Raw genomic sequence first — 142,864 nt, 5'->3', positions numbered from 1 at the left:
CTATAAATTTAATTCAAATTTAGTTTGCCTGCCAAAATATAACATGTATGAGAAACATATAAGTTTTCCTTATGATTAGTCAGAGAAAAAAACTGTTCAGCGCCAGACAGAAAAGCTGTTTTTAATGTAGTCATTTCCTGTTTTTATATTGATAGGTTTCTAATGAGGGAGACACACATACAGAGTCATATGTGTCTCTAAAAATGACAATTGAAGATAAAGATACAGAGATGGGAGATTAACCAGGAGGAAACGGGAGGAGGGCACACTTCCTGTTTCCTGGTTAGAGGTCAGAGGTCATTGGTCTGGGATTAACTGATACTAGACGCCTAAGTAAATCCTTGTGGTCATGTCATTGAAAAAAGAGCTGGTTACTGCAGCATTTTTCACATGACAATGTGTGAGTATGTGTCTGGACTTTAGAGGCAACAGGTCCTCACAGTAATTGAGAAAACAGGATGATGTTCTAAAAATGAGGACATCTTATGGTGTTCACAAGGGGAATGCCTAATTTTAGAGTTAGGGGTTAAGGTTAGTAGTTAGGAAATTAATGGCAGGCGGTTGTGAGTTGGTGGTTTGCTAGAGCACCTTACAGTCCCACGACTGTATTTTGTGGTCAATCAGAATAGATTGAGAGAAATACTTTTGAATGACTAATGTATTGAATCAGCTGCCAAGAGTGAGAAACACCATGTTTTGACAGTTTGCTAACAGCAAAGCTTTCAGTCTGTTCTAATCAATATTTGATGATCCAGATTTTCTTTCACTCCTGCATCAAGTTGCCACACAAGGCAGCTGTAAAAATGAGCCCTAATGCCCATGAAGTCATCTGTTTTGCCAAGGCACCTGTTGCTACCACCCTCTATGGGATGTATGTTGCCATAGTAACACCACACCCACTGCTAGAAGAGAGAGAGACTATGTTGAGCTGTGCGGTTGAGCTGTCTTTCTTTTCCTTTCATGCACCCACTCTTTCTCTTCCTCCCAGCTAATGCCTGCTTTTTTTGTCTTCCTTTTTTCTGTTTTGTCAGTCCGTCTCACACACATGGTAAACTGTATCTCCTCTCCTCATGTGCACTCGTGTGACCCACCCATACTTTCACTCTTTGTCTCACACACACTCACGTTCACACAGACAGGGCACTTGCGCCTGACTGCTTTAATCGCTGAATAGGGGAGTTTAGCAGTTAACAATAGTAGTTATGAGCTGACCCATTATTCTCACACACACGCACACACACACAAAGAGGGAAAGAGAGAGGGAGAGAGTGAGACTTATAACTAGGAGATAGGGTACATAAAATATATTTTCATTTTACCTCATTTTAACGCTTAATATAATTATTTTCTTGCATCAAGTTTGTTTTGTATTCAACATTGTTCATGGATAAAGGGAAATACATTATAACCCTGATGTGTGTGTTTTACATGCCAATAAGGTAAACTGAAATTAAAGGTAAAAAATTTATTATTTAAGAGAAAAACAAGTGGATTATTGACAGTACTTTGGTTTAAAAGAAATGGACTAAATGCCAAAAATACTAGCACAATAGCAAGAAATCTGCAGGTTCCAGTTTGTCAAAAATACAGATTTGCTGCTTTTATCTGTTTTATGACATTGTAAATTGGATAGATTTGAGTGTTGAAGTGTGGTTTAAACAAATCAAGTAATTCCAAGAAATCATTTTGAGCTCTCAAAGATTGTTATATGCATTTTTACAGTTTTCTAATGTTTAGGAAGTGACCAAATCCAATAAAAAGTAACTGATTAACCAGTAATTAATTATTAATATTATTGATAATATTATTTGCAGATTTCTATATATGGTATAATATAATAATATAATAGTACCACATAGCATCCATACATTATCAGCACATTAGTGGTAAAAGATTTGAATTATGCCTTGCAGTACTCTAGTAGTGTTTTATAGTTCTTAATAGAAGTTAAGATGAGGAGTATAGAAGTGAATGGAGGATCCTAATGTTGAGTAACAGTAGGAATGCAGACAATAACGCTTTTGAGCTGACACCAATAACACAGTAACAGAAATAATGACATAGCGTTGGTCATCTAAACATCACTTATAAGATGACCTTTCATTTGCTAAGCTCAAACCAAAGGCAGCAAAGAGACACAAGGGGAGCGTTTGTGTTGTTTCAGGCCAGCAAAAGGTTGATGCCAGGTGTAGATGGGAATAGAGGCAGAGGCGGAGACTAAGATGAAGGGATGAATGGATAGACAGGCAGACAGACACACAAACATACACAGGGATTATCCTTTGTGTAATCCTCAGTTTGAGGGTCAGAGTGCAGTGTAAAGGGACAGGCATGTTCAGAATTTTCACACCAGCTGTGTGTGTGTGTGTGTGTGTGTGTGTGTGTGTGTGTGTGTGTGTGTGCGCGTGTGTGTGTGTGTGTGTGTACACATCTATGTGTGATTGAAAACATAAACCCATTTCTAGTGTATTAATCAGTGATTCTCTGAGCACGTGTTTACATATGTTTTAGTATCCGTTTATATTTGTGTGCTCATATCTGTGTGTGTATGGATGCTCATTGCGTGACAGATGGACAGTTTGTACAAGAGAACAGCACAGATTAGGATTCTCCACTCTGTGTGGTTTTGGTTATTTCAAAACCACACTGGGGCTCAGAAACTGTCAGCTGTTGGAGGAATAGTTTGTAAAACTGTTAGCTTGTTGCATCAGTGAATCAGACATTTGGGATGTCCCAGTGTGATCTGCAGGATTGGTTTTTAATTCATTAGTCTCAGCTGTGTGAAGGCCAATCGATTTCCAATGCTTTTATTGGAACCCATTGCACTCAGTGTACACCAGCTGTCAGAAACAACCTCTGTAGCTCAATTGAAATAGTGAAAGTGTTTCTTAATGCACATTATGAACATCTGAACCTTGGAATGACACGAACAAACAGCGATCGAATGATATCCAGCTTTGGGGATGAGATGGTAGTTATGCATATATTTCAAGAAAGTTTGATAGGTGAACCACACCTCTGAGGTACTGCTGTTGTTGGTTCAAAACTGTAATTCACATTTACTACAGTTGGCAGTGAATGGGGTCCTCTTGTAGCTAGCATTATTGTTGCTCTATTTTAAGTCATGTTGGTTATGTGGATCTAGGGATGGCAATGCTGGTCTGCTGGTCTATTGGTTGGTTGGTCCATCACCTTAGTCCCGATTGAAATATTTCAGCAACCATTTCATGAATTGCCGTGAAATAACTTACCGATATTTAAGTTTCCCAGGTGATGAATCCTCCTTCTGTGACGTCCTGACTTTTAGGTTGAAATTTGTGTGGAATCAACTGTTGGTTGGATTGCCTTGAATTGTTGGACGCACATGTCCTACTCAAGATGTATTGTAATGGCTTTGGTGATCCCTTTATGTTTCATTAAGCACCATCATCACATCAAAATTAAAATTGTAAGCGAACAATTCTGTTCAGCTCTCTCTTACATCCTTTCTCATGTGCTTAGGGTCTAAATTGTAAGTGGGTAGTTGTCTAAAAGTGTGTGATGTGGAGCTTAATACTGAAAAACAAATGTGATCTAACTTTGTAGTGGCAGATATTATGATCACTACTGGGACTTCAGTAGTGCATCCATATTCATTCAGCATTAGTTTTGCCGAATTGAAATGAAAGCTATACTCCTCCTGTGTGTCTGTGTGATTGTGTGTGTGTGTGTGTGTGTGTGTGTGTGTGTGTTGGAAGGGATTGGGATATGATATCATTACAGTATACTGTATCTTCAATGTAGGTGGTATTATGTGGGAATGTGTGTGACATGGTGTAGCTGGTTTTGTGAGCTAATACACTGTGTCCACACGCCCACCATCCATGCACACGTGTGTACACACTAAATATGATTTAATGTTTTGACATAATAACACCTGTTACTACTTACACACACAGGATGGTTAACCTGGATCCAAACCTCTGAATCATCACTGCCCTACATTTTTATCAAAACAGTGTTTGAAAATGCAGCCAAGCCAATCAGATAGGCAGGGTGTTTTTGCTATTCTCTGCCCCCCTAGCTTTGTGAAAAGAATTGGCCCCTCTGGTACTTATAAAGTGGGCTTGAGTGATGGAGTGCTTATAGTTGTTCCCATCTCTTGATTTGGAGCATCAAATGCACAGTGATACAGACGTGTCTTGTCACAATGTGGACTTAATGTCATGTCAATTTGTCAAGGACAAATGCAGAGACACATGCAGAGATATCTGCTGTAATCCAAGCATCCTTTTCTGTTGGGTGTGGTGCATCAGTGATGAGAGGAGAGAGTGAAAAGTAGCTGTTGCAGTTCCTGTAGGTCCACCGTGCAATATCTGCTGTAAATCTGATGTGGTTTGAAATGGGTTTAGGCACGGTCATAATCTCTATTGTCACTTCTACGCCCATCCACTAATCTGTATTTTTGCTGTGGTAATCTCTTGTCTCCATTGGGATTTATTGTTGTAGTCCATGAATGTCATTGCCATGGAAACCCGCTCCTCCCCTCCCTACCCCCACTCTACCCCATAGAGTGAGATGGATGGGTATTAATATGTTTTTTTTTTTTTATAAGACTGAAAGTTGTCATATCCTCACAAACGTGAAAACATTGAAGCCAGCAACTTATCTCTTTCTGTTCTGTCTTTTTCTTCCTTCTGTACTCAATACTGTGTCTGTCTCTCATAAAATTTTATCTCTTGGCCACAGTCCAGGTCATGAAGTTGTTGTTGCTATGACGATGAACCCTAAAGCCCAGTCAGGCAGCAGTAAAGTTATAAGTGGAGGAGCCGTCGTGTGTGTTTGCTTGACTCATGCAGCTGCAGTATGGTGTTTGTGATAGTGTGAGGGGTAAAAACAGCAAACACTAATTTTGCCAAAGAGGATATGCTCTCATATGGGGAATCTAGTCAGTAAAAGTCTATATAAGTGTCAGAATTATTTCTGCCACAGGGATTTTTTGCCATGATCTAAAAAACAAAAAAAGATGTTTTTTTTTTTTTTTTTATGCGCGTATTAAATCACTGAACATTGCAGTCTCCTCATTGGTGCACACATGCATAATGTTTTCGTCTGCCACCATTTTTCTTCTCCTGGAGCGAAAAGCTTGAGTGACGTTTAAGCCAAGTGGTTTCTGTATGCCATCATTCATTTGCTGAATCTGATTTCACTTAGATGCATTCACCTTTTATTGATACACCAACTTTTCCACCTCTTCCAACTGTGTAAAAAATATAGTGTTTTATTTTTTTCACAAATTGAAAATTTGCATAAAAACAGCCGGATGAAAACTCACCTCTTGTCCGAGATGTAATCTATGTAACTTCTTATTTATTTTTTCTTCCTTGGAGGATGTAAAATTGAGTTGTTAAGTTTTGCAGGCCAAGAACATGTAGTAATGATGTAATAGCTTAACATTATGAAGATTCTCTGAGGGATTGAGAACAGGAAAATAAGACTTATGTTTCAGTTAGAAGTGATTGTTTAAGATAGATGAAGTGTGTTGGAGAGAAAGAACTGTTTCTGATAAATATTCTGAGGGAATGAAGTTAAGATTGTGGACTGATTGAAAGTAAGAAATTGAAAGAGGAGCGATTCCCACACTAGCTTCCTTTGGATGTAGTGAAAAATGAATGGGCATGAAAAGAACAGCTGAGAAAGTGTTATTTCCATTTCTGTGCTATGTATCCATTAGGAATCTGGCACAGTAGGCATGCGCAGTGGGTTGGGTCTCTATCTCTCTTCTCCTTTCTCCATCCATCTTCCACCTCTCCATCTCTCTCGCCTCGCTCTTCGCTCTCACACACACTTCTTCGCCATTCTCCGCTCCCCCAACCCCTCTCTGTTCTCTCTCGTTTTCTGCCCTTGTTTCTGTGAGCGATTGTCCCGGGGGAAGCAGAGCTCTGAGGGAGACGGGAGAGGATGGAGGAGGAGAGAAAATGGCAATGACAGTTTGTAGGACAGGCGTTTGCTAGGAGGTGGGAAGCAAAAGTAAAGGAAAGGAACACGAACAGAAAGCTATAGACAGAAGTTAAGAAAGGCGGAGAAAGAAGAGCAAAAAGAAAGTGAGAACAAACAGAAAGAAAAAAGGAGGTGAAGGGAAGTGGCAAAAGGAAAGGAGTTACAGGGGAGGAGCAACAGAAACAACAATAGGTAAGGCCAGTAGTTGTATTCATCGGTTCATTCATTCATTCATTCAACCATTCATTTTAAATAAAAAAGGGCAGGTGTAACATGTAATTGGTTGAGAGCTGCTGTCTTGTGGAGTACAGCAGTAAATGTTAGTTCAGTACAGCTTTAAAGCTCTAATAAATGTCATTAAGTGCTGTAAAAGGTACATTTTTCATCTTTGGTATTTATCTATTGGTGTGACAGTCTTGTGCAACATCCACTCACTGAAAGCAGACTATATTAAACAGATGAGTTGGCTCAAGGAATTAAGATTAAAAAATAAGAAATAAGATTAGAGCGAAAATAAATGTTGATAAAGCTGCTTTCAGTGGCAATTGCTTGCAGATATGTAAATATATAGATAATGATAAGATGAGGAAATGAGCTAAGTTAGTATTAGTGATACAAATTCCTCATCTAATTCAACATGCAAGACTATCTGTGTGTCTGTGTGTTTATCGTGAGTCTGCAGGCTTTTCTCTCTTGCTTACTTGGAAGACGGGGTTACTTGATTACTACTAATTGACTACGGAATAGTCGGATAAAACATAACACTGGAGTATTACAGGACTTTCCTCTAGACAAATTCTTGACACTTAATGGAGCAACAAAACACATAACATCTGATAATAGTTCAACTCTTTTCATACAGGAGGTGAGTTTATGACTATGTCTGGCATTTAACCCATGTTTGACCCCAGTCACATGAAACTGCTGTTGCAGTTCTAGCTAAGTCACATACAGGAATACATGAGTGTGATGAGTGCCAGTTTCCACTGCCAGTTACAGATGGTTTTCCTGCCATAAACTGTTCAGTGTGTACATATGAGTATATATGAAGAGAGGCTATAATAATGCCACTGCTATTGTTTATATGGACTGTGGGAAGAAGAGGGAAAGAGGAGGGGCTTCAGGGGGAGATAATGCGAGTGGGCGATTGGAGGGGATTGAAAGGGGGCCCGGAAGAAAGGGATTGAGAGAGGAGAGAGATGAGTGCAGAGATTTAGTGAAAAAGCAAAAGAGGCACCCTGGGTTGGAGAGTAGCAGAGATAGATAGAAAGAGATGGAGAAAGAGAGAGAGAGAAAGAGGGAGAGTTAGATAGTTGTGAGAGAGGTAGAACAAGGTTCCCGGTGTTAAACAGTTGTAGAGAGAAGGGGCCAGTGTAAAGCAGGCCAAAGTGGCCGTGACGAACATCTTGCAAAAAGCTACCCAGTGGTGCCAACACACACACACACACACACAGCTAGCTAGTCTATTGAGAAACACAGTGTCTCAGAAGAGTGGGATCTGCAGTTAGTAGGTAGTAACAGAGCTGTATAGATGGCTCAATCTAAAGCTTCACACACAGGGACAAAAATATGTTGATTTAAAATTAATCTGGACCAAATTTAAAACCCTATGTAACAATGTCATCTTGCCTGCTTGTTACACAGCTACACTTTGGTCAGTGCCACAGTGGTTCAGTGTGGATGAATTCATCGGGGACGTGATTGTGAATATACTGTATGTTGATTACTAACTAAACCCAGCTTCACCTGTCATGCCTCCTTTAAATGACACTGACCATTTGCATCCATGCATTGACCATGTTATTTTCAAGGAAATAGCTTTTCCCCCATGTTAGAACAACAATTTGATTCCCAGTTTAGATAGAAGCCATAAGTCAGGAATTGTTAAGACACAGACAAAATACATTGGTGGTTCTGGTGTTTTTATGGACAAAAAGTAAGATTTGGAATAACAATAGCTCTGTCCTTGTAATATTGTGGTGTAATGTCACCAGGATTCCCTCTTTGTATGAGATGAGTCAGTGGTATTTGTCTTTTGTCTTCTCTTACAAAAGTGCATGTATTGCCTCTCTGACATTTGCACACACTAAGACACACACCTCTTTCTAGCCATCTCTCCTCCTCCCCTCCCTACCTCATTAGCCTATCATGCGTAAGGAGACCTGTTCTATTTTTACCCCCACCCCCCTCCCAGCACACCACTGCTGCACTGTGGATGTGTGCGTGCGTGTGTGTGTGTGCTTGTGTGTCGTCTCTTATTGAAGGTGACAGGGCAGAAAAGAGAGAGTCAGATTACTGGTAAGATGGTCAGAAAGTAAAATGTACACGACATAACAAATAATAGAATCGGACTGAGAAGGTCAGAGAGACATAGTGTGGGAGAAAAAGAGACACAGTTAGAAACATTGAGTACAACAGTTGAAAGGCCAGTGGATGACAATGACTTAATAGTGTATGAATCATACACACACACACACACACACACACACACACACACCACACACACACACACACACACACACACACACACCAAAACAGGTAGACACCCATTGTGGGTAACAATGCAGATCCTGACCCCACCTTGCCCTCAAGACCAATGGTCGTCTAATGTAATCAGCAAATTAGTGTCATGCTGAATTACTATGTCTGTTTCTTTGATTGGGTGTGTGTGGACAGTGCTGCCAAAGATATTTGGGTTGAAGTGTGTGTGTGTGTGTGTGTGTGTGTGTGTGTGTGTGTGTGCGTGCGTGCGTGCGTGCGTGCGTGCGTGCGTGCGTGCGTGCGTGCGTGCGTGTGCGTGTTGACCACAGCTGCAGGGTAAAACCAATGACTCAGATATTAAGAATTGACTAGTTCGCCCTCTTACGCTGTGTGTCTATGTGTGTGCACAAATGTGCGTGACTGCTTGTAACCAGCTGTTGAGCTGTTGTCCCAGATGAAGCTCACCATGTGACATAATGACATCTTACACTGTTTTCTCGTTTGTGTACTTGGGTAAAAGGAATGGACCAACCCAAAAGCTAATGTTTCAAACAGCTATGAGCTCATGTGCTAACGGCTGCGAGATAAAGGACTGAGATCAACAAGTATATTTTAGCTTAATATATTTAATTTTGGTGTTGTATTGCTTTCATGATGAGGCACCTAATAGGTTTATAGTTATTGATATCCAGATTTTTTTTGTTTACCATTTGGTCCATCTCATATTGTGAAGAAAACATTGATTGCACTCAAAACTAGAAACTATGGGACCACATGGCTTATTCATAAAAGATACTCCAGACTAAAATCTGGAGTTGCATGCTATGCCATGAAAAATTTATGTTGGTGCCAAAATCTGTGGGGCAATCTTTTTCCAGCTCTCTGTCATATACTAACAGCCACAACAAATTTGCATTCTTATTAAAGTTATGGATATAGCAGAATATCATTTTCAGTGTTTCGGAATAATCTCAACGATGCTGATCCAATTAAATAAACCCAAATAAAATGTGTATATATATATATATATATATATATATATATATATATATATATACAACATTCATCATTAAAATGGTTTGGATTAATGTTGTCAATGTGTGATACTTAAAATCTAATCTAATGTTCCTCCATCACTCTTCTTTTCTCTGCAGGTTGACCTGTCACCATGACAACAGAAGCAGGCTCTGAAACAGAGGTGAAGGAGAAAGCAGAAGAGTCAGCTGCTCAGCCGGACCAATCAGAGAAGGTAACAGAAGAAACCCAGGAAGTAGCGAACGCAGAGGGAGAGGAGAAGGAGAAAGAAAAGGAGAAGGAGAAAGAGGGGAAAGACGGAAAAGGAATATCTCGATACCTGCCAACATGGCTTAAGAAGCAGAAATCTCAAAGCCAGGTACAGTAAAAATCCACTGTTATTATGTTGTAATGGCTGAATAGAAAACCCTGCTTAAATTATGATATTATAATGTTTATTTTCATATCATAACTGGGAATTAATTAATGTATGTAATATAGGTTAGACTTTTAATGTCTTTTTTTTCCTGACCCATGAAGACCTCTCCAACCAAGGAGTTCCCACCCACAGAGGAAGCCGTTAGCCCGGTGGCACAGGAAGAGGAGGGCCCTGCCCCAGAAGTGAACGGTCACGCAGAGGAAGTGGAAGAGAAGGAGGCAGTCAAGTCAGAGCAAGTGCAGGAAAAAGAGGCAGAATCTCATTCCAACGCCAGCGCAGACACTGAGGTACTTGTCACATGTGGGGTGCTCTCCACACCTCATCAGTACACACACGGGGAGATAATGTAGACCCATTAGTTTGCTTGCAGTCTGTCAGGCTGATATCTCTGTTTATCCTCCCAACACACACATTAACCTTGACGGAGTCAGAAAATGACGGTGAAGGTGCAAGAGAGTGCAAAAATAAAAACAAAACCAAACAGAAAGTAAATTTTTCTGAATTACATGGTTTACTTGCGGCCTGGTAGCAAATGTTTTGTCTGGTACCAGTATGTGGTCCAGGGGTTGGGAACCCAATTAGGCACACAATAGAAAAACACCCAACCCTTAAAGCAATAGTTCAACATTATGGGAAATACATGTATCTGCTTTTTTGCTGAGAGATAAGAAGATCAATACCACTCTCACCAAACACGCCACATATCTTTGTTTAATTCATATAAAAACCAAAGTATAAAAACAAGCTGTAGTCTTTTTGTAGAGTTGTGTGCTGAACTATTTCTTGGCCAGGTCTGGCATCTTGTGATCACTGCGAGCTGGCCAGGCAACCTGCTGAGATGGGGAGTTACTGCTCACAGCCAAGGAATAGTCTGGCATACACGGCAGCATTATTGATTTTCTCATTTACACATTGGCAAAAAAGTGAACAAGGCTGTCTCCCAAAATGTTGAGCTGTTCCTTTAAGGTAATCAATTGAGTGAAAAGAGGAGCATCACTACCAGTGAACATATGCTGCATTAGTTTTGATTGCCTGTAACTGTACTGCTACTGCGCATTAGTGTGTAAAGAATGATTGGACCATCCCGAGTCAAGTGTGACTAGACTGTAACATCATAATTTTCCATATTGGATTTGCATCAAAATTCAGTTGGATACATTACTTTGAGGATTGCATGGTGTGTCACAGTGGTGAAACTACCACCAAACTGGTCCCCCAGCCATAAGCAGGTGTAAAGTACTTTGCTTAAACAAATTTCCTCCCACGTCAGTCCAACACACGTTGTTTTGGATACAGACTTTATAAAGTTCCTCATTTTTAGATTAAATAAGAAACAAAGGGACGAACTGCTGTCAGGTAGATACTAGGATACCATTTTTCACAACACTCAAGCAGTGTAGAGATACACTGACATTCCACAGCAGGACACACTGGTCTGTTTAAAACTGCTGCTCAGCCAAGAGAGAAAGAGAGGGAGAAACACACGCACTCACAAAGCCATTCTCCCACATACACATGCACACACATAAACTGTTCCATCCAGCGATCACATTAAGCCACCCAGGCCCACCCAGTGACATCAACATTTCACTAATCAGGCCAAAAGAAACGCCTGTAGTTCCTAAGAGCAAATGCAGACTAGAAGGGGAATTACAGAGAGTGATCGAGAAAACGGTGTTTTCTCTTTCTTACTTTGGAGATTTTAGATGATTTCCTTCATGCTACTGAACAAATGATGAGTTTTTTAAAGAAGATTGGAAGTTTTTATGTAAGGGCCACAGTGGGAGACCCTGTGATCTTCTGAGGTTTGACATTATTTTTTACCCCCTTTTTTTTTCCTTGCACCTCAAACTTCTTCAGCCTGCCAAGGAAGAGAAGGTGGAAGAGAGTGCTGAGAAAAGTCCCGAAGAGACCAAGGAGACAACAGAGGGAGAAGGAGCAGAGGAGGATAAGAAGGAGCAGGAAGACGAGGTGCAAGGTGAAGGGGAGGGAGGAACAGAAGAAGGCCAGACTTCCATTTTCCAGTCTCCTCTTCGCCTTGTGAGGAAGACCAAGATGAAACTGGTGGTGTGTCATGTGACCCTACTGGACGGGACCGACTTCACCTGTGAGGTGGAGGTAAGACACTGGAGCAAGACAGGCATGATGAAGGAGTATTTATTTAATTATAGAATTTAGATTTAGTCCTTGTAAAAGGCCTTTTTAAGAACTATAGAGATACGTAAAGTGATATTGAGATAAGTTTATTTTCTTTCTGTTTGTAAATGCATTTTGGTGACAGTCCAGTCTTCCAGGGTTGTCACGCTGCTGCAAATTGGGGGTGGGCTTCTCACACTTCCTCTACATCAGTTTAGATGAGGAAAATAAGTGCTTAGAGTTTAGCTCTGTTTTGATTACATGGGATCGAAGCAATAAGTCATAGTTGATGTGTACAAAATCGCAGAATGCGATGGAACATGGAGAATGTTTCAAGCTTTCCACTTTAACGTTTTCCTTTCATATGTGTCATGGGGCCAGATAGAATCGTCCCTGTTACTATCAGCATTTCTCTATTTGACATGACTCCTTCAGTGTGTGAGAGACTGATTAGACACTGTCATACAACATGCATGTCACTGAGAAAATCAACAAGTGGTCTTTTCATAAGAGGAAAGTTTCAGCGAACTGACACATTGTCCTTCTTATGTTGCTTTGTGAGTGAAGTGTGCCACATGTGAGAGCCAGTGTGTCAATGATGTAATCGCTAATAGGATCAGATCTGGTGTGTGTGTCTGTGCATTTGTTTGTGTACACATGAGTGTTGGGGTATTTAACTTTCTGACTCAAAGTGCAGTTATGGCAGAAGCAGCCGCTCACAGTGTTTGGGTGTGGTTTAAGGGATAAATGGAGAGCAAAGCAGCGCGCGCTGCAGGGGCTTGTCTGGTGACCAGAACACACACACACACACACACACACACACACACACACACACACACACACACACATAAACCTGGCAGATTATGGGGGTCCCACCGGATTAGTGTTCTGCATCTGCTACTCAAACAAACACGAGCCCCAGACCCTACTACACACTCGTACATGCATGTAGATAATAACAATTTATTAGGAATATATTTTAAAGACTCCATGATAATTAAAACTTTTTATCTCATAATGTATCTGTAATTTCTGAGCTGTTTTGATACTGTATTGTTTACTAGATTTTAGGAACTTTGGATGGATATAATTATTAATTTGATGCAAATGATGTCCTTGCTTATTATCTATTGGTTCTTTTGCATGTGTGTTTTTCTCATTATTACCATAACTATGGTTAAAAACTTGTTTCCCAAGTCGCATGCACATTTTTAGCTGTACCCCTCCTCACATTCCCACAGTCACTCACATTCAGTGGGAAGCTGCCCAGAATAGCCACCGTGCAGGTCCATTGGAACTGTTAACAGTTATGTTCCTGGTTCATAGGCCCCTCAATAGAATAGTAAGCTTTTTCCAGGTTTAGATTTTCCCATTTGGTCTGGGATTTTGAGCTGGCATCTTTACCACGGTAAAACCCGCTTCCTAATCTACAGCATGCCAACGCCCCACCGCGTGCCTGTGAATGACTACGGCTGTTTGAACAGTAGCTGCTTTGTCTCACAACAGATAACGCTGATACTGCAGCTAACTGCTATTGTCCTAAAGTGAACACACACACACACACACACACACACACACACAGACAAACAAACACAAAAACAATAACACACACACACACACACACACACACACACACACACATCCATCCATCCATCCATCCATCCATCTATCCCTCCCTCCACACACTGGCATAGTTAGGTTGCGAGAGGGAGAGATGCACAATGCATTCCAGAGATTAAATTTTCTCTTTTGCCCAGCCGGCCTCCAACACACACACACACACACACACACACACACACACACACACACACACACACACACACACACCAGCTTCCACTCTAACTCCCTCTCCATCATCCATCCATCCTATTTATTAACTGATGGCATCAAACTTATTCCAGTGTAATACCTTAATACATACTTTATTAGTTGTAGCGCCTTAAACCTCGTCCAGACTCGAGTGAGTTTCAAAGGAGGGTCTTGGTGTCACATGGTCTTAATGCTGTTTCTAAGAATTTCATTAGTATTGGTTACAGCAGGGTTTTAGTGTCACACGGTTGAAGTACCATTTCATAGAATTTCATTAGGTTCCAGTCAGACATGAGTTAAGTAGTATTTGCAGATTTGCAGATATTAGGTGCATGTACTGCCGTATGTTTACACTGGAAAAACAAGATACAGACAAGGATCTCAAGTTATCTTTCTTTCTATTATATGATCGTTATACTGTTTCATATCTGTTCATGATGATATTTATATGATTCCTTTCCTGCAGTTAAAACACTTTGGTTCGTTGGGATGTAGGGATTTAAACCTCATTCAGCTTTTCATTTATATTGCTCAGAATAGAGGCTATAAAATTGGGAAGTATTTTATTGACTTTTTATCTTGTCCATGCATGTTTGGAAAAGCCTCTCGGATCAGTGTTGTACAAATCAATGTCTGTCACAGGCAATGTGTGACAGACACCCAAAAGGTTATGAGTGAAAGTTTCCTTCCTCCCATTTGATATTTCAGATTTATGTAACTGCCTGGAGATGTTACACACTTGTCCTTAGGTAGTGCCTTGCTTGGAGGCACATTGGCACAGGCACAGAAACCCAGAAAGGTCACATAGTCACATTCTTTGGGCGTTCAGAATGCAGCTACAGTGTGTCTGCGTGTATGTGGTGCATGTTTCCGCAGATGTTTTCGGCTGTCCCAGGACAAGAAAAATGCGCTCTTTCATCCTCTTCCCCTTCCACTTTCACCACGCTCCCTGCCCCGTCTGCAAGTCTGTCTGCGTAATGCCGTCTGTACGCCAGTGTCAGACTGAGGCTGTGCTGACTAACTGAAAAGAAATGAGCATTATTTAAGTATTTCATTCTTTCTCGTCTTTTTTTTCCCACTCTCTCTGTCTGACCTTCTGTCTGTCCAAAGGGCGCCATTATGTGTTTGTGTGCGTGCACGCTCGAACATGCACGCATGGATGTGTGCTAAATGTCATTGTCATAGCTGAGTGTGGAGGATTTTATTGCTAAGGCTCCCATCGGCCTTATGAAGGAATGCGTCGCCCAAAGACAGATAGAGAGACTGAGGAAAAAGAGCAAGACAATAATGAAACAGATGTAAATGAAAAAGAAGGAACAGAGATGCTTTGATTGAGAACTATAGACTAGAAGTTTTAAAGTGTCTCACTAGATGATACAAAATTATTTTTTTCATAGAGTACTCATATTTTGCTGTCATATTTCTTAACCTCTCAAATGTCATTTGAAACTTGACTAGTGGAAACATTACGTAGTAGCTTTTAATATTCTTTTCCCTTTCAAATGTAATGTGCAATTATTACTTGGTGTTTGAATATCTCTCTCTCAAACTCTACAGAAACGAGCAAAGGGCCAGTACCTGTTCTTTAAGGTGTGTGAGCACCTTAATCTAATGGAAAAGGACTACTTTGGACTGATATACAAGGACAGCCATGAACAGAAGGTAAGCATCCATACACACATAGACAGAATGTACTAAATGCCAAACAAGTCAGTAGCGCACACACGTAGAAACTGCAGACATGTACGTCTGGATAGTGTTTCACACTGTTTTGTGACGGAGGTTAACTGTCTTCTTGATCTGTGTCTATCTCTCGTTTGCTCACTCCAGTGTTGGCTGGATCCCACTAAGGAAATCAAGAGACAGATCCGCAGTAAGTTTTATTTTTCAAATCACACTCTTGGTTTTTCTGGATTGTGACTCAAAGATATGCATGTCTGTCCATCCATCCTCCATCCATCCATCTGCCTCAGCAGTACAAGTTGTTTCACATAAAACACGGGCCGCAACTTCTCAGCCAAAAGCACTGAATAAAATATAAATTTTTAATTGATTAAATAGTGTGAGTGCTCCCATACCGGAGGAAAAACAAACTGCATCACAATCAAGTCAAACAAACCTAGAGACATCTGAAACCCAACGATAGCAGCCTGGCAGCGTAGAGGAGGTTACCAGAGTGTGATCACTCTGCTCCATTATTTATCAATCTCTTTATTACTTGTTGTTAACTTCTAAATGCAGGGCAAGGTGTGGCATCTCTGAAGCTTTATCCGTGTCATCTGAATCTTTTTTTCTCTTTTTTATTTATTTATTTTTTTTTTTTACATGCAGCATGCCAATAACACTGGAGAAGCTGCCCTCACTTTTTGATAACATCCATAGTTCTTTTTAATGTGTCTTGTTCAATTATTTTTCCAGGGTTTTTGAAGAATGTGCCTGTAAGGCATAATTTAACTTTTTCTTTTTGCACTTTATTTCATTTCTTCCTTTTTTTAATAAGTCAAAACAGGCTTTAAATCACAGCCTAAAACTCAGTCACACTTTTTTAGAGTAAGACTTAGAAAACATATAACATATAATTTTGGCTCATAAAGGGTTATTTTAGAATTAGTGCATGTGAGGTAGTTATGTCTGGGTGTGTGAGGACTGTGTGTGGTTTCATGTGGATGTGTGGTGAGTGTACATGCCTGTGTTTTTGTGGCTGTGTCGCTGTGTGTGCCTGTGGTTCATGGATGAGTGGTACGCATCTGGTGAACATTTTTCTGTGTGTGAATGTTAATACAGAGAGAGAGAGAGAGAGACTGTATTATCATGTGTGCCTGTGTTCATGTGAGTTGAATGCCTCTGCCTGTGTGTGTACACACAAAGTACCACACAAATGACAGGCTTGACACCATTGAGCTCTAAACTACCATCGGTCTGCACTCGGGTATCTGGGGCTACATTGCCATAAAAAATGCAAACCAAACATTTTCTACTGCTGCTGCTTCACATTAAAAGCATTTCACTGGTGAAACAGGAGTTGACTTTTATTATGAAATAGTCACAGGAAAGGTAATGTGTATGTACAGAGATCAACTTTGCCCTACAGATTTCCTTTGGGCTATTGTTTTGTGGTGTGGGTATGGAGGCTCTGTCTATGGTTAGGCTCTACATCTGAGACTCCTGTCCACGTTACAGGTTACTATGGCAAGAACAATGTGGGTGTGTCCACTTATTGTGTTTCTCACAATCTGGTTTAAGGGTGGGATGCGAAAGTGGAAAAAAGGTAAAAAATTCCACAAGTGTTCAAAAGCAAGGCCAGTAGAATGAGGTAAATCTGCTCAGAAAAAAAAGTAACAAAAAAATTCTGATACAGTAAACATCCTTGAAGATGTTGGCAGGGAAGATAAACATGTAGGAAAATGTGACCGCAAAATAAGGGGGAAAACTGTGAAAGAGTAGGTGAAGTATCTGGTATCAGAACTAGACTGAGAGCCAATGGAAATCAAACTTGGACCAAAGAACTGAGCTGTCTGAAGTCAAATGATTTTCATTGGAAGAAATGCTATGCATTGAAGTTCAGCAATGAAAACTGTCAGTCCTCAAGTCTGACGTAAGTACCACTGGAAGTAAAACATTCAGTGGTAGTTCTGAGTGATCAAGTGAGCTCCTTCTTAGATTTCACTTTTACAGATAATGAGAACAAGATTTTGTCTTACTCCAGAGGTCATGCTTAATTTCGCTGGAAGCCAAGCAGAAAAGCTGAGGAGTCTGAATTTAGTGGCTGTTGTTAATGTTTAACAGCAGGATTCATGTTCCTCCCATAATCAGACCAACTTTTGGGTGTCGCACCATGCTGATACTGTCAGGGCACTGTCATTATACATTTGCAGACAATTCTGTTCAATTTCTACGTTGAGAACTAATGGGCAGATATTTTGATTTTGTTGGCTTTACCACATAAACACATAAGTAATGAAAAGAAGGCCTGAGCTGACAAATTTAAACTGGAATTCCAATTGTTCCTCCTTATTTATTGCTTCACAAGCTGGAATTCCGCTAATGCTAAATTTTGTAGAATCATAAAACCAAGAATGTGTGTCTAATTTCTATTTAGAAAAATAGGCTTTTAATGGAATGGTTCATCCAAAAGGGTGGGATAATGGGTGGTGAAGAGAAAGTGCTAACAAGAAGGGAGTGGAGGAATTGTTGCCAGATACAGTGCAGTGGTCTTGGGGAGGTGATAGATAGGGCGTATGTTACTATATGTATGTGTGTGTGTTCATATTTATATATATATATATATATATATATATATATATATATATATATATATATTATATATATATATATATATATATATATATATATATATATATATATTCTATGTGTCATGAGGAGGAATGATCGTTGGTTGTGGTTGTGTAGAAAGAAGAAATGCTCACAAGAGACTCCCAGAGCACTTAGTGCTGCTAACAAAACATACAAACTCAATCTCACTCCCAGCCATTTCTCTTTCACTTAACACACATCGATATTCACCAGCAGAGACACACAGACTAGGAGACAGGAATATCTGCTCCTAATGCTTTTCATTGTTGTACCATATGTTTACAATAACTATCAAAATGGTTATTAGTTGAAAAATAATACATTTTTTGCAGTGAGATTGTCTTTGTTGAATTTTCTCATCTGATTTCAGTGTCCCCCATCCTTCCTGCTCCTCTGGGACACAGCTGGGGAGGGTGTGTGTCTGTGTGTGTTTCTGCATGTTAGGATTTATTGCTGTCTGTCCATTTGCGTATGTGTGTATACATGGATGTGTCTATGACCTTGGGGAAGGAAGTGGTCGCGATGTGATGTCATCTTCTCCCCAGTTGGATTTTCCAGATGATGTGATCACCATCTTTTATCAAGCGTGTGTACATGGGTGTATGTGTGTTGCCGGGTGGTGCCAATCAGTACAGACAAGATGGAGATATCAAGGGTGGCAGGCATGGCAATATGGTCTCCCGCAGGAACGAGAATAGGAAATTGGAGCCAAATGAAGATTGAAATGAACTTAGTGCTCTCAGAAAGGAAGCACAATGATGGAGATATTAGTGGTGATATTGTTGGTTGACCATGTTTTTGTATCTGATGATGATAAAGATTACAGTTTGGTATTTGGTCAAATTAGAATGAGGTTATGCAATATCAGATCTGCTGCGTATTTGTGTGTGTGTGTGTGTGTGTGTGTGTGTGTGTATGCATGCATGCATGCATGCGTGATGTACCAGGCTTAGTGCTTTCTAAAAGCTGTTCTGCATTAGTTGCCCTCACTCACACACACGCACAGACAGATGGGCAGAGGGACGGATGGAAATGGATAGAACGTTGAATAGATGCATAGAAATACCGACCACCCTGATTATAATGCTAAATGAAAATCTCAGATTTTAGATTATGTTTTTGTAGTTCTCATCTGTGCATTATTCTTCTGCACTTAGAATACATTTGTAATATTATTGTGCTGTAAATCACTCATGTAACTCAGTAACAATCTCCTTCTCTCCAGGTAACAACTGGCAGTTTGCATTCAATGTCAAGTTCTACCCTCCTGACCCCTCACTGCTCACTGAAGATATTACCAGGTACACACACGTATGCACGCACACACACACATACACACACACACACGTCAGAGATGTACCATTGTTTACTTAAATCTAGGGCAATGGAACAAGCTGTAAACACAACACTGACATATCATCACCAAGTTGTTATAGCAAACGTGTTAGGAAACAGTTGCCTACCTGCACAGACACAGAGACAGTAGTATTCGTTTGGAGTTGTGTTTCTTACTGCCTGACAAATATAAGGGTTAATATTCACTCTCCTTTTAGTGCTGTTTTTGGTCTCCACCAGCCTCAGAAAAATATCTGTTGGGCAGGCAGCATACAGTTGATATATCTGTGATATGAGGTAAATAGGTGACAGTGAGCAAAATCATTAGAGTAACAGGTTGTCAAAACAAAAAAATAAGATGTAAAAAGGTTAAAATGATCTATAGAGCCGAGGGAACTGCAGAAATAGGCAATAATTCTCCACATTACACCTTTGATTGTCAATGTAAAAATATTTATTGGTGCAAATCAGTACACTGTAGCCATGCCCAACCAGGTCTGCAATAAACAGAAGTTTAAAAAAGGTATTGTGCACATCTTAAATTCATTTGTATTTAGACATATGCACACACACACAGGCATGCTCCAAGTACACAGCATTTAGGGTGAAGTGTATGTCTAATGGAGCGAACAACTTCTCTGATGGTTGAAGTGAAAAAGGCTAATTGAGGACACACAAAAACACACTCACTAACATGCATATACTCACTTAGACAAGTACCAACAAAGGACAAGCACTGGGCGGTTACAGGAACTGCTGTTGTTCCTCCAGCACTATCGAGGTATCATTCTGCCTATTTATCTTTTGTTAAGTTTCAATAGGCAGATTAATTGTTACTCATAGCTATTTTTCACAGGGTTTTACACAGACGGTACTATGTTGATTCACTTACAGTAAATACAAGATTGTCCTGGTGCAGTACACTGGCTCAGTGAAGAGAAACCCTGGAGCTGGATGACTGAGGTTTAAGCCTCCGTGTCAGCAAGTGTTGGGCCTACTGAGGTGACTTTGAATGACATTTTTCAGTGACCAGAGTGATACATTTACCAGCACCCTGAGGTGTCTGCATCAGTCATACAGAAGCTCCATACACGAAATGAGTTCTTCCATAGAGATTTACTGCAGAGGGAAGCTGACTCTGCTGTAAATCCCCACGACCACCGGACAGTTCACTTAAATGCAAACATACATGTTATGCAACTGAGTTTGTGTATGTGATGGTGAGGATTAGACATAAGGTTATTCCAACAAACCAGTGTACCAGCATACTAAGAACAGTGTGCAACAAATACAGCACCAACGAAGAAGTTTAATCCGCACCAGCTGACCCTGTGCTTGGGCCTCACAGGAGGAGAGGCAATTTGGCTACACAGTTCATTTTATTATTATCATGAATGGGCTGGTTTTAGTTCAAAGAAAGGCCTACATCTTTTTTTTTTCTCGTTGTGAAAAGACTTCAGTTCACTGAAAAGCAGTCCTTCTCTCCATTTCCCTTTCTCATAGGTACCTGTTGTGCCTGCAGCTCCGTGAAGATGTGGCTTCTGGACGACTGCCTTGCTCATTTGTAACTCACGCTCTGCTGGGGTCATACACATTGCAGGTATAGTTGTGTGTGTGTGTGTGTGTGTGTGTGTGTGTGTGTGTGTGTGTGTGTGTTGTGTGTGTGTGTGTGTGTGTGTGTGTGTGTGCGCAGTGCATCTGCAGGTGGGTAAGGAGCTACCAAATGTGCAGTTTCCAGATGTGACCTTGTCTGCTTCTGTGTCTAGGTGAATTGACTGTCCTTTATTGGTTTACAGGCAGAGCTCGGTGACTGTGAACCCGACCAGCCTCGGCCGCTGGACTACATTAGCCAGCTGACCTTTGCTCCCAATCAGAACAAAGAGATGGAGGAGAAGATTCTTGAACTCCACAAGTCCCACAGGTCAGAGAGAACAGGCTCTTGTAGTTGAGGGAAAACAACGTCTGACAACATTTGTCATTAAAAGCTGTAGATTTGTCTTATTATTGTAACCTCTAGTAAAGGGATCATGACTGAATCTTTTTAATGTACTGTATGATCTGAAAATTTGGGGTTTATGCCTTTATATTATTTTTAATCTGAGGATGTTTGTAATAAATTGGCTTTTGTGTGTTTAGGGGAATGACACCAGCACAGGCTGATGCCCAGTTTCTAGAAAATGCCAAGAAACTGTCCATGTATGGAGTGGACCTGCACCATGCTAAGGTACAAATGAATCCTCCTCTCCTCTCCTCTCCTCTCCTCTCCTCTCCTCTCCTCTCCTCTCCTCTCCTCTCCTCTTGTTATCGACATCTGGGGAGTAGCAGAGTTTCTTTGATGTAGGACGAATGTGCCACTGTGTCTGCATGTTTGTGTCACTGTATCTGTGTGGTTGTGCGTGTGTGTGTGTGTGTGTGTGTGTGTGTGTGTGTGTGTGTGTGTGTGTGTGTGTGTGTGTGTGTGTCAGCTGTACAAACACTCAGGGAGGCCATTGCCATGGGAACAGCCAGTCTCTCTCTCACTGGGATAGCAGGCCATCAGCAGAGTGCGTGCATGTTTCCATGTGAGTCTGAGTATGTTTGTGTGTCTTTGTGCAAGACAGGCAGAAAATATAGGGGAAATATGCATGAGAGAGAGAGGGAAAGATGGAGTCTTAAAATAGAAAGAGAGGATGTGAGGTTGAGGACAGTGACAAAGAAATGGGGGACAGAGACGAGGTTGGAGTGAGACGGGGACAGATCCTTTAAAGATAGAACGAGACGAGTCCCCTTTAAGGGCATGCTCCACTTGTTTGCAACACAGAGACAGAGAACCAGGGGAAAAGATGAGAGCAGAAGAGAGAGCGTTTCAAATGTTGAAATCTTTTTTTATGGCATACCAAAGTTGTGGGAATTCAAGCAGCAGATCTATTTCTGTCTTGTACCATTAATTTGTTGTGCAAGGTTTGTAACCGCAAAATCCACAAAGAAACCTTGTCAAATACTGTTTGTCACACCACCCTGGATTATCAGAATCATGTTGAACAAACACAGATTAATGTTTCTGTGTTTAACTAATGTCAAATTTGGCACATTTGATCATTCGTGGTTGTGTGCGAGGCTTTTCTAAGTTGGTGTTTGGCAGTGGAATTGTGTTTTTCAACCTGCGTCAACTGGCTGATTGTAGATCTTCTCATCATAGACACAACATTGTCTGATAACAGGACACATTTGTGGCAGTGGTAAATGCTATGTTTTGTTGTCAGTCTCTCACAATTTAAAATCAGGAGCTAATTTGTTGACTCACTGTTTCACACTGACATTAAACAACAGGAGGTACAAAATACAATATACACTGAACCTGAATAGTAACTGTTAAGTGTGTTGAAACAAAATACATTTGTTTTTTGTGACTACAACGGAGTGAACTTACAATAAAAAATAAAATAAGAAAAACTACACTTTAACTAATGGAATAGGGTGGTCGGTGTAGTGTTTTTGTTTGCAGATAACTGTGTTAACACCATGAAATGCAGTTATTCCATGAACTACTTGTGTAAAGCGTGTCCCAGTATGCAGAGTGATGATTTGAATAGTGTGACAGCAGCAGGGACAAAAAGCAGAATACACTTGGTAGATTAATAAGCAAGTTGATTTTATTTAAAGAAGCATTTACTCTACTGAAAATTCAAACCCTGATATATAGTAGTATTTTAGATACTCTAGGTTTCAGTTCATTTCAGTTCTATTTGTGTAGTGTGTGTAAGTGTTCAAAGTCAAGCTGCATCATTACGTCCATCTTTTATTCCAATTGTTGAGTAATATTGAATAAAAGGATCATCTACAACATGTGGTTAGGATTACCTTCATAACTGAGGCCCTCTCTTCCAGAGTGAGTGACTGAATGATGGTGATCACTAGTAATCTTAACTTCAAACACCACATGCTTCTTGCTGCAGCCACTGACGAGTGTTTATTTATTCACTGAAACAACAGAAAGGAATGGAAAATTGTTTTCCTCCTCCATCTACTCTGTTAATGTGTCTAAGCCAAAGAGCTGAAATGTATCTGTAGTGGCAGCACAAGGACAGAGATCGATGACTAGCTAATAGCATGGCAAAGCCATGTGATGTCCGTGTGTGTGTCCCAGTAAACTGTCCATTATCAACATATTGTCTCCTCCATTAGTCCAACAGATTTTTCCTGTGTTAATTCACTGCTGTAATCAATACGCCCCTTACCATTACCAGATGGCCTTGGACTTAAAAGCTTTGTTAGTGAGTTAGTCTTCCAGCTAACTATGTTACCGTACTGAATGACAGTGTTTGTGTGTGTGTGTGTGTGTGGTAATTGAGTTTTTGTTGACCTTAAGCAGACTACTTTAGAAATCAATTGGCTTACAGTATGATCTGATTTAGCCTAACAAGTGGCTAAATATAAAGCTGTTTCACAGAGATTAATTAATTATTTCACAATAAAATGTATTTCATGTACATTTGTATCTGTCTGTTACAGGATTCTGAGGGTGTGGACATCATGCTAGGTGTGTGTGCCAACGGACTCCTGGTTTACAAAGACAGACTTCGGATAAATCGTTTTGCTTGGCCCAAAATACTCAAGATTTCATACAAGAGGAACAACTTCTACATTAAGATCAGACCAGGAGAGGTATGCACCCAGGCACATACACATGTGTAAACACAGACTGTGAATACTGAGATTTCCTCCCTCCTACACACAAGAATGCAAAACCAGAAATGATTTTCTCTAGTGTTAACATAACAGAATACACATAGCATACTGTACATGGCTTGAGATAATTTCTCCTGTGGTGGATGAAATATCTTTTCTTTGATAGACGGAGCAGTTTGAGAGCACAGTGGGATTCAAACTCCAGAATCATCGATCTGCCAAAAGGCTGTGGAAAGTCTGCGTGGAGAATCACAGTTTCTTCAGGTAGAAATGCACACACTCAAACACACACTATGAAGAAAAACACACACTACGAAGAACGCATGTACTGTGTATGGACAAGGATTTCAGAGATGTACATTCTTGTGTTCAGGGTATCAAAACAGCTTGTTAGGTAACGTTCAATGAAGAAACCTGTGCTTCATCAGGCTCAAGAAAACACTGTGTCTCTTGCCAGAAAACAAATGGAGAGAGTGTATCTCATAGTTGTTTAACTAGTCTGATGCCTGGGGTAAAACATACACACTAATACATCTGCACAAAGATGAAAGAAGTGCCCAGCATTGCTGCAAGTGTGCGCTCTATCTGTATGTTTGGGTGTCTGTGTGATAGAGAGAGAGAAGAGTAAGCTTTAATATCCTGTTGAAGGGGGACTTGTCTGGAAACATTCCGCCTCTCTCCTGCATGGATATATAACTGTAACTATTTAGTTTTATTGCAAAGTAAATCACTCTGAATACGTTTTAAAATGCATGCTCTTCTACTGCATTCCCCCGTCATTGTTTCCCTTCCTGTTACCTTCCGTCTCTATCTCTTGTCTCTAGGTTAAATGCTCCAGAACCTCCAACCAAGGCTCGCTTCTTGACTCTGGGTTCTAAGTTCCGCTACAGCGGACGAACACAGGCCCAGACCCGCCTGGCCAGCTCCCTTATAGACCGACCTGCACCCAACTTTGAACGCACCTCCTCAAAACGCATCAGCCGCAGTCTGGATGGAGGTAACGCAATCACAAGACACTCACAAAGTGACAGTGAAACATGACATTCCAGCTTCACTCTGAACAATATTAAATGAATGGATAGACAGACGAAAAGAGGAATGGAAGGAATGATGTGGAAGTGGGTTCGTGTGTGTGTGTGTGTGTGTGTGTGTGTGTGTGTGTGTGTGTGTGTGTGTGAAATGCACTGTGTCTGACCAGATACAGGAAATAGCTACAGCATATGTTTCCTGTCACACACAGAGAGACAGAAGGAGAAAGAAAAAAAAAAATGAAGAAAGAATGTTATTTGTATGTCAAAGAAATAGGCCCTTATAATGAAAGAAATATACAGTCACTCTCACATCAATAAAATGTCCTGGCAGAAAACAAAATGGAAAACTACAGCACAGATCTAACAAATTCCTCAAATTTGGCATACACAGCACAAAAATTAACAAGTAGTCAATGGCTCCTATCTTATAAATGACCTCATATGTTGTAGAAATGTAACTAGAACTAATACTGTCTGAATTTTTACAGAAACGTGATACTTTATTAACTTCATGATGCTCAAATGAGCCGTTTTCACAATATCAAATACATATTTTATTGTCTTTGGAAAACAATTAACACCGTTTCTGTGGTTTTCCGGATTTGCAGTAACAGATCCCACTGCGTGCAGCTGTGTACTGCTGTTTCATCTGTGTCAGGTTTATTCCACTAGCTTACATTGTCCCCTGCTGGACACATGAATCCACTGCAAGCCAGCAACGTTGTTTAGGAGTAAATGGAATCAATTCTGTGAAATTCATGCATGTGCAGTAGTTTTTGAAGTATCTATCCTCACTGTTTTGGTTAAATATGGCTCTGACCAACATGTGAACAAAAAGTCTTATGTCAATGAAGATTTATGCAATTGTCACTGTGTGTAAATCTGTTGACAAGTTGAGTTTTTATTCATTTATTTTGTTTTTTTTCTCATTCCTTTAGCACCAGTGATCAGCATTACTGAGGCCGGCAGGGACACAGCTGAGAACGGACGTGAGCACCGCCTGGAGCTCCACTCTGACTCTAAGGTATATGTGTGTGTGTGTGCTTTTACATTATGTGTGTTCGGAAAAACAGCACAGAAAAGTCTAGCAAGTCTTTCTGTTTCGTTATTTGTTGTCTTTATCGTATTTTGAAACCACATTGTCCCACAGGAACTGTTTGTCTTTTTGTGTCAGAGACAGACAGACAGTATTTATCTGGGTGATGGAAAGATAAAAAATGTATGTTTCTATCTGAGACTTTGTCTCAGCATCAAGTGAATCATATAGAAGCACTTGTTGATTTAATGTTGCATAGATCAATTCTTAGTGTGTCTGTAAAAATCAACATTTTTAATTAAGACAGACTTTTGGTTGGTATGCTGTTATGTTAATATGATGTATACAAATGGGGAAGACCAGGACCACTGTTCTGTGTGTAAGCCAAGAAGAAGAAGCATTACTGTGGGCCCAGTCTGCAGGTCCATCTGCACTGTATATCTGGAGCTGTATATATCTGAGGACCACCATAGCAGGATGTGGCTTATATCTGGGTGGGAACAATGAAATGGTAAAGCAGGTTTGTTATTTCCACACTGAGCCAATGATTCATAAAAGTGATCCTCAAAGATAGGCTACAAGTGAATAATAATGGCACCAGAGCTGAAATGTAAGCCTGGAGGCTTGGCTTTGTCCGCAGCACCAACAAGTACAGTTTCAAATTGTTGTCTCAAGACATTTAATCCTCAGGATGAAATGACAGAATCATAACTGGCCACGTCAGACAGGTGTGGGGCTCTTTTTGTATCAGGACAATTAATGGGCTTTTGTTTGATGACTACTGATCTGTAGGTGTTGACAAAGAGTCATTCACTTGTTTCATTTCTGTTTTCACATGATTCTTCAGATACTTTTTTTCCACTAGGTGGATCACTACAAGGAACAGGAGGCAGCCAGCCTTGGCCTTTTGTCTCCTTAATATGTGCATATGTGTGTGAACAAGAGGGGGGACACAGACCAACTAGACTGACAGAGAAAGTCTATTAGCATTTGCAGCTACAGTCTTTACCAGAGCGGCTAAGGTAGCCATGACGGTATGCACGGTTAGAGGTTGCATCTTCTGGCCTCTCCACTCACAAGTGTCCTGTAGTAATGATCTGTGTGCACTAGCGGGACCTAGGTCAGCCCTAAACCAAGCCTGCCTGTGCCCAGCACAGGGGTATATATTAATTACTACTGTATGTTATGCATGCCTCCTGTTTCACCCCACACTTTCCCTTTCCTCCTCCTAACCTTCGCTCACACCCCGGCACTGTGGACTCTGTCTTAACCCTCGCTTAGTGGCGACACCCTGTAGACACTGTTTCTGCACACAACTGTAATCTGCTCTATGCTGTACCCTGCTATGTTCACTTTTAACCTATTGTGGTGTGCTGTTCACTGACTAATGTTATGTCTCTTTCCCTCTCTCTTTTTTCCTTCACACCCCCTTTTTTTCTTTTGCTCTCCTCACTCCGCTCTTGCATGCTCTCATTTTTGCCATAATTTCATGAAAATAAAAAATGAAATTATTTGTATTTAATGCACCCTATGTTGGATGTTTTGGTTTTATGTTTAACTTATTTTACTTCTTCGCTGCTTGGTCCTGCACTTTGTGGATATGTGTGCATGGGTGTCTCCTTTCTTTTCCCCACCCACTCTATGTCTCTCCCCACTTTTTTGTTTGTTCCTCTGTCTTGTTGTCTCCTTCTTCCTCTCCTTTTCCTTCTTCCTGCCTGCGCTTTTCTCTCCTTCAATCCTCCCCCATCAGTCAATCTTCATGTTTCCTCTGTCCTTCTCCTCATCATCCTCACTCTCCTCCATCCCTCCATCCCTCGACTCTATCTCTGAGCTCGACCATGGACTGTCAGACATCTCCGAAGATGATGACCTTATTGACGACACAGCTGCCTCACACACACCTTGGCCTCTTCCCTCATACGTTTCCATCACCTCCGATCAGCAGTCGGCTGATTTTGAACACCATGCACAAAACCCTCAAGCCTGTAACCCATTCACTGGCTCCCAAACTTACACTGCAGAGGTTTTGGGAGTTGAGGAGAGCTGCCAGGCTGAAACCAGAGCAACATCTGGACTACTCAATTGGCGGAGCTGGTTCTCTCTGAGAGGAGTGGTCAAATATGTTTCGTTCATCCTGTGTTTTCTCTCCATGTTGGGGAAGAATGGAAAATGTCTGCCTACAAAGCTATTTTCAGGATTAATAAAGAAGCTGAGCATTTTGACCCTCACTGTATCCAAGCGAATATACAAGTCAGCAGAGAATCTAAAGACTTTTACTTACAGTGCCCCCAAATCTATTATTTCCAACATGACTACGTCCAGATTACGTCAAATTCTTAACAGTTCAACAAAAAAAATGAATCATTTTCTGACCTTTTTTACCTCTTATCTCCCTACAAAGTTCATGAGTTTGGTTCCAGCTTGTCCTTTGCAACCAACACAACTTTGTTTGCCCTTGGTGTCTTCTCTCACCTGTCCTCCAAATATCTCTTCCTTTTCCTCTCTCTCCTCCCTCTCTTCTCTGCCCTTTTCCTCCTACCTTTTTTCTCTCCTGACTCTCTCCTCTCGCTCTAACCTAACTGCCTCTGTACATCGCTACCTTCTAAATCCTTCCCCTCTGTTTCTCCCTTGCCTGTTAGTTGTCTTCCTGTTGGTTGTGATGCTGACAGCGAGCCAGTCTTTGGTCTTGGCCCTGATTTTAGCCACGCCCCTCGGCCTGACCCTGTGTTACCTAGAGAATGTGGTCTCCAGTCAACGAAAAGCAGTTTTGCCAATGTTTATCAGTGAAAGGCCAAACAATCAGCCTGACGATCATTCAAGCTCTGGTTTCAACAAGCAAGCTTCTCCTCTCACACAGACACACACACCTCCTCGCATCAGGCACCACACTCACACAAGTGCTACCTGGACACAAGAGATGTGTGATCCTGCTGCATAAACATACACTCATATAACCAGATTTCCCACCCTACCGGGCCCCTTCCACTCCTCCTTCCCTATGTCCTCCCCTGTGTTTGAATGTGTTAACCTTATGTCTGTGAGTGTCACCAACACCACCTGTACCTGACATTTCCTTTTTTCTTACCACCCTTGCACCCTGCCAACCGCACTGTATTGTTCATTATAAGGAACAAAGAGTAGAATAAGGAAGATTAATCAAAGCGTTTAAATTCAGAGTGGATAATGGACAATGGATCAATGTCGAAATAGAGAAACTATTATTATATTGTTAATATAGCTATATAAGAAAGGTATAATAGGGGATTTATATACAGAACAGAGAGTGTGAGGGAGGGAGAGACTTATAAGATTTAACTTACAAAGGCAAAATACAATAACATGTAGTGGAGTGCAGAACATATTTTGAGAGTCGTTTGTGCAGTTGCTCTGTTTTCAGCACTCAAAAGATGTAACATAATGGTATTAACTGGTAATAGGCAAGATAAATGACCACTAATGCAATAATGATATTATTTTTGAGTAAATGTTGCTGCATTTTGCCTTTGTACTGCAGATTAAGATAAGTTGTAGATTAGCTGTTATAACTGTATATACAGATAGCTGCTGTAACCCCGCTCAACCCTATAGCACTTAAAGTGTATCAGATCTGTATATTATTGCTAATGAATGTTAAGAGTAAACAGTGTTACACTTACCCTGATCCCTGAGGTTCGGGACTCTCTCTTCGACCCAAGTCCGTTGTTTGCTTTGTTTTAAGTAAATGTGTAATGGCATTTCTGTGGTGGCCAAGTGGCATTTTCTTAGCTGTGTAATCAAAAGATGAGATGGAAAGAATACTGACATATTGCTATATAACTAATTAAAACTAAGTAAAAGCTGGTCTTTGGTGGAAAACATCACGGTGTAGCACTTAATACCAAGAAAATAGCTCCATAATCTTCTTGACTTAAAAGTAGCTTTGGTGTCCTAAAAGCATACACGGGAACTGTAGTAGTTGTAGCATTTTACTTGTTGTAGATACGGTGAATCTGACATGGTTTTCAACATGCTCTAAATTTGTTTCATAGGATAAAAATATACATGCAGACTGTAAAGAGCAGTCAGTAGCATCTGCTGTCTCCCTTTATTGACCATTATCTCCTGTCATGTGTTTAATGGGTTTGTGGGTTTGGTGCAAAGGTCACATGGCCAGCAGTCCTCCCTAACACTGAGGTTGCTGGGAAAGAAAAGAGCTTTTCCCATCATCCATTTCATTTTTTTCTTTCTTCGTGCCCCCACCCTCCTCATTTTGTCATGACTAACATCGCCATGACTACGACACTGAAGGTTAAGGAGGTGGACTTAAGCCCTGGTGATGTTGAAGCTACATCTACCCAGGTCTGTAAGGCCTGTCTTTCCCCAGCATGCTTTGCAAATTCTTTAAAAAAAGAAGAAGAAAAAAATGTAGGAGTGATAAAAGATACTTTGCTTTAAACTAGTGTAAAGATGGTTGTGAATATTGAATGCACCTGGTTTTATGGTGTAGTAGAGCAATATACCTAACCTCTCCTTATTCTCTCCCTGACTACCCCATCAACAGTCACTTGGAGCCAGTGAGGTTTCCCTCTCTCAGGTTCACACACTATTATTGGTTATTTGATTGTGTATTTGGTCTGTCAACCATTTGCTCTCGCCGTGTTGGTTGGTCTGTTGGTTTGGTTCACCTATTTAGGGTGAAGTTGCCCTAATGTGAGGAGATAAAGTCAGTTCTCAGCTACTGAAGGCCCAATCTGGAATATGTGTGCAGAAAACAACATTTATTAATATTCAAACTGACATTTAAGGCTGTTTGCTTATAAACATGTCTCTTGTGCCATCCTTCATTTTACATGAGGATTGCAGATTGGGGCCTGAGTGTAAAAACTGATCCTGAATGGGCACTTTCACCTAAAATCTTCACTTTCGGTTGCTCTGCTGTGGTTTGTGGTTTCACAGTTTTCGTTTGCTTTGTGGTTCATATCTGTGCTTTTCATCATTATTGTTGTTTCACACAAAGCACATTGGGGTTTGTTGGTTTGTGTAAATGTTTGTTGGTTTTGTGATGTTATGAATGCTTTGAATTGTGTAAACATGGGTACGAGTGCCAGCACCATTTTATTCATAGTAACATCAGAATACCAAAATGTTTTTAATTTGTACTTGTACCCACCGTCCCGCCTTCTTCACAGTTTGAGACTTTTTTGGCGGCGTCACCACCTTTTTTTTTTCTCTTATTTCTTTTTTTTAATTTAAACCCGATTTACTCATTTGATTATGATTTAATTAATGATTTGTAATTTATTCAATTGTTATTATTTTTGTTGCATTTTGTTTAATTTTGTACAGTTACAGTTAAAATACACTGATTTTATTTTTTGTTAACTTTATTTCAATTTTTTAAATTAATTTTCACCATTTCATTTTTTGCTGTATGTCTGCCTTCCAGAGTCCAATGAGAGTGCATGGGGACAATATTTATGTGAGGCACAGTAATTTAATGTTGGAGGTTCGTACTGGCGTCGTCTGATGGCTGAAAATAAGAACTACATGTTTCTGTGTACTCTGACGCCATCAGAACTACAACTTCCTCTGTACCATTCTGTACAAGACTGCTGCCCTCTCGCACTCTCAGGCTCTGTGTCTGTGCATGCATGTGTGTGTGGATGTTGGTTGATCAAGTCTTCACTCAGTTCCAGCTGTTTTGAGATTTTTTTTGTAATTTTTCTGTTATTGAAAGAGTTCTATATGACAAGGTTGCAAATGTCCTAATTCACTTGGCAGCCATTTTGAACAGGTGGGCTAGAAAATTGAACTGAAATGTCATATATGATATATAAAACAAATGTCACTTAAAGCTGCACAAATCAATAATTCTATATGAACAGTGGGTTAAATAATTACGTGTAATAGGAAAGGAGTCACTTCAAAAAGAGTCAAAAATTTCCCTCAAGAGTTGGTGGAGAAGAAAATAGAGCCAGCAACATTACAAGGCTTTAATATGTCAAACATCAATGATTTTTAGCTTTAACAACCACAGCAACTGCTTGAATTAATCAGGTCAGGAAAGTTAACTGGAGGTTATGCATGTAACTGATGATGGAAATGAGGTTCAGGTTGACTGAAGTGTTGTAGGGAATCTATGAAATGCAAAACATCTATTTTAAGTCTGTATTGGTACACAACAGAACAGGTGAGACCTTCTCTTTCAGCAAATTTCCCAGCCTGAGTGTTCACAATGGCTGCTTTGTGAATAGGTCAGCGGTGTGTGAACGTGACTTCCATGCATGCTCTGTGCATGTTGAACGCTGTTTTGTGACCGTTTTATCTTGTTGTATTTCCAATCCTTGACTGGTCAAAGAGTTTGATTATTGCCAGGCAGCTGTGTCTAACCTGACTAATCATGCCTCCCTAACCTGTATGAGGAGCTCTCTTCCTGTTTTCTGGTGATTGGCTGCAAGTGTTGAGTGATGTGTGGTTTGATAACATACTAAAATAACAACAACAACACATCCTTTTGTTCAACATGGGACTGATAGTGATGCTTTGCTGTCTGGTATCTGTAGCAGTGCAGTCGTCTACATGGCTTGTAGTACTCTAAACTGAGAGATTAGAAAACTAAACCTAGGGATATTTCCTTAAAGAATGTAGAATAAGAGTAGATAAGGAAAATTCATCAAAGTGTGGTTTCAGTCTGTCAGTTTCTGATGAATGACTTCTTTATCATGGTGCCGTCTCCTCAAAACAAAAATATTTGTAGTCAGTAGTAGGGAGGTCAGGGGAGGAGGAAAGAGCATAGGAGCCAGGGAGATGAAACAATAGAGATGAGATAGGGAAGCAGAAACATTCACTAAGAAGTGACAAATGGGAAAGTTAGCAAAACTGCTAAGAACTGACAGGCAGACAGAGGGAGAAAGAGAGCAGGTCAGGGTTACAGTGATCACCACTATCAGCTCCATGTTTTACAGTCTGCCCTGCTGTCCCTGGCCTGCTGAAGGAAAAACTCCCCAACAAGATGGAGAAGCTCTGTTTCACTGCAGCCTGCTTATACACACACACAAAAACGTACACGTGTGTGCTTGAGCAAAGTACTGGTGAAAAGCCTATATTAAGAATTCGTTCCAAACCCTTCAAACAAGGCTTCAGCGAGGCAGAGCATCCATCTTGTTTCCCTCCTGATTGACAGACTAATGTTCCTGTGTTCTATTGAACCGAATTTTTCCCCTTCCCACCCCTCCCTCTCTCCTTCCCTTCCTACCTCCCTCTTTTCCTTATTCCTTTCCCCATTACATTTCTCTCGCTCCATTCCATGCTTCCATCCTTGCACTCAATCTCTTCACTCCGACCTTTCTTTCTCATTTCTCTGCTCATTCCTTTCCCCACTATTTTTCCCTGACCTGCCACCTTTTCCTACGCTCTTTCCCTTCCATTCGCTGCCCCACATCTTTCATTTTTATCCCATTCTCATCACTTCCACCCATCCTCCTTCATTCAACCATACTTATCTCATTTACTCTCTATCCCTTCCTCATCTCCCTTCCCCCACCTTCCCCCCTTATTCCTCCACTTCCCCATTAGGACCATGATAAGACTCAAGACGAGGTTCTGAAACACCAAGCTAGCATTAGCCAGCTAAAACGCTCCTTTATGGAGGCGCCACCTCCCTCTCCTCCTCAGCCCAACCTGTGGGAGAAACGTCTCACCTCCTCTCCCGCTACAACGATACGTGTTCAACAGCAACAAGTGGTACGTCTGTGTGGATGTTTCTGTCTCGGCAACTGACTGTCACAGCCTTATTTGCTGCAAAGGTTGTTCGGGTCACATGCTGTTTGCAGTGGATTGCAGTGATTCAAAATTGTATTTTCATGTCTTCCTGCAGAGACGCAGCAATGCCGTATGCAAGAAAAATGTGTTATCATTCATTTGTTTTGCCCCTTTTTTTTTTTTTTTTTGAAGTTCTCTTCTTTCCTCAGTCTCTCAGTATACCTGCTGTCTCTTTTTATTATCTTTTTCACTTCTATATTTGATTGTTTTTTTGATCTTTTTTGCAAGTTGTGTAAGGTTTTCTCTTACTCTTTTCATTTGATGCTTTTCGCATGGTGGTTTTCATGACCTGTTGTTCATAACTCACCTATCACCTAATGGACTTCATGGGGTTTTTCTTTTTCTGTAGGAATTCTTCCTGCAAAACCTGCCCTAACCTACTACTGTCACCGAGTGTTCATCCCTTTTCAGCTGGGCTCATGTTACATTTTAGTTTTTACAGCATATGGTTTTATTCTGCTCCGTGTGCATTGCTGACTTCTGCGGTATTTCTCCACTTTGCTCTCCTAAACAAATCTGTTTCATTCTCTTCTACTTAATGTGATCATTATAAGATGTGCAAATGCAAAGCATGGCGGATCTTTATTTTATTTTAGCTATACTTTCATACGTGTGCTTCACATTATATGTTTTTATGTCTTGTGTTACTGTTGTGTTTAACTGCTCTGTGTGATTTCTTGTCTCTCTGCTTCTCTGTGTTCTGCCCTCTACATGTGTTTGTATGTCGCTGTAGAGCCTTGAAGAGGAGATAGCGTCTGTACTTTTCAGTAGACACTCTTGCACTGGCTTTGACTCAGCTGCTGAGGCTGCCTGCAGTGTTCCCGAACTGACACTAGATGCTGTTATAACCACATGTTCATCTACTACCTCCACTACAGCGCCGCAAGGGCTTCTTATCTCCCCAACTACTACGCTCTCTGCTACTGAGGTGCTGCTGCTACTCCTGAACATTTAGGAGTCAGTTTACTTTCATTGCAGTCCATACACAATTTTCTTTTTGATCAACCAGTCACAAAGCCACCATTTCGCTGACTGGAGTTTTTATCTGATCCATAAGTTGATCGATCACCTTGAAAGTAAACTGACAACCTGTAATGCTTCACTTGAGTGAGGATGCTTACCAGATGTTGCCCATAATGCCTGCTATGGATGCTGGATGAATGAATGGTGGCCATCCTTCATTCTGTATCAGAAACCATTCATTCTAAATGAACTGTGGATTCAAAATGGGCATGATCTAATCTAATCTGAAAGAACTAACAGCTGTGATTGTGTCATCTGTTCGTGTTGTTATGATAAACATGTATGTGGACTGACTGCAAATGTAAAAATCTGCTCCATTTATTTATCTTTGCCTCACCAGCATCTGCAGGAAAAAAAAAAACTATATTAAAGCAGCAGGTGTTGAAGCAGCAGTTTCCATCATTAGAAACCCATATGCGTTTACTTTGTGGCTTCTTACGTAAGCTTTTAAAAGACTTTGAATTAAATTCATTATGGTCTGACATGTTTTTTGCGGTCAAGACACTGCTGACTTCAATGCCATGTTTCTATATATTTTTTTATTAAGTGAAGATGAGCTTCGGTGTTTATTGATTGGATATTCTCTTCAATCCATCTTGGCTCTTTACATTTTCTGTTCTCCGTTTTGTTCTTTATCCCATCTCCTTTTTATTGCCTGCTGCAATGAACTTGACACTGTATGGAAATGAACTTGACTGTGCATGAAAGACAGTCCACCATGGACAGAGAGGGAGAATAAATAAAGTCAGAGTCAGCCCCTCCCCATGCTGCAATAACGAGCATCACTAATTGCTAATAATGATGATATGACTGCTGGTGTGTGATTAATTATAATATTAATAATTGTCATGGTAACCTCTGTGTCACGCAGGTGAATGTGCCCCAAATGGAAGCAGCTGCAGATGATAGTACGATCTCTGATACCAAAGAACCTGCTAAGGTGGTCCTAACTTTCTTCTATTAATCCATCCAGCCTTCCATTCATGATGCTTTTCATCCATCATTTTCTTCAGGCCTTCATTCATTTTCCACTTGCAGCTTGAAATTTCATGTTCTTACTACAGCCATCTATTCTTCTTACTTGTTATCTGTGTTCTTACTTGTCTTCTCGCCCTTTCACCTCTTTTTGTCCACAGTTGAACATCTTCATCTCCTTTTTATTCCTGATTTTGCTTTTGTATTAATTTATTTTCAGTTGACCTACTTGATTTTTTTTAATTTATGTTCAATGATCATGTTGTTTTTGTTTTTGTCTCCATGCGTTTGTTGTGTATGTGTGTGCACCTCATCGTGCGTGTGTGTCTGTGCACTACGTGTACATGTGTGCGTGTGTATGTGCGTGTGTATAGACAACTGAAGTTGAAATCGAAGAAACCGTTGTCGTCCAAGAGGTTTCCAAAACAACCAAACCTGGACTTGTCACAGTTACAACCAGCTCTCCTGCAGGCCCACCTGCAGAGCAGGAAACAAGAGAGCCGGAAGTGAAGGTTGAAGAGGAAGTAGTGATAGCAGAGGAAGCAAAAGCAGCAAAGCAGGAGAGCATTTCATCCGAGAGCGAGAGCGAGGAAGAAGCAGAGTACCACCCAAATGTCCCTGTATCCATCTCGCATACGCAAATCCTAGAGGAGAAGGAAGAGGATGAAGAGCAGGAGAAGAAAGAGGAGGATAAGACGGGGGAGCAGAGCATTTCAGTTCCAGACACTTCCCTTCCATCTGTAATCACTTATCCCGCAGAAGAAATCACTCAAGAGGTAGAGGAGTCCAGAAAAGAGGACACAGTGCCAGAGAAGAAGAACAATGCAGAGGAGGAGAAAGAATGTGAGAGGGAGACAGAGGAAAGCACCGACGATCCAATGGTCACACCTGATGAAGCTCCCAATGGTCTCCCCCTGCCTGAGGAGGCTGTGCAGGGGTTGGTCACCCACGCAGAGGAAGAGGAGGAGCCCAGAATGAACGGAGAAGCCTCTCTGGTTGAAGCAGAGCACCGGCCACAGGTTATTTGTTGCTCTGAGGTAAAGTCTTCACTGGGTCGACTGCGGAGCTTCCCTGGGCTTTGATCCCTCCTACCAACTGTAGAAACACCCACTTTTTTCCCTCCTGCTTTCCACAGTGCCGGTTTCCTTCCTGCTTGCGTGAATAATTAAGCCCCATGTACATCCTCACACTCATCTGGGTCCTGTGAAAACAACTCTTTTAAGCCTAAAATGAAACCTTCTCAGAAGTAGTAAAATCCCAGTAAAACAGACAGAAGAGTATTTTGAATATACAATTCACCATTGTTGCTTTGGTGTCAAGTTACCATTCCCTACATAATTAATTCAGTCTTTATTTTTTATTATAGCCATATTCATATATTTTAATGTCTTCATACCATTATCAACTTGACTAGTCCTCTGCTGCCGTGCATTGTGTGGTGTGTTGCTGTTGATGCCTCCTACTCTGCATTGTATTTTAGTGTTGTGAAGTAAATGGGGCCTTAGTGGGAAATGCATGTTGCTTTTAGACAAGTATTTTTGTTCTGCATGCTGTATTTCACCTTGTGTGTGTGTGCGCATTTGTGTGTCCTCCGTGTGTTTTGGCAGTGATGCTTCTCTCTCTCTGTGTTAGTGTTTAATTGGCTTGTCATGGTCACCATGGTAACAGTATTGTGGAAATCGTCATTGCCAACCACCTTGGAAATGCCACCTGCTCATCTGAATGTCATCTTTGCATGTTGTTTTACATTACAATTGCCGTTTTGTTTGCCAGTCATTTGAGCATTGTTTGTTTTATCGGCTCATGTGTTATGCATGTTCATGCTGTGTCGTACTTTGAGCTGCATGTTGACGCCAAATATATTTCTGTAGTTGTTGCTGTCACGTGGCATTAAGTAGATGCTGTCGTATTCTGCGTTTGGTGATGTTGGCTCGCACGAGTTTGGGAGCTCTTGATTTCTTGCATTAAGTTTGCTGCATTCACTTGCATATGTTGCGTTTGTACATCTACAGCTACTGCTACGTGTAGCACTGTATGTGGCACAACTGAATCACTTCCCCTTCAAAACAATGGTCTCTAATGTAATTGAAAAATACAGTTAATTTGACGATAATTAAGTACACATTCACTGTCTTCATTTTTTTCCAATAGCTAAACAAAACATTTAAATTGAATGACTTGGAAGTGAATTTAATCCCAAAGAAAGTGCATAGATAAAAAGATATTTCTTTGTTTCCTTAACGGTCTCAGTTTTAATATATTAACCCTCTTTCCTCCCCCCTCACATCTCTCTCTCCTCCCTCCCCAGCCACCTGTGGTAAAGACAGAAATGGTGACTATATCAGACACGTTTGCAGCCCAGAAAACTGAGATAGCAACAAAAGAAGTGCCCATCGTACATACGGAAACCAAGACCATCACTTACGAAGCCGCACAGGTGCACACTTGAGAAACACAGGGAGCTTTTATTTATACTCTCCTTATGTGTGTTAGCGTTCAGGATTCGCATTGTGTTTGTGTGAATCATTTAGATTTTGTAATTATTTTAAAGGTTATTTTCATTGTTAATGTTCCATGTTCCAAAGTGCTTCCTTTCTAGCACCAGTGCATGATGCCCTCAACCATTCCTTCTCCCACAGGGAAAGAGTTTTTATCTATTTATTTATTTATTTATTTATATTTTTAAACTAAGTTCATTTTAAAAGAATTCATTTGAAGCATCAAAGATGTAACGGGGGTTTTCTAGTGGTAATCAACAGCTGATTATCTCTTTTTGTCTCTCCCTGTTATCAGTTGGATGGTAATGGTGATGGCGAGCCTGGAGTGTTGATGACTGCTCAGACAATCACCTCTGAATCTCTGTGTACTACTACAACCACACACATTACCAAGGTACAGACAGACACACGCCCACAAACACACATTTGTCATATTAATATGACGGCTCATTCTTATGTAATATAGCTATCATGAACATTGCTGTACAAAAGCTCTGCAAATATAAACACATTTATTCACTTTAAAATCATGTTTGTACCCCTATCTTGACACGGTCCATACTTTACATCAACTGTATATCCCCATGACAACTGTGCATGCAGTGTCATGGTACCCTAATACAGTATTTCTGCTTTGTGAGTGTCCAAATTTACATTATTTAAGCAGCAGTTCACTCATCTGTTATTTGTCGTCCGATAATTCTTTATCTGCTTTGACTTGTTGGGCCATCACGACAATGTTAGCCACTCAGCTGTATCCCACCAGCACCCAGGTGGGCCTTGATTATTCATAATTAATCCATTGTGACAGGCATCAAAGCATTGTGGTTGTGAATTTTTTTCCAGACGTTAAAGGGCGGCCTATCAGAGACGAGGATTGAGAAACGCATCGTCATTACTGGCGACTGCGACATCGACCACGACCAGGTCAGTTTTCAGTCAGACAGCTGATCACTCTGCTTTACCTGGTGTTTCAGCAGCTTGGTTGATGGGTCTCTTTATTCTGTCCAAATATGCATATTGTGAAAGGCTCTCCAAAAATCGATTTTAGATGTTGCACCTTCAATGTGGGACATTTGTTCATAGAAATGAAATATGCTGATAGAGAAATGATGAAGCTGGCTGCTGCTGACTGCTGACAAGAATGTTGAGGCCCAGATTCATTTAATTCAGTTTAAAGAGGGATTTTATTCTGGTTGCTTAGAATTAAGGGAACAAATAGACATCTGGTAACATGTTGATCATGTTGCTTGCACAATTTAATTCATTCATCACTAATTACAGATACCCACAATTCATAAGTTCACTCATTGGCTGGGATCTGCTGCATCCATCTCTTCACTTATTCATCCATACAGCTAGAAAACAGTGTTTTAACTGTTTTTAAAAAAATTTTATTTACCATTCTGTGCCCGATTTTGTTGCTCACCTTCGTTAGTTTAATTTTCTGTCCTTGCCTTTGAGAAAATCATATCTTTTTAATTTTTGGTACCCCAGATGTGATGAATACTACATGCTAAATCTACACTGAGGAGATCACATCTGAGTTAGTTCAGTCCTAATGTATTTGGACAATGACACTGACATCTTCTGTCATTTCTGCCCTGTATACCAATAGATTGGATTTGATGTGAAACACTGACCATGAAATTTCAAAACAATATGAAATTTCTCATTATCCATATACGTACATACAGACTGCCCTGTAAAATTTGATTTATAAATCCTAGCCTGCATTTTTACATTTGACAACTTGATTAAATACATTTACAGGCATTTCAGATATTTGAAAGTGATGAGCAATTAATATTTATTTGACAAACTTTGACTTGTGCCACAAACTGTATCACAAGTGAAACAAGAGGTTTGTGGTATCAGAATGCATTTTCAGCCTCGAAATATTTCAAATATTTGAAAAAGTAAAAAACTATTTTGTTATATATCTGGATCTGCATGATCTTTTGTCCACTGGTTTATTTAAGTTTTCTAAATTTCTTTTAAATATTGTTTTTCTCCACCTGATTCCATCTGACTCCATCTGAAGTCATTTTACTTCATAAAATTTAGATCCCAATTAATCCAAAGAAGTAAAATGCCACAAATCACACTAACCGTAAATCCTGCATTCTTGTCGTTTTTCTTTGTGTTTCTTATTTATTTTTTTCATTTAACTTCACCATTCTCCCCTCCTCTCCTTCCTCCACCAACTCCACTGCCTGCTGTGCTCGGTGCTGCCACTGTGTGGTTGCCCCTTGGTACCGCAGGCACTGGCCCAGGCCATTAAGGAGGCCAAAGAGCAACATCCTGACATGTCTGTTACCAGAGTGGTGGTTCATAAAGAAACTGAACTGGCTGAGGAGGAGGATTGACTGAACTCAGGTAATAATAATAATAGTAACTGATTATTATTATTATTATTCATGGTGAAAGTAATACTGGGAGGTATTTAACTGTGGGAGTGCATGTAGCGGTTTATTTGCTGGAGACAAAAACTGAGATGAAATAAAAACTCCCACATATGAAGCTGCTAAAACCATCAGCCATCATTACACAGGCGCAAAGAGTTCAAGGAAGAGAAGGGAACATTAATTGTAGGCTGTGACTGGTGGAGGTCTGGCTGTGTGGAGTACAAGGGGAATATTTTGAGTAGGAAACTACAGGAATGTTGAGCGCCAGTCATCATAACACTCAGGCTGATTGCCTTCAACTCTATTTTCCAGAGTTGAAGGGCCCATCATGACTGTTTTCTCTGTTGACGTTGAACGACCTTCTTCACCCTACGACGACCAACCGTGACTGACTGAAGAGGAGGAGAAAAAGAGGAGCTAAAGAGCAGGAGGAGAAGACTTAGACAGATGGAGTCGCTGGTCACCAATCTCTTCGCGGTCGGTCTTTCTTACATGTCTGTGGTGCATCTAAATCCCTCACTCCAAAACCAAGTAAAAGAAAAATAATATCCTCACTCTCTCTGAGGGAACACAAAAGAACCACTTTGTTAGCTTAACATTTGTAGTGTGTTTTTATTTTTTAATAGTGCTTTTTTTTTTTTTTTTTTTTTTCTTTAACTGTTTGTTTTACAAAAAGAGAGAAGATAGTGTGTCTGTCAGATACTGTTAAAATAAAACCTTTAGGGATGCACTGATAACCAGTTCTGATGAGATACAAGCCTAAGAATGATGACTGTATCATTGTACCGATTATTTCATCATTGTATTGATTATTTCATCATTGTTATTGACCTTCAATAACACTCAAAAGTCAAAACAAATTGAAACTGTTTTTATCTTTTTTATCTTTTTTGTCAAAAAGCTATGAAGTTCTTTGCTTGGTATCTGTATCAGCAGTGGAAAAGTGGTGTTGGTGCATTCCTGAACAAAAAAAAAATGTTGTGTGTTAAATTACAGCTCCCTCCCTCACTTCATGAAGTGAAGAGTAATAAAATATAAGTCAGTCATTTCAAATTTTTACAGTAACAAGTAGGCCTGCAGGAAATGGGGAGACACAACTTGGTATTTTTTTTTTTTTTTTTTTTTTTTTTTTTGGAAACATTTTCAAAGTGTAACAAAATCCAGGAGTCTTACTCATTAAAAGACATTCACGGAGTTGGATTATGGTAGAAACCAGTTGTGTCACGTGTTCACATTTTGTTACTAATAATTACAGAGATTAGGGAGCTGTAACTTAAAAAGATTGCAGTAAAAAAAAAACAATCAACCTGTTTTGTTTTGTTTTTTTGTTTTTTTTTTGTTTTTTATGGTTCTGTCTTTTTTTCCTGTAAGTATAGTTATTATTCATCCACATTCCTTGTGTGTTGACTGGCAGCTGAGTGAGTTCATTATCAGTTCAATTCACTTTTTACTCAAGAGAAGACATTTTAACATTTACAGTAGGTAAGAGTGGAAGGACTCTTAACTGGGTCAGTGGGTTTTACTTTATTTTCGAATTCAGAACTGAAAATGAACTGACTTTAACGCTGGTGTATACAACGTTCTGTACAGTAAACTAAATGAAGGTTAATAAGCAGTAATCCAGCTTTTACTTAGCTAAACGCTCTCCCTGGGCCCGCCCACTGTACGACACTAACCATTCCCACTGGGCCGCAGGGGAGCAAGGGAGCAGCAAACTGACTTTTGATTGGGAGAGAGGACCAGTAAACAGAAGTGTAATTGGGAGATAGTGTTAGCGCTGTACCATGCCGACCATCATCTATTTGGGAGTGAAAAGGAATTTGAACATTATTGCCTGTCGGCCTTTTTGGGCAGTCGTTATATTGCACCCTGCAGTGAGTTAAAGCTGTTTTAATATTCTTAGGACAATGCTTAACAAACAATCTGCAATTTATATTATTCAAAAAGAGTTTTGTGCTACGACCAACGCAGGTACCAAAACGAGGACATGCAGCTGGAACAGCTTGGAAACCAGTTCTGTCACAAGCAATTTCTACCGGTTTGCTAGCTCTGCCTCGGAGCCTGTTTGTCATCGTAGTTCAGCACTTAATTTCACTCCCAGCTTCTTTACCTACCAACAAAACCTGCTAGACATAATGAGAGGTGGAATTAAATTCAGCATGTCTTCACACATTTTTATCTTCAAAGAGTATCTTGAGCGAGTATAGATTGATTGGTTTGAGAGTGTGTAGATAACAGATTATCTCGGCTCATACAGTATGTCTAGATAAGATTATCTTTGACATGGCGCTGGCTGTGTTGTAACTGTTTCACCACAACCAAATATTGTGCCGTGTTAATGGTATTTTATATGTTTAAATTTCAAAATTACATTCAGTTGTATTCTAGATGATTCTATAATACAAACATAACTACACACTGCAGACAGACATGGAAACAGTTACAACATAACAGTAAAATGCAGCTTGAAGGGAAGTGTATCAGAGGGCTTGAAGTGCTCTTGAAAACCCCCCTACATGGAATCTCATGATGTTTTATTCATTTTCTGTCCTTTAGCCAAATGTTCAGCAGAAATCCACAAAAATGTGTCTGTTTAAATATCGGTGGCATTAAACAGGTTAGAACAAGGAGTTTGGTCCAATGTATTTAGTTGACCGATTTTCAATGTGGACAAAAACAAAAAGAAAAACATATTCTGTAAAATCTGATCTGTAATCAAAGAAGTGCCACAGATTTATATGAAAACATTCCACCTGGACTTGCCTAGGTTTGTCTTAACCCTCCTCTCTGACTGGACATAGTGGCATTTCACATTGAACTCAACAGAATACTTTGTGTGTTTTTAATGAAGGAGTATTGACCTCCTAATTTGAAACCATTTTAAAACTTTATTTCTGGACTGAGACATGTCCAGATGATAGAGTGGTAATGACTGTCTTGGCTTTTTATTGGGAAACACCGGTCTGACCTCTACTATGCAGTTAAATGACATTCCAGATGAGGGGGAAGCTTTAACCTCTAACCCTCTTGCAAAGAGACAAAGCAGCAGAAAAAGAAGGAAAAAAACAAACAAACCATGCAACAATGGGCAGCTTTGTGAGTTTTCGCTGTTCAAAACAGAAAAAAACAATATTTGTAGCTTTTCTCATAATTTGTCGTCCTATTTCTGTGAAACTGATCTAGTTGTTGAAAGGCGGGAATTGTTGTGCCCCCCTCTTGAATATTTATAACATTGTCACAGTGTTTTTTGAAGGAACACCATTACGAATCAAATTTTCTGCCACAGTTTCCTTTTTGTACTTTTGGCCACAGATTAAACCTCTTTTCGGGGGTCTGGGCTTTCTTCTATCCAGTCACAGGAGCTGTGGGGCGGTGAGGTCCGGTTTTCCAAAATGTTTGTAGCTTTTTCTCATAAATTTTATGTGAGATCACCCAAAAAAGAAAAAAATAGAATGACAAATGAATGACAGTAACTTTTATTAAGATGAAAAAGCAAAATAGACAAGAGTTGGACCATTGGAAGTTTCCAGCAGTTACCAAGGCAACTCCATAATGTTACTCATGGATAAGAAACAGATGATTCTACGCCAGCTGATTTTAAAACTGTCAGGGATCTCAACATTATGGAGGGCATTGTAACTTTCATCTGACACAGTGACATGACTTTCTGTGTGGGGGCTGATGAGATGAATGTTTTATAATTGACGCCAATTATATTCTTTACACATAAAGCTCAGGCTTGGTACTACAGTTTGGACAGATGAGGTGGTATAAAGTCAATTAAAACCAGCAAAGTTTTGTATTTTAACTAAGTAAAAACTCACTTTCCACAAAACTTTATAAAGAACTGAGTTTTGGAAAACCAACCAGCTGCCTCATTGCTCTTTCTTAGCCAACCAATGATCACCGGTAGGGTTTTTCTATCTAGCAGCTTAACTGTCTTGTGTCTCCCCACGCACAGCCACTCCTCCCCAGTGTAACACTGTTTAAATAAAGGATTGTTATACTCTGAAATCTGTTTGGTCAGTCCATTTCCTCATTCATTCATTTCAGTTGTGATTCAAAACATGTAAATGTTGTATGTTAATGTACATGAGTTGATGTCATAGTCAGGTAGTAATAATGTGTACACTAAGTGTTCACTATACCAAAAATACTACTGTTCTTCATGTGTAAGATTCTTCATACAGATGTTGTACATATGTACAGACAGCTGTTTAAATGGCTTCCAAATTTTCCTGAGTTTTTCAAGAGGCACAGCATTGGTTTTCACAGATCTATGACAGCTAAAGATTTTCTATACAGGCTTCAACTTTTATTCTCATGTGACAGCTTATGAGATATGTCCCTCCCACGTCCATGATGGTCTCCACAGTGGTCATATTGCTATAGAGACAGTTTGAACTCATATTGAGTGTGTGTGTGTGTCCGGTCAGGTGTATGAATGCTACCCAACGCTCCTCCTCCTCAGGTGTGTACTTCTGTGTATCTGCCTGTGGATGGCGCTTCTGTCCTCTGGAAACCCCCACAGATCAGCCTCAACTGGGGATGAAAGAAATAATACAGAGCAAGACTGAGAAAATACAGTGTAGGTCACAGAGTACAAACCTCATGGCGAGTAGCTCAATCTAGGGTATTTTTTTGTGGATCATTCAGATAGCCTAGATTTGGGTATTATCATTCAGTATAAGTATTGACTGCCTTATTAACTGCATTAAGTTATACGGTATGTTTCTCAGACATATTGCACATTTACAAATTCATTAAATTTATTAAATAACTAAGAATGATACAGATGGACGTTGTCACATGCGAATGTCAACAATAGCTATTTTCTGCGCATGCGCAATGAGAGCCACCACCCGACTCGCCCTTCTCCGGTTGTAGTGATGGTTACAGGTGTGTCTGCAGGCAGGTAATCAAATGTCTAGTTTAACTCCTCTTTTACAGAAGTGAGCTGAATCGAATTGAATAGGAATGTTTCCCCTTTGAAAATTAACACAGAAACTTGAGTCTGCTAACTTACTTTGATAGATATATTGCATTGATAACAGACATCCATTTTGTTAACATTTTTAAGTTAGCTTAGCAGTAAGCTAGCTCATAACATGTAAAAACAACAAAATTATTATCATAATTAATCACAATTAACAGTTGTTAACTTTGTATAGTTCACTAATATGAGGTTGTTTACTTTTTGAGCCTGGAAATTGGCATGTTTTATTCGAAATTTGAAAGAATTGCTGTTAATGTTTTGCTAGCTGTGGAGTTGCCCATGGTGAGAGCTGGATGTCTCCTCACCAGGAAAAGGCAGCAAGGACCTCCACGTCACTGAGTGAGTTCAAATGAAAAGTACCTTACTGTGGTAGTGTACACATCAGTTACTCACTTAAAATGCAACTTCAGCATCTCTGTGCCAGTTATTTAATGACTGGATAACAGATGTTTCTCATTAAGTATGAGTCAGTAAAACACTAAGCTCTTTAAAAGAAAGAAGTGTTTTTCTTTAGTTTGTACCACTGACAATTAGCTGTAATTGATTATAATTGGCCTCAGAGGATGTACACTGACAACCACACACCTCCTGACTCTCCTATCTTGTCCGTTGAATCAAGCTCATTAAATCTTACTAAAGAAACAAATCTTTAAACGGGTCTTAAAAGAATAGTTTCATTTTTGTAAAATGCTAAGGAATTTGCTAAAACGAGGCACTGCAGTTTTTAGCAAATGGTACTCAAGCAAGAGCAAATATTTTAGTTTTTTTGGTGTTTACTTGTTAATTAGTTTTGATGGTTACAAAACTGTAGTCACCATTAACGCACCCTCTGGGATAATTATCCAAAAGACATCAGGACAAACCATGAGCTGAAAGTTACAAGTTTGTTTTTTTTTTTAATCACAAACTGTGGGACTAAGCTAAGGAAAGTCTTAGAAAATTCTTTGTAATCTTCATTTTCATATTCCCAGTGAGAGTGGGAGCAGATGGCGTATGTGAACCTATTATCTTTACGGGATGTGTGTATAATTGACTGTGTGTGTTTGTATTTTATGTCAAAGCAAAGAGCAAAGGGGTCAGGTTCACTTATCAAAACAACATTTGTTACCAGAGCATGTGTACACACAGATGAAAGAATAGCCATGTTTCCAGGTTTTCCATGCAGTACCCTAAAACCTGCAGTACACCCTCTCTAATACACACTGCATCTCTCTCACACAATAACATATAAACACTTTCACAGAAACCAGGCCAGTATAACTGATACTCTCAGTGATCATTAGCCTCAAAGTCAAATTTGTTTTTTTCCAAAAATGTCATCATGCCAAGTTGTTAGGTTTTTTCTTGTAATCTATTTTGGATGTTTTTTTATTATTCAGAGTGCAGCTGCGTTACAGGACTCAGACATTTTTTCCACCTGGGAGCGACATGAGCTGTCAGTTTTTGTTCAAAAGTCATATGAGAGTATGAGACCTCTACAAGACACAGTAGTGTGTGTGTGTGTGTGTGTGTCTGTCTGTCTGTCTGTCTGTGTGTCTTCTCATTCACAATGTTGAATGAGAATATTTTCTTGACATAGACAAAATGGTGTGTAATGGTGGCCATAGCAACTGATAGCATGAAGTAAAATCTCCAAGTTGTAACACACAGAAAAATAAAATGTGGAGATGAGCGTATGTATTTATAGTATGTGTGGCCCTGGAGAAAGACCCCTCATAGTATCCATTTAGCTACACGGCAGCATCGTAAATGTAACATAGCAAGTGGTCTGAACATGGGCGAGACATAAAAAGTTAATAACATGCCTACCCTGTCTGAGTTTCCAGCTGAGGTAGATAATCAGTTGCAGCAGCAGCAGACAGACAGACAGGAACAGCAGCAGGCTGAAGAACCAGAAAGGAAGAAAACTGTCTGTCCCTCTGTCTGTCTGCATGATGGTCTGTCGCAGGAGCAGAGCCACATCAGCCCAGGGGCCACTGAGCACCTCCATACTGCTGCTGCATGGGAGAAAGAAATCAGAGAAGAGAGGAAGTCAAGATTGATTTTGATAGGATACCTGACACGTGATCAGATAACATGTCCCAGTGAGCGTTGAATTGGTGATTTTCAGGTCAAAGATATCTAGGTTTTGATGTTAAGACTGGGCTGTGTACATTATATATAGTACTGTTTTAACAGTATTGCAATGACAATATTTTTTAATGTGAGGCAATTCCAAACTACATGTATTAACAATAGCTGCTGAATAGGAAACTGAGTCAGAGGATGGCACACTCTAGATGGCCATTATTCTTTTCAAAACCACCAAGTAGTTAAGATCTCCAGGCTCAAATTTAAAGGTGAGACTGTTAATGTAGCTCATATTTTACTATTGCGCACAGCCTTGTTCAGGTTCTGAACTATGATGAATAACTTAAGGCATTAAGTGATGGAATGGAAAATGATTTAATTACAGTAGATTGATTGTTACCTTTCAGAGGAATCTAATTGTGATGGGAAGGTGGTAAGACTGTGATGCAAAAGTCAGTAATTTAACAGGTAATGATGTGCATGTTTTATTTATTCCATCATTCCAAATTGGCACATCTTTAATCTCAGTGCAAGTTGCATGCATATTTTAGGCCATTACATAGCAATTCATTCAAATTTGAGCCAGCTTCCACTTGTGCAGAAGCCAGCAATCTCTCTTCAAGAACTACTTTCTCTACTCTATTTTATCATGTTCACATTCCAAATTGGCACATCCAGGATACTGTGACATTTACTTCTTCTGTCTTTATGATGTATGTGAACTACAGCTACAGGCATCAACTGACACGTCTCAAATGATGCAGTGCTCCATGACACAACAAGTGTGTGTTGTATTTCCAAGAAATATATTTTGACTTTAATTTCAACCATATCACGCCGGTATAATTCAAACACAGAGTCAAGGGACACAAAACTGTAATTTTGGTGGCTGTCTCAGTGATATGTTTAAGTCATATGTTTATTTTCCACATGCGAAATTATAGCTTGTTTACTTCTAAGTTCCCCTCAGCACTGAGGCAAAATTATCCACCCTACCAAGTATTTCACTACCAAGTAAGTCCTGCGAGAAGGAGACACCCACCAAATTCTGTTGACTGGATAAATTCCTTTACACAAACCACCAAAGCGAAAGGCAGAGAGAATACTTACATTTGCAAAAAAGTTCAACAACTTCAAAAACATCCTGCACCTACCAGAAGTGCAGCCTTGCTGTGTCATAGATGCAGCAGTTATCAGATAAATATGTACAGATTCCAGAATATCTACTTACAGTTTTCAAGTTCCCTTCAATGCAGATATGATTTAACGTAGGTAGAAATGAAAATCTAAAGAAATATTCTCAGTGAGCTACTCCATAGCTGTCTTTACCCCAACGTTTGTCCTTACTGTTAAATAGTCTCCAGTAGCTTGCATGTAAGTGGAGGTCAAAGGTGAGGCTTTGGCGATGGCAGCCACGTAACTTAAAGGACTTAAAAGAAACTTTTATAATTCAGTCAGTGCGTCACAATACGTCTCAGTGCAGAGGTTAGGGAAATAATCCAGAGAATAATTCCTCAGAGAAAAAAGGTTGTCGGTTCAGCCCAGAGGTAAAAATCGTGATTCTCTTAATGGTCTCTCTTTTTTGTCTTTTCTGTCGTGTCTGTCTCTTTGTGTTTCTTTTTCTCTCTGTCTCTCTCTCTCATTGGTAGAAGCACCACCACTGTTGTTGATGACGATGTGAACTTTGTTCCGTTCCAACAGTCAAACCTTGTGATTACTAAGAAGATTAGCTATACTGGCGTGGTCTTTGTGTGCGTCTACATGTGTGTATTTGTGTGTGAGATATGAGATATAGTGTATGAGAGGTAACTACAGGTCTCTGTGTCCTCAAAACATGAAAATGGGGCAAAGTGACACTTTTACCTCCTCCGTGTTTGTGTATTTTGGGGCCTCTTGTAATGTTTTGATTGTTGAACCTTAGACCTGTGTGCTCACTGTGTCATAAAACAAACCTTCATTCATTTTTATTTTCAGCTTTTTGCACTCTGACTGGAAAAACATTCTTATCTCCTTTTCTCTTTTCTTTTCTATTCTCTCTCTCTCTTTCTGCCCTTTGTCTGTTTATTCTCACCAACAGACACTGATACCTTTTTTCATCAGAGGCAGTATTGATTAAATTAAAAGGACCTGATAGCATTAACCTTGGCTGCATTGTTAGAACAAAATGAGGAGTGACACAACACAATTGTCACAGTATTAAAGGTTAAATTCAAACTGTATAGTTAAAGGAGATATTGGTAAGTTTTGCTATTGCTACATAGCCAACATTAGCATTAAAAGTCGTTTACTTACCAGTCTAAGAGCTTCAGCCATCTTTGCATTTACGATACAAGACGTTAAAAGATGCCCTCTGAGAAGGACTACTTCTTCAGGGCAACAGGGACGCTAGAGAGTCTCGATTTTGGAAAGACAAGACAGCTCTACCAGGCTGGGGATAGCTGGTTAGCATGCTAACTTAAGTAGAAGAAAATAAGTGATAGAAGTAGAAGCAGTAGAAGCAAGTTGTTTTGTTTGTTGTTGAACAATGTTTCTGTTAGACTCGTAAGTAAACAGCTGTTAATGCTGATGTTGGCTATGTAGCAACAGCAAAACTCTCACATAGCTCTTTTAATCCTAATGATTTTATAGAGCTAATGGAAGACTTTTTTTATTGCAACTTTGCATTGTACCCTTTATTTGCAGTAGCTTCTTTGAAAGATTGTATTGTAAAAGGTCTTTTATTATATGGTCTGAAAAGTATATTTGGTCAGGTTAATTCAAGTCTGCCCACATTATGGTTATCTCTAAATGCAGCTAAAAGTCTCTGTTTACCAGATGCTTGATCTTAGCAAGCTAGCATTAAACTTGAAGCAGGTTTGTTTGCTCTGAATTCACTAATGGGCACCTTCACTGTGGAAATATCAGGGGACTGTAGCTATATATTTGCAGCTCTTTGTTCTTACTTGGCAAAGCAGGAAGTACCTCTGTGTGGTTTGACACTTATTTGCTCAGATCTCAACATCAGTACTCTTATCAGGCGGAGTCTCATTTAGACTCACCAGAAGTCTATTCTCATGGGAGAAAAAACAGGCTGGTGAGAAGTGCGAGCTAATTGAGTGATGCTGTCATCAAGATCAATACAATTGATTAGCTTCGTTGTTTCTCTGATTGATCAGGAGAATGGGTTTATTTTGGGAGAAGTGTGTGTGCATTTTGGTCTTTTTGTGTGTTTATGTGCCTGAGTGCCTTTTTTCTGAGTGACTGGGGCACAGTGGAGCTATTTCTGGAGAATTAATGCAAACACCCCTGTGTGTGTGTGTGTGTGTGTGTGTGTGTGTGTGTGTGTGTGTGTGTGTGTGTGTGTGTGTGTGTGTGTGTGTGTGTGTGTGTGTGTGTCTGATATGTTCTGTGTGTTTCTGCTTTATGTTCAAAGGGATCAGTATTCTTGTGTGTGTGTGTGTACACACTCTCTTATTGATCAGTAGATAGATTTTATTCTGTGTGTGGAGACTTGTGAGAGAGAGACAGAGGCCTCTTTGAAGTTAACATAACACGTCCAAGTTTTTCTGGCGTTTTTATGTATTGGCTTGATAAGATTTTTTTATTTATATAGTTTATATTGGAAAATGGCATGTTTAATTAAATCAATACTGTGAGAAAATAAAACAGAGAAACAGAATAGGAGACATATAAAGGAGACAAACTTCATTATTTATTAGACATGATTGATGAAACATTTACTTGGCTCTCTTGTGGAAAGAGGAAATGAAACTTAAAATCTGTTGGAAAATCTCCTTTGAGCAGCCATAACTCTGGCTAAATGTTTCCTCCAGATCAGATTAGACTGATCCCCTGGTACCCGGAAGGAATTTTGGATCATTTTGCAAACTTGCTGCATTCACAGACTAACACCAACATTTAAAAAAAAATTGAAAAAAGGATTGTTTTTTGGGAGTTCTTTACAGCATCAGCTTTTCTTTCAAAGCTAACAAGCCCTTCGGTCCATGTGTTTCTTTCTCATTATCTCTCATTTTCTCTTGTGTCCTTCTGCTGCCAAAGCTCTCATGGAAAATAGCAAGATATTCAGTAAATGTACACAAGTGAAAAACAGGACCATCCTTGTATTAATTATTTACAGAACAGAAACTGTTGCATCATGGGGGGTTGAGGAATCATGGAAGGGCAGGATCAGGATTTTGGGATAGTGATGGTTGTGGAACAAAGTCCATCCTCAGTGTTAATCTCAACACTATGGGTCCTTTGTTAGGTTTATTACCCCCTCCTACGCTGAGTATCCAGTATTTTTTTTTTTTTAAAGCTTTTAGCAGTTTTTGTTGCCTGAATCAGAAATTTTGCCTCATCTCTCTGTCTGTCTGCTTATATAGTTAAGAGGCAGCATCCACTTTGATAAATGTAGTGTGTGTGTGGTCTGATGTGTGGGTGGTTGGTTGTGTGTATGTTGTCAGTACAGTGGGAACGGATCCTGTGTTTCATTGATTATACAGTGTGATGAAACAAGCTCAACTCTCTTCTGTCCGTGTCTTATGGTACCACGGCTATCTAATTGGTAGGAAACAGAAATGAAAACTACTGTTGTCTAACAAGTGAAGAGAACGGTCATTTATTTTAGTAATAGTATTAGGTCCTTTATGTTTCCCATGGATGTTGCAAATATATAGCCTATCTGTCATTATATTACACTATTCAGTCAGTTATTCATTGGGTTTGAAATTGATTTTTTTTGTGAGCTGCAGCTTCAAAAACCACAAATGCACATTATTGGACTAAACAGAATCTGTTTTTTGTTCCTATGTCTTTATGTTTTTATTTCTTTTGAATTTCTACTTTATTACATTATGTAAAGTACAGTTTTTCTAAACCAAACTTCCTTTACTTGGACTATGTACCTGATGAAGTTGTTGTTGTTCTTGTCCTGATGTAATAGAAGACATTTTAAATAGGAGCAGGTAACAGTGTTGCAAGGAGGTAGAAATCACTATTATTAAGTACATAGACAACACAGACGTCTCAGCACATAGACAAAATGGATGTGTATGCATAACTCTAGCTGCCTGCAATTATTTGCAATGGGTGACATTGCGCTGCAGGGACAGTTACAGATTTCAGCTTTAAAGTGCAAATAGGTTCCATGTTTAGCAGCCTGAGTTATGTTAATCATTCGTCTGGTTATTGTTTCAATAAATAGTACAGTCGTTTTGCACTCTATCATAAGACAGTAGTAGAACAGTTTGGGTCTGAAAGTGCTGATGTTTTGGTTAGAAGTCTTACTTACTTTCTATTGATCTATTCAAGTATTGAGCTGAAACAATTAGTAAATTAATTGATTAATCTTAGTAATCATTTCAATCATATTTTGGGCAAAAATACAAAACAGTCGCTTTTCTCTCTTTCGTGTTGATGTTAGTCAAATATCTTAGAGCTTGGACTGTTAGCCAGACAAAACAAGCAATTTGAAAATGTCAACTTGGGCTCTGGGAAATAAAACTAGGCATTTTCCCCCTGTTTTGGTAGATTAATCTGTAATGAAAATAACTGTTATTTGCAGGCCCATAGACAACTGCTCATCCATTCAGTGTAATTTTTCTATATCCATCCACGCAAGCTGTTGAATACAGTGCAGTAGAAAATAACACAGGGAAATGTTTTAAATATTAATGAGATGTTCTCCACTCCAATGATATTTTATCCCTGTAAACTGGGGGATCAAACATCTGAGACCACTTTCCTACACTGGTCTCAGACTTTTGGACCCCACTGTATCTATTCTTTTTATTTGAGACTGAAACAATTAATTCACATCCAACCATCCATTTTCTAAATACACTTATGCTAATTGTTTTACATCTATTAGCACAAGATCATCTGTTTTCATTAGAGAGGCCTCTCCTGTGTTTTGGCCTGTTCCTGCTATATGTCCTCATCTGCAGAAAATTTGAATATTTTTTCTCTTTAGTTGTTTGAAAGCATCACATGTATTTGAATTCATACTTGAGCAGCTTGTTGTTCATTGAATGTTCACAGGGTAGGTGTTACAGTCAATGAGCTGTCTTTTTCTAAGATATAATACCTGCTCCATCACAGTCCATTATTGAAAGATGAGGAGATACACTTCTCTCACTACTTTATCTTCTAATTAGCACACACAGTAGGCGGGAGGCTGTCAGATGTTCAGGCACAGACAGGCCACAGGGAATACACAGGCTCCTGGATGGTCTATAATATGTCCATATGAAAACAGATTGGTGAAGCCCAACCTTTACAGAGAGCACAGGTTGCAGTACATGAGAGGAAAACATCAACCATAAAGATGTTGTTAGAGATGGATTAGATAGAGCAATTACTTAGAAATGAAGAGGTTTCCAGCAAAAGAAAATTCCACTTTCTGAGATGAAACAATGGAACAGCAGAATAAAATGTTCAGATATTGCTTATCAACTTTCATATTTGCTCTCAAACACACTGTGTGTGTGTGTGTGTGTGTGTGTGTGTTTGTGTGTTTGTGTGTGTGTGTGTGTGTGTGTGTGTGTGTGTGTGTGTGTGTGTGTTTGTGTGTTTGTGTGTGTGTGTGTGTGCGTGTGTGTGTGTGTGTGCGTGCGTGCGTGCGTGCATGGAGTGAGTGTGTGTGTGTGTGTATATGGAGTGAATGTGTGTGTGTGTGTATGGAGTGAGTGAGTGAGTGAATGTATTCAGGTTTCAAAAAAACAGCTCCAACTTTCTCTATCTCTCTCTTTCTTGTTTTCCTTCTAGTTGTCATAGCAACCTCTTGGCCTTTTTAGCATAAGTTACATCGGGGGTCGCAGATGACGCTCATTGCCATAGTTACCAGGGCTTTGTTAATGAGATTCGGTGCTTCCAGCATTATGTAAGATGTGTGACATTTACCTACAATCACAGACACTCAGCTGGAATATGAATTCACTAAGATATTGATGGGTATTGATGCACACAAAAGAAAGCTGCGGAGAAAAAACACCATCCTCAGTGTCTCCAAATACCTACAGAATAGCTGCCATCAGTAAATTTCTCAGGGGCTTAAAGTGGATTTATGCTTCTGCGTCAAGGTGTTAGGGTTGTCTCTGTAGAAGCCTCTGGCATAGGAACTGATTTATAATCCAGGGTTCAGTTTTAATCTGTCAATTGTTGTAGTACCACTGCATTTGACATTTGAAAATATATCTCCTAAGCAATTATTTTAATACATTATTGTACTAATTTTTCTCTTACGACGTCGGACATAAAGCAGATAACTGAGTCTTTCCTCTGTTTGCTCCATAAAGTTGGGCAATATAACAATGCAATATATACTGTGATGATATGTTTGTCCACCAGTGAGAGATTTTTCCATACTGTCTGTCTGGTTATATCATTGTGAACATTGAGATGATTGAAATGAGATGATTTATGTAAGTTTTTTATTAGACTTGAATTTTTTGATTGCTTGTGGACATTTTTAAAATGTTTAATTAATTAGTAGAGTGCAGATCTAATTAAGCAAACAGAGACAATGTACATTTTTTATTGTCATTATTTGTTTAGGTGAATAATACATTAGTGTTAAATACATGTTCATTTAAGTTTAATAATATATTGTAATCAATTTTGTGTCTCGTTTGTTATTATTATTAAATTGTATTTTATCAAATGCAAAAATTTAACAACAGCATAACATCTGCATTATATATTGTGTTCTCTAAATATTGGCTTTGGCCATTGAAAAACCCTCAGTCGATTCTACGCCAACATCTTAAACCTTTTGGAGAAAAGACGAGCGGCCCACACTGACCAATCACAGTTCTTGTTGTCTCGATGTGGTACATGTGGTGTGATACAGGAAAACTGTTATTACATTTCTGAGGAAGTGAGCATCATAGAGCCTTAAATTGCTTCAGCGTCAGGATGCTATGAGAATACATGTGTAGATAGTGAAGACATTGCCGCAAGGAAACTGTGTCTTGGAATATACAGGTTGCTCTTGCCTCCGGTTATTTCTAATTAATGTTTTCTGTGTAAGGAAAGAGTCAAGCAGAATGGAGCAAATTGGAAAAGAGCATTGAGGAGTGTCTGCAGTCAGAGCGTTATTCCTCCTAATGTGCGCATATGTATAGTAGTGTTCATTCTTGTGCGGTCTGTCTCTCTGTCTCTGACAGACATTTTGAAGGTAAAGCTGGCCTGAAGGAGAGAAACAAAAGACAGTGAAATAATGAGAAATTAAATTGAATGGTAATTAGCCTTCAGTTAGTGAGACATGAGACTGACAGGTCTGAGGGTTAGGGAAAGAGAAATGGAAAATAGGAAAAGGAAGAAAATTAGATAAATCATCTATTACATGTGAATCTGTCCAGGATTTATCTTTTAGTAAACAAGAATGAGAAAGTGTGTTCAGAGAGATTAGAGCTGCTGGGAGACTAATAGTGAGACAACTAACAAGAAAGGATGGTGGGTGGAAGTGTGAGACAGAGGGAGAGGAAAAAGATATGGAAGTGAAGAAAGAGAGAATGGAAAACAGGCAGAAAAGTATTTTGCATTTCATCTCCCATTAAATTAATTTATCACATTGTCAATCAGGGAGATTGAAAGAGAAGGAAACAGAGAGAGAAGAGGCAGAAAGCATTAAAAATAATTACCGGTACTCTGTTAATTAAGATGTTGTCGAAAGAGAGATGGATTGACAGGAAGGGACAAATGAGGAATAGCGAGAGGACCAGACAGAGAGAGAAGACAGGGAGACCTTGTGGGTGGATGTGAGAGAGACCTCTGGGAATGAGACATGGGGGAGGAGGGGTGAGAAGGAGAGAAAGTCAGGAAAGTAGACTGGAGGGCAGGAAAAGGGGTAGAGGGTATACTTGCATATTTCATGTCAGCGAAGCCCATTAAGACTGAATTAAAACAAAGATGAGGATGGAGAGTAAAGTAGATAGAGAGACAGGCAGAGAGAGCAACACACACGGGAAGGGGGGGGCAACATCTAATTCTGTTGCCATGGCGACGATTTAGCATCAGGGCCGACACGGTTGTTACATAAGAGTGGCCAGTAGCATCCTTTATTACATTTACACACACAAACATGCACACAGCAAGGTTCCTCATCAGGGCCTCACTGCTGTGAGGCCGTGTGTGTGTGTGTGTGTGTGTGTGTGTGTGTGTGTGTGTGTGTGTGTGTGTGTGTGTGTGTGTGTGTGTGTGTGTGTGTGTGTGTGTGTGGTGTGTGTGTGTGTGTGTGTGTGTGTGTGTGTGTGTGTGTGTGTGTGTTCAAGTTGTAACTGTGGGGGCATTTAAACACACTCCACACACACACACACACACACACACACACATGGCTTCACAGCAGTTGAAGTTAAAATTTCATAACACAAATTTCATCCATTAATCTCCAGCTCCTAGACACAGACATGAAACTGTAATCCCGGTGATTAACTGCAGTCGAGGTGGAGATAAACAGTAACAATATTCCAGCTGGAAATGTGAACCATTTGAAGCACACATTATTGCCCCCGGCAGAGATATGGATGAGCCGGTTTCTTAAATGGATCAACGTTATATGAGAAACAAAAATTTGATTAAAAGCCTGTTGATGTCATGACACAGGACACAAGGTATTTATCACTTACATATCTGGAGAGTATTTGCCCACTGTCTCACTTTATTGTTTACAGGTGAATTACTCATGTTGCTCCAGAAAAGTCTCCCAGTGTACGCAATATACAGTAATTATTGCCTAAATTGCCCATTTTCAATGCATGTGTCTGTGTGTTAGAGGTGGGTTGGTGCAGGGGGGCTGCGGCCACAATTAGCTCCCTGCCATCACCATCCTCACTTGTCACCAGATTGATATTTTGGCCTCACTTTCAGATGTTTGGGTTTGACGTTTGTCCATTCTTGGTTTTAGAGGGATTTGAAAAGCTTTTATTGCACTTAACATAGCAAGTTGTCAACCTGCCTCTGCTACGCTCTGTGTGTGGGGAGCAGCTCAGTCACACACACGGTGAAACAGAAAGCAGAGTAGAGGAGAGAAATATGACTGTAAATGACAGCAATGCGTAGTAGAGGCTGTCACACTGTGCTGAAATGACATGAGTGCACATAAATTAGGTAAATAGCATAAATAAAATATTTTCAAACACCACCCAAAGGCTAGACACGAGTGGTATGGATGTAAGAAAAGTGAAGTTATCAGTTCACGTTTCTTGGGATGCCGTGATCATGTTTTTTGCCACCAATACTGATCATCTATGAACCGATCCACAGTTGATACTTATCATTTTTTATCATTTCCACACGGCCGACATGTTGTTTTGTTTTGGTGGCCATTGAATAAGGTGGGAGGAGGGACCACACTACACGGCATACAGTGCTTTTCTCAGCCATGGCACTTACTCAGACCAGGGAGCTGAACCAACAGTCCAGCAGTACAACCACAGTCCTGGACTGCTTCCTAGAGACAGGAAGATGATGAGCTCCAACAGGGATCGCAATAACTCAAATATTTTTCTGACACAAGCACTTTGCTGAGGCACCTGTGTTACCAGAAGCTCCAGTCTCTCTGTAGAGGAGAGGGAGAACATGGGGAGAGGAGGGGAAGGAAAAAAGCATTTACTTCCAGGTTTGATGTAATATTCACAAGTATTAATTTGTCTCTGAAAGGAAGAGAGCAGAGGTGTGAAAGGGTGGCTTGTAATTGAAGTCTCTTCTATTAGTTACTATAAAATTTGAATCTTCTGCACATGTATGCACATTCACACACAGAGCGGCAAAGACTGGAGAGATTGATGTAGAGGAGAGTTACAGAGGGAGACAGGGGCATGTGTGAGTGTGTGTGTGGGAGATTCAAAGGACAGACTAAAAGGTTATCTCATCCCCCTGATGATGCTCTTGTATTGAGTGGGGTCATTTTACCTCAAACAAAAGAGAGGAGTGGGGGTGGTGAGAGAGAAGGGGAGACAGAGGAGAATGAGGAGGGGTTGGTGGCTCAGATTAGGAGGTTACAATGAAAGAGAGTGGAGATAAAGAGAAATAGGAAGATGGAAAATGGGATTAATACGCGCCTGTCTTACTCCTTCATTTATTTCCCCCTCTTTCCTCTTATCCAATTTCTGGGTGCTCTCTCTTTCTATCCCTTCATCTCCCTCGCCAACATAACACTGTTTAATTTTGAAATTAAGAGGCATTTTAGGAAGTGCTACACTTACTGCATGAGCTGTTATGGAAGTCGTAATGTCAAGTTACAGCGACAATAGCCAGGATTTTATCAAGACTAAGGGTCTACAGCCACGCAAGCAGCTCTGTGGAGCTATATTTACTCACAGCGCTGTAAGCTAACATGCTCACAATGACAATGGTAGTACTGCAAAGAAGATTCTAGTCTATAGTCTGTTTTATGTCAAACGAACTGTGCCCCAACATTATGGATAATGATGGGTTTCGGTGGTTCTGGAGCATTCAACTTTTTTTTTTTCCAGTTTTTTCTTCTTTCTTCACTCCAGAACACATAGACCAACTTGAGTTTCACAAAAGACATTTAGCCAGTGATGTTGGTCAGTAAATTACATGTTCATTTCATTATCTTTCTACAGGTCAAAGACGGCACACGAATGTCAATACCGAACATCATGACAAACCATCCATAGCTTTTGAAACATCTCAAATCTACAAATCAGTACTGTTTAGTGGCACTGGTGGTGTTTGGGAACATGAATGTCTGTACAAAACGTTGTGCCAGTTGACATAGTATATGTTGAGGTATTTGAGTGGATAAGTGAAAACTAATTATTACCAAATTTACCATAGTAGGATTCGTCTTCTGATCACCACCGATATCTGTACCACATTTCATAGCAATCCATCCGATAGTTGTTGAAACATTCACTCAAAACCAATAATATCAACCGTATGGTTTTGCTACAAAGAAATCAGGGGATCACCAAAGTCAGTAGGATTGATCCTCTGGGGAATATGAATGGGTCGACAAAATTTCAGGGCAACCAATCCCATTGTTAGGATATTTCAGTCTGGACCAAAGTGGTGGACCAAGCTTACGACCAATAGACCAACACTGCTACCCATAAAGCCATGCTGTTGGTGTGGCTGAAAAAACACAGCTGACACCATCGGCCTAAATCAGAGAATGAAAGAGAGAGAAAGAGGGAACGTCATCCTGTAAAGGCAGCCATGTTTCTTTTTTCAAGAAGAGCCAAAAACTTAAGAACAAAACACAAAGTGCCTCCTCAACAGCCATAAGTGAAGACACACAAATCTCTATTGGTCAATGGTAAAGCCTGTGTTTTTACAAACGTTGAGGTGTAAATCTCATGTTTAACACATTGTACCTTATATATCATGAAACTGCTCATGCACAAGCCATAGATGTAGGTACATTTCTGTTTGGCCTTATTTGGATGTAAACCAGATCACATTGTTGGCTGGTTTCATATTGGTGATGTATTGTGACAGCACTAATGCAGTCTTTTAGTCACACTAGAATTAAATCATGCTTGTTGAAAAAAAATAATAATTAAGGCCAACATTTCCCAACGATACACTGTTGAGACCCAGTGATGTGCTGGAAAGGCTCCAAATAAAATGTCAGCCAAACACACACACACAGACACACACACACACACACACACTCATACACACTGTCACAGCACTTTTTTCTAATGGATAAAAGTTTCTGTGTGGAGAGTGCAGATGCATTCTTTTTGTAAGTGATCTTGCCTGTAGACTGTTACATCTTTTGCCTCGCCTATCCCTTTTGGTTTTTTTAAATCATCACAGACACAGGCAGTTTTCCAAGCAGTGATTTCTTGTTGCTATTTGAAAGTGTGTATGAAAAATGGCTTTGTGTAATTTCACCTCAAACAGTTACTTGTGTCTGGCCAATGACAAAGGTATCCAGTGAGGGGGGAACTTTGAATCTAAGCTATTGCTCACACACACACACACACACACACACACACACACACACACACACAGACTGACAAACTGATAGTTGTTCCTAGATTTTTGCTTGCTTCCATTTTGTTTTTTCTTTGAAACGGAAAAGATATGAAGGTATCCCCTTAAGGATTAAACAGAAGATCACAGGGTCTCTAATCCTCTGTTTCATTTATTACTAATTTGGGACAGGGTTTACAGGGGAGTGATAGAGGATTTTTAGTAAGGAAAGAGATGAGAGAGAGAGAAGGAAAGACGGATAAATGCAGAGAGGAGAGGAGGGAGATTAAGTGGCTGAAATGGAAGGAAGCAAAAAAGAGAAAAAAAATTTGAAGGTGAATTTGCAGGAAATAAAAGCCAGGAAAATGTTTTAAGTATAGAAGAAGGTGCAGAGCCAAAAGTGTCGGAGATGGTGGGTTAAAAAGGATAGTGACAATTTTTAAGATTAAGTGGTTCATTTTTAATCTTTAAGCTTAGCTGAAGTAATAAATAATTTCCACAGCACATTTTTTGTACAGATGGTTACTGAAAGAAAACTACTGAAAGAACATTTGTGGGATTTTCAGCCTGAATTTCTGAAAAGAGACATTTGTTCAGCATGTTTTAAACTAAAACTGTAATACATGGCCATACACATCACAGAGAGGCATTTTACAGTTCAGTTTTACAGATAACCACAAGTAATCATGTTCAGAAATGTCATCTTTTAAACCAATCTTTAGAGTGTTTTGTTGCACAGCTCATATATTTTCCTTGGGTTGTGTTTAACAGGACATGCCGCAGATTACATGAAACCCACTACAGGTCCCTCTGATTCTCAGTTCACTGAAGGAGAAAGTGAGTCTTAAAATCATTTTACTTTAATCAGTTAAATCAATTGAAATAATTAGCCACTGATTAACAGCTCTCACTGGAATATATTCAAATTATATTTAGGAAAACAGTAGAAATAAAAATTATAATATAGAGTACAAAATTAGCATTTTCAAGCATTATGGTGTCTACCTAAACTTATTAGTAGCGTGCTAGTAGTGCAGTTTGGAGGAGGATGAATCTTAATGACTCTGTTGGTCCCTTGACATTTTCTGTAGTTGCACTGTGAAGTTGATATTAGTGGTAAAGTAAAATGTCTCAACTATTGGATAGATCGACTGCCTTCCTCAAACATATAAGCTGAGACACTAAGGAATAGGTACCACAGTGGTAACATTTCTACCATTGCACAGTATATACTGTCATATTGTACAACCCTACCTCAAGTTAACCCATTTCAAACTGCCCTCTTAAAATTAGTCATGATCAGTGCTACTAGTGAGCAAGATTGAGAAAGAGAACACAATGGTTGAGCAAGCAGAGGGGATTTTGACTTGTCACAGCAGCAGAGGTTCAGGTCTAATAAAATTAATGATGGCATAATTTCATTCAGCTGCTGAATTTCAGGTACCTGGTGTTCATGCTGACTCACGGTCATAGTGTCACGGCTTATTGGAAGCTTGAATGGATCATAGTCTTCATTAAAGTTAGTAGCAGTAACACCTTTGCTTTTCCTCCTATGACCTGTCAAAATACCTGCTGTGAACATGGCCTTTTGAAATCCAGGCATCATTAACGTCATGAGTTAAACCTACGTTGTGCCACATTCAATTGGTTTGGAGTATCCTGTAGCAGACATGTTAAAGTTATGAAATCTGATTTGCCTCACTTCATCCAAAAGACATAGTTCAGCTACTACCATATTACAGATAGCACAGATAGTAAATTACTTCCTGTGTGTTATTTGTCTGCTGTTGTGTTTATTTGTTTTGCCCCACCTGCACACTCTCATCCAGAAGGAAACATTACCATCTTTTTTATTACCCTCTGTCTTTATTGCTTAAACCTGCTGCTGAACCTCAGTTTCACCATGATGGTTAATAATATCAGTGTCCTGCAGAAACCTTATTCTGTATGTACAAAGAGCTTTCACTCGTCTCGCATTTGATTTTATTGAGGAATATTTTTCTCATGGCTGCATTATGAACAATTCAAGTCTTGTCAGAGTTGTCCATCATTTTCATGTAGCTTGTTCACTCAATATCTTGTTATTGCTTTTCACTGAAGAGGCTGCAGGAGCAGTGAAGGAAGCAGAATACAACAGTCAGCTTATGGGAGGATTATACTGCAAGCCTGAATTTTCAATAAAAAAAGCGTAAACTTTAATCTTTTTAAATTGATTTTAATCCGCTGTAAAACATAAAACATTTCAATTTCTAGGATATTTTTATAATTAGTAAATAGATGTCTGCTTATATGTAGTCTAGATATTTCTAATACATAGAATTTTATATAACGTTATCCGTCAAATACAAATACATTCAACAGTGTGTACAAAAATTCAGCATCATTATTTGCAAAATGTACAAAATCAAAAATTCTCCTCTTATACTTAACTTCAGGTTTCATTCAGGACAACTATCATTTCATTCAGATTATGTTTGTATCATGTGAAGATGATTCATCTGAGCATCTCTGTCTGTATTGGATAGTTTAAAGTGAAGGTAGACTGTTAGACGTCCTGGGGTTTGAACATTTTGCTTACATTTACTTCAACTGCACAGGTTGTGCCAACAGGACATTTAAACTCTGTCCTTCAGGTGTCAGAATCAAAGACTTTAGCCTGCTGCTTCATTTCTATTCCTCTTGCCCTGTGTATACACACACACAGACACACGCATGCAGGGAGACACACTACCACAGTTCAGCTTTTAAGTTCTGCGTTGGCTGCTCTGTGTATAATTCATAACTCACTGACTTCAGATCAAATATGCATTATTTTACCAGTGGAAATGGAATGGTGTGTTTGCTTGTGTGCATGTGCGTATATCAAAGGGAAGGATGTCGACAAGAGAGAGCATCTGAAGGAGAAACGTATAGTATTAGTGTGTTTGTGTGTACAAATGTTAACATGCCATAATATTTCCCCTTACATTTCTTATTGACCTTCTTACCACAAACTGTAAAAGCCGAGTGTGATACGACTGGTTTCTTGAACTTTGATCCACGAACTTATAAACTTGTATAGAAAAATGTATTTCCTGTAGTAGTGTGGCTGGTACTCCACCACACAGATACAGTATATTAATGATTTATTAACTGTAAAAAAAAAAAAAAAAAAAAAAAAAAGCATTACAGATAACAGCTTTAAATAAAAGCTGACTAGAATTAAGTAAGTTAAGATTTTGGGTGTCAGTATGCTTTAAGTGAAGTGCTTGATGGCTCATCACACAACATCTTTTAATCTTTTATGTAACTACCTCTGTCCCAGTGCAACATTATGAATGTCTTTGAGGAGGGATTGTCCAAAAGTGTGTTTCCCCCATTAGTTTGATTCGTCTCGCTCCTCTTTATGACACCCCACCTTCATCTGGTCTTATGCAGCAGTGACTAAGTCTTTGGCCTCTAGATGTGTTCGGACAGACTTTTGCACAAGCTACTTCATTTGAAGTATATCAGACTCTTAAGGATTATGTCAACAGTGGAGATAAGAGCAAACAGACAAGTGATGGAGTTAAATAAGTATTTTTTTTTAACAGTGTTCAATTAGTATTGGACCATCCAAATAAAAGTTTTGCCAGCTGCTGGAAGCAAATCAGCAGGGCAGCAATGAGAACGTTTTATTCTCTCCCAAGATTAGTTCATGTTTTATGTGTAGATGCAGCAATTACAACAAATTCTACAAAATCCACTGACTGATTTATGTGTTGAGAGGTTTCAGGGAACATTTTGTTTCAACATAAGTAAAGGAGGTTATTTCTGCAGGAGGGATTTGTAATATATTGCTATCTAGTGTTTTACTTTTGTCTGTTTATGTCACATGAAATCAGAAATGTCCAATGACTGTTACATAGTGAATAATGTTTTTGCTTCCTACATATGACTTTGTGTGTATGTCATTGTATTTCTTGTCTTTGTTCCCTAGGTTTTGTACTTTGGTTTTTGTTCCACATCTGCCCCTGGGTTTGTTGCAGCTGTGATGTGGTTGTTGTTTGTTTAGATATCATGATTGCATCTCTTATTGTAAACACTTGGAATGCCCTTGTGTGTTCTTTGTCATTTTTATCTGTACATAATTGTGTAGCTGTGGTAACTAATGCTGCTGAATGACTATTGAGCAAACACTGGTATCGATGTGTGTGTGTGTGTGTGTCTCTGTGTGTGTGTCTGTGTGTGTGTGTTATTGTGTGTTATTGTGTGTGTGTGTGTGTGTGTGTGTGTGTGTGTGTGTCTGTGTGTGTGTGTCTGTGTGTGTGTGTGTGTGTGTGTGTGTGTGTGTAAGAGGGATGTCTCAGAAAGCTAATTGCTGCTTTCAACCTAAGGACATCTCTGTTAACATTTAGAGGCACTTATGGTTATTGTAGTGTGTGTGTGTGTGTGTGTGTGTGTGTGTGGCAGCGGGTGAACAGTCATTGTCCCAAGTGAACAAATTAAGGCAGATGGAGACATTTTCTCTCTCCCTCTCTCTGTTTGACTAATTGAGACAAATCCAATCACGTCCTCATTCTCGCTGCCTTTTTCAGTCAGTGCAAAGACAAACTTGGCTTCTGCTCTACAGCCATGATAGATATAATCCCAAATTCATTATTTATATTTCCACACAGAACTGAGTCATTATTGCCACACCCTAATCAAGCTATGTTGAACCTCCCTCTGTTCTTTGTATGAAAAGAACTGTTCCATATATTTGGGAGAGCTTGATCGCCTCTCATATTCAGCTCTGGTTCAAGAAGAGGCCAGTAGTCTGTAGTCTTTGACATTCAACAGCGTAGCAAAAAGTCATTGCTTTCCAGTTTTCTCCTATCTAAACACAGCATTGTGTAGGTGTGATTAACTATTTTACACGATGAACCTTTGATATTTAAAATTCTGATCATATACATAATTAAGAGTTAATGACATGAATCACACAGTGTCTCAGTCACCGTTGGTCGTTTGCTCGCTGTCTTGGTTTTAGTCACTTTCGTCCAGCTGGGTCTAAGGAGCAGCACGACCTCTAGGAGTCCACCTCAAGGGTTTTAGACTGGTCCTGTTTAAATACAATACATTTACAAAAGCTTTTAATTATGCATGAAACCAAGCTTAATATCCTCCATGTCTTCAGTCATGGACGACTTCAAATCGTTGTCCATTTTTGTCAGAAGTTGGTGGCACACTTTTCAAAGATTAAGCCCACGTTCATTTCCTCAAGTGGGTCCGTTGGTTTGACATCTATATGCTAACAGAGTTGATGGCATGTTGCTTCACCTGGTGAGCAACCTTCAGGTACATTGGTGATGCTGCAAAGCCTTGATTATATCAGTAAAACCCCATTAATCCATCTCTACCAGCTTCTGTTCACACACATCACGGTGGAGTCATGGATTCATGTTATTTATGCCAATTTCTCAACCCACCATCAACATGTTAGAACAAAAACCAGCGTTTGTCAGTCAGTGTGCACCTTCAGCCATCTGATTGTGATGATTATATGTTTGTTGTTGTTTCATTATCTTATTCTTAGCAGTCAGGCTTGGTCTTCTTCTGTTGTCCATCTGCTTCATGTGCAGAGTTTTTTTATTTATTTCTGAGATGCTTTGCTCCACTGTTTCTACTGAGATGTTGTCTGCAGATTTGTTTCCCACCTGTTGGTTGGGGGTGGGGGGTCTTCTTACCATCCTCCTCTGATTTCCCTCATCATGAAAACATTTTCTCCCTCATGACGGTGGCAAATTGGATGGTTTGTGGCTCTTGGCATTACTGTTTGTGAACACCAGGCATGGCAATCAGTGACAACTCCAGATCCAATGTCTCTCAGATGCTTGAATCAATGCATCACACCAACAGTGCCGTAAACCTTATTCATTGTACCATGTATTTTACAGAAAAAACAGAATGCAGAGGCACGGCACAAGGGATCACTGAGTGGTTTGATGAGTGTGAAAATGATATCAATCATATTCTATGACCATCACAGTCACCTGATGGAAACAAATTGAACACCTATGGGAGATACAGCCTGCTCCATCACATCATAAGGACTATAGTTTGGAAAAATGGTGTTTATCCCTCCAGCAGGGTTTCACAGATGTGGATAGCAAGGAAGCCCTGAAGCTGTTCTGGCAGCGTTTACCTTTCGTATGCCACCCATCTGTATGTATCAGACATTTAGTCAGAATCATAGTTGAATAATTCATCATACATATTTTTTTTTTTTTTACTTTGCTGAAAAGTAAAAGAAAATATTGACCAACAGTAGAGTACCCTGATATTATGTCTTTATGTAATAGGGCAGTGACGATAGACAAGAAATTCTAGGACAGAGAGCAGCAAAGAGTCCGGCCAGGCGGGAGTCAAACCAACACTGAGCTAACAGTGAGAACACTGATAAGCTGTGTAAGGCTGAAAGTAACAAGTGACTCTTTCACATTAGACATAATCATTTGATCTGTTACTAATTTAAAATATTGATTGGGCAGCTTTGAGGCTTTAATTCCCAATGTGCAACCGACTGGTCCTCTCATTTTAATCAAATACTGTATAAGAGCACTTTGTAAAATCTGTGTGTGTTTGTATCTCCCATTGCCAATCCATATAACAGCTCTGTAACAAGACAAATGACTGATGAACACAATTAATCCAGTCAAAGTAAGAATGGACACAATGGGAGAATAGCCAGAGAAGAAAGGAGAGAAATGCTGAAACAGAGAAAGACAGATACACAAAGGAACATAAAGAGACGAAAGGATGAAGGACAGAGAGAGAGAGGGTTAGAGAAGAAGAGAACAGCAGCGGTGGGGGGGGGGGGTGTAGTGGCCTAAGGTCGTTCCTTTCAGCAGCACTAATTTAATTGGCTCGTTAAGAGCAATGTGGGATGCTTCCTCTTGATTGGATGAGTAGGCAGATGATGCCTGCAGAGACAGGAAATACAGGAGGGGGCGTTTAAACTTTTAACACACTCACACACACAGGGAGCCTTCCAGATGGACACACACACACACACACACACACACACACACACAATTGTACTTGTCCATAAATGAGATACAGTACATTGCTCACAGTTACACACAAAAATTCATATCCACTTGTATGAACACACACACACACACACACAAAGATTAGCGCATTCATGCATGCACTGTAGTTTATTAATGAGGACAGAGACCAAACATCTTCCTGCAGCAACTACAACATCAGCTGTGAGTGTATGTTGCGTGTTTATGCTGCACGCCACAGTGTAAGGCACTTGTGTACATTGTGTGTTGTAAAGAAATACAGACACAAAGGTGTGTGTGTGTTGTGAAAAAGCTTTTAGTTTTCTGACTCTTAACAGTCAGATAAGTCCCACTTTGAGACCACAAACACACACACACACACACACACACACACACACACACACACACACTAAGAGCTAGTTGTGTGGCATCTCTGTCAGTCTGCCCACACTCTCTCACTCTACCCATGGATGTGTCCGTCCACAAACCTCCAGAATGTCTTGATTTCCCACAAGTCTCTCTTTCTCTCTGTCAGCCTCTCTGCTCCTTCTGTATTCCACTTTTAATGGCCTGCAAACATGTAATACAATCAAATGCATTGCTCTGTATCCCTCCTTACCCATGTAATATTTGTACTCATGTATGCTTGATTATCTGAAATGTGTTTATTCAAGTTGCTCCTAGCAGACCTCATACAAGAAATTATATGTGTAGAGTGCAACTCATTGCTCCCTAACATTTCTAACACAAAAGTACTATGAGGTAAGTCTCTAATTGAACTGATTAAATCACTGCTACCAGTCTAAAACTGGAATGAAATGATAATGTTATAATATTATGATAAATATCTGTCATCTAAAATTGAAGCCACCAAGCTAATTCTATCTCTCTAAAGTGGTTACATCATGCAGTTATTTCTCACATAATGATATCACATAATGCCACTGATAATGCCTACTTTATCAGCATACTACTGATGTATACCACTGATGCATGAACGGACAGGCATGCTCAATGCCGCCTTGTCTTAAATGCATGACCAACAGGAACATGTGTTTAATGTGTGACTCTGCAGTAGAGGGAGACAGATTTGGGGAAGAAAAGTGTCAGTGTGGGTCTGTTTACATGTATTAGATTATTTGTTTTTTTTTCTTGGCAAGAAAGTGAATAAGCATATTTCCCAGAATGATAAATATTTCTTCAAAGAACGAGGCCAAATGCAGCATCCTGAATGCCTAGTTCACACTGTATAACCATAATATGTGCGGTTCGATTCCAGCCTGGAAGCTTTATAAATAGGCAAAATGCCAAAAGAATAACTTTCCCAAACTGCCCAACACTACACTGAGGTACGAGAGGGTTTGTTGCACAGAACCATCTGGGAAGGCTTTGTTGAAAACTGTTTGGAAAAGAACAGGCACTTCCAAAAAAATGACTTGGCAGGTGATTGGATGAACCATCTGTCTGTCACCGTCTACCACAGGCTAACTCCAGCCAATCAAATTCTGCACCCTTCCCATTCTTTTCACTACCAGAGGAAGTTAGTCCGTAATACACAGTGATAGACGGCGATACTATATCACTGGAGTCACAGTTTAACGTGTTTCCTCTTATCCAGATAAGATACCTTACAAATCACATATTAAGAACAGGTGTAAATGGGATCTTTTATACGATTACATAGTATTGGCCATCTCTTTTGCCACAACAGAGATAACAGCCACAACAGCACAAACATGAACAAGTAACTGCGACAGTGTTGCACTGACAGATTCATCTATTTCTCTCATTTGTACCATTATAAACTAAAGTTTCTTTCATTAGCAGCCCTCTCCACCTGCATGTGTGAGTAACACTCACTGAAGAGTGTGTGAAATATTAACACAGTCAGCATTTACCTCACAGTTCATCTTAGTGCGCTCTTTTTTTTTGCTACTGTCATGTCCTTACACATTAGAGAGATAGAACGAGTACAGAGAAAAGGGAGGATACTAGTGGGAGTGAAGGAGCGGATCAGAGATGTACAGTAGATGGAGAAGTCAGAAACTGGGAAAAAACATGAAAGGATTCATGTACAGGGGAGGGACAAGGGGCAGACAGTGCAGGGAGAGACGAAATAATTGAAACACAGAGAGGAAGAGAGAAGGATGATGAAGGTAGAGGCTGAGGGGAAATGAGAAAGAAAGAAAGACAGAAATCACAAGGGAGAAAAGAAACAGATGAGTGGAGGAATAGACAGACAGAAACTGTATTTAGAAAGGAATATAAAGCAGATGCAAAGCCCACTGGTGACTCACCTGGTGCTGACTGTGTGTGTGTGTGTGTGTCTTTTGTACTAAACACTATTAACACATTTTTAGATTCATTTGATACTTGGGTATAACTACGGTAAAAAAATAAAAAACACTCAAGTGGTGAGTTATTTAAGTCTTGATACAAATGATGATACAAACTCTACTGTTTTTACTGAAGAGGAGAAACATGCTGGTTGTTACTCTTTTCTTGACATTTCACTCAATAAAGCATCTGCCATCTGTTAAAACTTTGGCTTGAATGCACAGGAAGAACAATGTCCCTGTTCCAGTTTCGAACCATGAAGCAATCCAATAGATTTGCAATGAAATGTATCACAGAAAATTCAATGCAGGGTTTTTGTGCTGCTACTGTACATGCACACTTCCACAGTCGCTCACAACACAATACTTATCCAGCTCAAGTCTTACACTGTGCTGAAATTTCAATCAATCACACTTTGACTTCAGACTGCAGCTTGTGAGCCAAAGAACTATAACCACAGGAGTCAATAAAACATCATTTCATCAGTTCCTGGTTGTATTCCGGTCCTGTCCTTGGTTGCGTTTACTCATGGCTTTTTGATGCTGAATACCTATCTTATCCATCCATGAGCATAAAGTGGCTACAAGTATCTGAGCTGTCTGTGTGTCCAAAGTCATCTTAAAAGGTCAGGAATCCTCCACCATCTATTCCCATATAAAATGCCTATAATTCTGTCAGAAAGTTACAGACAGTTCATAAAACAAGCACAATGTAATGAGTCCGTTCTGAGTTTAGACACTAAAACCCTTGAAGATGAGGCTCAAAAGGTCAAAGCGAGTTTTAGAACTTGAAAGCTGTGATTCATATAACAGGCTTACTTGCATAATGCTGGTATCACTAGTGTCATGTTTATCTGTGCTGCACTTCTGCTTCGATCATTACGTCACCATAGTGTCAGTGGAAGGAGTGTCCAGGCTCACAGTACTCCTTACATTATTACTACAGTCTGCACTCGATCCTTCTTCACTACTGCAGCTTTGCAGGACAGTTCCTCCAGAAACTGAAGGCATTTCAAAGCAGCTGCTGAGCAGGTATGGCAACAAGAGGCCTCCTCGTTCCCTATATACAGAACAGCATACATTCCTTTAATATAATTATCTGGTATACTACATGGTTTTTATTCCCCGCCAGCAGAGCTGGGACAAATCCAGGTCAACTGCATTAGATGAATTGTGCTGACCTTACCTGATCTGACTGTTATCACTGTGGGGCACAGCTGCAGCCAATTGGACTAACCCCAGGACTACAGCTATTCTACTGGGTTTTTTTTTGGTTTGTTTTTGTTGTGTTTTGATTTTTTTTTTCTGCATTTAATGGTCAGCAGTTAGGGTTTACATTTGTGAAAGCTCAGTTTTTATGTGTATCTGCGTGTGTGAGTGAGTGCATGAGTTTACTCCTCAGGCAGGGGTCCAGAGCACATCTTGGGCTGCTATGGCAACTAGGCTGGCACCCCCACTGCTGCCTCATGGCAAGTGCACAGACACACAGACAAGTGCATGAACACACACTCGCACACTGGAACTATCGCCACAAGGCTGTTTCAGTGACACACACTGGGAGGGAGACAGTAACACTCAGTTTTCTGCGTAATTACACAGGATTCAGTGCAGAGAGATGGGAGAAAACTGGGAGAGGGGTCAACATGACATAATGACAACATGGCAATGATGTTTGATTTTAAAAACCATGACAGGCGCCTTTAGTTAGCTGAACCAGTATCCACGTTTCCGAAGGAAGAGGCCTTAGACTACAGAGTTTCCCCTCTATTCTGTAGCAGTGATTATGGAAACACATTAAGCACTTAGAATAACTTCCTCCTCGACATTCAACATCTGTTAGTTAAGTTATGCTCAAGTCAGTAAGGCTTGAAGTACACTCTCACTACATTTTGGAAAGTAATAACAAAAAAAGTTTGATAAAATAAACATTTTCTTTTCTTTCCCTTATCAGAAAATGTTAATAGCACAGATTTCACCGCTCTGAAAACCAATATGTTACTGACTGGATGACTCACTTCCATTACTAATTCAGCACTGCTCATCTCGAACCACAATGTATTGTTATTATTCGTTGCAGCTGTGCTAATGCAGTTCGCTGTCGTGGCAGCCATACACCTCAGCTAATCTGCAAACCATTCAGTTTACCCTCCAGATGTGTTGCAATAATTAGTCTGTTTATTAGCTGATTATGTCAGTAAACTGCCCACATCACTGCTGTTTGCACTGGCAAAAACACAAGGGCTTAATACACAACAAACACACACTGTTGTTTCTATTTTTCATCCACTACAAACACATGGACAAAATAACGAAAAATACACAGACACACAAAATGAAACCCTGTTATTACCGGTGGAGAAGAAATGAAAATAAATCCTCACTCTGTCTCGTCTCCAGGGATAGCTCACCTGTGCCTCAGGTCCTCAGAGTCATTCCTTTCTGTTGATGTGAATCTAAATGTGTGATCAGGTGGGATTTAGTAATGGACATTTTCATCTGTGCGCCTGTATGTGTTTATGCATCCTTGTCTGATCATGTGCAAGCCACAATGATGCGTCTTATACCTTACTCGCAGTGTTCATTTCAACACACAACAATGGTTTTGAAATATTTTCTGTTCTTTTTGAACAGAGTCCAGGCTGACGGGTTGTTTGCAGAGTGATATTCGGTGTGAGGTTCTGTACTTTCTGCATGTTTTTCTTTGTTTGTGCAGTCTTAGTAGCTTTCACTGCTCAGTGTAATACCTAGCTCCTTTTGCTGTTTATTCCAAGCTGCTGTTGCTGCTGCAGGAAAAGCATCACTTTCTGTACACTGCTCTATATGGACAAAGTTGAGACCAGGTTTCAAGAACGAGAAATGTAAGAGCTTTCATGACCATAGTACAGGTTAAATAGCAAATGATCTTAAACTATTTTTAGGATAAAGCTTGTGTTATTCTATTATTTTTTTTATTGTCAACAAATTCCACGAAAAGAACAAAACAAACAGTGTGACTCCTTTACCTTCTGTGGCAATCAGCCCCATGCCAATTTATTCCTGCTGAAGATGTGAATCTTTGAAACAAACTATAAACGGGTCACAAACTTCTACTATCATTTTTTAATAAGTTCTCCTAAAACAGCTGGGCTTTGTAGTTATTAGAAAACATTACTGAAACCGAAGTAAATAGTTTGTTTGTTGGGGACTATTCTCTTCTGTGGATTAATACAAATTTGGTGCTGTTGTACTTAAAGCTTCAGGTTGGTGTACTGTATGTGTGACTTACTTATAATATTGTACAGTGCCCGTGTTCATCATAATGAAGGAACATATCACCCAGTGTAACAGTGTACATAGACAACATCTGTTTGTAGGATAAATTCATTGCTGGGTTTGGTCTTCTCATGAAAAAACAAAACAAAATATACACTGTAATATCCCCTGCCTTATTCTTAAACAGATAGATATTACAGCAAGTCAATAAGCTGAGCCTTGCTAAGCGGCAACATGAAAATTGTATTAGTAAGCTTATGCACGTCTCGTAATTTACAGAAAGCTGCAAGACTGTGAGTATCTTCATAACAGGCTCACAGGCCCTCTGTTAGCTGAAGTGTGTGACACAGGCGAAGAGGTGAAAAGGCATTAGCTGTCTCCCCATAACACATCAACTCGGGACTGAACAAACACAGAGATGATGCAGAGCGTGTGTCGTGCTCAGTTTGGTCACGATGTCTCTTAGGAAGTAGACACACACAGACCTGGATACACCACCTGTTGAAACAGCAAGGACTACTGAGAAAAGGCTCTTGGATTTAGATGATTCAGTTGCTTTCACTGGTCAGCCATCTGTCTCAACAGGGCAAGCACAGAGATTTGCTTAGCAACCAAAATGTAGTTAGAGGAAGGTTTGTATCCCAAGTGCATTTGTGCATTTGACTTTGATAGAACCTTCAGAACAACAAGGCTTGTTTTTGATTGAAACTGTAATGGGTGTGGGGTCACAGTTGTCCTGTATAGTTTTCTTTTTTTAATGATAGTGGATGGACTGTTGAAGAGACACAAGGTCAAGGTTGTATCCTAATGTTTCCTGGCAACAAGGTGCTCCAACATTATGTGATTAAAAACACTGAGTCAACCGCTGAAGGCAAAACTGTTGTTTCAAAAATATTTCAGACTTACAGTAAACCCTCAGCTCGTTCAACAAAGAGATTGACGGAAACCCTCAACCAGGTAATTTTAGTTTACTTGCTTAATGTTAACATGATGTGACATCACCCATCTCTGCTGCCTAAATATGTTTCTTGCCTTCAGAAAGGGTTAGGATTATCATCTGTTCCCCCGGTAACACAGACAGAGACAGCATCATCAGCCTTCCGCTTTTGAATTGCATTGTAAGCATGTATATGTGTGTGTGAATATTTATGCTTTTGTGTCTTTATATTTGCATTTGAGGAGGAATATGATACTTGCTTTCATGTGAGTACAATCTTTGGCGTGTGTGTGTGTGTGTGTGTGCGTGCGCGCGCGCTCACGCGCGCATGTGTGTGTGGTTATCTCACAAAGCTACAGAGCATATGATAATTGTTGATGACTCATCCCGACCTTGGCTTATTATTTTCTGTGCAGGAGACAAAGAAAGAAGGAGCAAGAAATAGATAGAGAAAAATGAATTAGTTATGTATTCGGGAAGTTGTGTTTAGGTGTGTGGTCAGATGATATGTTGGTGTGTGTGTGTATGTGTGTGTATACCTGCTGTTGCCTTCCACTAACCCCTGAGAAAAGCAATAGAACAGCTATGTGTGAATCCATGTGTAGGAATCAGCACTGGTTAAATACACTCATTCGGACAAAACATGCTTCGGTGAAAATACAGTTTATTTTCAGAGACGACAAAATTAGACATTGACCCATAAACTGCTAGGGACCAGTTAATGAAGCTCTCTGGTAAGATTCCTGTACTCTTAAAAGGGGCTCTGTCTTTTTCACCACACATCAGGTTAGATTTCAAAATGACAACATGTGTTACTCTTCACATGTCTTTCATTAAAAGCAGCACAGAACATATTCCTAACAACATTTACAGATGTGTTCAATCTGACAGCAAAACAGAATATGAAACAGCTATTGAGCAATACAGACGCATCATGTCGGCTCGGACACACATTTCCAACATGTGATGACGTAATGAGAAATGATCGTATTCTGAGACATTATTACAATGACGCTCAGTAGCTGAATTCCTGAACTCAATTCTCCGATCTTCATCACAAGGTGAATAAAAAAATTTAAAAAAGCAACAAAAGATTTTATCGCCAAATGAGAACTGTGACGGATAACAGCATGGCTGACATTTCATTGTGTACAAGTCCCTGGATTTATAAAGATACGTGTGTATGTAGTGATTTAGTGTCGGCTCAATGCAAAATCAGTACATCACTCACTGTTTTATACTGATCAGGTAGTCTTCAGTCAGTCATGCAGAGCCTAAAAGGTGTTGCTAGAATGAATCGATAGCTCAATTGTTAAAGTAATTTGTGAAGCAGAAATGCCTCAGATGTGACTATTTGCTTTATAAATTGAATAACTTTATTGACTTCTAGTTTGACTTGAGCTCTGGTAAATGTGTTCACAGAAAAATCATTACTTACAAACCTAATCATAAGACTTCTGGTCTACAAATACTCAAATAGTAGGGTTTTCTACTAAATAGGTTTATGAAGAGACAAAAATTATCAATATATAAACAATACACTGCATATCCTGAGTGAAGTCAATCACAATCTTTTTTAGTGAGAAATAAACTGACAGTGATTGTTAAGTCCATTTTTCAGTAGTGGACATACAAAACTTCCTACTACAGTTCTAGAGAAAGGGCAGCAAAATTGTGACTGCAGGGTAACACAGACTCTGTTATTGTATTTTCCAGCCTGTCAGCTCGATTTTCTCTGGCCTACTGACATTGAAGTAACCGACTTTGTCTGACTCTGCTCTTTGTGTGGCCTAGTCTCTATATCTACTACAGTCTGAGGCTCAGACAAACACTGTAACCACAGTGAAAACCAGTAGCTTACCACTAATATCTATATCTTTTGGGCTTAGGAGCCTTGTCACCGCAGTATTCTGTTACATGCTCTTACACAGGTTTACACCAGGTAATAAGTTACCAGCCGCTTCTGGATCAGTTTAGTTGTCATATCTGTGTTAATTGAAAATGACCATCATCAGCCTTCATCTCTCTATACAACCTTATTTAGCACTTTGTAGCTTTGTTTTCAAACGTGCGGTATAGATAAATATTTCTCTTCTTCTGATATTAAACTGGTCTTGCTCATTTTTTCAGGTTCGGCCTTGGCTGTGTTATAAAGAATTTGCTTTTATGTCACTGAGAAAACTTGCTCAAAGCTCTTTCAATTTGTCATTGATTTCACAGCAGCTGCCTGAATGTAATCCTGTCACCAAAAAGCAATTTTCAAAGCCTGTGACAATGAAACAGTATCGATCCTAAAGCCTCGTCTCAGGGTTGATATCCTGTTCAAACTTACTAGAACTATTTTTGTATAAAGTAAACTGATGATGTATCATGACTTTCTTTATTTCATCCGTGTAGAAAGATTCTCCTTTCCCTTGCCTCCCTCCACAGAGGTCACAGGTCAGGGTCGGCTACAGAACAGCACCACTGGACCTGGTGCAGTAGGCATTCAGTGTCTCGCTGACATGAGGCCTGAACCTTTTACTGATGGTCCTTTTACAAGACGGTCCATCACTCACTACTCTCCAGCCTGCTGCACAAAAAAGTGTTTTTGAAACCATGTTAGTGTTTCCTCTCTCCGGGGTGCAGCTGTTACACTCGTCAGTTCCCCCTGACACAAACACTGTACACTCAGACTGTCTGGAGAGCAATTTACAGAAAAAGAACAACCTTTACTTCAGGACCTTCAGAATCGAGTCTCAGAGCTGCCTCTCTTCAGTGTGTTGCTGTTAAACTCATCATGCTCAAAACTCAGATTATTATGCGACCTCGATATCATTAGCAGCTTCTCACGCTTACTATAGTCACGCCTCGCTGTCACAGACGATGACACATCCAGCAGCCGCTCCCCTTGCTCCTCCCTGTCCTCCAGCCGCATGTAGCCTTTACTGCTGCCCCGGTTGCCACTGTTACTGCGGCTGCTGTTGCTACGGTCAAGGCGGGGCCAGCTGGGGTGCTTCCGCTGCTCCGGATGCACGCTGAGCATGCTGGGCCCACGCTCCAGGTCCAGAGATTTGGAGTGGCTGCTGAGCATTTGCAGAGATGAGTTGGAGCCAAAGTCACTCCTTGCTGCTCCAGGGGACAGCCAGCAGCCTGAGGTAGAGGAGGGAGCAGGGGAGAGGGAGGAAGAGGAGATAGAGGAGCAGTGGGAATAGGAGGAGGCGGAGTTACTCCGGTGTAAACTTGGCGGTTTGGAGGCCTTGGCAACAGATGCTACAGGGACCGCCAGAGACTCCATTGAGCTCAGGGGCTGTGACCTCTCTCCCTCTCTTCTCTCTCCTCCTCTGTCCTCCTCAGTAATCACCTCCATCTCCGGTTCATCAATAACGCAGTTGTTGAGTTTTATAACGGGCAGGGTAAATGCAGAGATAGAGGAGGAGACAATTGAGCGAGCATGGTGTCCTCCCTTCTCCCCATCTCCGTCCATCGACCACTGATGTCGAATGGAATCCGAGTGAGTGAGCCCGAGCCCTGGGCCACAGAAGGGACGATCCTTGTAGAGCGGCGCCAGCAGGCCAGCGAAGCTACAATCCAACTTAGCCTGATCCCTGTGTCTGTGAAACTCCTCATCCCCTAACAGCACCTCCTCCTCAGTAGAGCCCCCACCGGCAATTCCCCCTGCCCGAGAGGAGAAGGCCAGAAGGGAGTTGCTGGCAGCTCCAAAGGTTCGTAGGTCGCCAACCTCTCGGGCATAGGTGCTGTTGCGATGATGCTGTTGTTTTTGCTCTTTCTGCCTTAGGCGATGGATGTCAATCACTGTGGAGTACATGTCTCTCATATGGATTATCTAGTGCAGAAGAAGAATATATTATAAGCAGCAGTAGTATTCATCTTTGGATTACCTGACAATATATTTAATATTCCACCACAACCAATTATTATTCTACAGTTTTGTTTTGATACAGTTTGTTTGTTTCTCACATTGATTACCTGGAAGGGAGGAAGAGGGGATGAATTGAATCAGGGAGGGGAAGGAGAGGGCAAAAGAGCAGAGGAACAGAGATAAGGGTGGAAGGAGGCTGGGGGAAATCTGATCTGCATCTTAGTTATGTAAAGATGATGAATATGGATGATTGCAGTGTACATGCTCCTCACTTTGTAGAGAGTGGGGGCAGAACAGAAATGAGAATACAGGAGAGTAAAAGGAATATTAACTACAAGTTCTACTGACTTATCTTTATATTTGTGTTTAATATGAATCTGTGTGAAATATTAGCTCAGAAACTTTTCTAAATTCAGTTTGTGTCAGATGACCCACAAATTCTATGAATAATTGTAGTATTTGACTTCACCGTGTCCACTTAGAAACCGTGTTTCAGTATGTGTGAGTGGATCCGTTAATTTCTACCATACCTTTGTTTCTCTGTCTCTGTTTTCATGAAGTATGGCATTAGCACAGATGAAGATAAAAATCCCAATGCCCATGGTGAAAGGCCCGAACATCTTCATCCTCTCAGAGTGCCGATGCTGTTCCAGGAAGCGTGTCAGAGCTCCCCCGGTCTGTTTGGAGGGCGTACCTATGTGCACAAGACGTGGAGGGTTGGAGCCATTTAATATTAGGAGTCAGAAATCAGATTGTGATCACCTTGTTCTTTCCTTACCTTGCACATTATGACTTGTGCTGGAGTTAGCCATTTCCCCGTCTGTGACAGATATGTGAGCCCCATTTCCATCACCTGTGGAAGATGTTTTGGCTCCTCCAGCAGTAGCTGTCTTAGATCCCCCTCTGGTCACCGATTTGGCTGAGGGCATGGTTTCACTGTGCGGCCAGTAACCCAGTGTCGCCATGCCGATCCCTATGGCTAAGATGACCAGTCCGAGGAGAAGGAAAAACCCAGAGGCGGAGTAGAGGCGGAGCCTGCCGCGTACCACCACAACATCAGTGCGTCGCTTTCTCTTTCTAAATGGAAAGTTTGTAAAGAAAACACATTCAAAGTTTATTTGCAGTCACAGGTCCTAACAACCTTTGTAATAACATTCAGTTTGTGAAAATAAGGCTCAGTTGATCACCTGGGGGCGGCCTCTGGGGCGGGGTTTCCTAGGCCTGGGGATGTAGGTGGTATGGGTCGGTGCTGAGAGCGGGCAGAGTCTTGGCGTTTTAGCTTTGCCAAGCCTGTTAGCACACCTGCTGCTGCAGTCATACTTAACCTGCAGGTACACATGCAGATACACATTAGCCATGAGTGTAAAATGTACTGTATGTCCAGCATCTGTTGTGAGGGTGTGTTTGTGCCCAAGGCTGCGGGAGGACCAGTGACTTAGAGCTGATGTTTTCTGGTCTTTTGTACACACACTCAAAAAGATGCAACTCATTAAAAAAAAAAAAAAAAACATCCATTTGGTAGAGGCACAGATACACAGACATTCACATATGCATTCCACACAGCCAAAGTCTCCCAGATGGTCTGAATATAGGGGGTGTAAAACGCTTAATATTCATCTCCCACAATCAAGCAGATTGAACCAGCTCCAAGGGATCACAGCTCTGTTTCTCTTATTTTATACAAGAGTGTCACATCACTTACAGCAGTGACTCTTGCAAAGCTGCAGGTGACAGGTTTTTTACACACGTTTACAGGGAATGTGTGTCAGACTTCCGACGTCTCTCCAAGTTCAAGAAATGCTATTTACAGCCAGGCAGTGATAGACGTACACATACGAAACACCCGGTACAACGATACGCTCTGTTCACTGACGATGTTTTGTTGTTGAATGTCAGCTTTGAAGATAATGTGGACACGACAGGCGTGTGCATGTGTGCGCGTGTCATACATTTATTTTTGCTGGATGTTTGTTTACTGTGTTCTTCCTGTGTGTATGAGAGAGTAACTCAGACACACAGACTGTCTTGGACTGCAGTTTATTTATTTTGATTTACATCCCGTATTTACTGCATTTGCATTGTTATTGTTGCCGTTATTAGCATTATTTACATTGTTGTTGCTGTTATAAAACAGGAAATGCGGACCTGCAGTTCATCATATTCAAATGAATCATAGCCTCTCTGCTCACCAGCTGCTCAGATGTCTATTAATAGTTATTAGAAGGAGGAGGTCTTAAAACAAACACAGGCTTATTTTGAGAGTCTTCATTTGGGTTTAAATGCCTGTTAATCTGGGCTCATGAACATTAGCATTGTCTTGTTTAGCACTAAGAGGATTAAATAGACTATATTACAATATTAGAAGGTAGTGAATTTGAATGGAAATTCAAAGTATTCCTCTTCAGAGTAATTTCATAGCTACAGGTTGATTTGCTTGCTCTGCTCCTGAACTTTGAAATTGTAGATAAAAATATAAAACAGTTGACATAATGTCACCAGAGTGATCCGCGGCAGTTCAGGCTCAGCTGCCACACGATCACCAGTGAATAGCTGTAGCTCTGTTCAGCGTTCCTGCTGACAACCTTCCTGACATTTTTAAATGTTCTGCTGCTGTAGAACATTTTAAAAACGTCAAATGTCACTAACCATGAGTATTATTTTTTTGGGTATGAGACTCACCAAGGTCATGAGCAAAAGATTCTCGACTAAAGTTCTAGGTTTGGTCGAGAATCTGAAATGGGACTGTGATGCATTATTAGCAGCTAGAATACAATTGTGAGACATTATCTGGAGTTGAATGTGCTCGCGATGCATTATCTTCAGTTGCAGAGGGGTAAACGTTTCACAGTGAGTGTATTTATTTGGTGCCAGTTTGTGTGTAAGTCTGTGCATGTCTGTGTATATAAGGGGAAATAACAGATTTAGCATGGGAATGAGAACACACCCATGACCTTCATCTGCCTATTTTATAATTTCTGTCTCCCTCCTTGCTTCCATATCTCCCTCCATCTCTCTTTCTTCCCTCTCTCTTCCATCCTCACCCTCAGTCTGTCTGCTTATGCTTTCTGGTTGTGACCCTGAATCTTTTTTTTTTTTTTTTTCTTCTCCTTGCCTCCTTTTCCTCCACCCCAGCTGACTTTCTCATCTTATCTCTCCCTTTTTGTCTCTCTCATCCTCCACCCTCTGTCCTCTTGGATCTATTTTTAATCTGTCTCTAATTTTAATTTTCTTCTATTTGGTCCTCTTTCTCACTTCCTTCCTTTCTTTTCATCTCCATATCTCAAAGCCGTAAAGTCTGATTTAAGATTCTAAGTCAGACAGAGCTTTTAAAGTAACAGTGAATCACACATAAGACCAGACGTTCTCTCCTCCTCTCCTCTTTTTAATGTACTTTTCATGCCAATCATCATATTGGTAACACTGCTGTAGGAAAGTGATTTAACACAGATGGTGAATCACACAAGGGCAAACACAACCAGCCTCTCTTCTCTGGTTTTCCTGCGCTCTCGCTCACTCTGTCTCTCTCTACTTGATTTTCTCCTTTCGTTCCTTAGTGTGCGTCAGACAGGAACCCACACAATGTTTCAAGAGCAGGGGGAGAGATTTCCTCCGTTTACTGAAAGTGGAGAAAAGGATGGATGGGAGAGCAGGAGGAAAGGAGACAGGAGGTGACAAAAAACATGAGAGGAAAAGATCACAACAGAGACTCAGGAACAGGAGAAGAACAGGGTTAAAAAAAAAAGGAAGAAGGATATAGAAGCAGATATTTGCAACAGTGCATCTACCTGGGTGCAACACTGAGTCATAACCAGAGACTGAAAGCCTACACTGAAAAAACAATGGTGAAAACTGTTTTGAAGCTTGTTTAGAGGAGACAAAGTGAGGATGGAAAGAAGACAGGAAGGCCTGACAGTAGAGGAGAGGAAAGTGAAGTGCTTTTCCTGCCTATGACGGGACAGAGGCAGAAAACAAGCTTAGTGCTTGTGTAGTTTTATCAAGGCTGGTGTAAGAAATAAGTGGTGCAGAGACAACGAAATGCTGTCCTAACAGACACGCCGACAGCCTAATGAAAAACCACTCGGGCTCTGACACAGCAAGACTCTGTGCTGTGGAGAATCTGCAGTTACCACATGAAGTGACAGGTGCTCCACACCTGGTTGTTGAAACTCTATGTAAACCTTATTTATGCCAGCAGAATACCTTCATGAAATAATCCTTCAGTGTTTTGTGTTTTAGTCTTTAGAGGACAGAAAACTTGCTGTTTTCTGCAACTTTTCTTTTTTTTTTCTTTTTTTTTTGAAATTATCACATGCTAATCATGCACAGACTCTATGAACATTAATGTTAGTTTTTTTTCACCTCCTATCAGATAAAACTTATAAATAATGCGAAATCCGCTGCTTTATTTTCCATTTCGCTGCCTTCATGAGCAGTTTTCTAAATTAGTGTTAAATGAATAATGAATTAGCTGTCGTGTGATCCCCTTAATAATGACTAAATTGCTTCCGCTGTTTATCTGTGCATACACAAAGTAAGGCAAGAAAACTATTAACACAATTTAATACAGCTTCCTCCCTCCAGGGAGCAGATTTTACTCTTTTACTAGTGACATTTAACCATTTACTGACACTCTTACATGAGTTACATTAAAAAATAATAATAATAAAAATTCCCACTACATCAGCAGACATTTCACCTTCTACACTGTAGCACTTCCTGTGTGAAACTGCTCTGCATGTGCTGCGTCTTTGTGCGGGGAGATGCCTTTTGTAGCACGATAACGACAAGTAACCTAATCTATAGGAGACGTCACATGACGCATTGTCCCTATAGCAACTACATGTGCCGCTGCTAGGTGACACGTTTCTATAGCAACTACCAGATGTGTGCACAGGAATGACAGGTATATCATTAAGACTGTATCCTGTCAACAAAGGGACATTTCCCATATATCATTTTCAGTTATATTTCTATTTCCATGTGCAAATATTGGGCAAAAACAAACGTTCATGTCAGAGCATATGGTCTTTTGCAGCTATTTTATAGAGGTGTGATGGGGGGGGGGCAGTCAAAGATGCTGGAGGAGAATTGGGGACAGAATGGAGGGAGAGATAAGGGAACTGGGAAGTAGGATGAAATGAGAAGAGGAGGTGGTGAAAGGGAGACACCAACGATGAAGAAAGAGGGTGAGAGCGACAGAGAGCTTGGCATGAAAGGTGCTTGCAAAAAAAAAAAAAAAACCTGCATTTTCTGACTCTCAAGCGTTAGCATTGCGTTAAGGGTGTTAATTACATCTTGTTTATGCGATTTGTGCTAAAGCACTCCAGTTCTGCCGTCTCTAGTCCCACACATTACAGAGGAAACCACTAAGAGAGTGGAAGAGGAAAGCGAACAAGGCAGATGGTGCAGACAGAAAAACAGAAGACGTAGGATACGGAGGAAAGTAAAGATGCAAGAAAATCAGGAGGGGGAAGACAGGCAGAAAGAGAAAAGAGGAGGTGCTTTGATCTACATGTAACAAACTCCAGAGACTTTTTTTGACTCTAGAAGCTGGCTGAGAAAAAGTGTGTCTCAAATGAGTCACTTCAGTGAGCTGTGTACTAACACGTCATGGAGAAAGACATTGAATATGGACACAGATGGCGTAAGAAGGAAAGCAGCAAGGAGAGATGTAATAAGAGAGGAATGAGTAGGAAGATAAAAATGGAGCCTGGTGGGGAGAGAAAAATTGGCATCCATTACAGTATGTCTCCCATTATAGTTAGAGTGGGTCATGTGTTTTCTTTTCTATGTCATAAACTGCTTCGGTAAGATTAACTCAGGCCAAATTGCTCTAATAAATGTGAAAAAAAAGGGACTGTATAGTTTTTTCCTCCTGGTCTGGACTTTAATGGAGAGACAGACAAGCCCCCTGCTGCTGCAGTTAAGGTCACCTGCCATAATATCATGGAGCTGAGAGTCAAACATGGAAACATGGAAGACTACCCTCCAGAAAACACTAGGGTTAGGTCCTGTCTCAGGGTATTTTGGAAAAAATTTGAAGTTTGGCAAATGTTCAGTGCAGTTTACTTCCTGCTCTTTTCCAAAGCCTGGTGGAACAGTATCTGATTTTAGTACAACCAGTTCTTGACATCACTTTTACCTTGAAGTACTATAAAATAAAGTGTTTCATTTCAAGTACACCTATGCCACAGTCAAGCACAAACACAGTTCAGGGTGGTGGAAAAGAAAGGTATACGTCCATAGACAGAGGAATATAGTGTAATGTGTTTTCTTGTTATTCAAGTGAAACACAACTAAGTTATTCAGTGGAACTGCTGTCATAACTCTGCCTGTCTGCCATTAAAGGTTAGGTCCAATAAATTATAGTAGCTATAATACTGTATGGTATAATATAGTACAGTATAGTATTGTATAGTACAGTATAGTATAGTACAGTATAGTATAGTACAGTATAGTATAGTACAGTATAGTAAAGTATAGTACAGTATCAAGTGTTAAAGGATCAGACTGTTGGTTGTTTTTTTTGTGTTTACTTCACTAACTGCAAACTGTGTACACTTTGTATTACATGAATCAGCAGATAATTACTTTACCAAATGGGAGCTGGGAGGAAATGCAGTTACAATCTGCGATCCTCTTAGCTGGTGCCTTCCAAAAACTATCAGTCTATAATGGAAGAAGAAGTTCACATGATCCTTCCTGCGCTAGCCGTGTTTGCTTTTTTTGGGGGGACAAAATTGCTCACAGATGTAATGCTTTTTGGCAGCTGAGTCTCAAATGTTGGATGTCCATAATGAAGCTCCCATAAACACACTAATATGGATGAGTATTCGAAGCAGACCCAGCAGCAATTGTATTTCTCCATAATGACAGTGTATCTAAGGAAACTTCCTGTGAGGGATTATCTAAGGATGTGTTATTGTTCTAAGGTGATTTTCACTGAAGGGAAACCGACAGCCGCCTATAGCGCTGAAGGTCACAAATTAAAATCTGTGTCGTGTACTTTAGAAAATGGTCAGCAGTTTGAAACAATGCTACATCACAGTTATTATGATCCTTTAAAGATGGGTATGCAGTATGTGACAGGCAAGGTGGAACAGAGCGATGAGATGACATATGACACAAAGCTGTGACATGATTATAACACATGATGTCACCTGCAGCAGGAAAAGATCAGTCACACGTGGCACTAATTTACTTTGCTCATCCCTGCTTTTCCAGAAAGGTCAGAGTTCATAGATGGCTGCAGAGAAACAAAAATGTCCCAGATGTCCCGAACAGCCCTCCTCTGTCTGCTGAACTCCAGACTTTTCCTTCTTTTTTAAAAGCTGGTGTATGTCTTGTGGAATATTCTGTCAGTCACTTGTGACACTAGTTTTGTCCTGAAGAAGGGCGAGGACAGCTAAGGCAGCCAACTCCCATGTGAGATGGTTTGTTGTTTGAAGGAAAGGCCCGGCTCTCCTTGACTAAAGGGAGAACTAAAGCAGATGTTTTCCCAAAAGATAAAGACTTCCTCTACAATCTGTGCCCTTTGATAGTTAACCCAGATATGTTACGGTCCTAAACTTGTCACTAGGCCAAACTGAAAATTCTGCACAAGCTGTTCTTTCTGAGCCTAAAGTCACTAAACCATAAGATGAATCCCAATATGCACAGACACACAAGTGTTTTCAGTTATTCTGCTTGATTATGCCGCATTCACAGTCTCCATGGTAGAGATGTTAACACGTTTATGATGTCATCATACAACATATGGATATAATAGAGACCCCCCCCCCCCCAAAAGAAAAAAAACAACTTTCTAAGTCATAATCATAACTCAGATGTTGACTTGAAGAGGATTTACGGATAAGAAACTGCTAAAGATTCGACGAGAAGGCGACATTACCCCTCCCCTCAGGCTGAAGGTGGGTGAGGTACAGTGGGAGTTACATGAGGTTGGCAAACTGCATTAGCAGAAAGAATAATGAAAGTGTAAGTTCCCCTCCCTAAACAAGTGCAACTGGAGCCAACAGGAAAGAGAGGAAGATGTCAATTAAGCTCAGTCTGTACACACCCACACAGTCCTGGGAGCAGTTATCCTATCTTCCAGTGTTGAATCGGTTCACCGTGTTCATCATCTCGTTTTCCACCCTGATTATAACTGTTAGTTTTGGTCTGGCTGATTGTGGCTCCTGAATAATCAGATCACTTGAGCCTGATATCCTGGGCTTGTTGCTCAGCCGGGGGAAGCAGACTGCCATTTGGTTTATGGGATTTAAAGGTGTTTCATGTTTCCTTTTTATTTGATCCCAAGTTCCTTTGGAAATTGGTTGTCGTTAAAAAAAGAGGCGAGGGATGAAAAGAGGACAGAAAACACGGTGCAGATCGAGGAGGAGGAATTTGTATCAGAGGTAAAAAAAAAAAAAAGAATAGCAAAGTATAAACAGATAGCGAGCGTGTGTTTGTGCATTGCTTTACTCCTACAGACTAACTGTCAAAGGTGAGTCATCTGTCTGGAGAATATGTCACTTTGTGTTTTCCCACTGACCTTTTGGCAGCGCATTTTCTGATGCAACCACTCAAGTGTCAAATCCAGCACCTTCCTCACCATCTTGTTTATCTTTTCCCTATCCCATTTTTTTTTTTTTTAAGTCTCGGCTTCCTTCACACTGGATCAGTGTCATTACCTCCTGTGATAAATTCAGCTCTACTCAATTGAATTAAGTTCTGAATTCAATCAGAAGATGCTCCGGTCAAAAGTGTGTGTGTGTGTGTGAGAGTGTGCATGTGTGAGTGAGTGTGCGTCTGTGTGTTGATGTACTGGAGTGAGCCCCCTGTTGATCTGAGCAAAATGACTCATTCTGTCTTCCTCACAGTCGCGATTGTCAGTCAGTCACCCACACTCATCCTGAGGCACGAGGTGTCCCTGTCTGCCCTGCAGCAGTGATAGGCAAACTGCAGACCTGGGACCTGTGTGGGGTCCATGTAGGGATACTAGAGGCGCGTTCTCCACAGTTTAAGAAATAATTGAATTCTGCCAATGTTTTGTTTTCAATAAGATAACTTCTTATTCAATTTGGCTGTTGAAACACTGTCAGAGCAAACTGTATTTCTGCCTCAAATCAGATAAAGTAGAATATTTTCCTCAGATGGGGGTCTCTAGGAGGAAATCTGGGCTTGCACACTGTCACTGTAGTTACAAAGTGAAGCCAGTGCTGACCTACCAGAGGGGTGTTTAAACAGGATTATCCAGTTAGCTTGATATCTGTGAAGGAGGATTAGTCGATATGTCGCCCGAGTTCTTAATGAATCTCAAATTAAACTCGGGTGCATTTCTGTGTAAAATGTTTGGCAGCGAGAGATGTTTCATTACGAGCCATTTGGCTCTGTGAGTTATCCTAGTTTTTTAAACGGCTCTCAAGGTGAGAGTTACTCCTAATTCACAGTGACAGAGCATCTGTTGTTAAAATTCCTCTTCACTGTAAAATGTGTTTTGTTTATTGTGACTCTACGCGGATGTGTGACCCTGATGGTGCAGAACGATTTCATTTATGAGCAGCGCTTGGCTCTAAAAAGCTGTTTTCACATACATCAAGTTTCCTTGTGCTCTCCTTAAATCCAAGTTTAACACGTGTACCTATGAGCAGGATTTTGTGACATCACAACTCGAAGCCAATCATGATCATTGGATGTGAGTGTGATGTTGAAACGTGTAGCATTCAGGGAAAATACTGCAAGAATTGACTTTTTAAGTGAAATAGGAGACATTTTGTGTCCAGTAGTTAAACTTTTGAAACAAAAAACATTTGTATATTTATAGATTCTGATTGTTTTTTAATGAGGGGGGAGGAGCAGGGGAAATTTTTAAGATTCTTTGGAGAAAAGACCCCATACACAGTCTTATTCAAAGCTGAGCTAAGCTATTTATATATGTATTAAATAATGACTATGGGAGGGTTTAACATTAAAGGCTCACTGAAAATGACTGTTGACTCTTTAATGATGACCTTTGACCCTTCTTTGAAGGTGTAAATATTGTCATCATTCCTAGAGGAATTGTTATGAGATCGAGAACAATGAAGAGATCATAAGAGTCCCTCCTCTCAATCAGTCACATAATAAAACACATGGTCAAAACACAATAGGCTTAACTAGACAACACTTAAGATGATCCTGTCCAATGAAATTACAGAAGAAAGATGACAATTACTGTAGATGTAGCTACTAATAGACTGTCAGTCTGTCAGAGGCTGATGGCTGATGTTATACTTCCCTGTGCATCAAATATTCAACAAAACCCAATTAAATATGGATGGAAATGAAGAGATAGACTGTGGAGCTGCCAACCTGAATCGTTTCATGGCGAGTGTTTAGAGTTGGAGAGGTCAAACACAGCTCAGTACTAACCTTCACAAAAGACGAGTTTTCACTGTCACTGTGCCATTAGACATGGAGGGGGGTCCGGCTGTGACCTGAGGGAGGGTAAAAAGCCATCTTCCACTCTGAGGGCTACTTCCACTGAAATGCCATGCCGGAGAAAATGAAGATGACAAGAGACAGCTCCCATGCAGGGCTGGGAAACAGCAGCACAGTCTTTACTACATCCAAGGTCTTTAATGGAGACTCTGTACTGACATACCTACAGTTTACCTGAGTCAAATTAAAAATGTGTCTCTTTAGATGACTTTTATCAGCGTGGAGCACGTTTTACGCCATATGGAGAGTATGTGCGCTCAGGACAACGGGGACGGAGAAACACGCTCCTAATTACGACTGAGGGAAAATCCGTTATCACATGCCGCCTCGTTAAAGTCGTGAATGCTCAGCTAGTAATTCCCCGCGGAAAAATATTGTACTCCTTGTTTATTTGAGGCGGGAAAAACAGTCCACAAAAGCCACTCGTGTGATGTCCTTCCTGGTTGCCTTAATGCGTAAAACTATCGCTATTCCGGTTTTCGCGTCTATAAACTTGGTTTCACTCCAAGAACGAAGGAAAAGAAGCAGCAAGCTGTTGCGTTTTGAGGAAAATAGCGAGTGTACACCAGCCAGTAAAGCGTGTTTTTATCCCTCTCAGCCGGAGAGAGACGCGGCAGCTCCATCCAATTCCTCCAAAGCGCTTCTACGCTTATGGGAATGTGAGAGGCTTCCTCACATGTGCGTGTGTGGGGGAGAGAGAGAGAGCGCGAGCGAGAGAGCGATGGGGGTGACTGGTTTGCATTCTGGGAAGGTAGTGGCTGTGTATGCATGTGTGTATGTAGTGTGTGTGTGTGTATCTGTGTTTATGGAGGGAAACGAGGCACTGTGCTATGCTTTTCTTGCATGTGTAGGGCGCAGATGATGAGGGGATGACTGATATTCGGGGACAACACAGAGAGAGGTCTTGCTGATGCACAGCAAGGAGAAAAAAAGGATCATCTTGTGGTGTTAAATGTATTTCTATGGGAGCAATAAGCAGCAGGGTTCTGACTACAGTATTAGCAAGAAAAGTATGTTTTACGTGTCGGACAGCAGCAGCATTGGCATAAGTTACTCCTGGTGTGTTCATGTGAGATATACATCAAGACCTCAGAGGTTAGGAATTATTAACAATCTCTGAGCGCTGTGTTTTTGTCCAGTTTCTCTGCCTCCACACACACACACACACACACACACACACACGGAGGGCAGCAAAAACGTTGCAGATGTTGGCATGTGTGTTATTTCCTGTATTTACTTGCTGGAAGTTACTCAGTGAAAGTACATGAGCTGGAGCGAGGTGAGCAGAATGTAAGACAGACTTTTGGGCAGATTTTTGAGCAATAAACTATAAGTGTGTGTACGTGTACGTGTATGTGTGTGTGTGTCTGTATGTGTGGGTGGTGTATGTGTGTATGTGCGTGTGTGTGTGTGAGACAGTGAGACAGAGGGACTATTATTTGTTCAGATGGCTGAGATTAAGTTGGTGAGAAATGAACACCCTGAGGGCAGAGTCATACAGCTGAGCATGTGCACACAGAAGAAACACTCAGACACAATCATTAGGACACTCCTGGACCTCAAACCTTGACCAGGACATGCCTAACCTTAACCCGGACCTTATGTCTTACTATAGCACCCACTCTGTACCACACACACTAACAATGACCCCGTGGAGTCCTCAAGCATCAACACTTCCCAGCTCTTTCTGGTTTTTTGAGGTCTTGACGCACAAGCTAATGCATGTGGCAAGACTTGTACAGTACCAGCAGCTAGTTGAGGTTCATGTTGAAGTCGAAGTATCCCTGGTGCAGTGGTCAGTCGGTTGCTGTATTTACATTCCATAAAGGATCGAAATGAAAACAGAGTAGATAGGGGCAGAGAGAAACAGAACGACAGGAAGACGGCAAGAGCCTAGATGTGGAGAGAGAGAGAGTGTGGGAGAGAATGGCGAGGAAAAACAAAGCCTTATATTGTTGACGGTCACATTTTGTGTTTACAAGCCCACTTGGGATTATGGAATTTGCAAAATGTGTTGGCTTTTTGTGTTATAGGCTACTTATTGTAAGCAGTTGTGGTCAAGAGCCTGCAGCTCAATTATTAAAGGGAGGCTTTAATCGAAAGGAAAGAGGGAGGGGGAGAGAAAATGGGGGAGATGGAGGACAGGGGAAAGAGGGAAGACTTGGGGAGGAAGGACAAGCAGAGGAGGTGAAAATAAGAGAGGTGTTTCAAGTATTTTTGATCATTTGAAATGAGAGTATGTCAGTGGATGAAAAGATGATTGACAGTCCAGGGGAGTGGGGAGAGCCAACGGGAGGTTTACAGAGGTAATTTCAGGTTTAGTGATTGGAGAATTGTCCAGAGGAGGAAAGGAATATGTTAGACAACTGGTGATTATTTTCATGATATATTAATCATTTGTTCTATAAAATGTCAGAAATCAAAGGTGAAGTCTTCATCTTGTTTTGTCCAAAACCAAAAAAAAAACTGTTCAAACCCAATGATCAAAATACATGTTTTTCTCTCTTCGTCCTGGAAACCCTCTCCTCTCTTCCCTTCTAGTTAGTGTTGCCTATTTTTGTATCTTGAATGAATTATGAGGTCTCACTGTGTTTGTGGGACATAAAAGCCTGCACCACACACACAACACACACACACACACTAGCTGATGGAAATTGCATCCTCTCAGCTCCTACATCACTCCATGCTGACATGTAGGTCAATTATCCGCTGTGTTCTTTCCCCCTGTCTGTGTGTTGAACTGATTTTGAAAAAATTAAAAAAGAAAACGCATCATGAGAAGATCAGTGTGTTCATTTCTCTGCCTCCATGGATAAATCACAGATTGTTTAAACTCGCTCCTGAGTTGTAAACAGACTCTCTAGGTACAGGAGCTCACTGTTGAATTGTCTTTATCAGTCCAATTTTTTCATACTTCATAGGCTTTGAACTGGCAGCGTGTTTCAGAGAGGTTTCTAAATGTACTGCAACTGTTTCATTTGTTTTAACTAAAAATATTTTGAAGGAAACAGGCTGCCAGTATTATAGCTTATTTTATTTTGACTCCTTGCAAAAATGTTTGTCATTTGAGGTTTAGTGTGGGCTTAATAATTCATAATTCCTGCAAATGTTTCACTGCTCTTGTTATTTCACCTCTGCTAAGCTTGGGCTATGTGGTACTGAGACAAGGATTTAGGGTCACCACGGTGATAATGTGTTTTTGAAATTGTCATGTTTATCAGCTGGTCTAATTCTCTTCAAGGGTAACAAAATCTACCTAATAGCGCCTCTAAAGCTCACTAATACTAACATTTATATCTCATTGATTTAATCTCTACAAAAAACAAAGTGTAAAAATGACATATCACTGTTTACAGGGAGGCTTATTTCCTGGATTTTGTTAGCTTTGAACAGAGCAAGGCTAGCCTTTTCCCACTGCCTCCAGTCTTTAAGCTAAGCTAAGCTAACTGGCTGCCCATATTTATCATAAAGACGTAAAGAGTAGCATCAGTCTTATCATCTAACTCATATAAAGAACATATATATGAAAATAAAACGTTGAACTTTTCTTTTAATCCCAGTTGTTGAATGTGTGCAATCCTATCTCGCACCATCTGCTGTCATTACTGCAGTTACACAGAGGAAGGAACGACACCACTGCACGATAATGAAAGGACTTCAACATCAAAGTAAAATTAATCATTGATCCAATATCTCTCAGTCCTATATTTGGAAACGTGTGTAGAGAGATATGTATGATTAGTTTCCTCTGAGCTTTATAGTAAAAAAAAAATAAACCAGACCACACACACACACACACACACACACATATACTTGGAGAAGAATAGTTATGACGTCTGTCTTGTTCTGCATGTGCCCTAACTCCTGTGCTCTCCATCACTATGGTTACAATGATGCAGGTTACGTGGTACCTCACACTCATACAAAGGCACACGTGCATATACCTTACCACACACACACACACACACAGACATAGACATGCGCAGGCTGTGACGCTGAAGAGTTGAGTTTCTTTAGCTATTTTTGGAGGCAGACAGGAAGTGTTGAACTGTCTTCGTGTCTGCATTGACTTTGGCTCCATCGCTTTCTTCAGTACTTTCTAGCTCTCTTTTCACCCCCTTGCTCTTTATTTTCATGAACAGATGATGGATGATCAGCAGCTGAAAGCTATCTCTCTCTCTCTCTCTCTCTATCTCTCTCTCGCTCTTGCTCTCTCTCTCTCTCACTCCGCTTCAGATTCTCCCTCTCTGTTCTGTTAAAAAATAAACACAGAGGGAAATGATTTATTATGCTTATATCAGAAATCTACATTTGAATGGCGCATCTTATCTGTTGCTTCCAGTCCTGTGACTGTGGCGTTCTTGTTGTCATTGGTGGAGCTGTTCTCTCTGTGTTTGTGAGTCTGTGCTACCGCCTTGTGTTCATGTGAAGAACTGCCAGACAAATGTGTAATAGCGTCATTCTTGATGTTTTGATTGCATTATAAGCAAGACTCACCCAAACACACCTTCAAAATACATGTGAAGGTCATGTTAAGTTGTTGTGTGTTGGTATCAGGAGCTCAGTCAGTTGATGTTATTGTGGAGAATGTCTTTTTTACACTACAGGGTTGCAACAATTATTTCCATAATTAGTGATGAATTGTTGTATCCATAAAACTTTGTAAAATTGTGAAAAACTCAAATCACAGTTCCCCAAAGCACAGGGTGATATATTCAAATAGTTTATTTTCATCCTACTAAAAGACAAAAGACATTTAGTCTACTATCATTTAAGACAAAGAAAAGCAGTAAATCCTCACATCTAAGAGCAAATTTTTGAAAAGTTACTCAAATGACCAGTTGCTTATATTTATATTTGATGAATCAATCAATCAACTAAGCGTTTCAGCTCTACTTCATACCCACAAACTGTTCTCCTGCTTTATGCTTTTACTTTGGAGAGTGTATTTGTAGGAGATGAAGCAGTAACAGAAGGATGGAAGGGAGAGGAGAGGAGAAAAATGTGATGGAAGAAAGAAAACAAGATAGATACAATGGGAGACCTGAAAAAGACGAAGGATGGTAGAAAGAGGAATGAGTTGAATGAAGGGATGGAGGGATGAGAACAGAAGGGACAGCAGCGCATCCTGAAGTTTTAAATCTCAAAACCAGTTTCCTTCTTTTGGATCATGTGTATTTGAGCACACCTATACTAGAGTATGTTCAACTTTATCCCTTTTGGGATTTACTCAGTACTTACTTAGTAGTAATCCCATTTCTTCTAATCCCCGCACCCACCCTACCCCGAACATGCTCTCATACACACAAACACAACACATGTAGCCTAGATACTCTCATATAGACCAGCAGCCATTCATGTTGTTGGACTACTGCTGTCGTTGTTGTGGATTCACACTCATAAAACGCCATGGACCCTTCTCCCTCAAGACTACACCCAGTGATACCTGGGTAAGGACACTCTGTACGATGTAGGAAATGTGCTAGGAGAGAAAGTTAAGGTCTGTCGTTGTAGTCGCCTGTAAGGTGGCAGAGGCTCAATGCACAGCAAGTAGTTTATCAATATGTGTAATAGAGATAATTTGGTACTTGGTAACCAAATGTACCGTCTGTTTTCATAGATTTTTAACATTAGTAACCTAATCCACTGGATTACTTGAAGACAATGTAGTATTCACGGAGCTGCCATTGTTTAGGCTTTACTTCATCTGCTACATGCCGTTTAATGGAGTACAACAGGCAATTTATTCCAGTTTGTTGACTGGTATTTGAATTATGTCATCCTCGTTATAGTTATGATCAGCATTTAACTGTGTAGTTTATGAGGTTTGTCTCAAGTAGACTGTTGTTTATTACTTCCACGATTTTCAGTAATCAACCAAAACTCAACAGGGCTGAGCAGTGAATTTGAAGTCTCAAACCTGTCTTTTTTTGTTAAAGTACTGTCTGGTCGGAAGATGACAAAAACACACCAGAGAGTTAGCTAAGGTGTTTAGCTGTCTCTGAGGGTATTAGCATGAGCTCAGCTACTTTCCTGCTTTCAGACACACCCACATCCTGTCTGGTCAGGGCACAAAAATAGATCCCATGTGGCTCCAACTGAGCTGGCCAAATTAAATGTGGGCCACAGTTTAAAAACAAATCACAATTTATAATCACCGCCTCAGGATACAGACATGAATTCCTGTGATGTTTTGTCACTTCTATTTTCCAGTAACCTGGAGTAGGAGAGGAGGAGGCAAAAAGTAGTACAGGAGGATGAAACTAAAGTAGTTAATGCACCTTAGCATCATAAACGAGACAATGTCATGTCAACAGATAAACTCTAAATTAAATGCTATAGTCATTAATGCTGAAACAGTTAGTCGATTACTTGAATCTACGACCATGCTAATGAATTTGGGAGGCTGTAATTAGGCACAGTGATGCTTTGAGTTAAATGTGAATGTCAACATGCTAACATGCTAATATTTAGCTACATTTGCATGCATACATTTGCTACTACAACGTGCAGCTGAGGCTAATGAGAATGGTCATAAACCAAAGTATTTGACACTCACTATTTTCTTCCATTATAAAAGCGAAAACATAAACCAAATAATCATAAAAATTACAGATTAATCAATAAATGAAGACTTAATAGTCACTGCTCATCATGACAACCATGTAACAAGATCTCAACTCAAGTGCAACAGATTTGGAGAAATGTGTAGTGAAAGTTGTTCTTTCATCTTATCTTAGCTCTCTGTCACAGCAGGGAAAGCACAGGTGTAACTAATAAGATTAACAGTGTCTCCATTCCTTTAAGGTGTGACAGTGAGCCAAGTATTAGCCAGCGCGCAGGCCCCAGCACCGGCGCACCTGACTGGAATGCAGCCCATTATTAATGTAATTAGTCACACCTGTGTTTGACAACCCCAAATGTCAGCTGTGACAAAAGGTCTCTTATCTCTCCTCCGAGGGTGTCGTGTAACTCATTTCCCTTAAAGGCTGCAGTTAATCATCTATGAAAGGAGACTTTAGCAAGCAAGCGACGACTGTCTGCTGCTGTCTGCTGTCATGAGCGTTAGTTTTCTGGGTCATGAACAGAAGGAGGAAATGGAGGAGAGAAGCAGGTTTGGGACACATGCAATGTAGAGTTTTCCATTCAGATTAAAAGCACTGGCATAAAGGTTTATGTTTCTCTTGGTCTTTATAGTCTCTCTCTCTGTCTCTCTCTCTCTCTCTCTCTCTCTCTCTCTCTCTCTCTCTGTTATTGCTTTGTTTATATGAAGCAAGCATCGCCACATGGTCGATGTAAGATGTTTCAAAAGCCTAAAGGCAAAGAATTTCATCCACTCACTGAGGAACAGTTCTCATATATGTAATTGATTCTGATATTTTATCAGCATAAGGAGTAATTATAGCTTTTTTCGACAGTCAAATGAAGGGAAGATCAAATAACTGACTGGCAGTAAGATTTAATATACCATAGTAGAATATAAATCAAGTATTAAACGATATCAGCAACTGACTTTATAGATAAGAAAGAGTCTTTTCTCCTCTCTCCCTCAGGACGAAACTCTGAACTACAGGAAACCTGCCGCCTTTAAATCACAGCATGTTTTAAATAAAATAAAATTCCTGTGGGGTCAGTAAGAGTCAGCAGGTTATAGTATAACATTTAGTTTTCTGTCCTCTCCTCAGGTCGTCCTGCAGAATCTGTTGATGTGCATGGTGTGCTTCTACTCTCTCTACTACATCGTGGTCAGTCTCTGCATCGGACTGCTCAGGTACGCTCAGCACATCAAACACAAACATTAATGAAACCTACTGGGAGTCAGACCGGCCTAGAAATTTTGCTCCTGTTTGCTGCTTGTGCAAATTTTTTTCATCTTGTTGTGTCTCTAGGGTTCACGAGATCAACAGCTTGTTGGCTCCGTTTGACTACACAACACAACCGTCATGGCAGAACCCCAAATACCTGGGTGAGTATCAGAGATGGAGTAGAACCAAGTACATTTACTCAAGTATTGTAAAATATAAAGGTAGTATTTCAGTTTTATGCTACTTTTTAATACTCTCTCACTACATTTCAGAGGCAAATATTGTACTTTTTACACCACTCCATCAATTTGACAGCTGTTCTTTGGCAAATTCCGGTTTTACAAACAAAATAATTAATCAGTTTGTAAAATACGACACATAATTCTGTATTAACCTGCCTGACAGTACCCTCACCTCCAGCCCAACAGCAGCTACACTGGAGCTTTTCCTTCTACCGAAGTATTGTTATCTTGTAGTATCTTTGACTTTGTGAAAAATCTGAATCCGCCTTACACTGCAGTTGTTTGTCTGACTGATCTGTCTTCAGTGCAACAAGGTTTAGAGTGAGTGAGTTTGACTAATTGAAGACATCTCAGCTACTGTATATTAAGCCTTTTTCTGCCTGTCATGGTGGGAATCTGGACAAGTCAGAATCTGATCCTGTATTATCAGGTGTATAAAGAGCTGAGATGACAAGGATCTGTGAATGTCAGTTATTAAATACGCAATGTCAAGTCCTGTTATGGTTTAAGGTTCAAGTAATTCTACGCATCTTTTGGTGTAGTGTCATATGTGGTGTCATATCACTCCTAGTGTAACTTTCTTCCATTCCAAAAAACACGTTCTATCCGTGGTGTTTATCAGAACAGACATTATGATAGCAGGAAAAACACAAGTGTAATTAACAACATAAATTAATGATGACTGCAATCCAATTAAGTGTTTCAGCTCCAGAGCTCTGATGTAATGCGTGCTTTCTCCTGCAATGAAAAGTCAAATATGTCTGTTGTGGAAAAACATCTGTTAACATAACACTAGTACAACATCACCACAACTGCACCTAACCTGAGTCAGCTAATAGTATTGTGATATTGATGTAAGAGGTGACTCATATTTGATAGAAGATAAAGAAATCTCTATTTTTGTGAGGACCAGATGTCATCACATGAACAGAGAGATTCCAGTCGCTTCCCAATATCAAGAGCACTGATGAGGAAAATATATTTTTATTGTGTCTGATGTGTTTCTTCCTGTTGTAAACTATGATAACATATATATGATATTGCAGTTAAATGTAAAAGTAAACGTACGGACAGAATACAAGCGAAGAGCAACTTGAACTTTTTTTTTCCCCTCTCCTTCCAGTTGGTGTAATTTCCACAGAAGTGACCTATGTTTTAGGAGGGCTGGTGTTTGCCTGGATCGTAGAGGAGTGGGTCTGGGATTACGCTATAACTGTCACATTGCTGCATGTTGCGATGACTGTGGCAGGTAATCACACACACAGACACACATACACAAAGTGGATCAATAGAGCGGAACAGCTGATAGGATTGGAGGCCTGGTTATGTAACCGGATGTAGTGGCTGTAGTTCAAAGTTTACAGGCACTAGAGATTTATGAGTTCACCAGCAGATTCAAGTAAAAGAATACAAACTAAAATCATTTTCAAAAATTAAAATGAAAGACGCCCAAACATCTTAAACCTGCATCCTTTTTTTGTGTGTGTTTCACTCTTGGCTAAAGTGACTGTGTGAATCTGTTCAATTAATTTTATGGACAGTAGATTGTGGGCTACATTTTACACAGTTTCTGTGTTGTATGTTTGCAGTGATGTCAGATTTCCCTTCAGCTGAGCACTGGTGGATTGCTCTGGGTAAGTTTTATATTTCTTCCTGATCATCTTTCTGTCTGCGACCCCATGTGTTTCCTTATCTGTCTCCAAAAAAACTCCACCATCTGTTACTCTCCAGCTCCTTTCAATCCATCTAAGATAGTATTTTTTCCTGTTCCCAGACTCTCTATTGCTCACTTCCTGCATGCCTTCAGATTCAGGCTTCTTGAGGACAGCTGCTGCTGGCCTCCAAGCCTTCCTTTGATTGATCCCTTTCTTCTTGTTTATTTAATCTCCCGCTCTCTGCAGGTTCAGGCCTGGTGATGATGATATTTGGAGGACAGCTCTTGGCCTATAAACTCTTCAGAAGCAACTTTGTCTATCCAGCTGAACTGCAGAACTTCTAATGAACACAATGAGAAAAGCTTTTAAATTGCTTACAGGTTAATCTCATGTCTGGATGCATCCCAGTGAGTTCACCTTGCAAGGTTCATGAACACTAAAGTATATCTCTCAAGATGCACTTTGACAGCTAGATAACTGTTCATTAACTTATTGTCCTTCTACAAATAGCTCATATACTATTTAACAGTGTTTTTTGTAACATATCCTGTACAGTTTAAATATTGTTTTATATTTTTTCTTTACAAACTTCATACTGTAACAAAATGACACCTTTAGCATTCAATAAAAGCCTGGATTTTACAGCTGTAAAATATGTACTACCAGAAAATCTACTGAGTGATATTTTTGCAGTAGTGAGTAAAGTCAGCTATTTCCCGTCAGTGTAATATTTAGAATGTGTTACATACTAGTTCTGTCTATAGTGTAGTAGTCTGATAGAGAAAATAACAAGAAAAAATCATGTCAAATCTGTGCCATGTGGTCAGAAAACTGAACAAATTCAAATCGTTTGTAACCTGATCTCCTCATACTTGTCTAAATGTGAGTGGATTCTGTTGGTTTCATGTTTAGGTGCTATGAAAAGTTCACATCTACACCACAAATAATGATTTTAATGCTGGTTGTATATATTAGTTCAAATCTATTGGATTAACATTAAATAATTCATGCAAAAAGATTGCATTGTGTGTATCAGTGTGTTGACTTCAACCATTTGGACATCTCCCCACAAAGGCCTCAAGCTACAGATGTATGAAAAAAGACAAGAACAGTTCAACTATAATTTAAAAAAAAAAAAAAAAAAAAAAAATCATATACTTTATTTAGAAATGGCTGATCATGGCTGATCATCAGCTGATATTGATTGTAGTAGCAGTAGTAGTGAACTCGGGGTGTCTGGGATTCGGCCTGCCCACAGTTGAGTCACATTTGTCATCAAGGTGTCCAGACCCACCTGAGAGAAAAAACAAAACAGGCAATTGTAGTTTCAGTTTGAATTACCCGCTTTATATTGAACATTTCTAACAGCAGCAGTAATTTATACATCGGTGAAATGTCAGGCAACGGGTTAATATCCAGTATCCGGAGGTTAATAAACACTGAGGAGCGGCTGAGGACGAGCAACCCCGTAAGCTAAAACATGTTTCTTAGCTAGCTAGTTAAATGCTAATGCTAATGTTGACATTAAGAAAAGACAGATCAAAGTTTCAGTCTGTGGGAGAAGCAGCTGTGGCTCTAGTTCAGCCACTGCATTACAGACAGTTTCCAAACTAAAGGAAATGTCAGCCATTTAAAAAAAAAAATCTCAGAATTTAGTTACACTACTCATACATTTCAGTATCTTAACGACAGATAAAAATGTGCCTTGTTGTCGGTGTGAAATGCGGCATTGTTGAATTATCTCTGGAAACATTGTTGGTTTAGGATGTAAAGTTTTGTTAAAGCCGATATATTTCAGCTCAGTCTTACTGATGCGACGCCGTGGATTTATTCCAGTAACATCATCAGACTTGAATGTTAAAGTCATTAGTTGAGGTCATTGTTGTTACATGAAACCAATAAATGGCTACTTCAAGTTCCTGTGGAGCCGCTTAGGTTCTTAAAAAAAATACACACATACATAGTATGTGCACCAAGTAAATTTTGCACAGATAAATTCTGTTGTAAACAATAACTCATCTATCAAGGCAGCATCAATCTTGTGAGACAAACAACAAAACAACATCAAAAGGCTGCACTTTCCACTGTGCAATGATGTTCAGTGATGTTTCCATTTAGTTGTATCCATATGTTTTGAGAATAATTAGAAGAACACTTTCCGCACACTAATAACTAATGCAGTGGTTAATACTTATGAGCTTCAATCCAGCTTTACTCATGATTGACTTGATTGTGAAAATAGTGTGTACACATCTAAGGGCTTTTTTTTTCCTTCTATTGTCTAGAGTCCGTTTGACCATCTACGCCTGCAGATGGATGACATCTCCGGAGACGGAGGGATCCTGAAGGAGGTGGTCCAGCCTGGAGAGGGCTCACCTGTACCCCAAAATGCTTCAGTATTGAGTATTGACAAGTGCAGTTTTGTTCTATAAACTCTTGACACAGTTTTTCCCCACATGTTTTTGTTCTGCCATTACCTCTCTTCATTCTTTTTCTTACACAGTCCATTACTCTGGTTTCCTGGAATATTCAGACCAACCTTTTGAAACCACCACAAACTTCAAATACCCGCAGATGATGAAGTTAGGGAGAGGTCAGAAATTCTTTTTCAAGGTTCAAATGAATTTTCCTGCTAACCTATAAAAATCGTGGTCTCCAGAAGAACTTTTCTGACTGATTGAAAAATGATTGCTCAAACAGATGTGACACTGGTTGGACTGGAGCTGGGTCTGCTGACCATGCAGAAAGGAGAGTTCTCTCGTTTCCTTTTCCAGCCCCACTATGCATACGGGGACATGGGTTGTCCTCCGTTCATTCCTGCTGCTGCTGTGGTTCTGTATGAGGTTCAGATCCTCGATTTTTTCAACTCGGGACAAGTGGACGACTTTGTCGCACTGAGTCCGGTAGGGAGACTGCAGGTGCCCTGTTATTATTGTTGTTGGGAAAACTAAGGAATCTTATTTTTGCCTCCAGAAGCCCATTATATATGATGATGCACCTTGACATTAATTCCTTTTTAGACTTTTAATAGCCTATAATTTATTCCACTTTAAATAGTGCTTTTATTTTCAAAAGCCAGTATAATAAATAATCAGTATTTGTGTTTGTATAGTTGGTCAGTTCACATTGCTTTACGTCTTTTCTGTCTTCAGGAAGAGCAGAACATTGCTCCTCTGTCCACGCTTCTTGAAGTTGTCAACACACTACGCAGCTTTGGCAACCGCTTCTTCAACCAGAGCCGTTATCATAATGCCAAAGATCGCTATAAACAGGTAAATCTTGAAGTGTGGTAAAGATAAAGAAGCCTTGCTCATGTTCATTTTATAAGCTAAAGAGGTTGCTGTGCTTCTGTTTTACATGTGTACTGTTTGAGGTTAATGTATTTTGTATTGGATTCTCTGCTTGGCAAACAGGCAATGACGCTGCTGGGGAGCAGGGAATCCCAGAGTGATGCAGAGAAGGAGAGGATCAAGACAGCTGTGCTGCCTCTATATCTGAACCTTTCTCTCACTGAGCTCCGTCTGGACAGCCCGCACAAAGCCCTGAAATATGGCAACAAAGCCTTGGAGATAGACTCAGCCAATACAAAGGCTCTTTTCCGCTGTGGACAGGTTGGTCTGGGCTTTTGTTTGTTTTCCAAACCATCAGATAAAAATCCCCACAGGCCCTGAAGTGCACAAGATTAAATGCTGGTTTGACACAGGCAAAACATATTCAGTCCTTGGAGCATTTTTCAAGTTTACGATCAATGAAAAATTGCTAATGACAATGAAAAATGAAAAATTGCTAATGACAAACATTTTTGTTATTCTCATGTAACATCTTCCTAGATGTTAAATATATTATTTGGTCTGGTTTTAGATATAACTATATATCATGTGCGGCTTCCTCCTCCATGTTCTGTGAGTTACATGCTCATACTGTAAATAAAGATTAGTCTATTGTTCACACTGATGTCATGTCTGTCAGGCGTACCTGGAGCTGCATGAGTATGAGAGCGCCCAGGATTGCCTCATAACTGCTCAGGCAAAGAGACCCTTTGACAGTGACATTAACAACCTCCTGAGGAAAGTGGCGATGTAAGATCAACCTCTGTTATGTATTTAGAATGAATTCTGTGTAGAATTATCCTACACGTATAATTTATTGATCTTGTATTTTAACTGCACAAGGCTGCATATTAACTTACTTATAACTGTGCTACATTAATTTAAAGCATAATTATATTTTCATTCATAGCTTAGGCTTTAATATACTTTAATATACAGCACTTAACTTTACATATTCTTAGTGTTAGGTACATCTGATGTTTTTGTTTAAAAGCTAACAAGTTATATATAAAAAATGTCAATTTTCTAGGTCTTATAAAGACAGCTTGGACAAACAGAGAGACATGTACGCAAAGATGTTTCGAGACTTGAGGGGCCCAGTGAAGATGTAAATATGAAGAAAAAAGGTAAGAAATCCTGCTCACTAAACAAGCCTGGGGTTAATGTGCGACTGCTAACATAACACTAGTAACTGTTGTTTGATGTTGCATAAAACATAGAATGAGGTGCTCAGGTTTTACTGTTCGGCACAATAGTAGATATTAATTTAACTCAAGAATGCAGACGGATAAACCAAGTGTCATCTATCATCTGTTCAGAGAGACTCACTCGATGAATAAAGTCATTGTGTGTTGCAGAGGGCAGAGCAAAGAGCAAGCTTCAAGGTTCAACAGCATGTTTTCTGTCCGGCACTGATAATTCTGAAAGTTGCACTTTTTGTTGTTTTAGCATATGTTTTGAATGTTTTCATGCTAAAAAGATGTTTTGTTCATTTCCTTTAAAAGAATCAGTTATTTACAAATATCTGTTAATAATGTGGCTCAAGAGTTGTTTTCCTGTTTGGAGATATGCTTTGCAGAATTTGCTTTCGCCTCAAGTATTATGGAAGAACTTTTGCATGAGCAGTAACAGGAAATCCTTGAGTGGCTGCTTTTTCTATAAAGTTGTCACGTCTCTTTAAATTCTCCTTCTGAATCCTGTTTGTACTTGTGTGTTAAATGTTTTCTTGGGGTTTGATCACTTTTAAGGTGATAATGATAAAAATTAAAAATATTTTCACTTGTATATTCTATCTTGTCTTTTTTTTTTTTTAGATGAATTGTAAACTGGATGTTTTTTTTTAATGTCAAAGTAAGGGTCAAACATATGCATACAAGCTGTCAATTCGCCTTAATTTTCCAGTGTATGTGTGTAACACAAAGGTAGAACTGCTGCTAGAGTGTATGTTGTTGGTCAGAACAGTACAGACAGCAGCCATTTAATCTGATTAACAGCAGATGGGGTGGGCGGCCGAGAAGAATGTGCAGTACTTCGACAGTAATTCTGTTAGGCTGAGAGAGTAATGCAGCCACAGTGTTGCTAGGGGATGTAGAGACTTGAAGATTATTTTCGTGGGCCACTAGTTGTTGTGTGTCCTAACAGACACTAGGGGGCATATGTGAGGAATCTGTCACTACTATGGTGCCAAACTCCCTCACAGAATATGAAACGAACCTGTGGCTATAACATAAAAAAGTCAAGTCAACTAAATATTCAAATATGAAAATTTAGAAAATATTTCCAATTAGAATGACTTGCTTTAAGATATTTTCTGTTAAATGTGTCAGGGCTCTATTTATTTACAGTTTTCTATCATTGTACGACTTCTGCTGCAAAGCACACAGTTTTGCGCAGTGTTAGGTTGTTCAGAAGGAGGAGGCCATGATAGGGATAGAGCAAAGCCGAATGAGGCAAGGAAGTGAGATAGAAAAAGAATGGAGGGCGAATAGAGGCCAAGGGTAGTGGGAAGGAGGAGAAGGGGGAAGGTGGGATGAAAGGATCCGAAACTGGGGAGGGGCAGATGGAGGAGCAGAAAAATCTGATTGACCTCTCAGGTTAATCCACTCATCACAGTGTGTGAGTGTTTTACCATCATCTGCCAGCACATGGCCAGAGGGTCATTCTCTGTGAAAGACAGACTGACTGGACACAGGGACATACGGATACAATGGTCTCCAGATTCGTGTACTACCTTCATCTTAGGTAAGGGAAGTGCGAATGAGAGAAATCTGTGTGCTTGAGTGCTGGTCTGTGCATAATGCTTTTCAGCTGTATTTGGTTTTACATGTGGTTTTGACTCCTTGACCCATTTATGTTGACGTGTGTGTGGTCAGATTTGTGAGATTACAGAAAAATGGCATTTGATTCTCAATCAGGTTCCATTGTCTCTGTTTGAACAGGAATTAATGAATTCATGACTGTGACACTCCCTGCTGTGAGTTTGTTATAAACATTTTGATGATTAAGCACATTTTACCGCCAATGCATTTTTACTTACTGAATATAATGTAATCATTTCAATGCAGTGTGTATATATATATCGCAGTATAATGCCTCGGCTTAGGACTGCTATTTACCTATAAAGAAATATTACTGTATTTGTGAAGATTAAAATGGTTATCATGGAACTGTAAATCCAATATAAACTACATTAACTGAGGAGAAGAAATAATATGGAAAGTATTCAACAGAGTCGAAGAAACATAAGGAGTAAGGCTCTTAATGACTAACAGTGAAGAGTGTGGCAACTATTTTTCCACCCAGTTTTGGGAGTAAAATTTATAATAACTTTTTTTTAAATCAAGTATTATTATTGTCATATTTAATATTTGATTGCAAAGGACTGCGTAGCCTCATGCTGAAGTCTATGGAATTTTTTTCCTGTAGTTTGGTCTGCAGCCATTGATCATTTGGACTGACTTGGACAGTCAAGGACTAATCCATTGTTTGGCCTTAAAAACCTTGGTGCTTGTTTTGGCTGTATATTGAGGGAGATAGCTGACAATCTGGGAGTGTATATTTAAACAGGGCTAGGATGTGAACTCCCTCAAACATCTTCCTCTTTAACTTCATAGCCACTGCTTCACTTCAAATCCTGTACGCCGGAGCCCAAAGCCACAACAACAACTGGAGTACAGACTGCTGTGCGAGTAGCACCTCAAGCCCAAGTTCATAAAGAACTTAATTATGTTAAAATATACCGGAAGTGATGTCCTGATGTTATGGAAACAGCTTCCCAGATGTATCAGTAAACATCTAAAAATCCAGTTAGCACACTTCACCACAGTTGGAGCAGTAGGGGGCGCCATCAACTTTGAAAGTTTGGACCTGCGCTTCCAGCCAATCCCCGCGCTGCCTTGTATCCGTGATCCCGCCCCCTGTCCCGCCTCTCAGACACACTGACACAAGTTGTGGAGAAAGGAGAGAACAACAGGGAGACAGAGTGAGAGAAGGAGGAGAGTCTGATGTCAGAATGAGTCAACAACACAAGAGTCCAGCGACGGGAAGCATGGACAGATAGAGACACACACAGATCTACAGGTGGACCGGGCGGTGTTTGGATGTCAGCTGTGTGTGAAGAAGAGCGAAGAAGAAAAGGAGGAGAAACATGAGTCGGCAGCAGCAGCAGATCCAGGGAGTGGTTTTAACGGGTTACCACAGCAACGCGGAACTGTTGCCGAAAACTGAAGTGTGTGCTCCGTCAGCCCAGGACCACGAGCCCGCCGTGCCCAGGTGGGACAAATGAGAGTGTGCAGGTGTAATGCCATGCTAATACACCAGTTTGAAATGAGGCCAGTAGCGGCTAAAGGTGACTGTGTGTGTGTGTGTGTGTGTGTGTGTGTGTGTGTGTCAGTGAGTGAGAGAGAGAGAGAGAGAGAGAGCAAGTGGTCAAAGGTCTCAGTGATTGCTATTTACCTCATTTTGAACGGAAGAGCAGTGGAGCAATTGTGTTGACTGTGCAGAAGTGTTAAATAAAACCCACCACACTAACCCAGCACTAACCTGGTAAGTTGCCCCATATTTTTTTTTTTTTATCTCCAGCTCCGCCTCTGGCCCTGGGTTATGTTTTTCCTTCAGCACATTCCTAATCAACAGATCAGCAGCTTCACCTTGACTTTGTTATACCCAGAGTCTGACTGAGAGTTCTTAGATACCACTGTGGCTCTAAAGATAATACTTCCCCAACACTGTGTAATATAAATTTGCTTTACTAAACAGCCAGATAGTGTCTTGTTTTTGGACTCTGGTTTATGTAGAGCTGAAGTTATTAGTTGATTAATAAACTACCTGATGAACTAAAAGTTAATGGGCAAAAACCAAAACCTGATGGTTGAACTGTTTTGTAAGCAAAAATGCCAAAACTTGATGGTGGTTCCAGACTCAAATGTGAGGATTTGCTTCTGTCAAATTGCAAACTGAACATCTTTGGGTTTTTCACTTTTATTCAGGCAAAACAATCAATTTGAAGACATCACCTTGGGCTGTGGGAAATTGTTAAAGGTTGTTTAAAGGCTTTTTATTAATCAAATGATCATCAGTTGAGGAAAATATTCAAAAGAATAATCAATATTCAAAATAACTGTATGTATATCTGTGGGACCACAAAAGGAGTCTGATTCACGCTGATGTCATGTGACTATGTCGCAATAATGAAAAATGTCCATCACAAGGTCTCAGAGCTAAGTGTGACGTCATCATGTCTTGTTTTGTCTGAGCAACCGTCCAAAACCCAAAGATCAGTTCATAAAGATGTAAAAACAGAAGCTAAAATCAGCAAATCTTTCCCACTTTTGCTTGATAAATGATTAGCAGAAGTTTCGATGATTAAATTTCTGTTGATTGATCATTTAAGCAGTTTATTTTCTAAGTAGTAAAATATACAGATTGATACAAATGAAAAACAAGCATGAAGTCTCTTAGGGATGAAGACTGTTCTTCCAACAGTAATTCCCTCATTTGATGCGTTCATGTTTATGGAGATGGAGAGCGCTGTCTTACCCACCATCCAGGCTTGTTATTGCTGCTTTTGTTTATATCTTCTTGATTGTCTTCATAATAAGCACCTACTCAGCTTCTTACAGTGAGGAAAAGACTCCTCTTGAGTGCGGAGCTATAAATCAAGGCGCCACAGAGGAAACACTGAATAGGAACTAAGCTCATATTGAAACAACTGTACAGTGACACTCTTATTTATAACAGAGAGGACTTGTTTATTCATCCAGGATGAGCTGTGTGTGTATGTGTGTGTGTGTGTGTGTGTGTGTGTGTGTGTGTGTGTGTGTGTGTGTGTGTGTGTTCAGTGCATGTTTAGGTCAGCAAACAACAGCTGTCAACAACCGTGGTGTGATAAAAGTAAACAACTCAGTCCAGCTGGTTTTCAGTTGGACACACCTGCCCCTGTGTGTGTGTGTGTGTGTATATATACAGTATATGTATATGTGTGTGTGTTCCAGATGGCTTCTCCCACTAGCTTGAAAAAAAAACAGCATCACATTACAGCCTGCCTTTGTCTCACCTCCCACAGTGTATGTGCATCCTGTCTAGGTCGACTTGAAGGCTTAGTTTTGCGGTCATTGTTTCCCCTAGTCAGGAAATGGGAGACAGAGTGCCACAGACAGACAGACAGACAGAAAGCTGCTGGCCTTTAACCAGAAAGGGACATCCGACCTAAGGAGCCTTAGGTTACGTGTCTGCTGGGAGTCTTGTTCATAGTTGTGTTTCTGTTTTTCCTTTTTTGGTAATTCAGATGAAAATAGGTTTAGCTGCTCTGAGAGGTTAATTTTTTAGCTAAAGAGCATTGTGTTTCTGTTGTGTTCTCCACTGTCGAGTAGGAGAAAGTATTACCCAAAGTATTTATGTTAAAAGTGGCTAGTGGACACACATGGTTCAAATAAATTCACTGTGTGATGCAGCAGACCGCCTGCAGAAATACAACACTGCACAGGAAATGACGTCTGCAGAAAGGAAGACAAGCTGTGAAGGGGTTACAGGACACTGCATGAGTCTTCGCAGCTGTGCTCTGTAGCACACCGTCAGATTTAATGTGGTGTCCGTCAGGAATAGAAGAATACACAAACGCGCATAAACAGGACATCATCTAGAGAAACAGACGGCAAGAGAGACAGACCGGCCAACAACAAAAAAAGGTGGATAGTGACAGACGGAGAGATGGAAAGAAAGATTGACAGAGACAAACTGACAAGTGAGTCAGACCTCTAGCATGAAAGGGCCAGCATATCATTTCAGTGTAGATTCCTCACAACTAAAAGAAGATGATTTATTCAGCCAGTGGGTCTTTTGCTGAGATCAGTAACTGTGTGTGTGTGGGGGAGACAGAGGCAGCGTCTGTCTTCAGAGGGCAGCTGGCACCTGTTGATGTGAATGGGAGTACCACACACACAAGCACACACACACTTCTTATCCTCTCCCCCCTTGTTAATTCCTCAGCTGTCCATTGTTCATTATGTATTTGTGTCAAACCATAGAAATAAATAATCGTTTTCCTCACATCCATTTCCAGTGCTGGAAAAAACTGCTCAGATCCTTTTAAAGGAACAGTTCAACATTTCGGTAAAAATACACTTATTTGCTTTCTTGGTGAGAGTTAGATGAGAGAAGATTGATACAACTCATGTCTCTTTGTAAGATGAGGTAGAAATGTTCAAAATTTGACACAGTACGGTACTTTCACCACTGTCTGTGTCTCAATAATTTAAATCAGTTGTCTCTTTTTAATATAAATCTACAGTATCATATCTATTCTTTGTGCTGTGTGGAGCTGGGAGCTCCTTGTCTCTGCAGTGATACTCAAGCTCAGGCCCTGTCAGCTAAAATAGTCAGCTGAGATCACTTCCTCACATCTTGACTCATGTTCAACTCATCGGTGCAGAATTTGGTCTTTGCTGGCCGATACTGTTTCCTTCCTTCTAGTCCTTTTTGCACCTCACAGTGTAGAGTTTACTTTTACTCACTGGACTTTTTCCACACGCACATATACACACACACACACACTCTATCCCACACACTTCATCTTTGTCGGCAGCTCTAACAAGCTGATAAAAGGTGTGTGGGGAAAGGTACAACGAGTAGAACAATCGCACACACAGCTGCATCAGTGTTTTACTTTAAAGGTCATTTGTTCATGTATGTATGAAAGTGTGCCAGAGAGAGGCAGTGTTTGTTTTACTCACAAGGGCAGCCCACCCGACCTTTTATGCGTGTGTGAAATGGAGCAAAGTCATGTGTGCTGTTAACTATTGTGTGTAAAACCTTGTTAGTATTATTGTGGTGTGTGTGCGTGTGTGTTGTGGATTTGACATTGTATGAACTGGGATGGCCCTGCTCACAAAAACACACACACACACACACGCACAAAAAGAATATCTGCACTGTGACCTCAGTTCACTCAGAGGAATCACGCCTCCACTCTTGCTTTTCACATATTTTCACAGATTGGTAAATCACCCAGAGCGCTCAACAACAACTGATATACTGTGAACACTTCAAAGCTTAATTTTTAACTGGCTTGTAAATATATTTTCTTTAACCGCAGGACTGTAGGTAAATGGAAAACAGCCAATCAGATAAATCAGAACAGGTGCCTGTTGCATCAGCGCCAAATATCCAGTCAGTAGCAACAGCTATTTCTTGTTGGCTTTGGATGTTTGTTGTGCATTTGACATATTTGGACCAACACCTAAAACACCTGCAGATAGTTGATGAATGATGGCACTAGATGAATTGTTAAGGGGTCACTTGGGTTTTTTACAATTCATCCTATGGAGGACTAACAAACTTATGTGTGTCAATATGTTTGTGTGTGTTCAGTCAGACCGTTTATACTGTGGCTCTGGTTTAAACACATCTTGTCAAGTATGACAGGAAATGAAAATATTCCAGTCGGTGGGCTGTTCAAGGCAACAAGCATGTGTCAGGAGAGTGACCTGCTAAGTTTCATCAAAACAAAGAGGGTCAAGAGAGGAGTCAGACAGCATGTTTCTGCATGTGTTATCACCCACTGAGCTTTGATGAGTCCTACTGTCAGAGAGGAGGGGGGAAGAGAGGATGTGGGAACATTAGGAAAAAAGTGATGTGGGAAAACAGCCAATACAATAGGGGAGGGAATTCAAGAGCACCAAACAGAAAGGAAAAGGAGGGGTAGGCGAGGAAGAGGAGGAGGAGAGAGGAGTTGGAAAGGAAGGAGATTTGCAGAAGGAGGGAGAGGAGGAGGTCTGTTGTTAGTGAAATACCTGATGTTCTTTGTTGAAACCAGATCAAAGTGTGTGAGTCTATATTTACCAGTGGTTTTTTTTTTTTAACGCTTTATTAGTAATATACACTGTGTGTGTGTGGCAGGAAGTCTGCTGTGGTATGTGGCTTTGCCGCAGCATGAACCCTCAGGGTAATACACTGCTGATAATTCCAAATAAATTAATACAGCACATCAGCTCCTTGCTGTTCACCTACAAGCTAATTTAATTCCTTTTCCTTCGTTTCATGCAGTTAGATGTGTGTAGTGACTAAATATTGGAAACATCATTATTTTGTGCCTGAATTTCACTTTAAGCATTACTTTTGAGCCAGTCTTTATTTTTTATTCATTGTTCCCTTTAAACGTCACTCTGCATCAGCATGTGTAGTGTTTTTAAATGCTGTGTCAAATATGTGACTCTTCGAGGTGTAATAAAAACTGGCCCAGTTGTGTCTGACATATTACTTCATTATAGTATCGTGATCTGGAACATGTTGGTGTTTTTCATGTTTTGGCTTATTAACTTAATGTCACGCATACTTAACAATATTTGCTACAGTATCACTGACAATTATATAATTTTATCATAGTGTCCCCTCCTTACTGGTAGAAGTTCATTTCAGTTCAGTAAAATCATCGTGCAGAGGCTTTAATCTTTGCCATCACATTAAACACTGACGCATCCACTTTCAGTGTCGAATCTGTGTCTAGGCTCAACTTTTTGACAACTGCACTGACAAATATACAACTGTATATTTTTTATGACGGTGTGTTTGGAAAGTGAGATTACTGATGATTCGCAAGTAGATGAATGTAGATGAACAACACTGATGACAGCCAACTTTCAGCTTGGCATGGGACACAGAGATCACAGTTGTACCAGAACTGTAGCCGATCAGTCCATAACAGCTACAGCTTGAAGTTGGAAAGAGAGAGTGACAGATCAGAAGGAAGAGAGCAGAGATGAAGAAAGTGCTGTGTAACTTCCTGTCACAACAAAACCACAGAAATAAGACACAATATCAAACACACATTAGCTGTATTACCATCCACCTCTTTTATGCGCATTTTCAATTTGCACATAAATTGAAATGTGGTTGGAAATGTCAGAATTTCAAAAAAAGATAACCAGGTTTGCAGAAATCATCTGTCCACAGCTGCAGCTGCATTTTCTGGACTCAATGAATTCAGAGTGAAAGGCTGTGTCATAGGCATTCACAGTAATTATAATAAAATTATGCTAACTATTCTTGATTTAAATGTTTTTTTTTTGTTTGTTTTTTTTTAAAGTGTTGTTATTTTTCCATTCCTGTTTTTTTTCACCCGCAACCTACCTGTAATTCATATACCAATAATATGTTTACCCAGCCTTACATAGCCTCAAAAACATTGTGACCATGTGTTTGTGAGTGTGTGTTTCTTGTCCATGACTTCACATTACATCATTAAGTTGTGTACTGATTATCATGTGGGTCGCTGCTTCGCATCCTCAAGTGTCTGTGTGTGTGTGATAGACAGCATATGACAACACACAATGACAGTCATTATAGTTAGACAACCTATGAGGTCATCGTCATCATAATGAGCATTGAGGGTTCACTCTGTCTTAGCTAGGCCAGGCTAAACCACTCTAGTCTGAGCTGCCTGTGTTAAATTAGCACAGTGAAGTCCAAGCTGTGTGAGAGCTGCTAATCTTAGTCCCTGCTGGTGTTGTCCTCATTATTTGACTGGCTGGGAATTCAACATGCCGCTGGCTCGTCTTTACTTAGCCTCTTTGACCGACTTCTGTCTGTGTGACTCACTGACCGCTCTGTGTCATAAACTATCTGGAGCCTGCCATTAAAGGCAAACTAACATCCACTGCAGGCACAAAGCTGACGTATGGATCTAAATGAAAGCAAATACGTAGGTTGCTTTTTGAAACGTACATACACCTTTTTATAGAGGACACTGAACACAGTCAGTTCCCAGACAATTCGACATTTATAATCTAGGAATATTTTTATGATACAGTAGTTGCTGTTATGAGATATGTCATAATGTAAACAGGGTACAAAGTGCAAAGCCTCAGGCGAAACTGTTAAGCCTCAGAGCGAGTTTCACGCTATGACTTATGGGAATCAGATCATTATAATTTTTTGATCCAAATCAGAAACTTTGCCTGGCCAAGTTCTGACATGCGTTAGCAAGGATCATAAGCAGACGTGTCCCTCTAACTGTCTGACTTACCTGTCTGTGCATGTCTCTGTTGCAGCCGCCGAACAGGCCACTACAACGTTCAGCAGAACCAGAACACACAACATGAAGATAGATACGGGCCTGCCGCTCCCGCCAGTATCACCAAAACCAGCAGCACCGACCCGTCGTCACTCCCCAATCCAAGCTCTGCCGCTTGCCCCAGGTCTCAGCTCTCCTCCAGCCCAAAGCCTGACTCCAGCCCCGGGCACAGTCCCAACTCCAGGTCCAGACCTCGACCCGCATGTCAGCGCTGTAACTCTCAGGTAGGAGGTGTGACTCTGTGCTGTCGTTAGCTGTTGCTGCACTGTTTTCCTTTCCTTACTCTCTCAAAGTTCATAAGATTTGTTGGTTCCAATTTTTTTTTTTTTGTCTTTTTTATAATGGTATTGTTGTATTTTTTTTTTTTTTTGGTCTCCCATTCTACTTCTGTTTATTCCAACAAGCTGCTTTCGTGTATATTCTAAAATGATAGATTCTTATATTTCTTTCTTGTATTAAGAGCATCCTTGCATGTGTGGCGACCTTAAAGTGAAACGAACTCATCATCAGGACAGTTTTTTCCCTTTCATTTGTTTCCTACTTTCACACTACAGCTGTGGGCTGCCATTCAAAAACTGGACACTTATGGAGTCCAGGTAGATGTCAGCACTTGTCCAGTTAAATATTTGCACTGAAGCTAGTTTGCTCAGCGGAGGCAGCACATTGTTTAATCTCAATGTTTTAGTTTTGGTCAAGAAATGAAATGGACAGGTCCGACTTTATGACGCAAGGCAATGTGTTTCTTAGTGCTAATAATACTGATGTCTGCGGACTCTCTGAATGAAGACTTACCTACCGTTCATATTTTTAAGGTGTATATTTTCAGGTATCACTATAAAACTATTTAATGGTAGACCTTCTCTAATAATTCACAGGCAACAACTTTTCTGCTGTTGCGCTCTCTCTGGATAAGAATGTCTGCTATAAATGTAATAATAAATAAATACATCATATCTGTTAAAGTTTTACAGGGAGTTTGGTATGCAGGCTTACAACTGTTGCCCCTCATTGCCCATGTTTTCAGTAATCTCTAGTTAGTTAATGTGCATGGAAACTCAGTAATAACCCAACAAGTTAATTTAAGTGCCGTTTTTGGAAAAGTTAAGTGAGCTGGGGAAAAAATGCTCCAAGGTCTGTTTATATTTTAGGTCTCTTACATAAAATATATGTGTGCATTTGGTGAGTGTGTGTGTGCTATCTGAGAGGTACGGACACTTTTGAGACTTGTTAAGACTTGCTGTGACTCTGGCTCTCGCTGTTGATATTTGTCATCTCTTTGCATCATATCTGAGAGAATTTATTTTTAATAAATCGACAAAAAAAAATCATTGTTTAGGGCAGAAACAAGATATGGAACAGGAATGTGAACTTGAAATTGTAAATGATGAAATGTGGCTGCACGTCTTGCAGGACTCTCTGGATGAGCTGGAGATGGACGACTATTGGAAGGAGGTGGAGAATATCACTCGCTCCGGAGGAGGAGCAGGGAGGGGAGAAGGTGGAGGAGAAGGGGAAGTTCAAGAGGAGGAGCAGCAGAAGATTCCTGAGGGTGAGATAACACCGTGTCCATGGACAGACCTGATTTAGAGTAAGGATAATGTAGGGGCAGAGTTGGATCATACACGAGTCTGGGCATGTGTTGTCATTTTGCATCTCTGTGGTTGTTTTGTGTCTCTTTGTGGACATGTCACGTCTGTTCATAACCTCTTTGTTGACCTGTAAATGCGACATGTTGGCTCTTTATAAAAAGGAAAAAAACACTGCCAGCTCAGGGTTGTACAGACTGGCTCCGTGTCCTTGGCACATGACGGATGCAATTCTTGAGTGTTTTTCAGTGAGTCTGTTTATGAAGACTATTGTTCTCTGGAGCAAACACACTCTTCCTGTATATAATGTGTTGTACGGTTCTGTGTGTACTCCTTTCCCATTTCCTGCACCTGTAGAATCAAATAAAGGCTTTTTTATATACTGATCTTCACCCTTCACTCATTGTGAGTCACAAATTAATGCTCGTGATAGATCATGTCAGGAACCAAACTGAAAAATATCCCTCTCTTTTCCTATTTGATTTCCTTTCTTCTCTTTCAGAAGGAGAGCAGGAGGAGGCGTGGCTTACAGAGGCGGGACTAGCACGACTGTTTGATGATTCATTGGCAGCTGACCAGGATCAGGTGTCGATCATCTTTCCCTTATTTGATTAGTGACACCTGGGTCCAGGTTGAGTCATGGTTTATCGGTTTCATATTTGCAGTTCACAGCTTTGAACATAGAGCATAGACTTAGCCATGGTTTGAAACCTCTAAAACGAAAAGCCTGGAAAAGAAATAGATATAGATGATATAGAAATAGATGGATGTTGTCTAACTGACTCATGTCTGATTCTGATTGACAGGAAGAAGACAGCGCGGTGTTCCTGTCCACACTGACCAGAACTCAGGCAGCAGCTGTAGAACGTCGTGTGACCACACTACAGCAGACGTTGCTACGGCGACGCAACCGACAACACGTTCCTGACGTTAGGGATATATTCAGACCTTCTGAAAAGGTTAAAAGACAAAAACTAATTTAATTGTATCAAGATGAAAGAATATAAGTCGGAGCTATTTGAAAAGAGTATAAAAGCCAAAGACATTACATTTCCATGTGTTCAGCTGTTTCATTTACTGTAAACTCTGACACGGACACGTTTTATCAGACTGTTTTATCTGTGTATCTCACAATTTAAGACCTCTTTTTTGGGAAGTGCACAAGTATGAAAATGATAAGTTATGTGTTTATAGAAACTTGTAGCAGCTAGTCAGGCTGTTTCAGCAGGAAAGTGAATAAGTGTTTTTCCCAAAATATCAAACTATTCCTTTAAAGCTTTTAATTATTATTTTCCTGTCAGAATTGTGCTAATTAAGGTCACAGAAGTAAGATGCTGCATTGATACTGTTTTTCTTCCCTGATTCCTCTTTAATACGATGAATTCGTTCAACCACAAATCACAAAACCAACGTTTCCTTTTTCTTAGGAAAGGAAGAGGTCACTGCTTTGCTAACTTTGTTGTCTCCAGTCTGGCAGCAATCAGCTGCCAATTAGCAAGCAGTCTGTTTTAAGCACCAAACCTCATTTTATTTCTGGAAAATCAAGTCCCTTCACTACATTTTATTGGATTGACTAAATTTATATTCAGTAAATGGAAAATATATGACTTAAGTTTTACTATTTGAGTAGAATGAAGTGTACTACTGGTACATCAGTCAGCAGAATAAGCTGTCGTCAACTAATACTCTCACATTTTCTTTCACCTAGATGCAGTTTGTCCACTAATTAACAGACAGGATAATATGTAACGTGAAAGAAATGTACTGGGGAGGGGCGTACTGTTTGAATGTGTGTGAGTGAATTGTTGAACATTACACTGTGTGCTGTACACTCATGTGTCTCTGTGTTGTGCTGTGTGATGCAGGATGAGCAGCCTAGTAAATTCAAAGGGGGAAGTGAGAATGGACAAAAAGATGTCACTTCAGCTGGTATGTGCAACATACTCCTACAGACACACACACACACACACACACACACACACACACACACACACACACACTCTTATGCAGTGTGAGTCAGAATGGTGAGCAACTAACTGTGGCCCAAATAAACCTCTGCATAGCAACTCATTTTTAGGAAAGATTAGGACACAGTGCAATGTGATAGAACTATAATTCAAATTCACTTTTCCAAGCTTTTTGTTTTAGAGGTTTCAAACCATGGCAAAGTCTATGCTTATTCAAAACACAACAGCACATTATTTTCAGCTTGCAGATGTTTAGAAGAAGTGCTGGTTTTTAGCTACTATAAAATGGAATAAAAAGACTCAGTGGAAACATATGATACAACAATCGATGAGGCTTTTATTTCAGATCTACACAACATTAGAATGATCTTGTCTATATTGTACATCATTGTCAAATCGGAGCAAATGTCAGGTCAAGCCTAAACATTCTCCAGTAGTGTATTAAAAGGTAGAGAAAGGCAGCAGGCCTCTGTTTCTTCCTCTCTCTGCCATCGGGGGCTAAAACACTGGGTTTAAATAAATGTAAACACACTTCAGTCTCTGTCTCATGTAGTTTAAGTACGCTACTTGTGTGGTCCTGTGTTTTATTTTCATTTTTTTCTGTGTGTGTGTCTCGACAGAAACAGAGACAGAACTGAACGTTGAAGTGGCGTTTTCAGAGCAGGCGCTCTCTTACAGGGACAACCATCAAAGATTAAAGGTCACCACCGGCCCTAGTTCTCCTGACGACAAACTACCAGTGAGCCACATACCTGTGTACATACACACACACACACACACACGCACACACACACACACACACACAACACACACACACACACACACACACACAAAGACTACATGCACATTCACTTCCTCAACAGTGTCGTTCTTTACTGATACACTGAACATGTCTGTACTTGAGGGAAGAGCGAGTGAATAAACAGGATGCACTGATTTCATACATTGTTAACTGTAAACGTACTGTATGCAAAGCCACTTTGAATTGCTCTCTTGTTGTAAGCATTCTTCAGTGTGGGATGATATTAGAGCTGGTATTAACAACGTATTAATTGTTGTGTGTCAATGATTAGCTGAGATAGACAACAGAAATCTAAGAACCTCACTCCATGGGAATGACTTTTTACTGCGTGAGTGACAAAATGTTTGTCTCAGTTGCACTTGGTTGAACATAATCAGATTAATTATGTAAATAGTTGAATATTCGCTGGCATCAAGAAGTATTAACTTGTCTTAATATGTTGTTTTGGCCTTGTGATGTAATAAAAACAGAATGTACAGCTCAGGTTGAAATGTAAAATCCAACAACACACATTAGAATATAGTATGCATAGTTACCTAGTTATAGTAAAACAGTCTTGTTAGACTTTAATGGAGTATCCAGTGTGACCTACAGGTTGTGGGTAGTTTGGTCTGTACTGACATCTTGTGGTTGAAGCTGGTTTAACAGATTATTTCCACTGTTCCGTGTGTTCAGAAAAAGGTCACTTCTCATTCAATTCTATCAAATCAGTATTACGGCGTCCACGTTCAGCATTCAGTGTAAAAGTAATACAAGTCAAATATTAATTTGGCACAGTGTTTCCTTTTCGAGTTTTTCCTGATCTCTTCGGTTTCCTTCTCTAGAACTTTAAGCTGCTCCGAGACAAAACAGGTCAGACCAGGATAGGAGATCTGTCTCCTCTGGATATGAAAAAGGTAAGTGAAGTTATTATGCGAGGACATAATATTATTATCTGTGGATGCTTGTGTGTACATGTCTGTTTATTTAATGATAAGCCTTTGCAAGGCAAACTTTCCCGTAGGAAGAAATTGAGTTAGTTGATGCAGTTGCTATAATATCCCTGTCTCTGTCTCTGTTTGTTTTTAATGTTCTAGGTGCGTAGACTGGCGCTTGTGGAGATGACTGCTCTGTTTGACACTGCTGGGATAGACCTGAAGGCGCACAAAGCTGTCAAAGTGAAGGCTAAGGGTAAACACACCCACACACACACACACACACAGAAATATGCTGTGGGAAGGCTCTGAAGGCTAAACAAAACTCTGAGTAAACAGGCTTTCTCATTACACACAGAAAAAATACAAACTCAGACATGTACAGTGACACAAACACTAGAAACAAACGTGAACAACAACAAAATAAGAGCCTTTACACACACACAAGCAGGTATATGTGCAAACACTGACACACACACAAACTCATTAAAAAACTGCTAAAAATTAGTATAAAGAACAATTTTTTTCCAGGTTATGATGCATGTATAGTTAATGTTAGTTTTTCAATATTTGCGCTTGTGTGTGCAGAGAGTGGTCTGTTCGGTGTCCCCCTTGCCACTTTATTGGATCAGGACCAGAGGCGGGCTCCTGGGACCAAAGTGCCATTCATACTGCAGCGGGTGAGCACGTCAGCAGATCACACTGTCAAGTATGAGCCATTGACAGTCCACCAGCGAATATTGATAGTAATGAATCAAACAGCAGAAATATATACGAATGTATAATGTTATCTTACTGTACTGTGATCATTGTTAGTGTTTACACTTTCCTCTTGTGGTGTTTAACCTAAACACAATCTCGCTCTTATCTTTAGTTTATCAGTCATATTGAGGAGGAAGGATTAGACACAGAGGGACTGCTACGGATCCCTGGAGCGGCCACTAGAGTCAAGGTTGGTTAAAGTATTTGACTTTCACCAGCACAGACACACTGTAAAATGTTTCAGATTGTTAGGTCTATTTAAAAAATAAAAAAAATAAAAAAAAATAAGGTGATGTCTAAGTTATTCTTCCACCAGTTTTGGCATTAGTGACCTGACTCGTTCCTTCTCTGTCCCGTATCCAGTCACTGTGCCAGGAGCTCGAGACCTCCTTCTATGACGGGATGTTTCCATGGCAACAGTTGAAGCAGCACGATGCTGCTAGCCTTCTGAAGCTGTTCATCAGGGAGTTACCCCATCCGCTACTGACTGTGGAGTACCTCAGCGCATTTATTGCTGTCAACAGTATGTACACCATCTGCTCATGAAGTATTCAGCTTAATTGCAAGAACTTTTACGGCCACATCATGAGTCAATGAAGTGAAAAAAACGTGCATTAAGCATTTCTGTGTGTGTGTGTGTGTGTGTGTGTGTGTGTGTGTGTGTGTGTGTGTGTGTGTGTGTGTGTGTGTGTTAACAGAGCTCCCCACAAAGAAGCAACAGCTGCAGGCTTTGAACCTGCTTGTCCTTTTGTTGCCCGAGCACAATCGGGATACTTTGAAGGTAGATACATATTCACTTTCAAAACATGCTTCATTTTCAATTCAGTAAATCATCTAATCATGAGAAGCTCTTGACTATTTCTGTGTAAATTTCATTTCTGTCTTCCTCCCCAGGCATTAGTGGAGTTCTTCCAGCGTGTGATTGACCGTCAGGCCAAGAATAAAATGACGCTCAACAATGTCTCTGTTGTCATAGCACCCAACATCTTCATGTTCAAAGGCATCCGCTCCAAGGTTACAGAACAACAGGAGTTCTCCATGGCAACCAGCACAGCCAACATCGTCCGCCTGCTGATTAGTTACCAGAATCTTCTATGGACAGTAAGGATCTCGCTCGATATATTCTAAACACCACTATAAACAAACTGTAAATCCTTGTTAGTGTCATTTGTATGATTGAAATCAATGGAGAACAATGTTTCTTGGTGCTTCCTGGCGAGGCGTACTTACTCACACAAACATCAAGATTCATTTTTCCATGCATGTTGTACTAAGGGTATCAAACCTCACTTGTATGTGTGCATCTTGTCTCCAGATCCCCAAGTTCATTGTGACCCAGGTAAGACATCAAAACATGGAAAGTCAGCGGAAACAGAATAAAGAGAGAGCTGTAAGAAAGCTACTGAAGAAGATAACCACTGACAAACCATCTGATAAAGCTGTCCCTGAGGTAGGGGTTTTCATTTCGTAGTCAGTGACCTAGTTAATAATCCTACTAAGAAATATGCTAACGAGAGAGTGTAATTCTACATTTATTTAACAGTAGATTTTGAATTATTAAACAACCTAACACCTAATACACATTTTGCTTCCATGGCTGTGTAAACCAAGTGTATTGTTGTATAAATGTATTGACTTACATATAAAAACAGACATATAAAACAGACACTCATATCCAATTTTTTTCATAGTAGAGTACTGAGCCTCAACTCCAGTATAACAGCTAAACAACCGGCAAGGGTGAAAAGAGTCAGCGCCGCAGCAAAGGTTTCCATGCTTCCTTTGAATAATGAGCATGCAAAGCAACACTAGTTAAAAACCTAATAGCTGAATAGAAATAATAAGTCAAAATAAAAAACCTAGATGACAATTTGATACCAATATATCTAAATATAGAGTGCGACTCCGAGCAGCTCGTGTTTAACGTCAGTTGAGTAATAGTGACATCTAGCGGTGCTTTATGAGAATGTTGTTCCTATGTGAGCATATTTTCATGCCTTCAGGTTGTCTGTCCATCACATTCTCCCGAACGTGACATCTGAGTAAAACCTTCAAGGAATTTCTCACTTCACATGAAATGATTTGATTTTGACAGTCGAACGTAAAGGTCACTGTGACCACACAAAACATAATTGTGGAATACAATCATGAGGCAGTAATTGTAGTTTAGTCTAGAGCCAAATACAGGACAGTGGATCCTTTTATATGACGTGAACATCTGATGGCCTCTCAGCTCTATCTCCTCTCAGTTGTCACTTGGCAAGAGTCTGACCTTCCTTCTCAGTGTTAGTCAGGATTTTGCTCTCAGGTAGCAATATGTGGTGCACTCTCACCTGACTCCTGTTAATCAACCTTTTTGGCAAGCAGGCTTCTGTGTTAGAGTGGCTCTGTTCTTCTTGGCAGTATACAGTAGTTGTGAATGAGTAACTTGGAACTGCAGCTGAGCTCTTGAGCTGCATGCTCAGCTAAGTGTTGTGACACCAGACAGTGTTTGGAGTTTACTAAACAAAACAGGCGGTATTTGGGCGCAGTCCACATTCTCGTCCCTGTGTCGGGAGGGTTTGTGTAACGATGAGGACAGTGTTTTGAATTCTGATCTAGTTTTAGTGAAGTGTTTATGGTGAGTGATTGACTATATGTTTCTCTTCTCTCTCTCTCTCTCTATCTCTCTATCTCTCTCTCTCTCTCTCTCTCTCTCCGTGTTTCTGTCTGTCTGTGTTTACAACCAGGAGAGTTCACAGGGGTTTATTCGAGTCCAAGCCCCCCAGTTCAGTAAGATCTCTATGGCAGTTCAGCTCACTGCAGAGTTGCAGGCCGCTGATGTATTAACCCGCTTCCTCAGCCAAGACAGGTAATGCGTGTACATACAGCACTTCGCACACTCTCACACAGGTACACATGCAGTATCGGCCTTGGCTATGTAAGGCTTATCCTCTCCTCATGTCTCCTTAATGCCTTCTTTCTCCTTTGCTCTCCCTCTCTCTCTTTATCCTCCCAGTTCCGTGACAGTAAAGCGAGAAGAGCTGTGTCTCTATGAGATCGGTGGAAACATCAGTAAGTCCAGCTCCTACTAAAAACAAATTAATTACAATGTTTACATTTTCTGTTCTCTGCTAATAACCCAGCTAGTCAGCCAACAGGCCAGAAATGAGGTTATAATAGCCACACATAATTATAGTTATCTATCATAGAAGTAACAACAGTACATCTGGACATCATGTCCATACGTTAAATATTTCTCTCTGTCTGTCTGTCTGTCTCTTCATCTCAGAGGAGAGATGTCTCGATGGGGAAACGTACATGAAAGACCTCTTCCAGCTGAACCCTACAGCGGAGTGGGTCATCAAAGCTGCACAGCGATAGACTTGATGCCGGACTGCTCCCCGGTCTCTCCACAGCGTGTCACTGGGAACACCTGGTTCTCTTTGGTTTTCGGCTGGTTCTGGACGTGCTTGGACCATTCATGTGTAGCACACAGCATTTTTAACCCAGAAACCAAATAAATGCTAATATTCCAATGGCAGTTTAAGAACTTGTGAAAACCCATTTGGTGAAATGTGTGGTAATACATTTTTCTTTTCTAGGTCTTTGCATAACCAGAATTCCCAAACAAGAATAAAGGAAAATTGGTGTTTTATGCAATAACAACAAAAAAAGGATTATACACCTTTTAATTAGTTTTTTCACCCTACCTTATGCTTCTAACTGGAATCTTATGCCTCAGGTACCATGAGCCTGAAGTACAGTCCAGTGGTGTGGTTGAAAGAAAACCTCCAGTATGAGAATATCTTGTCATCTCTATACTCCTGACAGACCACTGTTTAACACTGGTGGAAATACATTATTTCCTCTAGTTTGTCTCAGCACTTGAGTCACAATCTTAATATTATGTGATACTGTAAGTATTTCTTTTGTATACTGTGATTTATTACCACTAATCACTTTGTTGTGCCTGCATTAATAAGCTAAAATGATATAGTCTGCGTCATCAAAATTCTATTAAATCATGAACATCAAATTTCTGTTTGAAAACTTTGGCTTTTGTTCAGCTGTATTTTTTTTATTTTTTATTAAAAGCCCTAAAAATTAAACAAATGGACATAATATACAATGTCACTGTATGGAAGCACTTCACTATAATCAAGAAGGAATGAACATTTGGACTGAATGAGTGTGACTTAGGGGTCCAGAGCTGGACTGCTGTAAGTTATACGTTCGAGGGGCCCATCATGTGGCACACCTCGACAGTGAGCCTAGCATCAGCCAGCACAGACTGGTCAACATGTCTCGCCTTTTGGGTATCTGCGATGATGCCGTTACTGACAGGTGACCAGGACACGCAATGACGACATCGCTGGTTTTATGGTACATTAATGTTGTTGTACATTCTAACTTTAAAAAGTTATGTGTGGATGTTTGAGTGTGTTAATGTGTGCATCCATCTTCAGAAACTGCACAACATCAGTGTACAAATGTGAACAAACACATTTCCACATTTTTATATATAGTATATAGTAGCCTGTGTTCAAGCTCACACGGAACAAATCAGGTGATTTGCCTTCAAAGTTTTGTACCAAAGACATGATAATTTTAAAGATAAGAGTTTTACATGATGATTTTGAAGAAAATAGATGTATCACTGTATAAATGGCCTTATTGAAATGATACACTCTAACATAATGGGTCCAAAAGTATCCAGACACTTAATACTTTTGGCATTTGTTGTTCTGATTTTTGGCTCTGTACCCTTCTCAGTCTGGATATCAGTTGATGTAATACAATACTGGCAGAAAAAAATCTCCATTTTATCTTTTTGGCACATATCTGTGCTTTTCTTGGCTCATACAGTACAAGGCTAATCTGATTCTGTGTGGTTTTGCACAGTCTCAGCAGCCTGTGGAGGATCATATCTCCACCACAAAGTCAAACATCACAAATGTTTTTTTTGTGAAAAGCTGTCGAGTGCTTACAACAAATAATGTGTCACTGTTCTAATTGTTTGAACTCAGTCTGTCACTCCCTGCCTTGCATTATCTTGTTTACTGTGAATGTTTTTTTTTTCTAAATAATGATGTCTTTGTCTTATTACTGTCTCTGAAATGACAAATAAACCCGCCTGTAAATAAACATGCAGTTATTAATTACCACATCTGCTGGTATGATTTCTTTTGTATGCAAAGGACCTGACAGAGTGCACCTTTAGTTAGAGGCTGCTCTGTGATCAACATTCTTACAGTTTGGTGCCTTCTGAGAGAAGATTTGACTCATTTTTGCATGTCATCGTGACAATATCCAGGAGCTGTTGTTATTTAAATGGAGAAACAATATTCTGCAGCTGCTGAGACCATTGTGCAACAGAACAATTTTAAGATTTGAGATATGAAATATGAGATGCATCTTTTATTGTTGACCTGTTGCAGACCTTCCACGGAACCAAAAGGTATTTTTGTAGGATATTAATTTTCAAGAATACTAGTAGCTTACTTACAATATTCTTGTTAGCTTTACAGTAGACAGAAACTCATGTTTTTATTTATCTCCACTTTTTTGCTCTCAAAAGCTGCTACTTTAGTCTCAAACATTTTGACTATTCTGGAAAAAATAACAGTTAAATCTGTAGTTAAAAAAAAGCTTGTAAAAGGAGTAAAAGTTTCTTCCTTACTAGTAATTCCAAATAAAGACCTAATAAATGATTTATCCCCCATTTAAAGCCAACTGGTTACAACTTTATAAATCCGTCCTTGAATATAGTAACAGTAATCTCACAATCAAAGTTTCAGGATTCAATCCTTTATTTCCATTTCAAAATTGTTAATTTGAATTTGGATTGGTGATTTCACATAACACAAAAACAAGACAGAACCCAAAGGAAACCGCGTGAAACACATAAAACAAGTGGCAAAAAATGACATGACCAGAGACATCAGTTTCCTAGTTGTCACAATACGATCACATACATACATACATACATACATACATACATACATACATACATACAACTTCACATTCGCCTGAGAGTATAACAACCACTGATCACTCTGGAGCTGTTTATTTTCTTGAGGCTCTTCAAATCCCTCCATAACATGTTTGTGCAGTAATGTTTTGGAGGCATGAAAAAAAGTGACAGTACCACAGAGTAAGGCATTGCATAATTCATTGGATATCACACACCATTTTTGGTATGTATATATATATTTTTTTTTACTTCCAACATTCGTATTTACTATGCGTACGGTGTAAATAATAATATGCAAGAAAAGCAACCAGCGCTACCTTACATATGATTATCCTTGCATTTTCATAACGTGTTCTGGTGTCGTGGACAAGCCCATCGACTAGAAACATAATTGTGTACGCACCTGATTCGCTTACGCGTCTTTGGCCCACGCTCATTGGCTACAGTCATACGAAACGCGTTTTGATTGGTCGAATGTCGAGAATAGGAAGTGTCGATCAGTAGTAAGGGCTTAACATGGGTAGCTAAGTAGTATCTGGTTAATATAAACTAAACGCTAAAAGCTTTTTGCTCCTACGTTTTTCTAGCCCCAAGAAGTACTCGGCAGCTAACTTTTAGACCGAAGAGTTGGGTCACTTGCAAATATTGCGCCGTGTGGTTGGTCTTTTGTGGCACTAGCTTTTTAGCTGGACGTCTTTTCAGCCAGTTACTACACTGCTAGCTTAGCTTTGCATTGGAATTTTTTAGCTTGTTTGACAGCTACAGCAGCTAAAATTAATCAAGGTGGTATCCAGAGAGAACTAGGTTCCGTTTTGACCGGAGTCTGCGTTCGTGTGTGTATTTATTTATGCTACTTATCATAGTGGGACTCAACTGTACCTGAATGTTTGGTGATAGAAATAGCAGCAACTACAGCTAGCAGATTGTTAGCTTGTCAACAACAGCAATGGGCTTCAAGAGGTGTTTGAAGACGACGAGAACAGTTTATTTTATGACCATTCTCCTGATAGTCGTCATTAAAGGAATAACATCTGGTAAGTACCTCATTTATGCGGTAATACTGGCTAATATCTGCGCAGACAGAAGTTGCTATAACGTTACGTTTGTAATACTATTGCAAGCAGCTGTTTAAGTTCTGAGAACAGCTTCGCCCATCTCAAGATAACAGTGTCTTTATTGCTGCAATATTAATACTTTTCAGATGAAGAGCAACAAGGGAATGACCGACCAGAGCTGAAGGTACGTCATAGCTATTTGATGTTGGTCTTCCAGTTAGCATATCAAACCCTGAGGATGACTGACTTGATTTAGAATTTATAAGTTCAAATGAATAACAAAATAGACCTCCATAGAAACGGCTAGTGGCATCTACCACCCAATGTCTCTTATGGGTTGCACCTGACACCTGGCACCTGCCTTGCCTTGTGTGTTATTCCAGAGGTTTATGATATGTTGATATTATGATGTTGATAGTATGGATTTATTTAATCCTATCCAAGTTATTGGCAGACAGGCATTGTTAACCATAAACTATTTGTGTGAAAGAACAAAGATCCATCTTGTCCAGGCTAAAAAAAAAAAACTGTAGGAAAAGTGTTTTCAGCCCAAATTGGCTGTTTAACAGGTAAGAGGGAATCAACATGTTGCTGTTGTGTTTAACTTTTTCTAATTCAGTAAATCAGACATTTTAGAGTGAGCAGATAGCAGTGTTGCAAGTTTTTGGGAGATAGAAATCACAGTTAAGTTTACAAATAATCTTATTACAAATCCATAGTTTTTACTTTATGTACTGTATTCAATCTGTTAATATGCAATATGATCACTTCATTTAAGCTGTTCTCTTACAATAACCTTTGTTTATCTTTGCAGTCTTACCATGACCCAGATGATGAAGAAGACGTCCATCTAGCATCAGTAATTGCAGCAGGTGTGAACTCTGGTCATGAAGTCTCTCAGCCAGAGGAGGAGAAACAGTCACCTGGAGATGGACTGGAGGGAGAGATGAAGGAGGACCTGCCTGAACAGCCTCCTCCTATTGAGGAGAAACCTAAAGAGGGTAAAGACAAAAATTTGTACTCAAATAGTTAGCTGTAAGGAACGCTTGTAGTGCAGCCTGGCAAAAGAACTACGGCATAAGAATTGTGTCGCCTGTTAACTTTGAGCATGCACACACAGTCCCTGTCTTATTGTTGATTTTTATTAATTGAATGTTATAAATTGAGTTTTTGTACCTCTCTGTTTTAATGACTGAACATACACTCTTTCTGGCCATGGTTTGTTTTGTTTTTTTAGCTTATGTAGATGTCTAGCTCCAGATGTCTGTGTGAGACTGAGATTGTAAACTGGCATTTCTTCTGTCAGTGTTCACAGGCTGACTTTTGAGTACAGTGTTTTTACCTGTCCAGCTTAAAGACATTTTGATTGATGGAGCAGTGCGATGCCTTTGAGACTTTACTCTAGAAAACTTTCTCTGGCCATGCCATATTACCTCTGCTTATACTGTGTCACGATTATGACAGCAGATCATTTCAGTTGTTTTCATTTCAGTTGACACTGTAAGGGTTAATAGCTGTGCTTAACAAGGGTTTGATGAACCACTGTGCATAACTGTGGTTATACCTGGTCATACCTGTGTGAAGTCGAGGCTTGGAATTTGCACGTACAAACTTAACAGCTGATCTTTGTGATTTCATTTTTGTTTTAATGTTACATACCAGTTACTGAACCATAACACCTTAAGATTCTCCTCAGCGTGTTAAGTGTTTTTAGTGGCATATTTCAAGGACCTTTTGTGTGACCCTATGATAACATGTAAGCTCTTTTATAAGCATCTCTGGCTAATGTTACTGGTCTGTAGCAGTGATAGGCTGTCAGTAGGTTTATTGATTCCTGAGTCTTAATCTTAATGTCATCTGTTTTTGAGAATGAAGACTACCCTGTTTTTTTTTTTTTTTTCTTTCTAAGTTTAGTTGAGTCTTGACACATTAACCTGTTTTTAGTATTGCTGACTCTGAGCAAAGGCGTGTGTGGTTTCAGGGCAATGCCAGATTGGCTAAACGGTTAAACCCCACGAGAAATCAACAGCGCCTTGCACCTGTGACTTCTCTTGCAGTCAGTTGCATCATTTTACTTGGGGATTGTTAACTATTCTCCTACAGTTATCTTGCACGATTGTAGTATTGATCATAATATAAAGATCTAAATTTACCGAAATTAATTGAAATTCATTTTTTTTAAATGTTTTAATATGAAGACTTGTAGAAGAAAGAGAGACTTGGTAACTTATTAACATAGTGACACATTTTCTATATGTTAATATATTACAGCCAGGTATTTTTACACTATTATTTTCATTTATTATCATTATAATAATATTGTGCTTTTTTTATACAGTTCCTGTGGTGAATGGAGGTACAGCCCATGGGGAACCCTGCATCTTCCCATTCCTCTTCCAGGGAAGGGAGTACTCAGACTGTACCACTGATGGACGGGGGGATGGACGACTTTGGTGCGCAACAACCTATGACTATGACCAGGAGAAAAAGTGGGGTTTCTGTGAGAGTAAGTCTTCAATTTAGCGCCTTGACTTTAATGATGTGTTGTGTTTTGTCGTTAAAATGCAGTCATCCAGCTGCCTTAAACAGTATTGCATTTGCTAAAATGGTTGGCTGAACATTTAAGTATTGCAGGCCTTTTTGTCACACAAAGCCAACAAATATAGATGTATTGTTATAGATTTAGTTTAATGTTAATTATTTGTCTAGCCAAATAAAACCGTCAACAGCTACTGAAACTGATAATGGAAACCGGTATGAGAGCACATCATGGTTTCATTTTCACAATTGTTATTGCCCCCATGGCTGCCAAAGTTTTGAAAGCCATTATTTCATCTGTTTGTTCTTACTGGCTTCTCCTCTCTTTCCATTAGCGGAGGAGCAGGCACAGCAGAGACTGCAGGCGGAGGAGGCTGAGGAGCAGTATCAGACTGTCCTGGGTATGCTCAATGCCACCACCAGGAGGACACAGAAGAAAGAGTGAGTTTCTTCCTTTTGATTTATTCCCTTGGCTTGAAGACATTTGCACTGTTGTAAGAAGCATTTAGGTTTGTTGATAACAAATGGTGTTATGACAAGAATTGGAAAAAAAAAAGAAAATACAAATATAAAATGTATTTTTATCTGCAAATGTTTACTTCCCAGTTCTTCCCCAGACTTGATAATTAGCTTAATCCCTAAACCTGAAAAAGATGAAAAATAAATTACTGTTTCATCACAGAGACACGATCAAAGTGAGGATGAGGCAGTAAGATAGAGCAAACCGCTCGGACAAAGGCAGATCTTTACTCTAGTTTTATTTCAACCACCAGGACTGCTGTAAGACCAGTAAGCTCACACAAGCTGAGAAAAATATTTTTGTTTGTTTTTTTTATTAAATTTATATCAGGGATCATGTGCAAAATACATTAATCTAAAGACTAGCTAATTTCCATCTTAAGTCCCTGGTCAAGTGAAGGAAACGATAAAACACAGAGCAAAATCTAATATCACAACTACAAATAAGCCAACATCCAATTCATAACCACACAAACAATAACGCACTTAATTGGAACAAACACAATACAGAATATAGATATTAAAATATAATATACATACTGTATATCCGAGGTTATAAAAACAGGTCATTAGAATGTTAAATAAATTCTGTAAGATCTTGTGAGAGAAAATATGAAAACCTGTGCAGGCTTTCAGATTCATGGGGATCTTATTCCATTCTTTAATAGCTTTGGATGAAAAGCAGATTGTGCAAAGGCGGAGCCTCATTTAGGGACACTGCAGTCTCCCCTTGAAGCAGACCTTGACCATTTGCTTCTCCACTCGGTGGAGGAGCACCATTATGAATAATCTTATGCAATAAATGGACGTCTGAATACACAATTAAGTTGTCAAAGCTCAACATCTTATATTTAAGAAGTATATTGCAGTGGAGGTACTGTCGTAAGTTCCTGTCCAGGACTTTAAGGGCGTGTTTGTGCAGTGTCCTAATAGGTTTTAAGATGGTCTTGCTTGACAGTGACAAACAAGATATGCAAGAAATGCACATTGAATTCAAGTATGTCTTAGAGGCTTCAACTGTTAACGATTTCCTAGTATGTCCAATATGAGTTATATTATATTTCAATACTTGGCACATCTTTTTATTATGCGTTATTATCGTAACGTTTGTGTCCGAACAGTCATCGTATGTAGCCAAAAGCTTCTTGTTTACCTAACAGACACTATTTGATCAGATTGTAAATGTAGTTTTGGGATGGCTACATCTATTTCATGTGTGCTTTATTACCATGTGACTTGGGTCAGCTTCCTTATTTGCTTTAGATGTCACAGTACTGTTTGTTATGTACACATTATTCTTCACTTCCACTTCACCTAAGTTATCTCTGCTTATCCAACTGCTCTCTCAGATTATATGAAAAGCTGCTCAAAGTTGCAGAGAAGGGTCACCAGAAAGCCATGGAGAAGGTGGCCTACGCCATGCTGTTTGGAGATTACATGAACCAGAATGTCACCAAGGCCAAGGAAATGTTTGAGAGGCTTGCCATGGAGGGCTCACCCAAAGCTCAGATGGTAGATTTCCCATTCAAAATTTTAATATTTAAATTGAGAAAGATGTTGAGTTGCATTTTGACCTGACATCTTTATTAAAAATGCAGATTGCGTTTGTGCTCAAATAATTAAATAGGTGAGATTGTACTTTGTTTCTCCACAGGCCCTTGGCTTTCTGTATGCTGCAGGACTTGGAGTTAACTCGAGTCAAGCTAAGGTGCGTTTTCATTCTGTTTGACTTAAGTTATGTCTTACAATTTCTTTCTCCTTTGGAGACTTCTTCTAACACTTGTTCACATATTCTCTACATCTTTTGTTTTTCAGGCCTTGGTTTACTACACCTTTGGTGCACTTGGTGGAAACTTGGTTGCTCATATGATTCTGGTGAGTCCACTGGTCTATCAGAGAATCAGTTACAGAATCACTCTATTTATAAGGTATTAAAATGCCTTTTCCTCTTGTCTTACTAGGGATACAGATACTGGGGAGGTGTGGGTGTTCCTCAGAGCTGTGAGTCAGCACTAACACACTACAGGCTCGTGGCAAATCAGGGTAAGAATTTGCTGCACTTACAAACTTTTTAATGCAATATTCTGGTGTAATACTTCGATTCTTTTGGACACATAACCTCATTAAAAGTCTCCACTTTTGCTCTCATCTGTTCCAGTGGCCAGTGATGTGTCCCTGACAGGGGGCTCAGCTGTCCAGAGGATCAGGCTTCTGGATGAGGTGGAGAACCCGGGCTCTACCAGCGGGATGTTGGAGGAGGACCTGATCCAGTACTACCAGTTTCTAGCTGAGAAAGGAGATGTACAAGCTCAGGTAAGATGGTTGTCATTGTCCTTTGTTCAATACAACAAGCAGCTAAATTTTCTTAATTAACATTTATTTATACCCTGATATTATGGGGTGATGATGCCACATTTTGATTTTAATAAATATACCCAAATTGGATTCTCCAGGGAGAAAAAAAGGATTAAAAAAAATATATTATTCCACAATTTTGTAGAATTTCAATAGAGAAAGTGTAAGAAGGATAACGGCTACAAAAGTGGCAAACAAGTGTGTGCTTTCCAGGTCAAACAGACCTCATCATGCTGCCTTTTGTGACAGCTGACATATGTCTTAGTTTAAAGACAGATTTTCATGGTCAGTCAGTGCTCACGGCATTATGTAAGAATTAAAAATATTAAACACTTTTTTCTATGCATGGACATATCTGTGTAATTTGTTAACTATTACGATTACATAATTTAAATAAGTATTTTCAGTATTAATGGTAATTGTTTTTGATTGTAAACTAGTCCATCTAAAAGGTGATAGTTTTTACATTTTTTATTGTGCCACAAAGTTAACTAGGCCATTTTTTCCCATTTCAGGTGGGACTGGGTCAGCTTCACCTGCATGGAGGACGTGGAGTTGAACAAAATCACCAGGTAACATTTCTTAAAAATCGCTTTGAATTATTCTTGGGGTTGTTTTTGCAGCAGTAAATGTATTTCTGATGTTCACTCTCCAACAGAGGGCGTATGACTACTTCACCCAGGCTGCAAATGCAGGCAATACACACGCTATGGCTTTTCTTGGCAAGGTGGGTGAGATGAGGTTGAATGTATTTGTCTGTTAATTCTGCAATTTCACTGAATACACCTTTCTTTTTTGTCTTACACTGACCAGCTTGCTGTACATTGTCCTTTTCTGTCAAAATATCTATTTGATAATATTCAAATATATTTTTAATGAGCCTAGATTTCTTTTTACCCGTCTGTTTCACTTCTGTGTTTGCAAACATTATAAATATGTAGCCTTTACAGTGTGAGAACTTGGGAGAATCAGTCAGATAGTTGGAGAGCAGCAGGATAATCTAAATTCAATCCAAAATAAATAAGGCCAATAATTTGGCATTGGTGTTTTAACAGTGGGCGGCACAGTGCACTTGTATTTGAGGCGTTACATCAAGTTTTTCATTGCTGTGACTCCTTCTGTCCCTCAGATGTACTCAGAGGGCAGTGAGTTTCTCCCTCAGAATAACGAGACAGCCCTGCAGTACTTCAAGAAAGCTTCAGACTTGGTAAGAATGAAGCTGTAGGATGATGTCTTTATGTATTTAGCATTACTGCAGTTACGCTTTGAAAGAAAACAGCTCTCTGGAGAGGAGCAGGTGTCTGTTACTGCACAGGTGACAGGTGTTATTCGGCTGTCACTCACCGTCAGTATTTGCGTTGACACGCTCCTTTTCTTCACTCAGGGTAATCCAGTGGGACAAAGCGGCCTGGGCATGGCCTATCTGTATGGAAGAGGTGTCACAGTGGTAAGGAACCTTTTTTACATGTTATAATCATTTTGATATTATCTGTACATTAACATAAGAAACCCAGCGTGACTCATTTTAGTTTTCAGCTGGTTTTCTTTTGCTAAGCTGACAGCTACAGTTTTTGGCACTGACAATAGATGTAGGTAAAAATTTGAATCTCAGTAGTTTAGTTTATGAGGCTTTCGCTTTGTATGGCTGATGCTGAAATGAGAGCAGCCGTTTGAAAGTTGTGTGTTTGTGTCTTCAGAACTATGAGCTGGCACTGAAATACTTCCAGAAGGCAGCAGAGCAGGGCTGGGTGGACGGACAACTCCAGCTGGGCACCATGTATTACAGTGAGTGTTGAGGGCTTAGTGTGAATGAGTATACGTGTTTATATCTAAAGATTTGAATAATTTTACTCTCCCACATTGTTTTTATTTCTGGTGACTACAATACTTCTTTTCTCTTTCATGTAATTGATTGTTTTTCTCTCTCTCTCTCGCTCTCTCTCTCTCTTCTTCCTCTTGTTCCCCAGATGGCATTGGTGTGAAGCGTGATTATAAACAGGCACTCAAGTTCTTCAACTTGGCCTCACAGTCAGGCCACATCCTGGCCTTCTACAACTTGGCTCAGATGCACGCCACCGGTACTGGTGTGATGCGCTCCTGCCACACTGCTGTGGAGGTGAGCCACCCTGCTGTCGCTGCTCCATTCTCTTTGTTATGTTGAAACAAGGAGGGACTGAGAGCATCTGTGCTGTGATTCAGCAGTTATTCATCCATTGAAGCCTATATGCTGCCAGTTATGTAGCTCCTCATTTGAGTTGAACAGTGATCATTCATTCTAGTCTTCTAGTGGTCGTCCTTTACACTCATGTATGGTATTGCAAGATGGAAAGTGATACAATTTACAAATCACAAACCTCAGAAACAGCTACAATGACATAGTTGTGTGTGACTGTCTGGTGTGTCACACTGTGTGCCTATATCTTTGCTGCAGCTTTTCAAGAACGTGTGTGAGCGCGGTCGCTGGTCGGAGCGTCTGATGACGGCCTACGGCAGCTTTAAGGAGGGAGAGACAGATGCTGCGCTGGTGCAGTATCTGCTGCTGGCTGAGCAGGGCTACGAGGTGGCCCAAAGCAACGTGGCCTTCATTCTGGACCAGAGTAAGAGAAACAATGATTTTAGCATCATGGCAGGAAGGAAAGGAAGTGTGTTTAAATGAAAAGCAAATCAGGTTCAAATGCCATAAAACAGTTTATTTAACAAAAACCTATTTGTAGCCTTAGCATCACTTCTAGCAAACCCTCTGACCCCGTGAAAACAGTTACCTGTGTGTGTGTCTAGCTCCCTGTTCTGCTGTGTGGCCAGTTGATGATCTAACAACAAATATGTTCTATAAATAATGTTTACGCTTATTCTCTTCAAATGAACCAAAAGTTAGTCTTCGCCTTTAGTTTAATCACAGTTGGTTAGCTTCTTGTTAAACAATAGCAAAATTGATTTTAGTGAAACAAATGTGGCAAAGAATGCCTCTGTGTCTTATGCACATTTTTTACTTTTTGGTCTTTGTTTGTAATGTAACAAACAGAAGGGGCGAAGATCTTCAGTGAGAATGAGACATACCCACGTGCTTTGCTCCACTGGACAAGAGCTGCAGCACAAGGTGAGTCCATACACACTCTGTTGCTCCTCCCTTTTACATCTGTGCTGGATTTACTTTTAGCACTTAGCCTCTCTTCTTTCTCCATCTGTGATTGATTTACATAAAGGAAACCTTACCCTGGGAGAGAAGACAGTCTATTATTACTATTACTATTATTGTCTTTCCCAGGTTACACTGTGGCAAGGATAAAACTAGGGGACTATCACTTCTATGGCTACGGGACAGATGTGGACTATGAGACAGCTGTCATCCACTACCGACTGGCATCAGAGCAGCAGCACAGCGCCCAGGCCATGTTCAACCTGGGTTACATGCATGAGAAAGGCCTGGGTATCAAACAGGTAAGCATAGAGTTTCACTGGTGACTCTTAACTTTACATTTATTTACACTACACGTCACGTTGCTTTATAAATGCAGAGTATAGTAAATGTAGATCTCAAATTTAATGATGGGCAGACAGATGTGTAATTCTGAAATGTTCCATTTGTTTTCTGCAGGACATCCATTTAGCCAAGCGATTCTACGACATGGCCGCTGAAGCCAGTCCTGATGCCCAGGTCCCAGTTTTCCTGGCCCTGTGCAAGCTGGGCCTGATTTACACGCTACAGTATATGCAGGATCTTAATGTAAGTGTTTCCTCCTTCCTAAATTCTCTAGCTGGATCAGTGTCAATTTGGCTTTGAAATAAAGACTCAGAACTATAATTCAGACCAGTTAAAAGCTTCTTCATTTGAAGGAACTGAAATTAATCAGATGTGTCTTTGTCCTTCATTCTCTCCCCATTTGGTTGTGGCTCCTCTCAGTTGAAGGAGCTGGTTTCTCAGGTGGACCTGGACCAGCTTCTGGGCCCAGAGTGGGACCTCTACCTTATGACCGTCATCGCCCTGCTCTTAGGCACAGTCATCGCCTATCGACAACGCCAACACCAAATCATAGTGCCACCTCGTCCGCCTGCCCCTGCCCCGGTACCCCCCCCTAGACCACCTCAGGAACAGCCACAAGCCCAGGCTGAGACCCAGGGTCAGGGTGAAACAGAAGCCCAGGAGCCGGCCCAGGAGGAAGAGGAACAGCAGTGAGAGCAAGCCAGACGGAGTGAGGGCAGGAATAGACAGACAGAGGCTGCGCCAACCCACTGCAGGGGGCAGCTAGTGCTCACTAGCTGAAAACCTGCTAGTTTAGGCACCGCTCCCACTCTGCCTGCTCCCCTCCACATAAAGAGAGACTAAGCTGGCTGCTGAACTGCTCAGTCTCACAACTCCCTTTCTCCATTTAAAATATGCTGGTCCTTAGAGCAAGACAGTGAAGGTGTTTATGGACAGAACAGAGGGCTGAGAGGATAACACAGACTTGGGACTCGTTAGTCTGTGACTCAGGATACTGCCAGAAGCACCCGTGTCCTCACCATGGAAATAGTCTTGCAGGTGCCAGATCAAAGACATTTTGGTCAACATAGTTGGAATCTGATATGTGCATTAGTTTCTTCTCACGTCCTTTTTTTTGAGAAAATTACACTCAGTTGAAGTGCTTATGTCCTAATTTTGCGCAGTATTTAGAAAAAAAATCAGGAAATTGTGAACTAAGATCATTTTATTTGCTAGCCCCGGTCTAGTTGCTAAAAGAAGTCATGTTTTTGCATGTTTTGCTGACTTTTTTCATACACCCAGTGAGTGAACAAGTTTTGCATTAATTTTCACATTGCAATTTTGCATTCATTAGTTATATGTTTAATTGACATGTTGTCAAGTCAGTACCTTTTGCATTACTGCGATTCACAGAGAAAGAGTTTTTGTTCATTCAGCATTAGTGACAGTGCTAAAATGTACTAAAGCCATGTTATGTCATCAGTTTAAGAACAAGAAATATGTCAAGTGGTGATCCATAGAAAAGCTGGTCTGGATGCTTGTTTGATAAATTATTTAATTTTAAGCACACAGGTTGATGTTTCATGTTTTCAACGTGGCAGACATCTAGAGAGATTGAGAAGCTGCGGAAGTCAAAACTCAGCTGTCACCAAAATCCCTGATGCAGATCCTGTTTAAAATTCATACAGACGTCTTTCACTCTCAAGAGTAAAAGCAGAGTGCACAGCTGTTTTCAAAATTCATTCTAAAAAGCAAATGTGAAAAAAGCAGATGTATACAGCCTAGTGAAAGAACCAGAGAAACAGTAGTGAAGGTGTGCTGTACATTGGGGTGATCTCTCCATCAACATGCTTTGATTTGTTGATTTTTGGAAGGTAGCGTAATAGTCCCCCCTGCCTTTTTTCTTTAGTTCATTAAGCCTTGTGTTAGCTGAGGCAGAAATTGGACCAGCCTTAAAGGTAGCAGTGCCTCAAACTCTGGATTGTTGGATTGTTTCTACATTAGAGGAAGGAACCTTTTTTTTTTTTTTCTTTTGGTTACCCAACTTCAGCTGTTGTGAGAATTTCCACCCCCTCAGCAAAGTCCAAGTTGCAGCCTTGCGCGCTGCCTACGCTGTTCAGCTCAGATGGACCTAAATCTGAGCCTGAAATGGGAAACAAATGAAGCCATGGTTAGGCCATACAGTATTTCTCCAAACTAGATCAGAAACGTACATGCTGTTAAAGTCCATTTGTTCAGTTCCGCAGTGTGTGCTTGTTGTTATCCAGAATTTACCTGCCAAAACATCTGCATGACGTGTATGAAGTCAAAAAGGACAGTAAAATGTTATTTGCTGGACAATAAGAAATGATTCCAAACTGTTTGAATGGTATTGACGTTCATGTATTGATACCCACATAACTCTCCAAACTGAAACACTGGTGAAGATTATCGAAGACTGCATTTTTACCATCGCAAATACAAGTTTATAAAGAAATGAATAAATGATATATGGATATTTAATGGTTGTTAATGTCAATTTGACTTGAGAATTTTTTCCTTTTTGTTAAAGTGTCAATATCAACAGGTATTTGTAGGTCAAACTCCTTGCAATACATGAAACATGAAGAGATGTGGCTATCAGTACAGTGAGTGATTGTAGCCCAATGGGCCGTAAAAGCCAACCATGAGATGAGGTGTTGTGCTGCTGACGTTGACTGAACAGTCAGAAAGGCTGTTACTGGACCCGCAGCTTGTCACTCAGCTTTAGAGGGTGGGTGAGACTACGTGACAGTGCTGTAAAAACTGAGCATCACATTGTGCAGTCTGTAGGGGTGTCCCATTGACTGGCCCATACGCACTACTATGGAGTGGCTTTGGATCGCCGTGGCAACATGTGTGCTCGTGTCCTGCTCTGTCAAAGGTAAGTGCTAGAACAAGCAGGAGGGCAGAGCACACGTGGGGCAGTGTGCCTCTGAAACGGGGCCCTTTTTTTCAGGCTGTGTTTCACATTGTGTTAAGATTTGCTTTCAAATAAACATTTAGATTTAGTACAAATGTTTACGACCAGCGTGCTGGCTGGTTGAGAGCCTGTTTTGTGCTGTAAATGATTGTGTTAAAGGAAAACTACTTGTTTAATAGATGAACAAGCGATAAACAAATGGACACTTTGGAAATTATTCCTCTCTCTAAGGCGACGACTGGTGGTTTGAGTATGAGGAGGGGATACGACACTACAGCAAGGAGGCCCTCAACAAGGTACTGTTTCCACCTGGTTTTATCTCAACATAAAAATGTTACTGTTAAACAATGGATAGGATCGAAAATCAAATTCTTATTCCAGAACATTATTTTGCTGGCTGATTTTATTTTTCTTGATCATTTAACCAGCCAGGTCAACTTATAATTAACTGACCAAAAGGCCTTGATTCATAGATTTATTTAAAAAAAAAAAAAAAAGACACAACTGGACAAAACATGAAAACAACAAAATAATATATATGTAACCTACTTTAAGATAAGAGGCAGGTCACCATGGGGTTGACAACAGGCCACACCACATGGACCAGCAGGCATTCTGAGTATGTGCAGATCAAGCACAGCCAACAGACTAAAGACATAAACAAAACAAGGGTCAATCAGTCAAAAATAGTACAGTCAAATAAGGTGTGAGAGAATCCCAACAGGAAGAAACGGGGATCAAGTTAGACTGGTGTAAAGCTGGGAGTCTTATTAGACAAGAATTTAATCATCATCACAAGTGAATTAGTAATACAACTGGTTATGATCTGGCTCTCTCCTCTCTCGTCACTTCTTAAGGAATTTCCTGAGAAAACTCGACCGGTGAGCTTCAAGCATCCTGCCTTCCAGTGTCCAGACATGAGTCCCTCTCCCTCTGTCCCCTCATCAGGTCTTTCTGCCACCCAGAAATCAAACTGTTACCTACTGTATGTGTTGAAACACTCGATTCGACTGATCGCTCTCTCCCTCTTCGTTCCCTTTCAATCTTTCCTTTTGCTTAGTTGAGTTTGTGAAGGTTGCAGATATCAAAGTCATCGCTGCCTTGGGGGATTCTCTGACAGTAGGTGTTATTTGTTGCTATTTTCTCAGCTCCACTGGTAATACAGAGTATAAAATATAGAACAAAACTGTTTCACTATTCATTCATGCAGTTTGCCTAGTTGCTTACTGCTACTGAGCAGATGGCAGAAACATACAGATTATTTGTGGAATAAGGTTAAAATGTAAGCATGGGGGAGGATGGATAAAAGAAGGTACAAGAAATACAATCATGATGACTCAATGTTGCAGTGGCAGTGCAGCCACATTAGTAATCACTGGTCTCTTTTTATGATCGCAGCAGAGGCACACACTCACAACTAAGCTGCCTGTACTTTCAATAGATCCCCAGCACATCATCACATCATCTTTTTGTTATTCTTAGATGTTGTGTCTTTCCTTTTGCAGACGGCCATAGGTGCCAACGCCACAACTGTCCTCGGGATTCCTATTGAGTATCGTCATGTGTCGTGGAGGTGACAGATGTGTAAAACCTGCAGAGGTCCTACATGTAGACACCACATAATATGATTCATATGCAGCTTAACCTTTCAGATAATAGAGCATACGTAACTTTTTACATAAAATTGTTTCAAATCAAATGCAATTTTTTTTTTTCTTCTCCACTTCCTCATCTTTCAGTATCGGTGGATATGGGTCTTTTCAGGATGTCATTACTTTGGCAAGTAAGATGTTTTAATCACAGATGATATCTCGGCCATCTCTTGACATCATTTTCTTCCACAGTCAACCAAAGAGAAAACGCAATTCATGTTCTTTACTTATTTATTTTCCAATTGTGTGTCTTAGACATCATCAAGCTATTCAATCCCAAACTGGTTGGTGCTGCTCCCGGCAAGACGGTTCACGGGATGCAGGCTCATATCAGTGAAACAGGCTTCAACCTGGCTGTGACCGGACAAAACACCTTGTGAGGCCTCATCGCTGTTTTCAACCTGCAGTGATCAGACACTAATGAAACCATCCCCGCTTATCCAGAGGGATCATTTCAGTTTAATGTCGAGAGCTGAAAACCTTGACTCACTTTGCAACCAGTAACATCAAAACAGTTTATCCTGATTTAAGCTGTGTTTGGGCTTCAGGCTACTTCGACTAGGAAATTATATTCTTTTAAAAAAATGTGTGAGTTATAACTTTCAGTTTTATCTTTTAATGATGCTCATGAAGATATTTCCTTCCAGCAATCTCCCAGGCCAGACGAGACATTTGATTGACACACTTAGAGGTTATGAGGTACAGTAATGCCCCTGTTTTCCCTGCAGTGAGCTGATTATTAACACTGTCTTATATGGATCATATCTACATTCTGGCCCCTCTGTTGTCCCTTCATTCAGGGCCTGAACTTCGAGCAGGACTGGAAGCTTTTGACCATCCTCATGGGCATGAATGACATCTGTGATTACTGCAAAGATAAGGTCTGCCTGCTTCTCTTTTGAATGCTGAGTTTAGTTCAATAGAAATAATTAACCTCTGCAGAATCTCCATGTTCTTTCCAGGCTCTTTTTTCAGTGGATAACTTCATTCACTATATAACCGTCTCCTTGGAAATGCTTATGAATGAGGTAAAAAAAAGAAAAAAGAAAAAAAGAAACATGACATACTGTTTTTGGATCCATTTTTTAGCTTCAGAAATGCACACGTCACATTTAGTACATACCCTTCTCTCCATGATGTCCTTCAGGTTCCTCGTATGATCGTTAACGTGGTTCAGATCCTGCCCATGCAAACTCTGAGGGAGGTGCAGAAGCCCACCCCAGGGTGCCTTCTCCAACGGTGAGCCACTCTTTCTTAACATGCACATTTACATGAGCCTTAAAGGTCCTCCTCAACTAAGGAATTATGTTTTGCTTGTTGCTACTTCACTTGGATGTTTGACCTTTAATGTGCAGAATGAAACACTAGAAATGCTGTTTTCACAATCATCAGGTTTCTCTTCTCTTTTAATTAATTAATATGGAAAAACCAAATCAGACCCAAATCATTATTACAGGGAGGATCTTTTTGTCTGGAGGGACTCTTTAATTTAATCAAACCCGGCAGTACATGCACATTCTAATGATTAGATTTTTTTTTAATGTCTTATGATATAAGTTCAAATCTTGATTGGTTCACATTTCTATACATTTTTTAAATCCCTATGCAACGTTTTAGGTCTTTCTGTTCGTGCCTGATAGAGCCAGTAGCCAAGTCTCCTGAACTACGGGAGCTGGTAGAGGTCAATCTGGAGTTCCAGGTACAGTTGATACCTCTCACTTTATTAAAGGTGCATTTTGTCCATAATAGGGAACAACATTATTGATGATTACATGTATTGATGTACATATATTGATTACGTGTTCACAATTATCTGTATGTAATTGGTTTGCTCTTATTAATACACTAAGAGTCAGAAAAACTGGCAGATGATGTGATTTTAATTTTGCGTCCATCTCTAGAAAAGACTTGAGCAGCTGCTGCACAGCGATCGCTTCTTCAAGGACGACTTTGCTGTTGTTCTCCAGCCCTTTCTCAAACACGCTGACCCTCCCCGCCTCCCGGTAATCTGTCTCACTCCAGAAGCCACAACAATATCAACATGGTAGAAGTGTCTGCCTTCAGGAGATCAGTCGGTGTGAAACGTTACACAGAGATGACTGAATCTTTTACGATCCTGAGAGCGACGGGCTGTGTAGCTTTTAGCCTTGATAACGCCATAGGTCACCAACAACGCACTCTGTCAGTGAATCTACACCAGTCTATGTTTTTCTCTCCCTGAGCAGAACGGGAAGATCGATATGACCTTCTTCACTCACGACTGCTTCCACTTCACCATAAAGGGTCACGAGGAGCTGGCCAAGGGACTGTGGAACAACATGGTGAACACTGCTTGTATTTAACTGAATGGAAAGAGGTTAAAGGTCAACAATGAGCCCGGTGCAACTCAGAGAGATGTATTGTGTGAATAAATGCCATATAAGGATGACATATAATGAATAATAGAACATATATGTAGATCACAGGTATTAGAGAAATGAATCAGCGTAGTTCAATGTGTTTCTCCTCTTCTCTCTGTTTCCTGCTCACAGTTTCAGCCCGAGGGAGGAAAGATGATTGTGAGCAGCTTCTCTGACCCCATCAGTCTCATCTGTCCACCGATGGTAAGACCTGTGTCCTCAACCCGAAGCCAAACAAAAACCAAGCGATCTTCAGTCTTGATAGTGTTGTTTTATATTGAGGAAAACTAGATTAGAGCTGCGTTTTCTAAAGGATTGTTGTCGGTTTGTTGCCATTTTTGTTTGGTGGAAGTTGTATTATTGTCCCACGATAATGCAGTTGTTAGCAGGGACTATTTTGAAATCTTTCTCTGTTCAAGTCAGGTTTTTAACAGCAGACCTCTTAATACTGTTTACGCTCAATTACACTGTTTAATTTTCACTGTGTATGTGCATGTTTGTTCATCGTCTGTCACCTTGTAAATGCGAGGTGTCTGTGTCAGTTTTCAGAGCATCTTAGAAACACCCACAACTACTTTTCAGAATCTGTTTTCATCTGCTAAATGAAATATTTGTTGCAAGCTGATTTTCAAACGTTTGTAAAAATGATCTAGATGATTGTAAATTTATGTTTAATCCATGTCACGCTTTTGAAAATTGTCTCTGTAATTATAACATCCCTTCTTCTCTGTGTCCCTTCTGTAGGAACACCCATATATCTTCACCCGACCAATTGCATCCAGGTCAGGCCAGCCTCCGCTTCAGTCTCCATCACAGGCGGCCATCTTGCTGCTGTCGCTACTCGTGGGTTTGGGACGTCTTGGACTTCTGTAGCTTTCACTTTACCGAGCTATTTTTTTTAAAACCATGTCTCTGCTTCACTGGTTACTGTTGAGGCGATCACCTGCAAAGGAGAGTCTGTGAGCCACTCTTTGAAACTTTGCGCGTCTGTGGCCCCAAATACCAGCATGGAGAAATTACTGCAGTTTTAAGATCTGAAGACCCCATAGATAATGTGAC

At 40.1% G+C, this 142,864-nt stretch overlaps 6 protein-coding genes and 2 long non-coding RNA genes across 24 annotated transcripts in view; 6 read left to right on the top strand and 2 right to left on the bottom strand.

Moving 5' to 3' along the window:
• Positions 1-44,960, top strand: part of epb41l2 (erythrocyte membrane protein band 4.1 like 2) — a 50,992-nt gene extending 6,032 nt beyond the window's left edge. Inside the window, exons 1-25 of one of the 14 annotated variants that reach the window (XM_056404947.1) lie at positions 5,790-6,171; positions 9,615-9,853; positions 10,015-10,200; positions 11,774-12,031; positions 15,416-15,520; positions 15,689-15,731; positions 19,398-19,473; positions 21,011-21,107; positions 21,304-21,428; positions 21,644-21,731; positions 23,999-24,151; positions 24,342-24,439; positions 25,000-25,172; positions 26,145-26,230; positions 30,530-30,580; positions 30,783-30,815; positions 33,797-33,964; positions 34,776-34,970; positions 35,937-36,005; positions 36,415-37,077; positions 38,349-38,477; positions 38,834-38,932; positions 39,385-39,465; positions 40,803-40,917; positions 41,259-44,960. In XM_056404947.1, the coding sequence (XP_056260922.1) occupies positions 9,629-9,853; positions 10,015-10,200; positions 11,774-12,031; positions 15,416-15,520; positions 15,689-15,731; positions 19,398-19,473; positions 21,011-21,107; positions 21,304-21,428; positions 21,644-21,731; positions 23,999-24,151; positions 24,342-24,439; positions 25,000-25,172; positions 26,145-26,230; positions 30,530-30,580; positions 30,783-30,815; positions 33,797-33,964; positions 34,776-34,970; positions 35,937-36,005; positions 36,415-37,077; positions 38,349-38,477; positions 38,834-38,932; positions 39,385-39,465; positions 40,803-40,907 (3,306 nt within the window). In that variant the 5' untranslated portion in view covers positions 5,790-6,171; positions 9,615-9,628 and the 3' untranslated portion in view covers positions 40,908-40,917; positions 41,259-44,960. Of the gene's footprint in view, positions 1-5,789; positions 6,172-9,614; positions 9,854-10,014; positions 10,201-11,773; positions 12,032-15,415; positions 15,521-15,688; positions 15,732-19,397; positions 19,474-21,010; positions 21,108-21,303; positions 21,429-21,643; positions 21,732-23,998; positions 24,152-24,341; positions 24,440-24,999; positions 25,173-26,144; positions 26,231-27,992; positions 30,581-30,782; positions 30,816-31,667; positions 31,728-33,796; positions 33,965-34,775; positions 34,971-35,936; positions 36,006-36,414; positions 37,078-38,348; positions 38,478-38,833; positions 38,933-39,384; positions 39,466-40,802; positions 40,918-41,258 lie in introns of those variants that run through there. The other 13 variants (XM_056404946.1, XM_056404948.1, XM_056404949.1 and 10 more) reach the window with 13 other exon arrangements.
• LOC130187388 (uncharacterized) lies at positions 44,407-49,708 on the bottom strand. The gene is made up of 3 exons (XR_008830447.1): positions 49,360-49,708; positions 47,752-47,939; positions 44,407-45,488 (listed from the first exon to the last, which is right to left on the bottom strand). It is a non-coding gene; the product is annotated as an uncharacterized LOC130187388 (long non-coding RNA).
• A 25,416-nt stretch (positions 49,709-75,124) lies between these two features.
• On the bottom strand, positions 75,125-89,724 carry tmem200a (transmembrane protein 200A). Its single transcript, XM_056404962.1, has 5 exons — positions 88,732-89,724; positions 79,527-79,664; positions 79,118-79,416; positions 78,870-79,033; positions 75,125-78,303 (listed from the first exon to the last, which is right to left on the bottom strand). The coding sequence occupies exons 2-5, from the start codon at positions 79,655-79,657 to the stop codon at positions 77,203-77,205; spliced, it is 1,695 nt and encodes a 564-aa protein (XP_056260937.1). The 5' UTR covers positions 79,658-79,664; positions 88,732-89,724; the 3' UTR covers positions 75,125-77,202.
• Positions 86,299-99,521, top strand: tmem244 (transmembrane protein 244). 2 transcript variants are annotated; one of them, XM_056404966.1, is made up of 6 exons: positions 86,299-86,735; positions 96,486-96,571; positions 96,690-96,766; positions 97,971-98,096; positions 98,437-98,481; positions 98,749-99,521. In XM_056404966.1, the coding sequence occupies exons 1-6, from the start codon at positions 86,613-86,615 to the stop codon at positions 98,844-98,846; spliced, it is 555 nt and encodes a 184-aa protein (XP_056260941.1). In that variant the 5' UTR covers positions 86,299-86,612; the 3' UTR covers positions 98,847-99,521. The 2 variants fall into 2 exon arrangements, with proteins under 2 accessions (XP_056260941.1, XP_056260942.1); XM_056404967.1 differs by lacking the exon at positions 98,437-98,481.
• Positions 99,522-99,790: 269 nt separating this feature from the next.
• Positions 99,791-103,616, top strand: fkbp6 (FKBP prolyl isomerase 6). Of its 2 annotated transcripts, none has more exons than XM_056404963.1 (9): positions 99,791-99,970; positions 100,788-100,905; positions 101,006-101,095; positions 101,203-101,420; positions 101,655-101,774; positions 101,916-102,113; positions 102,472-102,581; positions 102,862-102,958; positions 103,190-103,616. In XM_056404963.1, exons 1-8 carry the CDS (start codon positions 99,896-99,898, stop codon positions 102,941-102,943), a joined length of 1,011 nt encoding a protein of 336 aa, XP_056260938.1. In that variant the 5' UTR covers positions 99,791-99,895; the 3' UTR covers positions 102,944-102,958; positions 103,190-103,616. The 2 variants fall into 2 exon arrangements, with proteins under 2 accessions (XP_056260938.1, XP_056260940.1); XM_056404965.1 differs by having other exon boundaries at positions 99,795-99,970; positions 101,203-101,405.
• A 2,149-nt stretch (positions 103,617-105,765) lies between these two features.
• On the top strand, positions 105,766-124,079 carry arhgap18 (Rho GTPase activating protein 18). Of its 2 annotated transcripts, none has more exons than XM_056404961.1 (18): positions 105,766-106,103; positions 112,877-113,123; positions 114,310-114,448; positions 114,988-115,070; positions 115,292-115,444; positions 116,351-116,414; positions 117,073-117,191; positions 118,079-118,150; positions 118,331-118,424; positions 118,757-118,848; positions 119,043-119,120; positions 119,294-119,453; positions 119,629-119,711; positions 119,825-120,031; positions 120,246-120,380; positions 121,663-121,781; positions 121,929-121,984; positions 122,202-124,079. In XM_056404961.1, exons 1-18 carry the CDS (start codon positions 105,979-105,981, stop codon positions 122,291-122,293), a joined length of 2,118 nt encoding a protein of 705 aa, XP_056260936.1. In that variant the 5' UTR covers positions 105,766-105,978; the 3' UTR covers positions 122,294-124,079. The 2 variants fall into 2 exon arrangements, with proteins under 2 accessions (XP_056260936.1, XP_056260935.1); XM_056404960.1 differs by having other exon boundaries at positions 105,767-106,103; positions 121,660-121,781.
• A 1,300-nt stretch (positions 124,080-125,379) lies between these two features.
• Positions 125,380-137,315, top strand: sel1l (SEL1L adaptor subunit of ERAD E3 ubiquitin ligase). Its single transcript, XM_056405824.1, has 21 exons — positions 125,380-125,920; positions 126,088-126,125; positions 126,756-126,942; positions 128,280-128,447; positions 128,815-128,920; positions 130,348-130,510; positions 130,653-130,706; positions 130,814-130,873; positions 130,960-131,041; positions 131,157-131,311; positions 131,869-131,925; positions 132,012-132,080; positions 132,483-132,560; positions 132,738-132,800; positions 133,051-133,138; positions 133,321-133,469; positions 133,785-133,950; positions 134,376-134,450; positions 134,619-134,791; positions 134,949-135,077; positions 135,255-137,315. The coding sequence occupies exons 1-21, from the start codon at positions 125,833-125,835 to the stop codon at positions 135,525-135,527; spliced, it is 2,421 nt and encodes an 806-aa protein (XP_056261799.1). The 5' UTR covers positions 125,380-125,832; the 3' UTR covers positions 135,528-137,315.
• Positions 137,316-141,669: 4,354 nt separating this feature from the next.
• LOC130160842 (uncharacterized) overlaps positions 141,670-142,864 on the top strand; it is a 1,345-nt gene continuing 150 nt past the window's right edge. The window contains exons 1-3 of the long non-coding RNA XR_008826056.1: positions 141,670-141,727; positions 141,938-142,009; positions 142,550-142,864. The exon at positions 142,550-142,864 is cut by the window's right edge and continues 150 nt beyond it. This is a non-coding gene — a long non-coding RNA (uncharacterized LOC130160842). The remainder of the gene's footprint in view (positions 141,728-141,937; positions 142,010-142,549) is intronic.

Source organism: Seriola aureovittata, chromosome 19, assembly GCF_021018895.1.
Source record: "Seriola aureovittata isolate HTS-2021-v1 ecotype China chromosome 19, ASM2101889v1, whole genome shotgun sequence".
NCBI classification, from domain to species: Eukaryota; Metazoa; Chordata; class Actinopteri; order Carangiformes; family Carangidae; genus Seriola; species Seriola aureovittata.
This window is presented reverse-complemented; position numbering and strand designations above follow the sequence as displayed.

What these genes read in the sequence shown, in the direction of transcription:
- tmem200a (XM_056404962.1), bottom strand. Translation starts at nt 79,657, where the DNA reads ATGACTGCAGCAGCAGGTGTGCTAACAGGCTTGGCAAAGCTAAAACGC. An exon ending in CACAAGTCATAATGTGCAAG is followed by an intron (nt 79,034 to 79,117) that starts GTAAGGAAAGAA and finishes TTGTGCACATAG; the next exon opens with GTACGCCCTCCAAACAGACC. An exon ending in ACAGAGACAGAGAAACAAAG is followed by an intron (nt 78,304 to 78,869) that starts GTATGGTAGAAA and finishes CTTCTGCACTAG; the next exon opens with ATAATCCATATGAGAGACAT.
- tmem244 (XM_056404966.1), top strand. Translation starts at nt 86,613, where the DNA reads ATGTTTCCTTTTTATTTGATCCCAAGTTCCTTTGGAAATTGGTTGTCG. An exon ending in AGGAGGAATTTGTATCAGAG is followed by an intron (nt 86,736 to 96,485) that starts GTAAAAAAAAAA and finishes TCCTCTCCTCAG; the next exon opens with GTCGTCCTGCAGAATCTGTT. An exon ending in CTCTGCATCGGACTGCTCAG is followed by an intron (nt 96,572 to 96,689) that starts GTACGCTCAGCA and finishes TTGTGTCTCTAG; the next exon opens with GGTTCACGAGATCAACAGCT.
- fkbp6 (XM_056404963.1), top strand. Translation starts at nt 99,896, where the DNA reads ATGTCAGGCAACGGGTTAATATCCAGTATCCGGAGGTTAATAAACACT. An exon ending in CTCTTTTCCGCTGTGGACAG is followed by an intron (nt 102,114 to 102,471) that starts GTTGGTCTGGGC and finishes CATGTCTGTCAG; the next exon opens with GCGTACCTGGAGCTGCATGA. An exon ending in CTCCTGAGGAAAGTGGCGAT is followed by an intron (nt 102,582 to 102,861) that starts GTAAGATCAACC and finishes TCAATTTTCTAG; the next exon opens with GTCTTATAAAGACAGCTTGG.
- arhgap18 (XM_056404960.1), top strand. Translation starts at nt 105,979, where the DNA reads ATGAGTCGGCAGCAGCAGCAGATCCAGGGAGTGGTTTTAACGGGTTAC. An exon ending in AAAAGATGTCACTTCAGCTG is followed by an intron (nt 116,415 to 117,072) that starts GTATGTGCAACA and finishes GTGTCTCGACAG; the next exon opens with AAACAGAGACAGAACTGAAC. An exon ending in CGCTTCCTCAGCCAAGACAG is followed by an intron (nt 121,782 to 121,928) that starts GTAATGCGTGTA and finishes TTATCCTCCCAG; the next exon opens with TTCCGTGACAGTAAAGCGAG.
- sel1l (XM_056405824.1), top strand. Translation starts at nt 125,833, where the DNA reads ATGGGCTTCAAGAGGTGTTTGAAGACGACGAGAACAGTTTATTTTATG. An exon ending in AAAGTGGGGTTTCTGTGAGA is followed by an intron (nt 128,448 to 128,814) that starts GTAAGTCTTCAA and finishes TCTTTCCATTAG; the next exon opens with CGGAGGAGCAGGCACAGCAG. An exon ending in AGTATATGCAGGATCTTAAT is followed by an intron (nt 135,078 to 135,254) that starts GTAAGTGTTTCC and finishes GGCTCCTCTCAG; the next exon opens with TTGAAGGAGCTGGTTTCTCA.